This window comes from Neolamprologus multifasciatus, chromosome 18, assembly GCF_963576455.1.
Source record: "Neolamprologus multifasciatus chromosome 18, fNeoMul1.2, whole genome shotgun sequence".
Taxonomy (NCBI): Eukaryota; Metazoa; Chordata; class Actinopteri; order Cichliformes; family Cichlidae; genus Neolamprologus; species Neolamprologus multifasciatus.
The window spans coordinates 31136806-31280984 of NC_140456.1; the positions used below are offsets into that span (position 1 = coordinate 31136806).

The 144179-nt window shown below is 42.1% G+C and overlaps 4 protein-coding genes and 2 long non-coding RNA genes across 12 annotated transcripts in view; 2 read left to right on the top strand and 4 right to left on the bottom strand.

Moving 5' to 3' along the window:
* Positions 1–17819: 17819 nt before the first annotated feature.
* chd7 (chromodomain helicase DNA binding protein 7) lies at positions 17820–89633 on the bottom strand. Of its 5 annotated transcripts, XM_085141181.1 has the most exons (42): positions 89298–89633; positions 70332–71897; positions 69601–69932; positions 61576–62039; positions 52535–52676; positions 50633–50764; positions 49986–50051; positions 48938–48993; positions 47653–47767; positions 47260–47343; positions 47034–47171; positions 45273–45394; positions 43873–44116; positions 42751–42927; positions 42463–42606; positions 41494–41592; positions 41169–41343; positions 40867–41083; positions 40190–40385; positions 39885–40052; positions 39554–39733; positions 39358–39468; positions 38011–38222; positions 34998–35197; positions 34546–34705; positions 32110–32199; positions 30390–30493; positions 28696–28825; positions 28311–28426; positions 26615–26815; positions 26413–26503; positions 26093–26301; positions 25018–26001; positions 24497–24663; positions 23298–23552; positions 22957–23127; positions 22367–22600; positions 22052–22267; positions 21777–21917; positions 21581–21685; positions 21318–21498; positions 17820–21222 (listed from the first exon to the last, which is right to left on the bottom strand). In XM_085141181.1, exons 2-42 carry the CDS (start codon positions 71776–71778, stop codon positions 20165–20167), a joined length of 9834 nt encoding a protein of 3277 aa, XP_084997307.1. In that variant the 5' UTR covers positions 71779–71897; positions 89298–89633; the 3' UTR covers positions 17820–20164. The 5 variants fall into 5 exon arrangements, with proteins under 5 accessions (XP_084997307.1, XP_084997303.1, XP_084997305.1 ...); XM_085141177.1 differs by having other exon boundaries at positions 26413–26815; XM_085141179.1 differs by having other exon boundaries at positions 26413–26815; positions 88018–89633.
* An 8549-nt stretch (positions 89634–98182) lies between these two features.
* On the bottom strand, positions 98183–126514 carry rab2a (RAB2A, member RAS oncogene family). The gene is made up of 8 exons (XM_085141230.1): positions 126318–126514; positions 116514–116585; positions 115048–115115; positions 113259–113341; positions 111099–111191; positions 109671–109782; positions 104124–104192; positions 98183–99227 (listed from the first exon to the last, which is right to left on the bottom strand). Exons 1-8 carry the CDS (start codon positions 126361–126363, stop codon positions 99132–99134), a joined length of 639 nt encoding a protein of 212 aa, XP_084997356.1. The 5' UTR covers positions 126364–126514; the 3' UTR covers positions 98183–99131.
* Positions 121946–126311, bottom strand: LOC146498382 (uncharacterized). Its single transcript, XR_014870841.1, has 2 exons — positions 124452–126311; positions 121946–123243 (listed from the first exon to the last, which is right to left on the bottom strand). It is a non-coding gene; the product is annotated as an uncharacterized LOC146498382 (long non-coding RNA).
* Positions 126515–126733: 219 nt separating the features above from the next.
* LOC146498383 (uncharacterized) lies at positions 126734–129324 on the top strand. Its single transcript, XR_014870833.1, has 2 exons — positions 126734–128508; positions 129069–129324. It is a non-coding gene; the product is annotated as an uncharacterized LOC146498383 (long non-coding RNA).
* A 523-nt stretch (positions 129325–129847) lies between these two features.
* On the bottom strand, positions 129848–131998 carry LOC146498384 (uncharacterized). Its single transcript, XM_085141231.1, has 3 exons — positions 131083–131998; positions 130418–130507; positions 129848–130243 (listed from the first exon to the last, which is right to left on the bottom strand). The coding sequence occupies exons 1-3, from the start codon at positions 131207–131209 to the stop codon at positions 129984–129986; spliced, it is 477 nt and encodes a 158-aa protein (XP_084997357.1). The 5' UTR covers positions 131210–131998; the 3' UTR covers positions 129848–129983.
* A 7429-nt stretch (positions 131999–139427) lies between these two features.
* ca8 (carbonic anhydrase 8 (inactive)) overlaps positions 139428–144179 on the top strand; it is a 25547-nt gene continuing 20795 nt past the window's right edge. Inside the window, exon 1 of one of the 3 annotated variants that reach the window (XM_085141228.1) lies at positions 139428–139892. In XM_085141228.1, coding sequence (XP_084997354.1) covers positions 139820–139892 — 73 coding nt within the window. In that variant the 5' untranslated portion in view covers positions 139428–139819. The remainder of the gene's footprint in view (positions 139893–144179) is intronic. The other 2 variants (XR_014870828.1, XR_014870827.1) reach the window with 2 other exon arrangements.

Genomic DNA, 144179 nt, shown 5'->3' on the forward strand with positions numbered 1-144179 from the left:
ATGGTCAGAAGGGTAAGATGGCGCTGGCACGGCTGGCAGCCTTAACCCAATTTCCCTCGGGATGAATAAAGTATCATCAATCAATCAATCATTTTGTTGCCTTTGAGCTTCACTTTAAAGCAATGTTGGTTAAGTATAATGTATTGCACAGCCACATCATCTATCCACGGTCTTCTTACAGTCTATTTATGTATTTAGTCTCAGATGTCAGTGTTCAACCTCTGTCTTTAGGGGTACATACAATACTATCTGATTTGAGTTTTAAAAAATTTAAGCAACTTATTAATAAAAAGCACTAGTTGTTTTTTTGTTTTGTTTTTTTAAATTGAGTCATCCTCCCATCATTATTTGTAAAACCCGGCCAGTGTGTCACGCCTCTTTCATGAGTCACAGGTAAAAACACTGCAAATGCCCTGTGCAGTCTTCATTATATCTCCTTCAGGAAGCCGCTTCTTCTCTCCAAATGTATTTTAGGAATTTGATCCTTTAACACAGTGTACTGAGATTGATTTCTGGGTGACATGCACAGAGGAAGACAGGGACAGAGAAACTGAGGAACTGAGGCACAAGTTCTAAAATGGGAAGCCAGAGATCTTTCCAAATTAATTATTTCTGTAGGGAATGCAGCCATCCATAAGGCAAATGCAGAAATAATTGTGATGACACAACTAAATGTCCACCAATTTCAGGGTCATAAATTTTAGTTCAGTCTTTCAGTGCAATCCTCCACAATTTTTTTTTAATTTTTGCATTACTCTGCGGTTATAGTGATGATATAAAAATGATTAGCAAAAGTGTAGAATCTCATGTTACTAACCCATATCAGTGAGAGGAAAAAAATACCGTTAATATTAAATGCAGTTTTAATGTCGTCCGGTAGAGGTCACTGTGAGCCAAGTCCCGCAGGCACCAGTCACTGTCTGCAGTGGAAAACCTTAAACTCTAAACGATATTTTACTAGATTACTCAAATGTACGAGTCACTCTTTTTGTCTGCATCTCATTAAGGATCTTCTCCTATTGTGTGTCATAACTGAGCCTTCATTGCATGATGGATGCAGTGGATGCATATAAGCGTGTGTATTTATGAAGGAGAATAGAGAGGGATAGACTTACACCAGGAGTGAGCGTATCCACGATGAGTTCATTAGACAACTGTTGCCCAGTGCAGATGGTGAACGTAGCTTTAATCCAGGTGCTGCTTTAATGAACTCTACAGGAGGCGATCAGCTAATGTGGCAACTCTGTTAGCCATATTGACGCTCTGTGGGCTGTTCGTCAACCAGACTTACTTTATCATTTCATCACTCACCCATCAGACTCTTACGCTTTATTTAGCTTTAAAGCACGACTTGTAACTTCAGCACTGTCAAATGTAGTTCATTTTAGTATAAAATCAGGATTCTACAAATGTGTTTATCAATTTCTTGTCTAGTGATGTTTTTCCTGCCAGTTACACATGAAGAGCACAGCACTCTCTAAAACTGTAGCAATATCTAATGTCATTTGATATCAATAAATGTTTGCTTCATTCTTCTTTTTGTTATAGCATTTGTATGCTCAGTTTTCTCAAAATATTATAATTTAAGCCTCTGACATTTCAGTCTGGCTGTATCAACAACATTTTGCTAAATGTCCAAAAACGAGCATTAAAAATAAAGTTCAAAAAGCTACATTTGGAAGCAAACTGGTTCAGACTTGAACATAAAGTGTACCCTTTTACCCTTTGGATTTGGAAAAATGTTCACTGGGTATCAACATGAAGTCTACAAATGCAGTATTAGAAGCAATCCAGTGACCAGTGACGAACTTTAAAAAAAAGAGTAATACATCATGCACATTTGAAGGTGCAATTATATTTGCTTTCTTGAGTCAGAAGGAACGCTAACTGATGTTCCACAGTATGTAACCTCAGCCTTTTTCCACATGGCGTCTGGACAATGTTGAAAGAACTTCAGGACATCACTACTTTGTCAGAGGCGTTACTTTTTAATTTTAAAGAATGTGCTACTCACAATAGGTGAATGAAGCTCAGCTTCTACAGCAGGGGTGTCGAACTCCAGGCCTCGAGGGCCGGTGTCCTGCAGGTTTTAGATCTCACCCTGGGTCAACACACCTGAATCAAATAATTAGTTCATTGCCAGGCCTCTGGAGAACTTCAAGACATGTTGAGGAGGTCATTTAGCCATTAAATCAGCTGTGTTGGATCAAGGACACATCTAAAACCTGTAGGACACCGGCCCTCGAGGCCTGGAGTTCGACACCTGTGTTCTACAGCATAGTCCCCCTGAGAGTGGCCTCTTCCTTGACAAATGTTCATAGAAGCATGCCTAGGCGCCTGGTTTTCAATTCAATTCAATTCAATTTTATTTATATAGCGCCAAATCACAACAAAAGTCGCCTCAAGGCGCTTCATAGATACAGAGAAAAATGCAACAATCATATGACCCCCTATGAGCAAGCACTTTGGCGACAGTGGGAAGGAAAAACTCCCTTTTAACAGGAAGAAACCTCCGGCAGAACCAGGCTCAGGGAGGGGCGGCCATCTGCTGCGACCGGTTGGGGTGAGAGAAGGAAGACAGGATAAAGACATGCTGTGGAAGAGAGACAGAGGTTAATAACAGGTATGATTCAATGCAGAGAGGTCTATTAATACATAGTGAGTGAGAAAGGTGACTGGAAAGGAAAAACTCAATGCATCATGGGAATCCCCCGGCAGCCTACATCTATTGCAACATAACTAAGGGAGGAGTTTTGCGATCAAGACCTGATTTCAACGATTTGGGTGGGTAAGTGAATACTTTTGGCAATATAGTGTATGATATAGACAATAAATATTGTCAAAAAAATTATAGATGTATAATCTAGACTTCCAGATTCATGTCACAACTTGAGTAGTTGTTTATGATCATTTTCTCTTACTTTTACTAACTTTTCTGTTAAATCAAATTTTTATTTATATTTCCCTTTCACCTCTGAGGTGACAGTCTAACAACAGTCACCTCAAAGAACTTCATATTGTAGGGTAATGGCCCTAAAATATTAGAAAGACACCCCAACAATCACATGACCCTCTATGAGCAAGCACTTGGCAACAGTGGGAAGGAAAAACTCCCTTTTAACAGGAAGGAATTGCCAGTAGAACCAGGCACAGGGAGGGCAGTCATCTGACATGACTGGTTGGGTGTGAGGGGAAAGAGAAAAATGGAAGGGAGATAGGATAAAAGATACACGTGGGAGGCAGCCCCAGAGTTTAAAATGAAATACTAATATATACTGATTATATGCAGTTGTGCTGCATAAACACATGGAGAGTGAAATAGGCGTGAAGAAGAAATGCTCAATCCAATCATGGGAAACCCCTGATGGATTGATCAGGGAGGCTTTGGGCTACCTGATTCAGTCCTAAATTTAAGCAATATCAAAAAGGAAATTTTTCTTCTTAAAAGTAGAAAGCCTGCCTGTCTCCTGAATCACAACTGAGAGCTGGTTCCAGAGAAGAAGGCTCTATTCTATTTTTAAATATCCTAGGAGCCACAAGCAAGACCGAATCTAAGAGCAAAGAGCTCTTTCAGTTTGATATGGTACTATAGTCAGGTCCCATCTTTTCTTTAAGAAAAGATGGGACCTGACTATTCAATATTTTGTGTATGAGAGACAGGATTTTAAGTTAAATTCTGAACAGGAACCAGTGAAGAGAAGCTAATATGGGAGAAATACGGAACTGGAAATATAGAACAACCTGATAACGATGATTTACAGTACTCCAGCCTTGAAGTAATAAATGTGTGAACTAGTTTTTCAACATCACTAACATGCACACTGAGGGACATATCCTGGTAAAAAAAACAACAACAAACAAAACAAAAAAAGAAAAAAAGAAAAGAAAACTGTGTTGCTGAAGGTCACCATGTTTGACAAAAGTGTTTCTAAAATTTTTAGGGCTGAATACAATAACCCCAAATGTTTCTGATTTTGGAAAAAGAAATTAGAGGTCATCTAGGCCGTAATGTCTTTAGGACATGCCTATAGTATAAGTAATTGGTGTGTGTCATCAATGAATAGATAAAGATGGGTATCATCTGCATAGCATGTGCCATCTAATAATATTGCATAAGGGAAGCATGTTTAATGTAAATAGAATTGGTTCAAGCACAGAACCCTGGGGAACACACTGACTAACTTCTCTGTGTAAAGAAAACTCCCCATTTACTATTAGAAATGTATGATTTAATCCATGTAGCACAATTCCTTTAATACCTATGGTGTGTCCTAATCTCTGTAGTAAAATATTATGGTCAGTGGTATTAAATGCTGAACGTAGGTCTACAAGGACAAGCAAAGAGGTGAGTTTACTGTCAGAGGTAGGGATGCACCGATACCCGATACTGGTATCGGGGCCGATACTGTAAAATGTGTGTGTACTCATACTCGTAAAAGTTAACCGATACCATGAACCGATACCAACTTATTTCATTAATCAGAGGGTGGCATGTCATTTCTGTTGTAGTTTTTTAGATTGGCCACTAGGGGGACATCCCGCGCTGTGAGACTGGCGGCTCCAGATAAAAAAGAGAAACTGGAGGTTGCTGTAGCTAGGCTAAACAAAATGTCAGCAGTGTGGACCGGAACAGCCAACTTTAACTCAGGTTTTTGAAAAGCGATAAAAAATGTCAAGAGAAAATCCACGAGCAGTTAAAATAACAGAGGCTCTGATTCATTTTATCGCTCTGGATGACCAGCCAATGTGGGCCGAGGAAAATCAGGGAGATAATGGTGCCAAAACTTTCTGAAGAGGTAAAGACAAACAGTGTGTGCGATGGCAGTTCTTGGTTTAACGGCACAGTGGACTGATGATCCACGGGCAGATGAGGAGTTTGTTCGTCAATGCCAAATACTTAAGTTATTTTGTTTGTTTGTTTACAATATGGACACTCTGCAATAATTTAAAAGTTTATTTTATTCTCAAACCTAATTTGTATTTATTCTATTCCAAACATCAGTGTTTACTTATTATTCTGAAAGCTCGAGACAGTGCCAATAGTTCAGTGATATTTTGTTAAATTACAATGTGGAGACTCTGCAATAATTTAACAAAAGTGCTTATTTTTCACTTGAAATTTTTTTTGTGGTCATTTTTATTAAGATTTTATTTTTTATCGGCAGAGAATAAAATGAAACCTGTCTTCCAATTCATTGTATTTGTGTGTGTGTGTGGTCAAAGAATCGGTTTTTGTACTCTGTATCAGCAAGTACTCAGATCCAAGTATCGGTATCGTATCGGTTTGAAAAAATTGGTATCGTTGCATCCCTAGTCAGAGGTCATGAGCGGGTCATTAGTAACCTTTACAATTCTGTTACTTTACAATCATTGAATCCCTTTAAACTTCATCACAACACTTAATCTTAGTATATAATATGATATCATCTGTTTCAAACAGCTGTTTTGAGCTTTTTTGGTTTAGGAACTATGCAGCTAAATTGAACTCATCCAGCATTCATTTTCTATTTTAGTCAGCACTAAGGGTAGCACACAAATAAAACCAAAATGGCAAACCTAGAGTAATTATCTTTTGAGTAAACCTATCCTTTGAAATTCAGGTTGATGTGCCCACATTAACATATCTATTGATACATTGTGTTGTTTTATGATAGGGCCACTGCCTCCTAAGTTCCTCTTTTTTCAGTATGATCTCCTGCCATTATGTAAATGAGCTATAAACATAAGGAGTAAAACCTGCTGTACACTGTGACCAATCTGAAAAAAGCATTGAAAATGGAGCATTTATACAAAGCATTTGCCTTAAAAATGGCAGGCAGTGCGCTTTTTTCTTTTCCTTTTTGTTATCCAATGCAGAATCTGTCCATCTTAATGAGTTAAACAACATCAGGTGGACTGCAGATGCTAATTTCTCCAGAGATACATGTCTGTCTGTGTTAGCTCTGTGTGCCTGAATAGTGGCCTTCCTGCCTGTCAGTGCATGCTGGGATTGATTTAAGCTCCAGGAAATGAGCGAGGCAGGGAGGGAGAAAGAAAGAAATTTCATAGAGCTGTATACATTTCCAGCTGACTGATAACATGTAGCCTTCGTGATGACCTCAGAGCCCCTCCCTCCTTGGTATGTGTGCTCAGTGATGTTGATGATCCACAGATCTGTGCCTGATCTGTTCCTCCTCCATTTTCTTCAGCCAGTCCTGGGGTGAGGGGGAGGGGACACATGGTTGGAGGGTGAAGTGGGTGTAGGTCAAGCCTATTCAAATGGCGGCCCGCGGGCCAAATGCGGCCCAGAAGCAACCTGCGAGTGGCCCTGCCTGTGGTCCTTGCAGAAACACAGAGAAAACGCAAAAAATTAATTCATTAATTAATTTTTTAAAAAAATTAAAAATTCCTACAGCGTAGTGTAGACTGTGAATGCAACACTCCTAGTAGCCTAGCAATATTTAACCCACAATGCACCATGATGTAAACATATTAAACAATCATCTTAATATTTGATGCGACAACAGCACGTCTTTCTCAGTCCAAAAGCGCAAAATTGACAATGAACCCTGCCTGGACTGACAAATACTTATTCATTTTACCGCCAAATCCAAATGCCAAACCAATGTCTTTAATTTGCAGTGAGTGTGTTGCTGTACTTACGAAGGCACCACAATGACAAACACCAGACTTTCTACACAAACTTTCCAGAGCAATCTCAGGAGAGGGCTGCAAAAGTACAGTTTAACTGCGAGTTTAATAATCTTACAACCGGAGTTGTACTACCATGGTGAGGGTCCTGTACAGTCCAAGAGAGAGTTGCAGCAGCTTTCCTTCGTGTTTGCTTCTTGGCGAAGAAGAAAAGGCCTTTCACAGTTTCTGAAACAGTGAAATACTGCATGCTGGCCGTGGTGGATGCGGTGATAAGTGACGAAAAAATTAAAGTAAGTGTGACATCTGCTATTAAAAACGTACCCCTGTAGGACAGTTCGTAGAGTTGAAGTTCTGGCGTCAGACGAGTTTGAAATGCTGTTAGATGACCTGAGGAAAACTGATGTAATATCTATAGCAGGAGATGGGTTCAAAAAGTGTGTGAATGTGAGAGTGAATGAATAGTGGCATTGTAAAGCGCTTTGGGTGCCTTGAAAAGCGCTATATAAATCCAATCCATTATTATTATTATTATTATTATTATTATTATTATTATTAAAATATTTTTTTATTATTATTATTTCAAATGCGCAAAAAAAAAAAGTTTAGTTATAGTTCCCCTTTTTTAAATGGACCTTTTGGTGTGCATTTGTGAGAGGTCACCAGATTTACAGGGGGAAAAGGAATTTAAAAAAAATTACTTGTTTTTCAATACAGTTGTGTGGGTTTGAAATTTATCATGATCTGCTGCTTACTGGCTGCAGAAAAATATCTAGCCCAGATAAATTCCTCGGTTTGAAAATCTGGCCCAACTAACTTCTTAGTTGAATAGCCATGGTGTAGGTCATTAGTCAGTGAGCTAAAAGAGAGAGCAGGAGAACCGGCACACACACAGCCCTCAAATCAGTGTGTATGATGCTGTCATACTGGATCCCAGTAAAAAGAAACAAAAAACAAACACTGACTCTTTATATTAGAAAACAGTTCTGGGGAAGAGCCGATCCTTCAACTCTCTCAGTTCTGCATTGTCTATTGTACTGGACTCCAGCTCCTCTAGTCTGATGCAAACCTGTGTAGAAAATATATGTATATTACCTGCATTATGTGTCTGTTCCCATTTCAGCCACCAATGCCCAGAGATGTACTGACTCATTAAAAAGCTGGCTTAAACAGGTGAGGGACTATGAAAAGCAAAGAGCATAAAACTCCTTAAAACAACAAAGCACATAGAAGCACAGTCAATGGTACCTGTGGATAGTTGAACGTCCTCTCCACAAAAGAAGTTGTTTTTTTGTTGTTGTTATTTTTGCCTTTCACAACTGTTTTCTCCAAAATAAGGGCAAAGCTAACTAACTAACAACAGCAGAAACTTAAACAATAATAGTGCAGATTATCGATCGTTCCACATATTTTCAACACTGCCCCCTTGTGACAGTACATAGCTATAATATGCAGACATATTGTTCTGTGTCTGAAAAATGATATGGCCTGCTGTGAAGTAGTTTGTGCTTCAGTCTGTGTGAGCGAAATTCTAGCACTTTATCACTCAGCACTAATTAGCGGGTATGTTTCTGTGTGTGTTGCATCATTACAGCTTATGGATGCAGCTTACTAACCATGCTATAGCACTTCACCTACTTCCAAATATGTGGAGTGATTTTGAGGTAAGGTCACATTAGCTACATCAGTCTATAATTGTAAAACAACAGTCATTGTTATGCAATTATTCTGTGTTGTTGTAGTGAATGTGTAAGTCAGCATAGTAATGAAAACTACATCTCACGTGCCTTCAATGTCACATTTAATGCTTTGCCTTCGTAATTATCGATTGAACTGCAGCACTGATGAAGTTATATGTAATGACCAAATTATATGAATGAGATTACTCCACCTTCAGATGGCTATCCATCCATCCATCTGTCCATCCTTCCACCTGTGTACTCTTTCATCAGTCCATCACCCCTCTTTCAGCCAATTGATACTTGATGTCAGGATGAGGTAATTGATGACCTCAGAGTTATTAAGTGACAGATTGACATGATGCCATCAGCAGCCACTGCTTGAAATGGATGGACCCCAGACACTCTGGGTCATATTTCTCCAGTTTGTGGTGATCAAACATGTGTGTGCGCACACACACACACACATGCACAGACACACACACACAGACACCGGCCCAGTGAGAATCTTGTATTCCGCTGCAGACCACACAGGGCTGACTCATATCTCTATTGATTCAGATGAGGAGATGAACCGAAAGGAACAGAATGAGACCGGACTCAGAAATACATGAGGAATTAATCAAACTGGTCTCTTTGAGATACACACACAGATACAGTTACATATATATAACATATTTAGTTGTGATGGAGGAGGAGGAGACATTAAACATTGTTCTGTTTTAATCTAAAATGAATTATTAGATAATACTGCTGAAATGGTCATGAGTCACCGCAGACGGCTGAAGGTCGTCACAGTAAAAAATTGTGGTAACGCAGCCAGATGAATGTTTACAGGAAAGCATTCAGCTGTTTCACACTGGTTTGGCTGCTCGTCTTACCAGTCCATTTACGGGAATTTCTCAATCGGACACAAAACTCCTGAACTGGATCAAATTAGAGCACAAAGTAGAATAACGAGACTGCTGTGTGAAATGTAAGCCCTAAGCTCTGGTGTCAGACGCATATACCATCATCCATACACGTCTCTAATTTTTTATCACCTTTATTTGATAACCAGCTACTTAAAAATCTACAAATGTAATACAAATCTCACTGTAGTGAACACACTTTTATCCAAGTTATGAGCACTACTCAGAAATTACAGTGGTCCTTCACCCTCCATCAGAATGAAGTTTCTCAGCAACTCTTCAATTAATTGGCTTTGGAGGGGAGAGGACCTCAGTTCCTCCTGGGGAATGCCAGATGAGCTATATAATTCTTCTAGCAAGCTCTGAGTCTATCCCGGGGTCTCCTACAACACAAACTAACCCTTCCTTCCAGTATTCAATTCAACTCATCCATCCATCCATTTCTTCCGCTTTATCCAGGGCCAGGTCGCGGGGGCAGCAGCCTAAGCAGAGAAGCCCAGACCTCCCTCTCCCCAGCCTCCTCCTCTAGCTTATCCGGGGGAACACCAAGGCATTCCCAGGCCAGCCGAGAGATATAATCTCTCCAGCGTGTCCTGGGTCTGCCCCGGGGCCTCCCATGGCTCTCTTCATTGTCTAAGGAGCTTGGAAAGAAAAGCGTCTGGACTTCTTTAAGTTTCCTTGAAGACGTTTCATCCGAGAAGCTTCTTCAGTTCTAAGAGCAATTGGTGGAGAGTCCCAGATTTTAAGCCCTATGGGAGTGTCCCCAAGAGCCCCACCTTATCATGTGATTTACTGAGGTCAAATGGCTCAGGATGTGAGTGGGCACCAACTCTTGGTTGATTGTGACCCACAACCGTTTTTACACCATGGCTCGTGTGATCAGGAAGAGGATCAACAGGGGGCCCACGACCCTTGTGGCGACACTCCCATAGGGCTTAAAATCTGGGACGCTTGCTCAGTTACACCCCACTCACCCTGCCTTCAAATTTGGTCCATGACCACAAACAGCTACAAATTCCAAATCAAGTAGTGAAGTAATCTGTTGTATAACATAGGTGCAGTGTTGGGGAGTAACGGAATACATGTACCGCCGTTACGTATTTAAAATACAAAATATGAGTAACTGTATTCCGTTACAGTTACCGTTTAAAAAGGTGGTATTTAGAATACAGTTACTTTGTTGAAATAAATGGATTACATGGCGGTACTTCCCTGTTTCATATTGTCGCGGGTCAGGACTGTTTGGGTTTTGTTTGACAGCTACGTTCTGTAGTTCCAGGTGGCAGCGTTACGGTTGCCATGGTTACAGGGTGACGCTCTCTCTGTGTGTGTTTCCTGGGTGAGAGAGGCCTTTTTGTTGTTGTTGTGCTAAGCTAACAGGCAGAATGCTACAGGTATAGCTCTAAAGAATGTAGCCTCATAGGCAGTGTAGTCCGTGCTGCAGGGAGAATGGACTGCCATACACGTTATGTGTCTGTGAGCGAGGGAGGGAGAAAAAGGAAAAGTACGAGCTGTCATCGAGCAAAAACAGGAGCTGGAAGCATGTAAATATAATAATAACCACTGCAGCCAAGAAGAGAGCCTGACGAGCCCAGTTGTAAGTAAGCTATTAAGACTTCACTGTACACCGTGTTCGTGTTTTCCTCCAAAAACAATAAGTTCCGTTGGAGCAGCCTTTCAACGCCTCTCTCTGTCTCTCGCTAGCAAAGTGACCCAGACAACAAAGTAAAGCTAGTTTTCAGCTACGAGCCGACACAGAACCCACCGTATTAGTCAGAGGTCCCTTTACTACGGTTCAGAGCCGCGGACCTTCAGTAACAGTAATAAATCACAGCAATAGTACATTCATGTAGTTGTAAACAGCATGATAATATATTAAGTAATCCAAAGTATTCAGAATACGTTACTCTCATTGAATAACGTAACGGAATACGTTACAGAATACATTTCGGGGCATTTATTCTGTATTCTGTAATGGAATACATTTTAAAAGTAATTTTCCCAACACTGCATAGGAGGTTATCACTATCACCTCACAGCAGGAAGGTGAGAATGGAAAGCAATAATCAGTTAACTGTCACGGGTTAATTGATTATTCTGAATTTGCTGTAAATTTGCTGCATCAATAATGTTGTCCCTGTGTTATCCCAGCAATAGACTGGCAACTTGTCCAAGCTGGACCCTTTCTCTCCCCCTCTGACTGGGATAGACTCCAGCCAACTCACGACTCTGAATTTGATAAGTGGAAGAAAATGGATGGACCAATCGGGAAACATTATTTTTTTGACAGAAACATTTAAGAACTCAGAAAAACATATTTGTTGCACAAAACTGTCATTATGTCAGACACAGACACGAGGAGGAAGTGAGGTTCAATGCACACCTTTGTTCTCCATGCATGTGTGTATGTCTGTGTGTTTGCACAAGGACCAGTTTGAGTTTTCCACCATCAGAGCAAGGACATTTTGGTTTAGACTTGGTTTGGGGACTAAGGTTAGAGTTAGGTTATTGTTAGGGCTGTGCACATGGTTAGGCTTTAGGGTTAGTAGCAGCAAAATCAATAATGTCAATGAGTGTCCTCACAAAGATACATACAATCATCTGTGTGTGTGTGTGTGTGTGTGTGTGTGTGTGTGTGTGTGTGTGTGTGTGTGTGTGTGTTTGGCCAATTGATGCACTGGCTCCCAATGTCACGTTTCAGCCATTTGTCTCCCTTGGAAACAGAGAGAGAGAAACTTAATACCCCAGAGCAAACAGGGGGACATCTGGACCTGTCTCTTTCTCTATCCTCCTCCTTCTCCCTCTTTTTCTTCTCTCTCCTCCTCTCTCACACCCACTCTGTCTTCCACTTCTTTTCTCCCCCTCCTCCCTGCCTTCCTCACTTCTCTCTCCTCCCTTTTTATCTTATCCTCTCTCCACTCACTCTGTCACTCTCTGGGGGCTATCAATCACGGTTGCTGTGATGGCGGTTGGGCTGTAGGTGGTCATGCTGACGGCAGATGGCTCTTTATCGCTGGAGGCCTGGCCTCTCCATGACAACCGCAGAGAGCAGGAAGTGACACATCCAGCCGAGTGGAGAGAGATTCATCTGGACAGGGCACACTCACACATGAAAGAGTAAGAAAAATAAAAGGGCGAGGACAGGAAGCGTCCAGTCCGTGGCTTCTCAAGTGTATTTGTTCTGATTTTTTTACTTTATTTACTTTTAGTAGTATAAAATTGATGACAATGCTGGTTTTAAATGCTCACTACCCCCACTTCTTTGAAATGTTTTGTGACCTGTTTAGATAACAGTATGTTTTTTTGCTTTCAAATGTAAAAATTAAACAGTGTCAGTCCGTAAGATCAGCCAAATCTGAGAAGAGTTCTCACCATACCCCTCACACACAACGTCTTATTCAGTGATTTCTTTCTATATTTTTGAGCATCAGTATCAGTTTCAACAGCAAAATCTGTCAGAGTAATGCATCTGACTTAGAGGAACAGAAACAAGTATTGATATCCTCCATGTTCTGTCTGCTTTTTGACAATTCAGTGAAAAAAAAAACCTGAAAAAGAAAAAAAAAATCCTTTTCGGGTAAACTTTCAAGTGTTAAATCAGCATATGATGGTCACAATACCCCAATGACAAACTTTGATCTTTTTTTTCCTCTTAGATAATGAATAGTCAGTTAGTTTTGTATCGTGGGCTTCACAGAAATGGAATCTAAGTGATCTGTGGAGCTGAATCAAACTGGATCATTTCTGGATCTTCAGAGTGTCATGCTTTTCAGAAATGCTTCTTCTCTAACATTTCAAAATGTTTTTAGTTTTCACTGCTTCACAACACAAAAAGGAAAGTCCTACGTGATAGAAAGTATTAAGCTGAAGAAGGACAAAGTAGGAACTTTTTCTTTAAAATTATTGCTTTGGGGTTGGCAGCTGTGCAAACAAGAGCTTTGACTTTCAGTTCAACTCAGTTTTATCTATACAGCGCCAAATCACAACAACAGTCGCCTTTATGTTGTAAGATGGGTCCTACAATAGTAGATACAGAGAAAAACCCAACAATCATATGACCCCCTATGAGCAAGCACTTTGGCGACAGTGGGAAGGAAAAACTCCCTTTTAACAGGAAAAAACCTCCATCATCATACAGTTACTTTGTTGAAATAAATGGATTACATGGCGGTACTTTCCTGTTTCATATTGTCGCGGGTCAGGACTGTTTGGGTTTTGTTTGACAGCTATGCTCTGTTGTTCCAGGCGGCAGCGTTTCGGTTGCCATGGTTACAGGGTGACGCTCTCTCTCTGCGTGTTTCCTGGGTGAGAGAGGCCTTTTTGTTGTTGTGCTAAGCTAATATGCAGAATGCTACCGGTATAGCTCTAAAGAATGTAGCATCATGGGCAGTGTAGTCCGTGCTGCAGGGAGAATGGACTGCCATACACGTTACGTGTCTGTGAGCGCGAGGAGGGAGAAAAAGGAAAAGTACGAGCTGTCATCGAGCAAAAACGGGAGCTGGAAGCATGTAAATATAATAATAACCACTGCAGCCAAGAAGAGTGCCTGACGAGCCCAGTTGTAAGTAAGCTATTAAGACTCGACTGTACACCGTGTTCGTGTTTTTCTCCGAAACAATAAGCTCCGTTGGAGCAGCCTTTCAACGCCTCTCTCTGTCTCTGGCAAGCAAACTTGACCCAGACAACAAAGTAAAGCTAGTTTTCGGCTACGAGCCCGACACGGAACACGACGTATGAGCCAGAGGTCCCTTTACTACGGTTTGCAGCCGCGGACCTTCAGTAACAGTAATAAATCACAGCAATAGTACATTCATGTAGTTGTAAACAGCATGATAATATATTAAGTAATCCAAAGTATTCAGAATACGTTACTCTCATTGAGTAACGTAACGGAATAAGTTACAGAATACATTTTGGGGCAAGTATTCTGTAATCTGTAATGGAATACATTTTAAAAGTAACCTTCCCAACACTGTCCACGGTTGCTGTACACAATACCCGGCTGCAACCATGACAACGGTCCGAGCACATACATTACGTGATTGTTAATGCCGCTGAAATTCTACTGCATGCGCATAAAATCTATTTTCCCTACATTTTGGTTAAGCATTTTGTGGACAGGAGAGAAACCAGCCATTAACCTTAACCTCCTAGAACCTGGCGTCCACATATGGGGACATCAAATTTTGGGTCATCTAGACCACGATACTAAATTTTTCTCTTTTTTCCAAAAGAGCCATATTGCTCAAAGGGCCACAATTGTTGTTTCTCATTTTGTTTTTGTAGTTAGGAAAAATGCTGCTGTGTTCAGACACTAAATAAAGAGTTTTACTCATCATTACTCAATTGTGACATTATAGTGTTCTATTGAATATTAAAGCCCAAATAGCCAAGAGAAATTAAAAATGTATGCCACGAAAGAGTTTGGGTCTTAGGAGGTTAAAGATATATACCTTTGGTGCTCTAGTGACTATTAGGGAAGTATGGGACTGATGAAAAGAAAAAGAGTGTGTATACTCAAAATAATAAAAGTACATTTCTTCATTGCAGGAGCACACACACACCATAGATCCTTCAATAAATTACTAAAGGAACATTTTGTTTCTGTACAGCTCATCTTTTAAAGGATATATTCAAAAACAACAAGCCAAGATATTCTGACTTCCAACCTCTCGCCCTCCAACAACCCTCGATCCTACATCCTAACATAAAAAAAATCATTTTTTGTCTTGTTTTTGTTTCGCTTTTCCCTCCTGATTTGATATCTGGATTATGACTAGCATGTTGCGCAGTATGTTAGACAGATATTCAGTAATCTGGGCAAATTCGCTGGAAATTTGCTGGCAGAGCAGAACCTGGCAAGACAATGACAAGTGATATAAATTGAGACAGAGCCACAATGACAGCAGAGCTGCTTCTGGCTGCAGATCCCTCTGAAATCACTGCTTAAAGTGGGGATTTCCTCAGTCGTTGTGTTTATTGATAATGTAAAGAAGCAGAGTCAGAAAGCAGCAAGTAAAGTTATTTCATCAAAGCTTGAAATGTGATATATGTATACAGTAGAGTACATGCCACATGCATCAAAAGACTTTATTTTTATCTTAAAACCCTGCTTGATAATTTTCATCTTTCAACAATGACCTTCAGTAAGTGGACAGAAAATAAAACACTTCCCCCTCGATTTCCTGGAAGGAGAAATGAGGAAAGAAGACACGACTGCATGCTGAGTTGGTAATTCAGTGTGTGTGTGAGAGGGGCAGGGGGCATGGGACGGCTGGTGGATTTCACGTCCCACTTCCTCCTGCAAGGCGATTAAGCCAGACGTCTGTCACACAGAGAGAGAGGAGAGCGAGTGAGAGACACACCTCTCTCTACCCTCTGCTAGAGTAAACACACCCTCGCTTACACACTTATGTTTGCATAACTAAAAATGTGATGATATCCTGTTGACTTTCATTCAATCCAGTCTGGACAACTTTTTAAAGAAGTGCATGAGTGATTTTGATTATGTCCGTTTTAACTCTGAGATATTGGTGTAGAAGTACTGATGTTTACCGTAAAGGTCGCATCAAAAATCATATTGTCGCTAAAATTTTCATCAAGTGGCTGAAAAGTGAAAAAACTGTAGTTTCTACTCGTGGCCACTTGAGGCTGGCTCCAAAAGCCATTCAATCCCCACAGACACTCATGTCAAAATCTCCAGTTTAACAGCATTAGTGTATTTACGGCATAGTATGAACAGCTGCTGTGGATAGTTTAGCTTTCATGACTGTCTGTGTGTTTTTAAACACACACACAATCCAATTAGATTTTTTAAGGCTTTCAATTAAAGATGCTTTCATCAACGGGTGTGTCAACACAGGCAGCTGTAGTTGATGCTTTCAGGCCCCTCTTCTGTGGAACCAGCTCCCAGTTTGGATTCAGGAGACAGACATTATTTCTCCTCTCATCTCTGTATTTAGGCGATAGCAAAAACATATGGTTTACCCTCTCTGGATAGTACGATACCACTAATAAGTAGTTTTACTTTTGTCAAAAAACAGCAGTACATTTATATGGGTTGAATTTAGTAGGAAATTTAGTAGAAAAGGGTTAAAGCAGACCTGCAACTGATGGCTGGAAAGCTTTTAACCGTATTAGCATTTATTTGACTTTATTAAACACATTGTGCTTTAGCTGTGCTATCACCATAAGAGAGAATTGAAATATAGTGTAGTTAAATGCCTAAATTCACAGCATGAAAACGAACAGCCAAAACATTACATGTTATTGTCCATTAACTGAAACACAGACGCACACACGCACAAACAGAGGGAGACAGTTGGGTCTTGCTGTCAGTTTGTGTTTTGTCAGCAGCTCCAGTGGGAGAGAGGCCATTTTTGATGCCTGGCCGGAGTGGTACACACAGCTAGAGTTTGGCAGCTTCCTGTTCCTTTATTTCACCTCCACTTGACCTGAAATGTTAATTAAACTTTTAGTATTTTCCTCATTTATGGTGTCACACTCTGCACTCACACTCCTGTATGATCCCAGCATGTTCATCCAACCAAAGGTCTGACCTCTCTGATCTGTTCCACTCGTGTGTAGTGACCACTGGATCCTCTAGGGGGATCTAAGGCTTTAGTGACACACTGTACAAACTGTATTCACACTCATGGTACTGTACGTATATTTCATCTAATATCTAAGCAGTCTGCTGGTCAGAGAATTAGCATCAGCTGCAACGGTTAGAGTTGAGCAGATGATAAAATTATGGTGAGATGAGATCAAAATGAGAGAATTGCTCACCGGGCCTTAGTTTGACAAAAAAGGCCAAAGTCTGCAGCTGGATGGATGATGATCTCAGTAGCATCAATCAGTTTTGCAAAGGGAATTCTACTTTAGATCCAACTTTATGTGCTAGAAATCAGGACTTTTATTAAAGGGTTAATTTTCTGTGAGTCTACTATAGTGGCTTTCACATCCATCTTCTTACATTTAACCAATTCGTGGTCACTGGACTGGAGCCTACACCAGCTGTCGGGCCAGGCACACCCTGGACAGGTCCTCAGTCTGGTGTCGTGTTCACTAGAGTCCCATTTAAAAAACCAAGAAACCCCACAAACTTTAATCTTATATTTTGGTCCCTTCAGCTTTCATTTAAGTTCTCAAAAAATAAAAACATGTCTAACTTTTTATAAGTGAGGCCCTTTTTTCGCACCAACTTTAATTTTACTCAAAGGTCAACACTATAGCTTTTAACATTTGTAAAGGAAAAACAAACAAAACTTCCTGTAATGACTCCCAGAGATTCGTTTCTTCACACAGGCTCTTATAAAATACAAAAAAAACAAATCAAACCTGAACATTTATTCAAGTGCAGGGAGGCAAATGATGAGACACAGGCTGAGGATTGGTTTCCTAGGCGAATATCATGATTCACTTTTATTAAAAGCATCATAGCTACAATTCATCATACATGATGTCTCAAAAAACAAAAGAAAAAAAACAAAAAAACAAAAAACAAAAGACACACACCAAAAAAAAAGAGGAAAAAACATTTACATGGTATGTCTGTAAACTTCAAGGCTAGATAAGAATTGAGGTAATGCTCTTCAGCTTGCTGGCTAAAAGTAACAAAAAGTCCTTTTTTCAAGAAAAGTAGCTAAGTAATAAAGGTACCTGATTATTTTAACTCTTTAACACCAGTGCATCAACAGGAACAGCGTGAGACAAAATTGATTGCAGTACTTATTTGTCATCATTTACAGTTTTAGTTTTGTTTTTCTATTCATACGACACTTGTGGTTATTTATAGTGTGTGTGTGTGTGTGTGTTGGGAGAGTGATGCTGGAACATTCAAAAGCTGCCTTGGTTATTGCTGTCTCAGCGTTAGAGAGGAGAACGGGATCTTTGATGGGGAAGGTGTTCCCCTCACCTCTAACCCACTTCCCTCTCTCTGCATCTGCTGGGCTGGCTGTGAGAACAAATGTTAAAAACAAACAAAAAAAACAAGACCTGGCCACAGTGTGTGTGTCTTTGAATGTACTCTCAAATATTTGAACCACTCGCAGCACTTGATTCATATCAGACACTTGAACTGGCCTCAGGGGGGGAAACGGAAAATCAAGCACCGCTCGCGCTTTTTCAAGTATTTCAAACATACTCAGTGAGAAGAGTTGAACTTCATATAGAAAATGCAATTTTCCAACTCTGCTGAAAAATGTGTCTCAGTCCTGCGTTGGCCAGGCCTGGTGTCAGTGTGTGACTAAAGCAACAGTCTTTAAAGTGAAGGTCGCCAGGGAGCAGCACTTGGACTGGAACTACTGGGAGGAGGTGAAGAGAACAAAAACAAAGCATTTATAACATGCTGCCCCCCCTTTAAAGAATAAACCTGAAGCATCGCATCCCGTTGTAGACCACTTCTCCAAAATCCATTTACAGAAGCCTCCTAAATGAGGACGCCTGGATTAAGCAGCTCGAAGTGGACCAATCAGAAAACCTGATTGGTGTCAGACCCAGCCCGCTCGTCACCCCCTGAGCCAAAACCAGGCGCCTTGAAGCGGGAGGAAGGTTTTGAGATGTGGCAATGGAAAGACCGGAGACTGGTATTCAGTGTGGGACTGGGTTTAACAGTATTGGTTCAGCGTGCACACAAGCACACACACGTACACTCAAAGAGAAACAGTCCTCCCAGAAACAGTCACATGACAGAGAAAGGAGTTAGTGTGTGTGTGTGTGTGTGTGTGTGTGTAGTGGTGGACACCTGAAAGAGCGTGTGCAGCTAATGATCAAGTATGTGTTGGATGTGTGTGTTGTGGAAGTCAGTGTGTGAGACTGAGTTTTTTCTTTTTTCCTTCTTCTTCCTTTAGGCCAGTCTGGTTTTGTTTCCTCCTCCACATCTACCTGGTCTGATATGTGAGAACTTAAAATCTGCTCTGAGTAAGAACAGCTCAACTCCATTACCCACAATTCCTTTTGCAGCAGCTTTGTCAGACAGACAGTCGGGTTAGCTGAAATGCTGTTTTCCTTTTCTTTTGAGCTCACGGGGGTGCACTGCAAAGCAACCTCAAACCCTGAATTAGACGGTTCAACTCTTCTGTGACCTTTTCTGCTTAAGGCTGTGTGAGTGATCAAAAATGTGATCCGTCTTAATGTACAGTCAGTTAAGTAGTTATTCTACCACTCAGGTGATGGCTACACATTAGAGATGATAAACCTCAAACCAATCAATTTAAACATGATGATAAAGTCTGCATTAAGGTTTTGACACCAATGCAAAATAATTAAAAGAATCTCACTGAGTGAATATTCTGTGTCAGACTTCCTAAAACAGTGTAGTTTCTGGCTTTAGGCTCCTCCAACTTTGCAGTACACCCCTTAAACGCTGGAAAAAGTGTTGGCAGCGGATGCTTCTCGTTTTGATGAGATGCTGCCGACAACAACAAAACAGTCCAGACGAAAAAACAAAGGAAAAAAGGAGGAGGCGAAGAAAAAAAACATTTGAGAGCTGAAAGCAGCAATAATAATAATAATAATAATAATAATAATAATAATAATAATAATAATAGTAGTACTACTGGAACCCTTGTGAAGTCTTGTTTGAGGGATTGTGGGAGGGAAGCGTGGGTGCACCGTTCACAGTGTGCGCACACAGGCCAACCAGACAAAAAGAAACAGTCTTTGAAGAGCAGCCGAGCACTCGGCGAGCGGCTGTGAGGATTTTCCCTGACTACACTATCGATCAGAAAGATTTAACTTAACACGCACAAACCTCGTTCTCTCTGACGCATAGGAAATATAACTGGCCAAAAAAACAACAAAGTGAAAGTAAATCATCAACAACAATGCAAAGAAAAAAAAAAAGAATTTATAATAGTTTGGATATTTCTGGTGGAGGCGTGTAAACGTGGTGGGTGGAGGAGGTGAAGAAATGTCCAAGGCCAGTCAGTTTTGTGTTTTAGTTCAGTCACTCTTGTCCTTCTGTGAAGATGCTGCTGCTTCCTCTGCCGCCGCCTCTTCCTCCTCCTCGCCCATCCCTCCATCCTCTAAAGCTGAATAATCAGCCTCACTTCTCATCTCCCCCTCCTTCTCCTCAGCTAAGTCACTCTCTCCTCCTCCCTCTTCATCCTCTTCCTCTTCTTCCTCCTCTTCTGCTGCTGCTTTCAGATCTGCCTTCTTGTCCTCCTTCTCTTGGTCTCTTAGGGCATTTGGAGTCCCAGCACTGCCCCCCAGCGCTCCAGCCATTGCACTCTGTAGTTCAGCAAGGTTGGAGGCGGTGGGGAAGCCCGGTAGGCTGAGCCCTCCAAGGCCTGGAGGTAGGAACATAGACGGGTAGAGGAGACCAGGGGCCATGGTGGAGAGAAGAAAGGGGTTGAATGCCAGGGTGTTAGCAGACATGCCCGCCGCAGCTAGCAGGGTGGCAGCGTCACCGTTGATGGTTGCCTCTGCTGACGAATCGGCAGCTGGGATCTGAGGCGCCATGGCGTCTTCGCTGAGGGATGCCTCAGTTTTCTCTGCCCCATCCTCTTTCGCCATCTTCTTCCTCTTTGCCTTCTTCACTCCTTCCTCGTTTCCCCCAGCTGCCTCCTCGTCCTCTCCCGCCTCATTGCGGTTTTCTGCTTCGTCTCTCTCCTCTCCCTCCCTCTTCCTCTTTGTTGTTGCCGTTTCGCCACAGTCTCCTCCCTCTCCTTCGGCTGTTCCGTTCGTTTTGCCTGCTGTGGTGGTGGCTGTGGAGTTGGGTGCAGCTGGGGCAGCGGCTGTGGCTGTTGCCAGGTTACCGCCGAAGAGCCCGCCGAGGCTGAACATGTTGGGTAGGGCGGTGGCCATGTTGGGAAGGCCTCCCATGCCGGGCAGCATGAGAGGCAGCATGGAGGCGGCGGCGGCATTGGCAGCGGCCTGTTTGGGGTCTGTGGGAGGGAAGGCCATCAGACCTGCAGCCAACTGGAGAGACTGAAGGCTCTGGAGAGAAGACAGGTCCATCCCTCCAAACAGACTGTTCAACAGCAAAGGGTTGATGCCTCCTGCAGACACACACAGTAAGTGAGGGTTCAAACACACAGTCTACTGAGACACACTCCTGCCTGATCCACATGCCAGACGGTTGGTTGGTTCGTACCTGCTGATGAAGCAGCCGTGGCCAGTGAAGCCTGTGCAGCCTGAGCTGCAGCAGCTGCTTGCGCAGCAGCGGCTGCCTTGGCGATCTCTGATTTGGGGCGACGCCCCCGACGGCGGACGCCCTCCTCTCTGACTACAGGGCCGGTCAGAAGGCGGTCAAACATCGCTTCAGGGAGGAAACCCTGTGTAGACAGGGATTTTTTTAAGTAAAAACTTCAGTTAACTACATTATCACCAAGTGTAGGTTGTGCCTTCGTTACTCACAGACTGTTTGACAATATCTGTCCAATCAGGAGCAATCGAAAACTCTGGGTTCTCCAGCAACCACCTGGGAAGCTCTTTCATTGGAGGAGCCATGGCTCCGCCCATCTAGAAAACAGGAAAATGAAGTGAGGTTGGTGTTGAAAATGTAATTTTTCTGAAACAAAGAGACGATCTTGGACAGGCAGTGTTAGCTTACCTTGCGTCCATTCCTTCTGTTGACCACAGGCACTCTCTCCTCCCCCGTCAGTGTGTTGATGTCTATCTTGTTGGGGTTTCGACAACGATGGCGCTTCTGCTTAGGCTTAGAGAACTGAGACAGCAGCAAGTCCTCATTCTTCTGTAGCACAAAGAAAACAACACAGGGCACATTTAAGAAACGCGTCCACAACATCCATCAAGTGATAATCTCGCTTGAGCTTTAACAATCCACAGTAATTATCAAATAAAAATGCAGAAAAAACAAGGACTTACTGGTGTGAAACCAGGCATATCCATGGTGTACGTTGGGTGCTGCCTCAGCCATTCGCCGAGCTCTTTGTTGGAAACCGCCGTCTCTTCTTCCTCCAGATTGCCTGAGGCGAGAGATCTTGCACTGGGGCTCTGCTCAGAGACATTGCGGGGTTTGTGGACACGTGAAGCATCCTGAAGCCCCTCCACACCTGAGACCTTTGGCCCGTCTGCATGATCCTGAAAAGATGACGCAGAGGGAAAGATTACTTTGACAATCTGTACAAGGATCACATCTGTGTGCATGACACAAATGATCACATTTGCCCTCCTACATACCCCTTCTGTTCGTCTGTTGCCCATGAACAGCAGCTCCAAACCCTCCACATTTTTCCTGCGGCCACGCCTCCTCCTAATGACAGGCAGGTCAGCCTCCAGCGAACCGTTGGCTCGGTGTCCAGTCGCTGGGCCTTGCTGAAGCAAATCCATCTGCGCCTTGAGCGAGGGGTTTGTCACCAGGGCACTGGAGAAGCTGGTCAGTGAGGGAGAGGCCTTGTGGTGATGGGGCATACCCTGAAGATCAGATCAGATCAGTTGTAATGCTTCAACTTTTACACTTTAAACATTAATACAAAATCTGTCAGGACCACTTCAGTTACAATAGGACTGGCATTCCTTCTGAAGTAATTTTTATGGCTCTGTAGTAGCTCACAAAAGCTAAAGAGGCCAAATACAGCAGGCGTGTAACATCATACACATTAGAGGAAATGCTGCTGACTTCATCAGCTGATGTAGGCTGGAAGTGAGACAAGCTAAGACTGCTGACTGAGCTCAACTGTGTAGCTGCCAAAACTGAAGTGATTTAGTTTAACAATAGTAAGACTCAATCGTTAAGCGCTAGTAACTAGACTGAACGTGTTAGTGAGCACCTTGGTGAGGTCTATAGCCTGGCTCTGGGACTCGGCAGCAGCATGGCTCTCTCTCAGCTGTGCCACCATTTCCATCAGGTTACGTCTCTTGGCTGCCCTCTCTGCCTCAATCTCAATCTTTTTCCTCCTCCTCCTTCTCTGTCGAGGCACCGTCAGGCTCAGAGTCTCCTCCTGCAATAATAGGTCAGCACTCAGTCCTCTTTCTGTTCCAAAACTGCATTTCACATATGAGCTTGGCACAGTGTCGTCATTTCCAAAAACATGATGGTAAACTGAGAATACGATTAATGGGTAACGTCATTTGTTGAACTTGTTTAGTGTACATGTGTGCAAACACTCACATGAACCTGAGGTGATAGTGTTTTATCTTCACTCCCACTAAATGGCGTATGGATGCCGGCCATTGTCAGCTCAGCCAGGCTCCGCCTCTGGAGCGGGCTCTCGGTCGCCATGGCTGCAGCCGCTGTTGTTGCTGAGGAGCCGTGCCCTGGCAGGAGGTTGCCAGGGAAGTCGAATACGTGGCGTCTGTTGACAGGCCACTTGCCCTTCAGGACGGCCTCGCAGATGTTATCCATCCTGTTGATCATCACTCGATCCTGAGTGGAAGAGAGAACCGAGTGAGGTGATGGATCATTCTATCAGTTCCTTTGTCAGCTTCGTTTCCTGCGTACTGTAAATCTCTCAGAACCACGGTTTTGCTTGAGAATCAGACTATGTTTCAGTTTTCTAAAGTATATTTCAGCACATTTTGGGCAAAAATCAATCAAACAGAAAACTCTCTCTTCTGTAATTCTTTCCAATCACTCGCTGTTTTTACAATTGCTGCTGAGCTACTGTGAAGTAAACACTTCCCGCACAGATGTTTCATATTAAAAGCCTTGCAGTAGATCAAAAGGCATAATCCTCCTTCTGGTAAGCAGTTAATGTAGGGCTGGTTCTGATTATTTCTTGGCCTAAAAACTATCCGTACATAGCAGAAAGAATTCCTCAAACTTTAAGTTGTAGGTTTTTACAAGGTCCAGTTTCAGTTGGAGGGCAGTTCAGTTCATTATGGGAAGATTAATGATGAAAAAAAAAGTATTATATATAAAAAGAAAAAAAAAAGAGGGGGCACATTAAAAAAAATTGACAAATCTTAACAGTTCAGACTTAATGTGTAATGTTTATACAAAGGGTTGAGTTTAAGTACTGTGACTGCATAGGAACAGCCAAGCCAAGCAAAGAAAAAAAGCAGAGCTACTGTGTTGTGTGCATGATGTGATTCATGTGCTGACAGAATTACTGCTTTAGAAATCTAAATCCTGAAATTAAAGGAGACTGGGTATGTGACGTCATGCCTAATATGCCAAGGGGTGGCCAATCAGAAAAGGGTCTGCTTTAAAAACTTGGAGCAGAAAGTTAAACTGGATCGTAAAATGTGAATCAGGAAAAGCTGCTGTAGTCGGATAATCTGTTCACTTTAACATGTGAGAAATTACTATATTGTAATGTAATCCCAGCCTCCGTTGTTCGCATCCGCTGGCTAGTATTTGAGACTCACCTTAGGCCAGAATGAGAAGCCAAAGGCTCGGTCCTGTAAAGCCTGCAATGCAGAGGTTTCAGGCAGGTCGTCGGGGCAGAAGCCGTCTCTGGTTTCATCCCGGGCCGAGGTGCTCAGAGATGCGATGCTCTCCTCGTCAAAGTTCTTCTGCTCTGACGCAGCACTCACTGTGTCGAGAGAAGGAAAGTCATGCTACAAGCCTTAATTAAAAAGACATTCTGAATTGTTATCGAGGGAGCTAAACTCATTTTTTCCTCTCGCCCCTGGAACTCGGGCCTATTTCTGGTGTTTCCCCTCATGACTCGTCAGGGTTTTAATGAGCCTGTGACCGAGTGTAGGCCCAGCAATAACAGTGGCTGACAACCAGGGCAAATAAAGTCAGCAGAAAAAGGGTCATAACACACAAAAGTGAAATGAGAGAAATTTGTGCAAACTACAGTTCGATTTGTTTTATCAGAGGCGAAGAACTAATGGTTCAACATTATCCCTGCTCAGATCACTAACTCGGCCTTCACTCATACCTTCAGCCTGAGAAGACTTCTCTGATTTGTCATCTTCATCTAGCCTCTCCTCCTCTTCCTCCTCTGGGCTTTTCTCTGTGTCAGCAGACTTTGGAGATTTAGGAGACTCTGGGTTCTCCTTTTCTTCTCCATCTTCCTCCTCTGCAGTCTTTTGAGCTGGTTGCGCTTTAGGAGAGGAGTGTTGGAGTTCAGCGAGTGTGTCCTTCTGGTCACCGAGTGTGCCGTTTTTCTCTTCTGTCAGGTCTTTGTCCTGGTCATTGGTTAGCTTCTCTTCTTCACCACTTTGCTCTTCTTTGTGCACTTCTTGCTCTTCGTTTTCTGCCTGTGGCTGCACCTCCTCTTCTTTCTTGATCTCCTTACTTTGTGATGCAGCGCTCTCATCTTTATCTTCTCTGATCTCTCCCTCATGTTCCTTCTGTTCATCGGGAGTTTCAGTTTTAGCACACGGAATGCTGTTGGCATCTCCTTCCTCCATTTTGACCACCATTTCTGCTTTCTCGTCCTCCATCTTTACAGCCTTCTCTTCCACCTCCTCCTCTTTTGTTGCATTGACAGCGATTTTGGCAGCAGCTGTGGCACTTGCCAGTTCTGCAGGGGTTAGGAGCGGAGCAGAGGTACTTTCTGTCCCTCCCATCCCAGCTTTGGTGATCTCTAATGAGGCTCCTATGCTAACGCTGGCTCCTCGCTGGCTGGTAAAGCGTTGGTGGGCCTCCAGGAAGGCCAAGGTTGGGTCGTTCAAGATGTGATAATCTGTGCGGCTCACACCATGCTTCGAAGCACCCAGGAGGAGGTCCCGGTCGTGGCGGCCACACTCCCACCACTCTGGAAGGTCTGGGGAAGGCTGACAGAGCTTGAGGCGTTCAGAAAGCAGAGGGTGAGGGAGGACCTGCTCTCGGATGCGGCGGAGAAGCTCGATGCGGTAGAGGGTCCGAGAGGCACGCTCCTCTGTTATGGGGTCAATGATCAGAGTCGGGTCTGGAAGTTCTGACGACAAATAAGGCAAACAAGAATTAGGAAAATAAACATCACTCAAGTTTAAACAATCTCAAGAAACGTGTCCACAAGTCCACCTTACCTGTTTCAGTCTTGATTTGCATTCTGCAGACCCGTTTACACATGGCGATGAATGAATAGTAGTACTTCTCCAAACTCTCGTCTGTTTTCTTGTCCAGTCGAGCAAAGGCTCTGAACTGCGTCCAATCAAATTTCTGACGTTTGGTATCAAAAACGACTCCAAAGGTTGAAACAACGCGATAGAAGTCGGCCTCTTCACGACGCGTCCATCTGAAAAAGAAATGTTTAGAAAATTACTGGGGGCTGTTGTTAGGGAGTCACTGTCTCTTTAAACATAGAAGCATTCAATAAATAATAACTTGCTAATAAATGAAACGCTACCTCTGTCTTCTTTCCTTGTAGTACATTGCTCCCTCAGACACCAGGGAGCTGGCGTTCAACACTGGAGATGCCTCTGGCATAAACTGTCCACCTTTGACAAAATAAGCACTTCCTTTAGCCAAATATGGGCTTCCTTCTGCCATGAACATCCCTGCGCCATCTTGGATGTAAGGTGCTGCTCCTCCCGTTTCAGTAACCATACCAACTGAAGGCAGGAACTCCCTGCGTCTTCGTCGCCGGCCATCAGGTCGGTTGAGTGCCTCCTGGCGAAGCTGCTCTCTCCGGTTGGAGCGCTGGTAGGCGGTGATGAGGCGGCGCAGACGAGCTGTCAGAGCTGAGGCTGCTGGCCAGTAGAGGCGCTCATTGGAAGCAGGAGCCCTCTGACTGTTTTCATCTGATTTTGCTACCGGAGAGAAGAAAGGATCTCAGCGTCTGAATACTTGTTCTATACTGTGCTGCTTCTGGCAAAGCGTAACATAAATAGTCAGTAATGGCAGCTCACTGTGCTTTATATCTTTTTTTGCAGTCATAAATATTCTGTCTCAATGAACATGGTTAAAGTTTGTACAAGTAATCCCTGTGAGCCAAAAGCTCAGGCTTCAGTCTGCTATGCACTCGGTTTCTTTTCTACTTTTGGATCTGTGACATCAGCAACGTTTTACTCCGGAGAGGCAGCAAATCAGAATGAAGAAGAGTTAAATGAGGGGGAGTTAAAACACAGAGGATGAATTGAGGTGGTGCTTCAACGCTCATAAGACACATGAGAATTCAAGTCAGTTCAGTTTTATTTAAATAGCACCAACAGCTCCCTCGAGGCACTTTAGACTGTAAGGTGAAAATCCTACAATAATATAGATTATTCCAATAAAATACGGCTTCATTTGAAAATTCATTTTTTTGTAATTAACCCACATGACAAATGGTTTCAGTAAGTCGGCATTTTGTCAAAAACTACTTTTGGACAGTAACATTTTTTGCTCCGCTCTTTCTGGGCATTAATTCATTAGAAAAAAAGAAGCATTTTTTTAGGTTTTTCAACCTGCTTTTATGTGTGAAAAGGTAAGAGGAAGAAGATTAACGCCATTAAACGATCCACAGGGTTTAAGCCAACTGAACTTATGATAAACCAGGGGCGATTTTAGCCCATTTTTGGGGGTGCTTCAGCTGAGACGCAGCGGAGCGGAGGTGTACATGCCTGGCTTAAAACAGGACATATTAGCTGCATTTAACCTTCAGTTACTCTATATAGTTAGGTAGGAGTCAGACCATGTTTCCTTTTAGCTGAAAAACATTACACCAGGTAACCTGCAGTGTTGAAAACGTGTTTCCCGACGATGTTTGCTTTGTAGTAAAAATCAGCGACATTTGACCGTCCTGTTGCTCCCATTGAAATGTATAAAGCCTATTTAAAATCTAAAACTTAAAATTGTCCGTAGCCTGCTGTTGTTACCACTGTCCTGTTTGAAATGTAATGAGAAAAACTGGTTATTTTGTCATATGTGCCGATATTCAATTCAATTCAATTTTATTTATATAGCGCCAAATCACAACAAAAGTCGCCTCAAGGCGCTTCATAGATACAGAGAAAAACCCAACAATCATATGACCCCCTATGAGCAAGCACTTTGGCGACAGTGGGAAGGAAAAACTCCCTTTTAACAGGAAGAAACCTCCGGCAGAACCAGGCTCAGGGAGGGGTGGCCATCTGCTGCGACCGGTTGGGGTGAGAGAAGGACCCATGGTACTAACTAGTTAGCTGACTGGATGCCCTCAGCACCCCCAAAGCTTTGATCCTAGAATCACCCCTGCGATAAACTGATGGGAACCTACTAAATTAATCAGTAGGTGCGTTAAAGCCACCTTTCACCCCTTCCCCTCTTTGTCTGTATGGAGTTTACCTTCATTCTCTCCCTCTACACCCTCATCTTTGTCATCAAGTGGAGAGTTGGTGAAGTCATCCATGTCGTCTTTAAAGGGCATCCGCAGCGGCTTGTATTCGGGATCCTCATCCTCACTGTTGAAAGTCACAGGGAAAACTTAGAAATTCACCTTCTGGAAGACTGATTCATTCCTTTGTTACTTTAAATCAGATCATTCCAGGCCGTGCAGAAGTTCTGAGCACCACTTGAAGAAGCTTAAGTGTTACAACAGAGTGGGAAATGGGACAAACTTCAAAGGGCATTACAATGTGACTAATCAAACACAGAGATGGGGACTAAAACAGAAAATACTACGAGGACAGGAGAGTAAAGAGCTGCTGGTCAGTGAAGCCTGCTTTCTTACCCCTCAGCACCATCTGCCATCATGTCAGAGCCCCTCTGCTCAGCAGCAATGGCTTTGGCGTCTGGCATGCCCACTCGCTCCAAGAAACACAGGGCGGGGTCAGCACGCATTGAGTTGTACTTCTCATAGCCTGAAGAGGAAGAGAAAGGCATGAGAAACAGACACCAGAAATCTACGGCTGCAGGTGTGGGAGGATGGAGATTAGAATAGTCAAAACTAGAAAAGAAAAACTAAAAGGTTTTCCCTTCAAGACACACCCAGCTACGGGCAAACTCCTACAAGGGTGGGTGAGAGAGAAGTTGTGCTTTCTAGCTCAACACTAAACAGGCAGAATGCCCCCCACACACACTTCATATTAAATGAAGGAATAGACAAAAACAGCAGCAGAAGGGCAGACCCCAGGAGCCAGCTGCTGACAAGACAGTCTGTGTGTCTGTGTGTGCACGTTTCTGAGTGCGTACACTTGCCCATGTTCTGCCTGTGTGTGTGTGTGTGTGTGTGCTTATCCAAGTGAGCCTGCAGGTGCTCATTTGTGTCAGAGGGGGAGCAAGGAGGGATGGAAAGGAAAAGGAGAGAAGAGTGTGTGTGTGTGTGTCATGGAGTCTGTGAAAGTGAGCTAGTGAGTGTGAGAAACTGTGCGTGTTTGTCCGTTAGGAGCGTTCAGGCAGAACAGATTAGAATGTGCAGATCCTACTGAGACACATCAGGAAGGAGAGAGAAAGACGGGTGAGAAAAATGGAAGGAATGAGAGGAAAATACAGAAGAGTGGGGTAGAGGGTGGAGGGAGGGAGGGAGGGAGGGAGGAGCATGAAGAGGAGGCTTGCAGTAACAACCGCACCACCTCTTTGCTTATCCCTTATTCCTTCTCTCTTTCCACCACATTTCAATTAGGAGAGATGTCACACATTGTTCCCAACATCTCTGTCACACACACCCCCCTGTGCCCACAGCCAAACTCAATTATTGGGGTCTTTATAGGCTATCACTCTTTCTGTGCATATGTGTAACATTGTGTTGTGTGGCACAATCTGTGTCTGCATACAAACCTGTGTGTGTTTTATATCCCCCCCCCGAAGGCCCTCCTGAGTGAATGAGGATTATGATTAACTACGGGTGAGCCCTTTTGTATTCCTGTGTGTGAGCGTCCTAATTGAATCATAGAAGGTGGCAATGATGGAAAAATTATGAGAATTATGCCAAATTAATATGAATGAGGGTCTCCATCCACAACGTGCACACACGCTTAACTCTTCCCCGTCGGTCTCTTACACTCACACACGCAGTCTGCACCTAAAGTTGGCCCACTGGTCAATTAATGATGCACTAAACAACCAGTTCCACAGTTAACTGAGGTTTTCTTATTGAAACTCTCAAACTAGACTAAGACAGAGCATGCAGACGCGCGCGCGCACACACACAGTCAGTAGCGAAAGTAGCCATCAATCACACTCCCAACGGCACACCAAGCCGGCCAGCTGCGTACAGCTATCACTATAGCAACACCAGTCAACTGGTGGCAGCAGAAGTGGGAGGGACGAATACTTTCAACAGTGTTTGTTTGTGTGCGTGCGCGCTCACTGTGCCTGGATGCAGCAGGAGTTTGTCTGTAGGTGCTGACATGTTATCTGTGAGTCTCATGGCTGCCATGTTGGAGGGTGTGGATCTGTGTGTATAGGCAACGTGAAAAAAGCTACCGTGTTTGAAGACGCCGATGAGCAGGGATTTGTCAGCTTCACTGTCCCACCAGTCAGCCGGCACCTCAGCATGAAACGGTTGGGGGATCCAGATGTCCAAAACACTGTGGCAGAGATAAACAATGTCAACTGAATAAACTCTGCAGGCTTGGTTTGATCTGGTACTGAATCAATCTTTATTTTAAACAGAGCATGAGAAAAAGGCAGAGAGGTTGAGACGATAGGCCATTGAAGCTCGATCAGCTGTAAGCAGGCATTAAAACACAGTAAAGCTGTATGCAGGTTCATTTTACTCAACTAATGATACAACTGAACAACAACACACTGATGCTACCATCACGGTACCTAAACTCAGCCTAAGACCATGTGAGGGGGGCGGGGTGGGTTAAATCCATTTCCCCCCCCAACCAGACCGAGACATCTGGTTTGTCCATGCCTGTAAATAAGCTGAATACTTTCAATTACTCTTAGCTCTTCTATGTTGTAGCGCCAAAACAAAAAATAAATAACAGGCATCCATTATGGAAAGAAAATGGCGTTTCCAGCTAGTTACAGGGAGAAAAGGGTACAATACACAATGGAGCAGAAAGACAGAGCATGACAGGAGGATAAAAAAAAAAAAAAAACCTGGGGAAACGGTCCCTTATCTCTGCAAACAGCAGCATTCCCAGCCTTGGCAACACACACACACACACCAAGACTGGCATGCTAAATCCCCCTGGCATATGTTGGCACGATGGCACCCCGTATGCTCACGTCTGGCACGCGCTGATACACACAAACACACACACACACGGTAGTCACAGTAGCCACTGAAGGGGGAGGGACAGAGAAGAGGGGGTGAGAGAGATCAACATGGAGTGCATGTGTTCCACATTATAAATGCATTCACATCTGGGTGGCAGGGTGACGGAAGGGGGATGGGAGCTGATGAGAGACTAAAGTGCACTTCAGAAAAAGGCAGGGATGGACAGATGGCAAGGAAAGGGTAGTATGACAGAAAAGAAAGGAGGAAGCCATGAAGGAGCTGTCAGAGTAAGATGAAGCCGACTGCTGAGGTGAGCAGCATATCTAACCTTCACATCCACACCTCTGCACCATGAGGCCTTGTGCCAAATCATAATAGGCAACAGCTTGTCAAAAAACTTCTAAATGGGTCAAAGTGTGATAAAAGGACCGGTCCCCTGATAAAGCAACTGAGTGTTGTGTCTGTCAGAATAGAAAGAACCCTGCCAAAGAGGCCACTAGAACAGCCTGAAATATACTTGAGTAATAATTCATCACAAGTTCATATAAATATCCGCCTCTCATCTCACTTTCATAATGCATCCAATACTTGAAGCCTCTCCATTCCTCTCAAAGTTCTTCTAGGAATAATACTCTCATGCACAGGGTATTTATTGTGTTTATTTCCGTTGACTCGCATCCAACATCCTCATGAGAAAATGCAGGAAAAGCAAGATTTCACAAAGGCAGAGGGCCTTGGGTGTGTCTTATGTCAATTACAGCATTTTAATTAAATTTGATCACGGATCAGGCTCAAGATCCCTGAACTTTTGAGAGACTATTTACAATGCCAAAATAGTTTAGAACGGGCTCGTGAGAGCAACAAAAGACACAAAACAAAGATTTGTGCGTGCAAATCAGTCTTCTGTAGTGTGTAAAGATATTGTCCAATAAAGTGAAGAATTAGAAAATAGCACTGAGAAAGTCTACTGACCTGGAGTCTGCACCTTCCAGGATGCGCTCAGCCTGGTCACCTATGACTTCCTGTCGCAGATAATACAGCATTCTCACTCTCAGCAGGACCCTGAGGACGAGGAGGACAGAGTTAGCAATCAGGCTCTGTGACGTACTGGAGGAAAAAGAAAAAAAAACTCGTAATGAGGCAACATTTTCAAACCCTCTATTAATTGCTTTTTCCATTATTCAAGTGTTTGATGGGATTTCTGGATCCAAATGCTTCTTCAGTTTTAAAGGAAAACAAACAGAGGCACCAGTGACTGTTATAAACAACCAATATTCCTAGACTCCCAATGCAATGATATGATGTGAATGACACTGTGAACCCAAGCTCTGAAAGCAAACATAGGATCCAGGCATTAATCAGAGGTGGAGAGGCAACAAAAGCTTGTTTATCGATGAGATGCTAAGTACTTAAAAAACAAAAAACTCTTTAAACAAGTTAAAACGGCAGCAGATTTTTGGATGGTCTGTGAAGTGAAGGATCATTATAGAATGGCACATCTGCCAAATGGTGGCTAGCGAGGTTTCATTAAGCTAATACATACATGGCAGCATTGACAATGTGCCTACAAAGCTTTAAAATGAGGATTTAAATGCACAGACAGCACTGCAGCCAAGACAGCGTGCACCAAAAGTGCATCACCAACTGAGCATGGATGAAGATACATTTTGTTGTGTGCTATTTTCTAGTAAAAAGCCATCACCTCAACACTCAGTTGGCCTGATAGTGATTTATTTTCAAAACTTTAAATAGCCATTAACAACCATATTAAATGTCAGCACAATGCCTCAGTTTCCCATGACATTTTCAAATTGCTTGTTTTTCCTGACCATGAGGCTTCAGATACAAAAATAATGTAAACCCTAGAAAAGAAGCAATAAATACGCGATAAACAAGAAAAAGACAATGTCATATGAGATCAAGAAATTAAACTGAATCATCTTCTGTAGTTAACTGGTATTAAATAAAGGATCTTTTAAGATATTTTGTATGGTTCACATTTTGCGTTACAATGTTCTCTTTTTTGAAAATACAATTCAAATATTTCGATATAAAATATAGTTCCTATGCATTTTCTACCACTAAGGACAAAATAATTATGTCATCTCTGGAAAAGAATGAAACGTGTTCCGTACGATAATTAGCTTCGAACGCCTTAACGTGTAACATGAATCAGTTTAGCCAAACACTGAATCAGATTTGATCTCTTGACACTGGAAATGCTGCTATCTGGGAGATCTGGCTCACTGTAAACATTTGTCACAAGATTTGTCACCGGGATTTAATGCCAGTAAGGATGTTTGGAGCAGGAGACAAGGGGAGGACAGCCAGGTTAGGTTGGTGCAGAGAGGAGATGGATTGAAAGGACTGAGGAATGCTGAAAGGGGAGTTAACGCAAAGTTTGGAGAGGCAGCGAAGAGTGTGTGTGTGTGTGTGTGTGGTGGGGGGTTTATGAAGACAGTCATTTGCAACTCATTCTGCAGCATGTCTGTGTGTTTGTGCATCAATGGCATCACAAGTTGCAGAGTGTGTGTGTTTGTTGGCAGGCTGTGTGTGCTCATCCATCAATGTGCCAGGTCTGATTAGCCACACAACGCTGTGCTCCAGCCTAGCAGATGGCACCACATAATCACCCCCAAGTGTGTGTATGTGTGCGTGTCTGTGTTTATGTGTGTCTTTCACCCACTTCCAACAGGTCTGCCTGCCTAGCACCTGGCCTGGCATGCAGCCAGAAAAACACACATGCACATGCACACACAAACTTCCCCCTGTAGACAAAAAAAACAAAAAAACAAAAACCCTTGGAATTGAATCGTGAGGCCAAGGAAGCGTATCTCCCTGACAACAGGACAGAGAGCTGACCACACACAAATGACTCAATGTGTGCGCGACAGGGAAGTCATGAGACTGCTACATCCGTTAAAGTTTTGCTTTTCATCTTCATCTTGTTTTTAAAGCCACAGTACCATCCACTTACTTTCCATCTAAATGAACATTACCCACAACAATGCCTTTGTGCTGCTGGCAACATAAGTTGGCCACTAGCTGCCCTGATGTGCCACGTGCGTTTAGATGTCTGGGAAGTGCCAATACACCCTCCGCAGTGGTCGCTTCATCATCGCATAGATGCAGCCATTTATAGCCTCTGCACTATTCTCCTAAACAATAGGTGTTGTTGCTCTGACCATTTTGCATCATACTTCAGGAGGAGCAGTGTTTTTTTCCCCCCAAAGTTCTTTCCACAAACTCTAGTTTTCAGTTTCAACATCGTACACTTGTGTCTTCAACTCAGCAGCGACGGCCGTGCCATCAACTTACAAAAATCAAGAGGTGCATGACTAGCCTAACATCATAACACAGGATATGATGTGGAAAGTTGTCATGCGACAAGCATAAAAACGGACTTACTTGTTACAATGATGTTTCAGGTGTCTCTTGTAGCTATCCTCTTGCAGTAAGTGGTCAGGATTACAGCTAGCCAGCCAATCAGCACGCGGTGTCTGTGGAGGTGGGGCCTGGGGCTTCCCCTTTTTGCCCTTCCTGCCCCTGGGCACAGGGGTCGAGAGACCTAAAGGGAAAGATAGAAGATGGTGAGGCAATAGTCAGGGGCTTCTACAAATGACGACCTCTCAACTTTTATGATACATTGTTAACAAGTCAGCACAGTTTCATAGAGAAAACATGAAAGCATTTTGCAACTGCAGTGTGTTTGTTTCCACTTGTTGTTCTTGGCCTCTCTTCTTTTTCCTTCCCCAGACCCTGAATTCTCAGGGCGCTCCCGAGTAACCACCGAGCAGGCCCTAAAACTGCCTACAGTGTATATTTAGTGCAATCAGGGCTGAGAGTAAGGCGTGTGTTACCAGAGTGGTTGGTAAGCGTCCTTGTGGTCCCATCTTCGCTCGGAGTGATCAGGTCCCAGATGAAACTTTTGATGTTTTCATCTCCGCGGTAATGTAACAGACAGTAGGCCAGGAGGGCTCTGCAGATCGTTTCCACATCGCTCTCCTTCAGCGGCCGCTTGAAGCGGCCGTGAGCCAGAATGTCGCTCCATCTACCCCAACTGGAGACATTGAAGGGAAATATGAATGCCACCACTCTGTCAGTATCTATGCCAGTCTTTTATATGCAATATTTAATGGCCAACATTAGTTTAAATGCAGACATCACTATTGCTCTGTGAAAATGAACTTGACTTCTTGGATGTGGGAGCAGGTGTTCTGGGGGAGACCAACCCCTCCCACCAACAATGGGATGAAAAAATACTGATTGAAATTTGAGCGTTTTTAGACTTTTATTTGGTCAGAAATTTAAGTGCAAATAAATACGTTCATTTGTTTAATTTTAATTTAATTTAATTTGTTTTTTACTAAAACTCAAACCGTTCATAATTAAGTGCTACACTATTCTGTGGCTCGCACGATCCATCATGAATTCAACGTACAGACAAGTCCTCAACGCTTCTGTCAGTCACACAGCCACTATCCCTGCGGAGGCACTCGTTGACATATTTTCACTAGCCCCTTACCCTAACCATCCCAAATGTGTTACACTAACCTCATTCAAACACTACGGTTTAACCCTCAAAAAGCAGCCTGTAGCCATTGAGACCTCAATTTTGGCCCCCCAGGGCTTAGTGCGGTAATTATAAGGTTCCCATTTGAGCATAACACACACAAATGACTGCTGGGTTCCCGTTATGCTGTACCTCCTACCATTCTGCTTACTTAACCATTACTGGCATCCAACTAGTGTAACGCAGACATCACAGCGTATCTCCCCCCACTTCCACAGTGGAACCAACCTAATGGCTGATGTGGTGGCCAGGAATGCTCAGACTCTTATTCTCAACTGAAAAAAAAAAAAATTTCCACTGCTGCTGCTTCCCAATATTCAATGAACCATGTGCACCAGCCTACATCTGAAGCCTTTTAAAAAAAGAGTGAAAATGGTGGGTGACAACGAGCGAGAGAGACGGATGATGGGAAAAGACAACAGAGCGGCGAGCAGAGACGACTGGCCCAGTCAGACAGTGTGTTTGTGTGTCCTACAGCCTCAGGCCACGAGACTAGACTGTAACAATAATAACGCTGACATCTCACTAGCACCACTGTTCATTGCACGCACACACACACACTGACTATTCAAGTCAGGCATGAAAATGGACGGGCTTGCCAGATAATCAGTCTCCATGGTAAGTATGTCAGTCTCACTGTGTAGTATTCTGCTCTCATATATGTGACTTTACAGACCGTTGTTGGATACAGTCGAGGTCTAAGCCTCATTTAAAGTTGAGTGAACACAGGACACTGTGTGCAGCAGAATAAGAATGTTTGGTATGTGCATGGTTGTTTGTGGCACTGATTAGCAGATCCACTGGCCTTGACTTCACTGATTTGTCTTCTCCACTCCATGTGCATTACCAGACAACCTGCTCTGCCTCATGAACCACAGCTACCATCATCAAATCATATTTAAAATGTTGCTGACATGTGTGGTACTTTATGCCTTGTTTAATACCGCACACGTAAGATAAGGTTAGTTTGCACAGCAGTGTATACTCAAGCATAGGGATGGGTATCGTTTAGGTTTTATCCGATACCGGTGCCAAACCGGTACTTTTGAAACGGTGCCGGTGCTTAAACGGTGCTCAAAGAATGGAGAACACAAAATTGGTCCAAAAACCTCTCATGTTCAGCTGTTTTTTTGTAAAAAGATAACAATGTTAGCCTTTTCTGCAGCTATAGGGCATATATAGTATCACTCTTGGCTGGAAGCAGTGCTTAATCAATGAAAAAAAACACAAACTTTGTCCAAAAACCTCTCATGTTTAACTGTTTTCCACTTTTTCTTTGGTCATTTTAGCCTTTTTGGCCAGGGTGAAGGGAGCATCTGCCATCAAACAAGAAGACAGCCGCATGTAGCTACGACGGTGTTTGCTAGTTCACCTTACATGCATTAATTTAATAACGTGGTTAGCCTACTCAACGTAAATTACAAACGAACAACATTAAGCTACTCACGCAGAGAAGAACGGCTGCTGCTGCATCATCATCCTCATCATTTCTGCTACACTAGCAGGGCTCCGGGTCCGATAACAGGCACCACACTCGGAGTAGATGTGCATAGTGTGAGGTCTCGCAGCAAGCTATCAAATACAGCGCATTTCTCGGCTTTAAAAAAAAAACGCTATGCGTCGCCAGGTGTTTCATCGGATTTCAGGTGTTATCTCCTTTGACAGTATCACAGTATCAGCTTAAAGCACTTGTTGCAGCTGCTGAGTTTGCATATTTTGCTGTGAAGTACAGCCAGACTTTTGACCACTTCGCCTTGGGCATTTTAATCTGTAGCTCTGCTCTAAAAGAACGTACGTACCTGGACCCGCCTACTATCCTCGGAAACGTAAAATGATTGGTCAGAATCTAAAGTGTATCACAGCTCAGGAAAAAAAAAAAAAAAAAGCACCGAAATAAAGTGCGCTGCTTTTCGGTCTGGTTACTACCGTTTGTGTCATGGGTACACCGGTACCCATCCCTACTCAAGCAGCCCTTATTCCCTTCCCCATGCAAGATGTGGTTACACCTCAGTTTATGCTGACAAGGCCTACATCCAGCCATTTATTTTCAGCAATACTCCACAATAACCTGGTTATTGTTCTTTTTTTACAATTTCCTGTCACAGAGAGAGGGATATGCAATCTACTAGTTGCTGCTACAAACTTGGACCCAAAAGCTAAAGCTGTTTGCTTTAGATCAAGGGGAGTGCCAAGGTCCACTACATATTTATGTGAAAGCAGTGTAGCAAGAGCGCTAACAGAACGCTAAAGAGCAGCTACCATTGAATTTAGTCAACAAGAAGCATGAAGATGTGACAGACCCATAGACCAGCAGGTTCTTCTCCACTCTGAAGCACTCTGATCGAGGGTAGCCCTGCGTTTTGTCTTGGGGCCGCCGTGGTTTGGATGAGGGTTTGCTGGGCTCATCTTCATCGCTCTCCAACTCTGAGAACTCCAGCATCTCTTCCTCTTTGACGCTGCTGAAGTGCCGTGTCTGCTTCCTCACTCTGGGTGTGTCGATAACCAGCGTGTTCTGGAGACAAAAGAGTTTTGTTTGAATAATTTTTGTCACTTTATTAAAAATCTGTGTTCAGTTACAGGTGGCCTGAAATATGACGAGCACCGTCTGCTTTATTCCCATGAAAATGGCCCCATTTGTACATTTCGTGTATATTTGACTTCTCCACTTCCTGAATACATGGCATCCCCCTGAACCAAATCTGAATAATTGGATATTTGGCCCCTCGTTTCATACATGATACTGAGAAATTTGCTGCCTAGCTCAAACATAAACTGGCATTAATTATGTTGTCTAATGAATTACATTTTTGTTCAATTAATTTGAACCACCCCCACCCACTTGCAATCCCATTAATATGCACAAACAGGGCAGTAGTTAGTTCCACAATTATCACAGAGCTGCAGTCATTTCCATTTTAACACGGTACAATAAGAAATCCCAGGGGAGAGGCCTGTATTCATGCTCGTAGAGCTGGATTAAGTGTTCCAGTGGAGGGTCCTCCACAAGAGAGGCAGTAAGGGAGCACGGAGAAGAAGTCGTCAGGAGGGAGAAACACACACGAGGGGGAAGGGGGGTAATAAAAGAAAAAGGCCAATGATATAGAGAGCGAAGGAACGCAGGAATATAAAGCTACCAGTTAGCAGAGCGCTCAGTGTGTGTGTGTGTGTGTGTGTGTGTGTGTGTGTGTGCAAGAATGTGACGGAGGTTGTGTCTCTGTGCGTGTATGTGTGAGCACGAGCCTAAGTGATATCTCTGTACCCTCCAGGCATCTGTGCTCTGTTAAGTGGAGCTAAGCAGCTTACTCTCTCTCGCTCAAACACACACACACACACACGAGCAGGGAAACATGGGTAATTAAGGAAGAGAGGAGATTCCCAACTGTCAATATTAATCTCTCTCCCCCCTCTCTGTACCTCCCTTCTGTCCCGACTGTCTCACTCTCAAGCCGTCTCACATTATTTAACTACCATTAACTATCGTAACCCCCTTTAAATAACAGAACTCAGCCCAGAGCTTTGCGTCCTCAACTTTGTGAAGTATTTAGATACACGGTGTGACGCTTCTCTGTGGATTTATGGCTACATTGCATGTTCCTGTGTGGCGTGTTACACGCCAGGTACTTGTGTTTGCCACATGTGTGTAGTACCCGTCCATTGATGGCATCCAGGTCTAGCTCAGCCTTCTTTGCCCATTTCTGCCAGAAGTCTGGATCCTCCAGGGAAATGTCTGTTCGGTTGCCTGTTGCAACAAAACTAGCCTGCAGACAGAGGAACACTTGTTAGTGATTTATTTTTCATATACAGATTCTCTCCCCCCCCCCCCGCGGTAATTTTTTTTGTCACCTTAGCAAAAGTGGAGCCCTTGCCCTCGGACTCAATGGTGATGGTGTGCGTTCGTCTCTGGAGGATCTGGTCAATGTCTTCCTCGCAGAATTTTGAGCCTTCGTCTTCCTCGTCCATAAGAGCTCCGTACGCTCCCTTTCTCAGCAGGTCCTCGATTTCTTTCTTTGACATCTGCTGGACCTGGACAATGAAGGAAAATATTTATTTCCTCTCTCTTTCTAAAGGGTCAGGTGCTTAACCCAAAGAAGAAGGATATGATGATCTGAAGGATGAGCTTTAAAGTGGACTGATGCTGTTATGTGTGGATATATCCACTGGTGTGAGGTCTCACCCCGCTGTTGGCATTCTCTCGTCCACTCATGCTCTGGAGAACAGCCTTGTCAAGTCCCAGCTTCAGGCTGGCCTTGTCAAACATCTCCCTCTCATAGCTGTTCCTGGTGATTAGGCGGTAGATCTTGACAGACTTGGACTGGCCGATACGATGGCACCTTGCCTGGGCCTGGAAGAAAACGCATTTAGAGTTTTAAACACATTTCTGCTTTTTTCTGTTGATTCTCAAGGACACTATTCATTTGGAGATGATTGAAGATGCAGCGCAGATTTATTTCAGAGACACATCGGGGGTGGGGGTGGTACCTGGAGGTCATTCTGGGGATTCCAGTCAGAGTCAAAGATAATGCAGGTATCTGCTGCAGTCAAGTTGATGCCGAGTCCTCCAGCTCTCGTGCACAGCAGGAAGACAAAACGATCCGAGTCTGGTCTAGAGAAGCGGTCGATGGCTGCCTGCCGCAGGTTACCACGAACTCTACCATCTATACGTTCATATGGATATCTGGACACGGAGCAAGACAACCGGTCACAATTACAGTCAAAGTGGAATTGCACACAGCAGTACAAGTTTTGTAGCAGAAGCAGAAGTTGTCTCAAGCGGCCTGCAATGCCAGTCTGACCATATTTTAATAGCTCATCTCGGCTAATATAAACCTGATGAAATGCAGATCCTCTCTTTGTTCTGCTCTGCCGAAAGCTGATGTTGAAAAGTGACGCTCCGTTTTGTTTCTCGGTCTGCGTTTCACTGCACATGTGAGCATTCCAGTACGAGTCAAAGTGAGATGTCTGTACTCGAGTTCATTAAGTTAGAGATATCTGCATGACACGAGTGCTTAGAGCAGTCGAACCTTATCATCTGACACTTTAGTCATGTTTAACACGAGCATCCACAATTAGTTCAGTGAGTTACTTTTGGGTAAATCGAGTACTGGATACAACCATGCTGACAAAAACTTGATATTTAACTTCTGCAAACTTCTCACCGTTTCTGGATGAGGTAGTCCTCCAGGATGTCCAGACAGCGGACCATCTGACTGAACACCAGGACTCGGTGACCGCCAGCTTTGAGTTTGGGAAGCAGCTTGTCAATGAGCACCAGCTTTCCGGCAGCCTGAATCATGGCTTGGAGGGCCATGTCTGGCATATCTGCCCCACAACTATGGGAGTCCCTGAACTCCTCAATGATTTTTTCTTCCGCTCCTGTGCAACAAACAAGTTTACAGTTACAAACATTGAGAATTACAAAGTGATTCTTTCATTTTGGGGAGGGGAGCTGAGTATGTACCATTAATGAGGTAAGGGTGGTTGCAGCATTTCCTCAATTCCATCATGGTGTTGAGGAGGTTGGGGACACTGGCTCCTCCGCCTCCAGCCCCTCCAGCCCCTCCTTTGGACAGGAAAGAGAAGTTCTTCTCCAGAATGGCGCGATAGTATTTCTTCTGGATGTTGGTAAGCTCCACCTAACAAAACAAAAAGTCATTTATTCAAATCATTTTAATTCCAAACTCCAGTGTTGCCAGGACTGAAGTGGGCTTAATGCCCCCCCCCCCCCCCCTTTATTATATTTGCTTTGTTTGGCAACTGCAGAATCACTGCTGTTCTGGTTCTACCTCAATTATGGTCTCCTCCTTCGGGGCCAGGTTCTTTTCCACATCCTCCTTCAGTCTTCTGAGCATCATGGGCTTCAGAATGCCCTGCAGTTTTTGAACCTGATATACACAAAGGACATGTCAGGGACTAGAAAGAGAGAGCATATTTCTCCTGTTTTGGCTTCCCTTCATTGGCTTCCTGTTAAATCCAGAATTGAATTCAAAATCCTGCTCCTCACATACAAGGTATTAAATAATCAGGCCCCATCTTATCTTAATGACCTTGTAGTACCATATCACCCTATTAGAGCACTTCACTCTCACACTGCAGGCCTATTTGTTGTTCCTAGAGTATTTAAAAGTAGAATGGGAGGGAGAGCCTTCAGTTTTCAGGCCCCTCTTCTGTGGAACCAGCTTCCAGTTTGGATTCAGGAGACAGACACTATCTCTACTTTTAAGATTAGGCTTAAAACTTTCCTTTTTGCTAAAGCATATAGTTAGGGCTGGACCAGGTGACCCTGAATCCTCCCTTAGTTATGCTGCAATAGATGTAGGCTGCCGGGGGATTCCCATGATGCATTGAGTTTTTCCTTTCCAGTCACCTTTCTCACTCACTATGTATTAATAGACCTCTCTGTATTGAATCATATCTGTTATTAACCTCTGTCTCTCTTCCACAGCATGTCTTTTATCCTGTCTTCCTTCTCTCACCCCAACCGGTCGCAGCAGATGGCCCCGCCCCTCCCTGAGCCTGGTTCTGCCGGAGGTTTCTTCCTGTTAAAAGGGAGTTTTTCCTTCCCACTGTCGCCAAAGTGCTGCTCATAGGGGGTCATATGATTGTTGGGTTTTTCTCTGTATCTATGAAGCGCCTTGAGGCGACTTTTGTTGTGATTTGGCGCCATATAAATAAAACTGAATTGAATTGAATGTCACTGCAGTGAGAATTCAGCAAACATGAAAAGTCGTCCTACAGCAGAGTATCCCCGTTACCTGTTCTTCAGTCTTAAGGTCTCCAAATTCAGTCATGAACGTTTGTTCAGATGGGAATCTCTCCGGCTCCAGAAAGTTCAGTAAGCTGAAGAGCTCCTCCACAGTATTCTGGAGAGGAGTTCCTGTCAACAGAACTTTGTGCTCCTAGAGAGACGGTGAAGAAAGATTTAGTTTCTAAAAATGCAAGCAGGAAATGTTGACAGAGCTTTAACCCACTGAAGAAAATCACATTTGTCCTTTGGTCCTGTGAATCAAAGAAAATTAAAACCACATACATCTGCCACTCACCATGTCCATCATTTTGAGTCCCTCCAGTAGTTTGCAATTTCGGTTTTTGAGACGGTGGGCTTCATCTATCACCACACAGCGCCACGGGATGCTGCGCAGCTCTGGACAGTCAGCCAGAATCATCTCGAAAGTTGTTATCACCGCATGGAACCGATACACTCCCTTTATTATTTTACCCTGGAGAAGTGATAAAAAAAAAAAGAAAGAGGAAAAGCATGAAGGTCAAAACAGTCACCATTTGTTGCAAACGCGAGTCAAAGACAGACTTTGAAACAGAAAAAGTCTGGACGTTAACGCTCGGATGTCTTCACCTGAGCATCTGGTTTCGGTGTTGTTTCTTGAGTATTTCTAGCTGTTATTTAGCTTTTAATTCAAACCAGGTCAAACTCCCCCAAACCTCCTCTTGCTATCATAATCTGTAAAGATCTGCCTGGAAAAGTCCCAAGCATTCGGTGCGTGTGAGAAAGCAGATAGGCTCCCCACGACCTTGAGGATTACCCCAGTCTGGATTATGAACAAGAAGCTAGGCAAGCACACTAAAATGCTGCTTTGCAGGCTTGCTGTGACACAGGTTACACTAAAAGCTGTTAGCAGCATTGTACAAAAAGAGCTTACAGTTTCCGGCTTAAAGCTAGAGGACTAAAAGAGCTTATGCAGCAAAGGAGCGCCGTCCATCCCCAGCTAGCTGAGGTGGTGTTCAGACCTAGAGACCTTCTCACACAGCAGCATCCTGTTTCTACCTCCCTAATCTACACCTATGATCCCTTTCATTGTTCCTCATACAAGCTGTCACAAATATGTTAGATGCGTAATGAAATATTTGACTTTAAAGCCTCTACTATGAAGCAGGATTTAAAGATTTAAAGGTAAACATAAGCAACTCTGCTACTAGTACACGTCTCCATAATTGTTACTGGTATGATGCTGTTAATTGCACTCCTAATGTCAAACCCAGAGGAAACCCGGGGATAACTTATTGAATAGATAACTAGCTGTGTGTGAACATTTATCCAGCTCAGAAGGATACCCCAAATATGTTTGAATAGGTTTGCTTCATAGTACAAGGCAAATCTATTAAAGGGGAAAAGGTATTTGATATTTAAATGTTTAATTCCCTCTCACCTGTGCATCTCTGTAGTACATCTCATAGGCCTGGATGGTCTTCCGGCTGGCCTGACTGCCATGGTAGACCACCACGTTGAGCTCAGTCCAGGTTCTGAACTCTCTCTCCCAGTTGGGAATGGTGGAGAGCGGTGCGATGACCAGAAACGGCCCTTCAATGCTCTTCATGTAAATCTCATAGAGGAATGTAATTGACTGGATGGTCTTCCCCAGACCCATCTCATCAGCCAAGATACAGTTACGTCTGTGGGGGGACAAAGGCAGACAGACGCCTTTTATATCACCTGCATTTGCGCACACTGACCACAAACTTCTTAAACAGTCTTCCATAAGCTCTTTGCTTATTACATTGCTTCATCCCTTTGGAAAATCTGTTTTCCAAATCAGTGTTCTAATGACAAAAAAAGCTGGAAAATATTTGGGTGTTAGCTCTCCTGTTGGATTTGACTGAATTCCATCAATAGATACCAAATGTTCCAGAAATATCCATGACAGTTATTCACATTGGTGCACATAAAAGCACAACAGAAGTTTAAAGGAGATCTGCTTATTTCTAGCTCAAAGTATTTATTCTTGTGCTCTACAGTTCACAATAATCAACTTTTATGCTATACTTTGATCCAGCCCCTCAGTTTTTCCCTTCTTTATGTGCCTGTGACCTCCATATTAGGGATAACTACTCTTTCCGAGTGCAGGGCCTAGAGTAGGAAAAACTGTGTCGAACAGAACTTTCTGACCAGTTTGGAGGCTAAGCTTTCACCTCACAGGGATTATGTGTGCATACACTGATGTGATCATCTGTCTCCCTATGCTCTCTCTCTTCTTCTCTTTGACCTAACCAACTGCTCTTTGCTGCCTCTCCCTGAGCCTGGTTCTCTTGGAGGGGACTTCTTCTATCTCAGCACCGCAAAGCGCTCGCTAATAGGGGATTGTTTGGTTCTCCATAACACTGTAGAGTTCTGAGAACTCTTTAGCTTAAGAGTCTTTAGCTTAAAAGTATAAAGTGCCTTGAGGTAACTGTTGCTGTGATTTGGCGCTATATAAAAAAAACAAAAAAAACAACAACCCTGAATTGAGCACCACAGAAAAATATGAAAAACACAACAGCTCCAGTTTAAAACAGTCATTTCAGTTCCATTTGTGTCGAGCTGCCTTCCTGAACACTTGTGTGATAGGGCGTACATTTCAGGCACGGATGATGACGCCAATGGGAAGGCTTAAACAGCAGTGCACCACAGGGCTATTTAATATTCACTTTAATGCCCACTTAAGAATATTAAAGGCATCGACTCTGAGCATCTTCAGAGGTGATATCACATGTGCAGACTGACAGAAGCAGTTAGGAGACTAATTCAAAAAAAATGCAATTTTCTTAGAAAATGCAATTAATGGTGACTTACGAGTTGTACCAGTTGAAAGTTAGCCAGTTGAGGCCTTCTAGCTGGTATTCCCTGAGTGCGTTGCCGTTCCTGTATTCCCTGGAGCCCTCCAGCTTTTTCCAGTCAGCTGCAGGAGGCCGATCCTGGACACAACAATAAAACATATAGGGTTATTAAAAAACAGTCAGTGTTGATGACTTCAGTGTTTCATAAAGATGTAGATACTGTGTGTGTTTGAGGGGTTAGGATTATATGTGTGTTGCTCTGGGTGCTTTTGCTCACTAAAAGCTTTCACCCTTCACAAGGTTTCCTTTGCAAACACTGCCTCTCCTGTGAGTCTTCGTCCTGGGAGTGTAACTCCAGCATCTAGAACTATTGAAGGCAAAACTGCCCCTTGTTCTGTTTTGCAGTCTTGAAGTTATGCAGAGCATCTTCAGAACAGAATGACAACTACAGTCCAAAATGGTGGAGTTGAGCATTGATTGTATTGTGTAGGTAGATGGACACACGACGGCAGAGTAGTCATTCCAGTTTTACTTCTTTGTAATCTACTCAGGTCTGCTACTTGGCATTGTAAAGTCAAGTCTCCATGAACAAGTATGGCTGGTCATGGAAAAAACAAAAACGCCTACAGGTATGCGGACGTCTGCACGGACCCCTGGGCTCACTGATGACAAGATTTTAGAAGGCATCCAACTGCAAGTGGAGATCCTTTAATCCATCCAAAGAACATGGATGGCCAGACAGGAAAACATGACAACTGGTCATGAGCATGACAAGCTTTTCTTTTCTTTTAATACATTCAGTGTTTGTTTTCTGTTACACAACTCCCTGATTTCAGTTGTGTTTACACTAAACAGCGCCCCTTTCTGGGTAAGTAAAGTTTCAGTCCCAAATTAGCTAAAGGCATTAGCAGCACCGTGCTGTTTAAAGTGCTGTTGAGACAATCAAATACAATCCAGGATGCACACTTGGACAAATTAATGTGATAATACTGCACAGCTTTTAATACAGAACTTTACAACTGGTTGTAGCCATTGATGGCAGGTATTTTAGCGAGTGAGCTGTACGCGTGTTTGATTAGCTTGCAGGACAAAGTCACATTGCAGGAAAAGTTTAACCTAACTCAACTTTTTGGCTAGATGACCCAGGGTTTTTTGGCAGGAGACCTTGCTGACAAAAAACCCACAGTGTTAGTACCCTGCTGCACTGACAGACTGGATCCATTCTAATAAATGAAAGGGTTATATCTTTCACACATGGTTTCTGTCAGCAGCCTTAGGATGCCTCACTTTTTAAACCACATATTACAAATGAAACTGATGTTGGGTTATTAAGGATTTTTTGACCAACTAAATGAATCTAATTCATCCTCTGGGGACAAGGCCCTTGGTCCACACTGCGAATGAGGCTAAAAATAAAACTGCCTCCCAATGCTGCCACTATATGATGGAGCATTACTAGCACGGCCCTTAAGGAGAAACAGTAGGCAGGAGTTAAAATAGATGGATGCAGGCTGAGGAAAGAGTGATGGAAGGAGAGACCACAGCCAGTCAGCTGCTTCTGTTCAGCATTAAACACACTGTTAGTGGTTTGGCTTGGCCACAAGAGCAGGGCGTATGTGTGCGAGTGTGTAAGACCACAAAAACGTGGCCCTGTGGAGAGCAGTTAAGGGAGCTGTAAATCTGGAAGAGGAAGGAGCAGACAGCAGGCCAATACACACGAACACGCCTTTAAGGAGGAGACTAAGAGACAGATAGCACCCAAAGCACAGCCACTCACCACTCTCTTAGTGTTGGGCGTGCGTGCTCCGATGCGCTCAAATTCGTCTATCTTGGACTGGTCGATGTCGGCCTTCAGCTCCCAGGTGGAGTCTTCGTAAGGCAGACTGCACCACTTCACCAGATATAAGGTCACCGTCTGCACACATAAAACACAGGGCGCTTTGGTGAGTGTGGGTGTAGAGAAAAAGAGAGAGGCTCAAGCCCAATAAAAGAGATCAAAGCACCTCTCCATTTTCATCTGTGCTCTCTGAAACGTCCAGGACACGGTCCACCTCCACATAGTCAGGGTTAAAAGGCTCATCATCCATCTGCAGAGAAAAGAAGTGGAGTTTTAAGATACACTGAATATGAAATAATGAGGCCTCGCAGAGTAAATTCCTCTGTATGAAATGTGTTCTTAGTTTTATCTCCCAGCTTTTCTATTTAACAGCTCTATGTGAAACTCAAGTCAGTGTCTGTATAAAGTAAAACACTGGGGAAAAAACAATTTTATAGCCAGCAACATTTCTTGACACATTCCATTCAGAAGCGCTCCTTTGAGCCAAAGTCTGACCCTTGTGAGTGGTTACTTCCATGCAGCGGAAGGTCTGGTTTGTGGTGCAGTGTTTTGGTCTTACCTCAGTTATAAAGGTGTTGAGTTGTTGCTTGGCCTTAAACCTCTTGACCTTCTGGTGTATCCTCTTGTCCTTTTCTAGTTCCTCCAGGTCAGCCCAGCGACAGTGGAGGTATGAACTGAGAAGCACAAAATAAATTTCACATCAGTCATTTCAAAGAATTAGATGCTATAAACTAGAGGAAGAAAATCGTATGTGATGTCGTAGGGAGATCTCCAAGTCTATCAGCTAGAGCAGCAGTCCCCAACCCCCAGGCCTCGGACCGGTACCAGTCCGTGAATCGTTTGGTACCGGGCCGCGAAAGTTGAGGCTCAGGTGTGAAATGTATAGTTTTCAGGGTTTTTATCAGTTTTCAGCATTATTTTGTTATCGTTTTTATCGTTTACTCGGTTTTCCTGGGTCTTTTCACGTGAGTTATGAATAAATCTTCTTTTTTCGGTACCAGTACTAGTTTTATTTTGTTGTATTTATCCGCGACACCTTAAAGGCCAGTCCATGAAAATATTGTCGGGCATAAACCGCTCCGTGGCGCAAAAAAGGTTGGGGACCGCTGAGCTAGAGTACTTCTTACAGAAACTGCGTCTCACGGATTAAAGACATTTGTATCTCTGTTCTGGACTGCTTAGTCAAAAGTCTGGTAAAGTCCATCACCTCCGATTTGACACCAGTGTGTTTTTGTGCAGATGTGTCCCCTAAACATCCAAATTAAATCTACTTCAATGTCTGCATATATCAGCTCTCCTTGCCTTCTACGGCTGTGAGCTCAAAGTATTTCGGACTCAGACAGTAGAAGCTCTCCAAACTCATGAAAAATGTATCGTTTCCGGCATATCATAGACTTAATTATTATTGAGAAAATAATTGATCCAGTATTAGTTGTATCCCTGTCCAGCTGCTAAAATCAAAGCTGAAGCGAATCAAGAGCACACTTTATTTATGTTAAATGCTGGGGGGGGGGGGGGGGGGGGGGAACTGAAAACTACATTATTTGCATGTTGGGGTCAAATTTGCTTAGAGAACAAGCAACTTTAAATTGTTTTTGTAAAATGCATTTTTACGTTTCACACAGCAAGAGACAGAAATGACACAGGTATCTAATGAATGAAAAGCACTCCATGTGCTTATCATTGTGATAGGATGCAACTGCACCAGTTGTGTTAATAATGCAAGAAAGGATCTGGATCACATACTTAAAAATGTCCTTGTGTTCACTGAAATAGGTCTTTAAAGATGTGAAGATGTGAAAGAAAAAGAGCAAAAAAACAAAAAAAGCTGAGCTACTACTCACAAGCCCTTGAACTTGACGTAGAACTCCTCCACCTCCACTTCCTCCCCCGACTCCCGCTGAAAAGAAAAACCATACAAAAAAGGGATCATAATCACAGCAAATACAGCAGCTGCAGAAGTGGCTCAACGTTATTATACAACATGTGGTCGAAGGAGCCTGCACGTGAGTTTCACTCTGACACGTCATTCAACAGCAAACTGTCTCAAACTGAGAGAAAGCAGTGCCCTTCATGTAATGTGTAAGCAGCCTTGCACCTATTTAACATTTCGGCTACAACATGCTGATCAAAAATAAATAAGGCTGTTGAAGAAGTTTTAATGGGTTTTAACAGGAAACACTTGAACACATTCAACTGCTAAAATCAGTGTGACTGAGCATTTTGTTTCATAAATGCATAAAAAGGGGAAATACCAAAACAGTAGCTCTTTCAAGCAAGGCTGTCCACTTTCATTCACCATTACTACTGCACACACACCCTCTACCATGCTACTACTACTGTAATGCCATGAATCATCAATCACACACACACACCCTGCCCGAGGAAACGCTAGTTTGGCGTCTGGTGTAGCTAGTATCGCGGTTTTGGCTGTGTGCCAAGCCCGAGGTCAACTCTGAACAGAGCTACAAGAGAAAAAGAGTGGTGTGAGTGTGCTTGTGCACGGGAGTGTGTTGTGGTGGTGGGCGAGGGGGTGGGGGGGATAACACATTGGCAGCTGGCTAGCAAAGGAGAGTTGGCTGGCGATTGTGTGTGTGCGCCTGTGTTGGCTCAGGGATGATCTCTCTTTAGACAAGGCGTAGAAAACAAAGCAGGGCCGACACCTACACACAGTCGATCGCAGGCGCACGCAGAGCTCAGAGCATACACATGCTGAAATATAAGGAATCTGCTTTCCAAGTGAAAACATGCTGCATAAGCAACGTATGTATGTGTAATGTGCTTGTGTCAACTGTGGGAAGGCTAATCACATGACGCAAACCACGACTCTGGCCACCCTGTGGATCTGTGTATTGTGTTAGTGTCATTAGGGCGTGGATCTGTGCAGCTCACTTGTTTTTTGGAGGTGCGCAGGCCCATGATCTTCTCTACAACTGGTCCTTCAGCTTCAGCCACATCCTGGAAACACAAAACAAGCAAATCCATTCACCGTGCTGGATTGTTTCATGCGATGTCTGGATTGGATACTGGTCTGATCTGGATTAAAAAAATAATAAAAATCTAGCTCGGGTATTAGTTACATCAGGCCAATCTGTTATGTTCAATGCTGTGCGTTTACTACACCACATGTTAGCAGAAGTGCACTGGTTGCAATCCAACACAACATGAAGGAAGCTGACAGCAAAGCGTTGTCAATTTGGATGCATTTCCTCCTCTGCCTGCTTCAACAACGCTTATTTCCTATATTTGCTGTAGTTGTTGAACTAGCTGCAAACCAATCAAATGATTCGAGATGAATGCAAAGCTCACTCTTAATATATTCGTACATGGACATTGTCAACAACTTGGTTACAATGATTTCACTTCATGTGTCTCTTGCCAGCTTCGTTCCACATTTCAGTACATCAATGTTCAAATGCAGCCTTACACATGTTATTCCAAAGGGGCAAATATGACAAACAGCATCATTCAATCGCGTCATTTAGCTTCTGACAAGTGGTTCACTGAAGACAAACCAAAAACTGAAATCTTGGCTGCACCTGTTGCTGTGATGAGGATGATGGAGACTTGGGCGATGGCGAGTCGTCTCCGCTGTCATCGTCTTCAGAGATCCTGAACTCCAGATCCTCTGTGTACCTCTTCCTCTTCACCTGACGGCTAGACCGACGCTTCTGATAAACAGGGAGAGTAAGAACATTTAGGCTTTTGATCAAATCTGATTTTTTTTTGTCTGTTTGTTCACACTACAAATAAAATGTGACAGCAAACGCACTCTAGGGTGAACGGTTCACGGCTCTCAAAGCAGCCCACATGCGCAAAAGAAGACGTCACACACAACGCGTGTTTACGGAAGTAAAAATGGCAGCTACAGAGCTAGTAGGTGTTGTTGCAGCAGTCTATCAATTTCTGCACAGTCGTAACCGACAGAATTTTGACAAATTAATTAGAGAAAGGACACTGAGTTTAAAGAGAGCCCGTGCTTTAACAATGGCCACCATGCTTTCTTGTTTGTCTTCTCTGGAGCTGATAGTTGGCGTCTGTCTTGTTTCAGTGACGTAAAAGATGGATTTAATGCGACATGACCATTCAAACAGCAGTCGCTTTCTAAAACATCAGATATGTATCGGATTCAGAACCACATACGAAAGTGACCCAGGTCGGATTTGAAAATATCGGATTTGTGCCGTTCAAACTGTCATAGCAAAGTCCGATTTGATGCACTTTCGCCTGCAGTGTGTAGCCTTAGTCATCTGTGAGATCTCACAGTGATTTTTGTCTTCCTCCTTCCACTAACTGTACAGCAAATTAAAATGTCTCCCATTTTAAAAATTCTGATGACACTCATTGTATTGTATATTTCCTCCTTTTTCTATGCTTCACCACACTTTACTACATGCTGTACAAAGTGAGCCACTTCACTGCCACTTGCTGTAGTGGTTCTACTATATTTGCTGCGCTATTTTACTTATTTTATCCAGTTTTGTTTTAGTGTCATTTTTTGTTTCGATTTTGCTTTGTACATTTATTAAATTTTTATTTAGCATTTTATTGTGGTTCTTTTTAGTCTTTTAAGTTGTTATTTATTGTGCAGAATATTTTTCTACTTCACTAATTTAATTCTATTCTACTTTCTTAGATATATAACACAGATTTCATTGTTGTTGTGTGCATTTACTGGCTGCATTTAGGCTGCTATCCCAACTTTTGGGATGAATATAATATCCTAACAAATCTGCACTGGTAAGCGGAAAATGAAGGGCTGTACGTCATCATTCACCAGGCATTATTTTTTTATTATTCACCATTCTGTACCATATGGCCCAGCATGTTATCCATATTTAAAAAACCAAAACCTTTACAATTCAAGGGGCTCAGAATGTTTCAACATAAGAGCGTGAAAACAAACAGGGTAGCAGCCTGGAGAGGACATGTTTAAGGGGACATACAGCTGCTAAAGTGCTTTCCTGTTTGAATTAGAGCCACAACTCTTCATACAGCTAATAGCCAGATGCTACTCTCTTCAAGATCCGCATAATTATATCTGCACATAATTTCATGAATCTGTTCATGGGTTCATGGACACGTTCCAAATTCTAAACCAGTACTTAAAAGTATATTTTCAACTATTCTCTGCAGCCTGGTAGAGAAACTACACCACACTCAAAATGTAAAATTAAAATGAATGCAGCAGCTGAAAAGTTGCTGATGATGCATGATGTCAACTTGACACGAGGGCTTATCTGCTTGGTCTGTCAACATGGCTGGTTTACAACACAAACAGCAGACGCCTGCTGGCTCAGTGCCGTCTATCTCTACAGGCCGTGACACAGATCTGCAAAGGTTTTCATGTCCTCCTGCTTTTTTAAATTACTCTGTACCTGTGTTTTAGTCCTGCTTTTATGGCATTGCAAAACTTTCCACGACAGCTTTCCTTTTCATACCTGTACGCCATCATCATCCTCTTCCTCAGGTGGAGACAGAGGTGGAGACTTCACCTCAGCATCATCGTTGACCGAGAACTCTCTCTTTCTCTTTGAATCCTTCTTAGCAGCACTGGCCCCACCCTCTGACTCCACTTTTTTACTGTTACAGGATACAATGGAAAGAAGAGAGAGTTAGAATGAGCTCATCAAAAAAAAAAAAAGAAAAAAGAAAAAAGTGTTTAACCACAAAATAAAGCCATTATTCAAAGTACTACCTCTTTTACATGTGTGCGCCCCTGTCTGTCCCAAGGCAATCGCCATGTTTGATTTACCCATTTAGAAATCATTAGTGTGCCTCAGGCTCTGGCGCACAGGGGGTTAATGTGATGAAAGACTGCATGGAGGCACAGGGAGAGAGGGAGCAAGAGAGAGGGGGTGGGGTGGAGGGCAGAAAGAAAGACCCACAAGGAGGGAGGGAGGGAGAGAGAGACAGGCAGACAGAAAGAGAGAGGGAGGGGGAGAGCAAGGCCTGTGAGAGGAAGGGGGAGGGGCTGAGGGGCCCCCAGGCTTCTTCCAATCTATGGCATGGAAAGAAAGAGGAGCTGGCTCTGTCTGAGAGCTTGTGTGCATTCACACCACAGAGGTGAGAGGACACTCGGCATCCTTCTTCTGTCTGGCACGCAGCCTCGCATTTCTACCCCTTCCAAACTGCAGATGTTTGTACGATGCAGGTTGAGTGACACCTCTGTTTGAACCATTCATCTCTAAAGTGCCAAAGACTATGGATTCACATAAGATATGCGGGCATCCCATCCAACACCCCCAAAAAGTTGTCCTTTCTTCAACAGAGCCTGGAGGCTGTTGAGCTGAGCCCAGTAAACTGTTCTATTTTAGCAGGCACAGAGACCTTGTACAACACTGGAGAGGTCATGCTGAGGCAGGGGTCACACTACTGACTAGTTAATTTTCAAATGTTAAAATGCTTTTTTTTCTCCTTTCTAGGTTTCAGTTTCAAAACTAGATGTATTTGTAACGAAAAGCCCAATCTTTCAAACCAGTCCAAGCTTATTAGCCTTTAACTACTCTGCACCTGCAATCTAAAAATCAGATGACAGCAGAATACTGAGAAAACAGTATCACACCTTACTTTTTACAGCTGTGCGCACCAAAAACACTCAGAAACACAAAGCAACTCTGGTCATGATCACATAGTTTTCGTGTTAATGTAACCTAAAGCATCACCACAGATTTCACTTTTACACCCACTGTGAAATCCTAATGAAGGGTTCAGATAAAACAAAATGCATTTTCTCCTCATAGTTGATAAAATGCAAAGACGCACACTGATGCAAATGGCTGTTGAGTGACACAAAGTTGGAAATACTTTGAAGCTGTGTAATAAACATTGATGTACACGACCCAGTGATTGTGTTTTCCTGGCAACTACTTTACTAGTTTATTGAATGGGAGAAAAGTCTAAAAGTAAGACAACACTCAAAGTTGAAATACTGTTTGAACATCTGAAACTATGAACAAATGTCTGTAACACAACACACACATAAGTTTGGTAATGTAACTCCAACATGATCTAACAATACTTTGAGTACAGGGTCAAAGTATTTTCAACTTTTTGTCGCTCACCAGGCTTCTGCATCATTCTGCATTTTTGGATTTTATCAGTTGTGAGAAAACCTAGTTTCATCTGAATCCATCATATATTACAAAAAACTAATTTGTAGGCAGAAGGAGTGTGCCATTTATTTTTGCATGAAAATTGCAAGCAATAATTTAGGTCTTCAGTAGTACTTTGGAAGGAAAATGGTCCCACGACTGACTTAGGGTTGAATATTTGTGGGTTTTGAAACAGTCCGAAAAAACAAACAAACAAAGCAACAGCAAAGTACAGCAACTTTATTTGCTAGGAGGTATCATTCATGCTTGTTTCAAAGAGGATCAGGATTACGTGATTCTTTGTAGGTGCATAATTTTATACTTTTCACGATAAACACAGAGTGAACAACGTTATCTTCTTAGATTGCTTTCATCACCTCACTTGAGACCTCACCTTTGAGACACTGCATGGCTTATATAGAGCAAACAATCAGAAATACTGCATAAAGCTTCAATTAACAGTTACTGGAAGACTTGACCCACAAGTTACAATCTGCAGCAATGGAAATGTACAATGGTATTCTATGATAAAGTGGCTGACACCTGCCTGCAAAGAGAACTTTGCAGTGGATAGTTGTTGTTTTTTTAAATATGTTGTACATAAAAGTTACTTTTGAAATAACTGGCTACAGATGGAATCCGTGATTTTAAATAAAAAGTCAATGCTGGCAAAAATTTGAAGGCTAAGGACACTGCATGTTGATAAAAGTCACTGTTAAAAGGTTTCATAAGTGATTAGCTGGCAGCGGGGATTAGCAAATCCAGCTAATTTGCAAACATGGAACTGGATCCACAATCAAACTGGCCATCTAAACCAAGCTTTACACTCCACTTTACAACGTGTTGATTTATTTCAGAGTAAAAGTTATGTCAGGCCATCAGGCAACAGCAATTTGTTCCACTAACTAACCTACTATGAAACAGAACATAACCATTTGTGTTGCTCCCTGTAGTGTATGGCCGATCTCCTTTCTCTGCTCTGTGCCTGTGTCGCTCGTCCCCTTTCCTGCTTGGTGCCTCTCTCCCTCCTTCCCTCCTGCTCGCTCACTCACCCTCCCTCTACATCTCTCACCCCCTCTCTGTCCCTGGGGCCCTTCTCCTTTCATCCTCACGCCAAGAGCAATCACCATCTCCGTGGTAACGGCTGGTCATGTGACCTGCACCTGTTCCTCTGGCTGGTCGCCACACGCTGGAGCCATCTGGCCACACACACAAGCACGCACACAAACACACTTCTCCACTTGGCTGCCTTCTCTCTCTTCCTCCTAGCTTCGTCACGGCCCCACTTCTTAATCGCACCCTCACCTCTCTGCAGCTCTTCATGCTCAATCCATCGTCTTTCATCGTTTCAACACTCTTCTAAAAATCTGATTTTCTGTCCAGTTTAATTAGCAAAAAATATATATCAACATTTACTTTATAAAAGGGCTAAAGCAACTTTTGCTTGAAACAAATGTTTACCTGAAAATGTGACTTCAGAATATAGTGTACTCTACTATTCCAGTATGCCTGTGGTGCAAGCATATACTTGAATGCATTATGACATCGTTACAACTGTGTTTATATGAACAAAACCCATCAAGTTCCTAAAAAGGAATAAATGAGTCAAACAAATCTTGTAAGATAGTGTAGATTCTTTTCTTGCTTCTATATCCCTGCCTGCTCCCGCTGGCTGCAAACAAGACACTCTGTTATCAACTCATCTCTTCAAGGAACTTGACCTAAGCCGCCTATTACAGCATAAATCTAACATAAAAGATTCATGCAGCCACGGTTACGTCATTCACTGGTTAGCAAGAGGAAGTTGCAACGCACCAAGTACGCCGACTCCAAAAAAACAAAGAACAAAAAAATCCAAAACAAAGAATAACAGGAAGGAATACATGGCCATCAGGCCTCGGGCTGTCCACTTCCACAACAGAGTGTAATCTAGGCTTTGGCATTTTGAAGCCTCAAGTGAGCAATAATTAGATCTGACACTGAAACCGAAGGCAGTTATTAATAGTTTTGTATTTGTTTTTTTAGTTTTTGTTTTCACTTCGGTATTAGCACAGTTAGTTGCAAAAGTGGTTTTTAGTTAATTTTGTTTGAAATGTGTTTTATTAGTTATGAAAGTTAATATCTTCAATTATTACAATATGGAGGCCATTCATCAGGGGAAATGTTCAGGATATTCAGAAGAGACATTACAAGTCGAATATGAATCGGAAAGCCTCACATCCATCTGGAAGTAAGAAAGACTAGAACTTCAGGCACTTCCAATATTTTATCTAGGTGTTTGTTTTTTAGTTATTTGAGTAATTTTTAAGCCAACAATATCAATTCTGTTTTCATTTACCCCTTTCCTCATTTTTTTATTTCCATTTCAGGTACCCACAATGGTTTTGTTGTCCCCATAATGTGGAATATATTTTATACAAAATGTATGTTTTGTATAAAAATGTTACAAAATGTAACAAAACAAAAAACACCCATCTTTTACAGTTAAGTAGGCAAGATGTGCTCTGTCGATGAGGCTACTTGCTTTTTTTTTTCCAAAGCAAATAAAACCACCATGAAAGAACTGTGGTGATGTATTTGGTCAGGGCTTCACCAACGACAGCCTGTGATAAGACCAACAGTGCCACAAATCTCACAATGGGACTGCTGCTATGAGCTGTGTCTACTGGCTAACCGATAAGAATGAAGCATGAAATTACACTGTTAATTTGCTGAAAACAAAAAAAAACCAAAAAAAAAACCCAGAGAAGGAAAATACAATATAAAACAAATTGTTTGGGATTGCAACAAAGAAGTAGTTGTGGCAGCAGACTTGTTTGTATGATGTGCCGTTACCATGGGCCAATGGAGACAAAGCATGGGAACAAATGGCAACAACCACCATTGTTTTGGGCCCGATTCACAACAGATTATCACTGAAGAGTTCACATTCAAACTTGGCCTAACCAAGTTCATCAGCCCTATCTTACAACACTGCACAAATTGTAGTCACCTGAAGATTACATTAATAGACTGCAATGTTGTCCATCATTTTAGGTTTACTTAATAAAAATAACGTAATACACTGTTAGTGTTTTGTTTTTGTAAATAATGTGGTAATTTACTTATGCACACCTTCACTGAAGTAACCTGCTGTGTGTGTCAGTGAGGAGCTGAGATGCTCCTTTCAGACCGGGATAAAGGAAAGACAGGAAGCAGAGCAGTGGAGTAAAATATTGGGATACACAACGAAACCGAAGAAGAAGGGCGGAGTGAAACAGACACCTGCTGCTGTGATGAGTCATACCACTGAACCCCCATACACAGATCCACACAAAAAGTCCAGAAGGCAACGCACATACGCTTCTGTGTGTGTGTTCAGAAAGTGCTGTATTTGCACACAAGGTGTCTGCATGGATGTCTGCCTTCTTTGTGTGTACAGCAAACAAATCACCCTTGTGCATGCACACGTACACGCATATATGCACACACATCGAGGGAAGGGTGTGGCGCTGAGAGCTGTGTTATTTATAGATGTACTTCCTCAGAGAGGGAGCGCATGCGAGTGAGGGAAAAAGAGGATGGAGAGACAAGGCAAGGTCAAAGGAGAGGAGTGAGCTGACTGGACGAGTAAACCACCTGATTCTCCCGGCTTCGCTCACATAAGCACACACTCAGACCGTCCTGAACAGCTGAGACCATCTTCAATTTTCATTTATTTTGTCTGTTCATTAGGATCCAGTTGGCCTGCACAAATTTGTGGGGCAAATTTTTAACCTTTTCAAGCAAAACAGCTGCAATTGGAGGAACTTATTCATGCTCTCCGGTGTTAAAAACTGAATAACCATCAAGATATCCAGCAAAAAAAACTTGTGTCAACAGGTACTGCAATCATCTAATACAGGATAAAACTTGCCTAACTAAACTCAATTTAGCCTACAACATAGTATCTATCCATCAATGTAAGATGCTGGCAAGCATCATGAGCCTAACGTATAGGCACAGCTTGTGACAATGCCACAAACCTGTAAATAAAAGAGCAAGAACCAAATAAAAACAGCTTGTGTTCAAAGGGTTAAACAGCACAGCGGAACATCTTGGTTACACTGATTAAGCAAAGACTTCAGTCTGCTCCTGTGGTGGTTTATTTGTTCATAAGGAGATGCAAATACACAGCAGAGAGAAAACATACTGTAGTATGGTATGAGCCACAAGAAAAACCCTTGAGCTTTGAAGATTATTTCTCCACCCACTGGTGGAAATCTCACATAAATCACCCCAAAATGTAACGGAACATATGTGCTAGTGGCCCTTGCAGAGCCTTGTCAAAGTTGGCTTTAGATCAAAAAGTTTAGCACTAATGGCTACATTTCATCAGATTTGGGAAGGAATTCCAGCCCCTTGAAAAAGACAACACACAAAAAAATGAAAGCTCAAATTTATAAAAGCCTTAAGATTAGATTGCAATTAAAAACATACCATTAAAATTAATGGTATGTTGCACAGTTGTATCTACTTGTCATATAGATACAACTGTGATACAACAAGTGAGAGACCAGAGTCCTCAGTGACAATCAATACAAGCTATATACTTACATTACAGCCAGCTGGCTGATCCAATAACTACTACAGAAAGCCTTGTTACACATCTTTGCTCCTCATCATTAAATAATTTACTGATTGTTAAAAATTATAATACGTCTGTTGAAATAAACAGGCAGGCAGTTTTGCTGGAGATAACCTTAGCAGACAAGATATGGTTAGGTAGATGGAGTGGTATATATTGCTTTTCTACTCAATTTATGCACTCAAAGCTCTTTCTTGTACAAGTCTCATTCTTCAAATCCACTCACACTCAGATCAATCTGACTGATGAGGATCAATCCACTGACGGCCCACTCACCCACCCCAGATGGCTAGTTACATTTTGCTGTGGGTAACTAGTGACAGTTAACTCATAGCATTAACTTTTAAAGTAATTTCAAAACAACTGACAGCAAGCCAGCAAGCCCCAGGTGATTAGATAATTGTAGATATGATTTTATCCACAGCTGGCAGCGAGCTGGCTAACCTTAGCTTACCACTCAGGTGGCGCAAAATTCTATTTGAAGGATTCTAGGGATGTCACCAGAACTAATGCTTACAATACCTTTCAATCCGTAAAACATAAAAGGTACTATTTTTACTTTTTCTTTTTTAAATACGCTGCCTGATACCGCAGTATCAGCCAGTCTTTGATAACTGAAGGGGGCAGCATGCGCCCACGACTCTTCTCGTATAGCCTTAGACGCAGCAGAAGCACGACATATACAAGCACCGGAAAAAATACATGTACAAGATGTATTTCACTGATAAGAAATGCAGTAGGAGTTGGGTAATAACTGCATAAAGGTAACATGCAAATGAAGGTATCATTCTTTTCAGACCAAAGGAAGAAGTGCTTGCTTTCGGAAAAGCAAGACCCATTTATTTCAGGAATTCATAATACAAATTTTCTAATAGACACTTTGAGTTGCAAAAACCATGTTCACAAGTCATGGTTTGTAAGAAACCATGACTTGTGAAGAGCTCAACTTCATGAAAGCAATGACAAACTTCTCCCCAAAATATGGAGATTTACTGTTGCCTTGCTCATGTGCTCAAAACTTCACTCCTCAGTCCTCGGCTTAAATTAGAAAGACAAAGGAAGGGGAACAAGGGGAGGGCAGTGAAGAGGAAAAGATGAAAGGATACACTCCTCTTTGTCAGGAAGGGGTGGGACTGGAGGGAGGAGAAGGGAAACGAGAAGAAAGAATAAAACAGAAGATAGTTGGGTGATTGCAGAGGTCCACCATTTTAGAGCAGCAGTGAATGGCCGGCAGCCATTATTATGCTAAATTAACCTGGGAGCTCCAGGCCGCCACTCAAGATGGAGGAAAGCCTGACAACAGATAAGAGCTAGTTTACCAACACACACACACACACACAGAGTTGAGAATGGACTCCTCACCCCCACATTTCCCACTGCCCTCACACAGTGTTGAGCTCAGGGTGTGGATTGGTCAGCAGCATGGCCTTCATTACCATTAGACGCAATTTTCTGCCACAAAGATTAGCAATGGCCCCTCCCCCAACACATGCATTCGCCCACACACACACACACACTGCCCACCACCCCCACATTATACACACATTCGCTCTAGCTGCCTCCCCCCTCTTTCCACACGCCCAAACTCTTTTCCAGTGGCCGGTGCATGCACACACACCTCCCCCAGTGTTGACCCCACTTGCTGCTTTGGCCCTCCCTCTTCCTTGGGATAAAAGGCTCCAAGAGGAAAGAGAGAGATGGGCCACGGACTACGGAAGAAGGAGAGAGAAATGGGGGGCCATCCTGACACATTCCTCAGACCGATCGAGTTTCCACCTTCACAATGAAACCGCTGCTGATACTCTCATACGCAAACACCCTGAGCTCTTCTTGCCTAGGAAGGCTCTGACTGACTGGAAGAAACCAAGGGAAAGAGTAGCCACCGATTCAGAAAAACGGCTGTTTAAATGTGTATTTCTTAGGGAAGGTGAAAAAGGGGATGTGAAAACTGAGAGAGGAAGGGTGTGAAAAGGCAGGGATAAGACTACAGAGTAAACAAAGTGAACTGAAGGTGATATCGGCAATCGCTGATAGGTGCTGGAAGTCACTCATCTATAACCTTGTACAGGAAGTTTAAACAGGACCTCACTCTTCCTCCAGAATTAAATGCGTGATACTGAATGTTAAAAACGGTGGCAGTTTAATTTTTATTAATAACATTAATAAAAATGTTATTCGTGTTGTTCTTCAGAGACTTTCAACTAAAAACCAAAAACTCCTCTTTGTTTAAAAACGAAGCCTGACTGTTTTAATATGTAGCGGTAAATGCAACTGATCCTCAGATGTGCCTATTAGCAGGCCTTTGAACACTAACTCACACTTGTACACAGTGTGCAGCGGCTCACTGCTCAGGAGTTGTGACCCTTTTGGTTCCCCGTGCTTGCCCATGATGGGCCTAGAGGTGTCTGTGTGTATCTGCACATACTATTTTTGTGCATCTACACTCAAGACAGCTTCAGCATTTGACATTAAATCGAGATATCTCCAGCATGCTTAACTTCAGCACTTGAAATGTTACCCACATGACCCGAGACTGCCCGAGCTACCCTCCTCAGATTGATCCGTTTCTGTTTTCATGTGGAACTGAAATCTTCACAGTTCCACTTAGTGGTTAATGGTGCCAAATGCACCGTTGGGACGCTCTGGACATGAGCTCTTTACAGCTGATGAGAAATAAGCCCTTTCACCTGTTAGCTGACACTTTAATCTGGTTTACTACAGTGACTTCCACTCAACACCAACTATGACACACACAGTGACCGTAATAGTGCATTAGTCCTACCTGGTTTTCTTGGGAGTCTTGGGCTTGGGTGTGGAGCTCTTGGCCTTCTTCTCCTTGGGCTCTTTGGGGGTCTTGGGTGTTTTGGGCGTCTTCGGGGTCTTGGGCTCTTTGGGCTCCTTGCCCTCAGTCTTCTCCTTTGGTTTCTTTTTCCGCTTTTTCTTCTCTTCCACCGGTGGTGAACTTCCCTCTACAAGTTCTGTGCCAGTAATGTGTTCACCACCATCACTTCCTGTTCCTGGAAATTCAGACTTTACGGCTTCCTCTCCTCCTCCTCCCGCTTTCTTCCCTGTACCATCTTCCTCTCCATCCACTACTTTTGCCTTCTTCTTCTTCTTCTTTTTTGGCTTGGTCTCCTGGTCGTTGGGCTTCTCTGTGCTGATAGGCTGACCGGGGGCACCGGCACCAACTGTTGGCCTGTCAGGAACCGCCATCAAAACATCACCTGACGGGTCCGTGGGGGAATGCTAACAGAGGAAGGAGAAAGACATGCAAGTTACTCGTCAATTGAAAATTAGAGGCACTGACAGAATAATACATACATTTACTATAACAAATTCCACAGAAACTGAACGTAGCATTAATTACAGTCCAGGAATGGTGCAAAGCCGCTGCCAGGAGATCAGCTGATCTCAATGGCAGCCTATTGGTTGAAACAAGATGTATGCAATGTTATATAGAGTGTGCCATTTATGTTGCCTTAGCAGGGCCCCATTTTCTGTGCATCTACAAGCAGCTTTACAGTCCGCCTCCACCCAGTCTTCCGCTTTCATGCTGCATCTGGTTTAGTGTCTTATCAGTTATTATTGATGCCTGTTCTCTGCTGAGGTCTTACTGTTGCTCTCCCTACCTCTGGTCATTCCCTCAAATATATTTACATATACTGATGCTCTCAGGAAGTAGAGCAGTTCATCTACTGATTAGGAAGGTTGGTGGTTCGATCCCTGGCTGCTCCAGTCTGCATGCCAAATATCATTGGCAAGATACCAACTCCAAGTTGCTCTCCAATGCATCCATCGGAGTAAGAATGTGTGCGATTGATAGATAGGAAGCACTTAATAGAACAAAGTGTTTGTGTGAATGAGGCAATAAAGTGCTTCGAATGCTCCAGGAGCGAAGAAAAGCGCTATAACAATCAGTCCATTTACCATTTATTCCAACAATCTCAATTTGCTGACATGTGAGGGATCTTTTATTGAGGCTATGATTATTATTTTCTCACTGATTCATTCAAAAACTGTGGCAAAAAAGTACCCAGAAATACACAGGAGGACCTGAACAGGCCAATAAGGTGTACCACATCAGTGCAGTGCTTCAGAGTTAAAATCTAACTACAGCATAAATATACCACAGAAGCAGAAAAACCAAAACAAAAAAAATAAACTGGGGCTCAAACACTGATTACTCTACCATAGGATCTTGTTCTGCCTGCAGACAAAGATATAAAATTGTAAATTCTCAAATGAAAGAATTTCTTTGTTTTTTGTTTAAAATGACCTCAGTGGTTAATCAACTTTATCAGTTTAATTAACCAACGTATTATTTTTGGATTACTGATTATTAATCTACTAATCATTTAAACTCTAAAACGAATAATCTCAAACGCGGACTGGCTTCACTGCTGGTTCACCTGTCAATCAATACTGATATAAATTCTGCAGGGTGGGGTATGAATCTGTCAGTAATGGCAGACCAGAGCAGAGGGGGAGAAGGGACTCAATCATCCATCCATGAACACGGCTGCCACCGCCTCCCTCCCTTCAACTCCCTGTTGCTGCAGCTTCCGCCCCCCTCCTGCCTCGACTCCAGCAGCCTAACCTTAGTAAACAAACTGGCTGACACTTCATCTTTCCTCCTCTCTCCAGCAGACTAAATCCCATCTCCTTGCTCCTTCTCCCCTCCACCACCGCCGCCACCTCTTCTTTGCTCCCAAGTAAGCTTTCTGTGACAGGAAACTGGTTACCAGCTGTTGGGAGCCTTTCCAACTGCCTCTCCTCTTTCTCCCTCTCTCTTCCATCCCTCCCCCCTTTCTCTCCCTCCAGCTGCTCAGGGTCCCAGTAGCAGATGGGAAATCAGGCATCATGACACGAATAAATTATCTCCATACTTCAAAAAGGCGCAGCGAGGGAGCGTGTGTGTGTGTGTCATATGAGAGCAAGAGACCAAGCCTTTGAGAGTGTGTGTTTGTGCGTGCATGTGTAACACATGTGTGCAGTTGTGTGTGTTTCAATGAAGTGTATGAGCATCAGCAAGTTTACAGCAAAATGCCTCAGCAGCGCGCACACACAGCTTGTTCACTTGGAGGAGGAAGTGCTTGCTATCACTGCAAGTCCACTTCCATCAGGAGAATGCAAATATGTGTGTGCGGGGACACACACACAGACCCAACTACTGCAAGGTCACATCACACAAACCTCTACACACATGCACACAAACACCTGCTGACACACACGTAAACTGAGCCTTTTAGGCACACAAACAGGAGGGGAGTGAGGGATAGAGAGAAAGAGGGAGAGATGGCGAGGGGGGATGTGGTGCCAAGAGATAAATCTGTCCTCCTGCCAAGCTTCCTAGATAATCAATCACAGGAATGACAATGGAGACACACACAGTGTGTACACAAACACACATGTTCGAGTGCTGCGTCAGGTTTGGCGTTCTGCAGGGTGAATTCATCTCTGCCATTTCCACAGGTACTGGTTTAAATCCAGTGTTTCCATCAACAATGGAACATTTTATTGTTCTTTTCTGAGACATGATTTCCATTCACTTCCAAAACAGATTGTAATATCATTCCCAATAATTGGATTTCATAAAAGGGGGGAAAAAATCCTTAAAAGACCACCAACAGAAGAGCTGCATGGCTAATGTAACAGATTCAGTGGGTGAAGAGCGTCAAGTGTCAGCTCTCAGCGAACAGAGGGGAGGGGAGAGTGTGAGGATGAAGGTGAGTGAGAGGAGAGAATAGTGCCATGGTTAAATCAACCAGGCAGAAGCACTTAATATACACCTATTACGCTCACATCTTGCTCCATGTTTTTATTGTTCGACTCCACTAAAGCTGCAGTTCTTGATTCACAGTTCAAAATCTTTATCACACTGTGGCACACTACACATTTGATTAACAACTGAAAGAATCCTGGAAAATCGGTTATAATATACTGGGATGTGGTGCAGCCCCTCCATTTATCCTCCATCTAAAACAGTTTAAAGCTCATTCTCCAGCCAACTTTGTTCTAATTGACCTCATTGACAACTCGTCAGTAATAAGTCAAAATATCAGAAGAAAACTGAACAGTGTCCAACATTTGTCACGTTTTGTGACTATGGTTTAAAACAGAAACTACAAGATCAAAATTTAATCACAGCGATTATATTCTGATAATTATTAGAGCAACATTGAAGCACAAGCTTTGATCAGTTAGTTCTCACACAGAAATGGTTGCGTAAGCTTAATGTACTGGGTATGAGGTTAACTTTTTAGAATCTGAGAATCTTTATTAAAATGTAAATTTCTGAACAAATCCCAGATTCACCTGATTAACTCAAGAGAATCGGCCCAACTGGTTAAAAAGGGGAGAAAGGATTCACATTCTAATTATATCTGTATCTATATCTCTATATCATATCTAGGATTGGGCGGTATAAACTGTATACGGTAGAAACGATATGTATTTGGCCAATGGTAGAGATTTAGACTATACCGCTCCACCACGATAGCGCATGTTGATCAAGCTGCGCCCGTTTTGGTCGAAAGCATCGCAGCAGCTGCAATCAATATCATCTGCAAATTATGCCGGGCGACAGTAATAGCAAAAAGACAAAGCATGTTTTGGAATATGAGGAAAGCCAAAAACTGCGCTTCCTCCACTTCCGTACCACTGACTCATTAATGTTGAATTCTCCGGCAGCTGCTCTATTCCCATGTTGTTGCAGTATATGAATGACTAACCTCGTATTGTGGATGAATAATCTCAGTTGTTCTCCTGACTGAAGTTTGGTCCGTTTACAGCATCCTGCCATGCGATTGCATTTGTTCCTAACCATCGGGAACCCTCACGTTAACTTTTATCAAGTGGAAAAAAGTTAGCTTTCATCCTTCAGCTTCACTGTGCTAATGTTATGCTAACAAAGCTGTGTCGCTAGTGATCACGTAGCACATCATTATATACCAGCTAGTCCAACTTCAGTAACCCTACAAAAGTCACTGCTCTTTATTTTCGTTCTTCATTTATGTTGGAAGTGATAGCAGAGCTGTACGTTTCAATTTTTCAGAAATCTCTCAGTCAGAACATGCCATATTACGTTTAGGTGGAAACTAGCGAGCTAACTTTTTGCTAACTTCCTGCTAACTATTAACTGTTAAATTTAATAAATTCTGTTTTCATGGATGTCTGGATGTTAAACTTAGTTGTTACACCTGGTAAAGCGGCAACACTGATCATATTATTAAAGATGAAAGAATTTAGACAGTTTTTAACTCTCAGTGATGCCGCAGTGTTCGTTTCACTTTAGGACCTGAAGCAGACGGAGTTTTGCACCCAGATTACTCCGCGAGGCTCCTGACTACAGTAGACGCAATGCTCCAACAATCCATCAAGCGGTGCGGCTTGACTTTGTTTTAGTATGACCAAAGTCATACTAAAACATTTTGACAGATTTTTGAGCGCCATGCACCACATAAAATCGGTTCAAGGTCAGTAAGCACAACTAGAATTCATGCATAAGGCGCACCGGATCATGTTTCAAATTATACCACAATATGGATTTTAGGCCATATAGCCCAGCCCTATCATATCTAATGGTTAGATCAATGGCAGTCACTAGACCAAGGGTGGGCACTCTCAGTCCACGAGGGCCGGTGTCCCTGCAGGTTTTAGATGTGTCCTCGAACCAACACAGCTGATTTAAATGGCTAAATTAGCTCCTCAACATGTCCTGCAGTTCTCCAGAGGCCTGGTAACGAACTAATCATGTGATTCAGGTGTGTTGACCCAAGGTGAGATCTAAAACCTGCAGGGACACCGGCCTTCGTGGACTGAGATTGCCCACCCCTGCACTACACTATAATGTAAAAATTTGCAAATGTTAGCCACTCTCAGCCTGAATTGTCACCTTTTGGGACAAGGTGACTGTGGCTAAGATGGTGTCAATGCCTCTAAAAGGACACATCCTTCTTAACCTCCTAGGACCTGGCGTCCACATATGTGGACATCACATTTTGGGTTATTTAGACCAAAATACTAAATTTTGCTCTACAAGGGCCTGATATCCACTTACGAGGACATTATACTGCTACTGTTCTATCGAAATTTTAAACGAATATCCTCATAAGTGGCTCTCATTTTTCTCAGAAACAAAAATTAGGTAAAAAAAAAAAAAGAAATTTAGTAATTCTTTGTTTTTACATTCATCAGGTCCCAATCAGCCCAAATATCAAAGAGAAATTAAAAATGCATGCCGTGGAAGAGTTTGGGTCTTAGGAGGTTAAATGAATTTTTAACACTCTGAACCAGAAATTCTTTAAAAAAAGAAAAATGGTGTATTTCTTTCACAGATATGAAAACTGGTCTGGAAATTTCAGTTTAAATATAATGCAAGAAAACCTGGATGCTTACACTTAAAACATAGTCCTGAGTTTGACAACTAAACAAAGGTCAAGTGAGCCATATGCTGAGGGAATAAATACTGCACACCACTTTGTTATATTATTCTAATAACATAAACTTTGCTTGCTTTTGTTGACACTTTATGTGTAAGATGAGGAACATGTTGTTTATAGAGAGAAGAGTCAATACAAACAAATTTCTATCCTGATGAAACCAGTTCCCATCTATAGGACAAGGGCTCACTGACTCACTGGTTTTATGAGTATAAAAAGGATGTGAATCATATACTGTGGCCGTCTCAGTCACCAGTATAACACAGATAAACAGCTTTAGGAGACTTTGGACCGTCATGAAAGGCAGTGCTAGCCAACAACATAATCAAAGCACCAATGAGGAGATATCAGGAACAACTGTACTGCCCGAAGAGGTCCAAAGACTTTGATGGCCTTGCTAAAATAAATAAATAAATTTAAAAAAACCCACCCTTTTTCCTTAATCTCTAACATGTTATATTGTTATAAAGTTATATATGTCTATAACTTTCAGAACAAGTACAAAGTCATACTATCTGCTGTCAATCTCCATTGATCATTTTCACTTAATTTGACTTTGTGTGTCCAGTGAATCCAGAAGGCAAGTGTCCATCCCAGCATCCATCTATTATTATAGACAGACAGTTCAGATGGGATAAATTTCAACTTCACCAAGAGAAAAATCAATGAAAAATGAACTGTGCTCGTGTGTTGAGTAAGCAGTCAGCTGCAGAATATTTTCATTCGCTGAACTTCGCACAAACGAGCACCCGGCGTCTTCATATCAAAGCAGCATTTCCTCAAAGCTGCAGAACCCCGGTAAGCTAGATGTATGGCAGAGCAGGGGGAGGGGTAAGACAGGCGCGTTATATGTCAACTAGAGTGCTGCACACAACATAGTGTGCGTGAGATGTAGAATAAAGGTCACACCCCAGCACTCTGCCAGAGCTTTGACCTTGAGCTGCTGACGAAGGCACGCGTGCATGTGTGCGTGCATGTGTAATAACCATGCTTAGTGAACAGATGGAGCTTAGAGTACCAGACATGCAGTCATCATGACTGACTGACCAGCTTGGTGTGTGTGTCTGTGTGTGGGGCTCTTTCTAACAAGTGCATCATGAGGCGCACAGAAACCTTGCTTCCCGGGCCACATGCACACGCTACTCTAACTCCTCTAGTTAGGCTATCCTATTTCTCAAGGCACATTCACTATTCCGTCCCAGAGCACCGTTGGTGTGTGTGTAATGACGGGGGCTGCTGGGCCTGCAGCTAGAGCCAGAATGGCAGAACGGCACATGCAGTGCGTGCCCCAGTGAGGAGCAAGGCTCACCAGTCAACCTGGCATGTAGGTCAGGAGTGCTGGATAAATTAAGTGTGACGGCTGAAATGTCAACCACTGAACACAGCGATGTAGGCTTGGAAGTGGGGAGGTGGGGAAGCGTGGGGGTGGAAGAGAAAATGGGGACTGGATCTTCGGGTGTGTATGTCCATAGGGCTGCTATTGTGTGTGAATGGGTCAGTGGAGAAAGGGGGCTTTGAGCAACAAAACAAGCTAATGGAAGGCGAGGACACGTGACGCAGGCGGCAATGGTGCCGTGCACTCAAACACACAAACGTGCTGGTCGCCACTGAGAATGTCTTCCCACCATTCCTGTTCTCCCTTCACTTGAGATTTTCTTTCGGTTTTTCACTTCTTTCCTCTTAATGTTTTTTTTTTCTCTCACTCCAAATCACTTAATCACACCCCATCCTCACGGTCTCCCTGTTGTCCAAACTGTCTCTCTGCACATCCGGCTACACAACATTAACTTAATGATGGCACCCCTGAAAAGGAGAGGACAAATAGTAAGACAGACAGGGAGAGCGGAAAGAGAGGAGACTGGGAGGAGAGAGACAGGAAGGGAGGTTTCCTCTACAGAGGAGGGGGATAGTGGAAGCAAGGGGGAGGAGAAATTATGCTAGTGGCGCCTCTGTGCATGTGTGTGCACGCGTGTCGCAGGATATGCAGCTCACAGGAAATAAGCGGCTGCAAAAATCCATACCCCCTCCCCCCACCACACACGCGGAAACACAACCACCGTGCACAAGGCCCGCAGCAGAACACACAAAAGGAAAAAAAACATGAACAAACATACACAAAACCCCAGTGAGCCAGTGCCCAATGCACCGCTGTGTTCTCAAATGTCATGTACAGACACACACACACTCCTGCACACACATACACACTTCCCTTACACTCCAAATACACACATTCCCCCACCCACATGAAAAATAAACATTCACATAAAATACACCCACACATGAAAACAAATGCACATAGTCTTGATCTCACTCACACATACTCAGCCTTGCTACCACATCAAAGTGTCTGTTTGACGGAGACTCACCTGTATGTGAGGCACTTTCTGTGGGGTAAGAGGGGGTGAGGAGAGTGGGTGGGAGGCAGAAGGTGGAGGTGCCCACGGGTGGGAGGCCTGGTTGGGGGGAGGGGGCGTGCTCTGCAAGTGATGAGGGTGTGAGGGCAGGTGTGTGTGCTGCGTCTGAGGGCTCTGAGTGGGCGGCCCAAGGCCCTGGTTTGGAGCCGGGATTCCATGTTGACCAACAGGCGGTCCCTGAAAACTCATGGGTGCCGGCTGCATATGCTGCCCACTTCGAGAGGCCTGCTGCTGGGTCTGGAGTAGACGCTGGTCTCCGCCCTGGCTTGCGGGGGCTTCGTGCCCTGGATAAAGTGACAGGACAAAAAAAAAGAAAAAAAAGAATCATCATCATCGTCGTGTCACCCTTGACAACTATTTAGATGGAATCAAGGCAGTATTCCTTTTTACCCTGTGTTTGATAATGGAATCCATCTGAACACTTTGATGCCCCCCCCCCCCCAAACAGGTGTGGACATACTCTTACTTTTCCATATTTTGATCATGTCTCTTAAACAAAAGTCACATTTCTAGTATCATGGCATCAAATCATGTGCCTGTTTAAGCTTTACTCAGTATTTAGCCAATACAACCATGATGGAGATGGCTTTAGTTTCTAGTTCTGTCCTTTTGTAAATTGAATAAACTGATCTCGATCGCCAATAAAGGATCAAAGTGAAGCCCGTGAACAGAACACTGCTTACCCTGCTGCTGCTGGAGCTGAGGCCTGTTTGGTCCCATTTGTGCGCCACGCTGTGGCCCCATACCAGGATACATCTGCCCCGCACTGGGGGCCATGCTATGGGGTTGCTGGTGTTGGGGGTGTGGGGCAGACAGCGGGGTTTGTGGAGTCCTCTGTGGATGGGCCATAGCACTGGGTGGAGAATGCATTGCTGTGTATCCTGCAACCTCTGGGGGCCCAGCTAGCCCTGTGCTAGGAGGTCTGCCCTGTTGGGCGGGAGGAGGGGTCGGGGCTCCCAAAACCCGCATTGGGGACATGGATGAAGGAGAGGAGTAAGTTCCCTGAGCTGGGGGGGCAAGATGGGACTGGGCTTGGTTTTGGGGTTGGGGCATATTTTGCGGGTGGTTTAGGGGGTGCATAGGCTGGCTCTGCTGCCCTGCCTGCTGCTGCTGCTGCTGCATCGGGGCAGAATGAGTCTGATGGGCTTGGTGTGGCGGTCCAGGGGGGTATCGTTGTCCCTGCTGCCCTGCTGCCGGGCCTGTTCCCTGGTTAAACCTCTGGCCAAGCTGCCCTGATCCCATGGGCTGGCTGGCATTAGCACTGACATTAGTATTAGGAGCCTGGCCCATCCCAGGTCCTATGGCACCATACTGGGGCTGATAGCCAGAGTACTGAGTACCCCCAAACCCTCCCATGCCTTGTTGGTGGTGGGGGTGCGGCGGCTGTCTGGATGGGGAGTGTGGATATCGGGATGTGTGTCCCATATTGGGATAGCCTTGGGATTGTGCCTGAGGCTGAGGGTGTCTCATCTGGTTATGTCCCAAGTAGTGAGATGTGTCCTGAGCAGGAGGGGGTGCCATGCTCTGTGGAGGGTAGTGTTGATTCATGCGGGCTGCATTAGATGTGGGTGGACCTTGAATTCCACCATAATTGCCTTGAGACATTTGGTAGCTTCCCATCTGGTTGGGAGTAGCCCCTGGTTGTGCTGGAGCCTGTGGATAAGCTGGTCTGGTCTGCTGCTGCTGGCCCCAAACTCCCCCACCTCCTCCTCCAGTATCACCCTGGTACCCATGGTGAGGGTTGCTAGCGTTAGCTGGGTTACTGTGGTAGTGGGAGGTCATGCCATTCATAGCTGTGTTCACATTTGGGGGACCCTGGCTGGGGCCATTCTGAGCCATCATTCGTCCTCCAGGGGTGCCGGCTTGATCATAGCCTGTATACGGGCCATGGTCGTACATTTGCCCCAATTTAGGCTGTGCTGGGGTAGGCCCACTCCCATGCATCATCCCCTGGTGGTATCCCCTGCTTCCCTGGTGTTCATGGTTCAGAGCGGAATTTGTCTGCTGGGCAAGAGGAGCAGACTGGCCTGGGACCGACTGCTGAGGAAAGCAGTCTCCTAAACCATCTAACCCATCTGAGAACAGCCCTGGGTCGTCCCCGAATAAGCTCAACATCCCAGGGTCCGCCATGGCTGGATGGAGGCCCCACAGATGGCGGGGACTGGATGGAGGGAGATTTGTTGTGCAGTGAGAAGCTAATCAGATAGCTGCTAATTTGAAGCTTTCCACCATGGTCCTCATGAAGGTTTCTGGTGAGACAGGAAGAGAAAAAGAAACAGTGGAATTAATGCAGGTATTCAGAGAAGGGCAAAGAGCTCCTGGATGCTTCACTATGAAAATAATTTACTTTAACAGTCCCCCGATGAACTGTCACATGCTGCCTTTGTTAATTCATACAGAACTAATCTTCAATAGTTCTGTATTAATAAAGTGTTTACATAGTAAATCCACAGCCACCTAACTTAATCTACTCATGTAGTGTGATACTATTAACAGGTATAGGACTCCATATGCCAGTAACAATATAATATACCAGTTTCTCATATTAACTTTATATTCAGCAAGTTGTTTTATAATTTTTTGATGAATATGAGCGAATGACTTCATCCACAATTACTCAGTCCTCCTCACTCTTATTTCCAATGATTAGTCACTGCTAAAAAGCTGTGAGAGTCCCCAGCATCCTTCAGCAGCTCACCTAGAGAGCATCTTATCTGGTTTGCTCCAACTAGAATATATTAGGCTGCAGCTGGTCAACGAGTCCTTGTTCTGCTCTGCTCCAGGGCAGCTCTAAGCAGAACCTACAACAGGTGGAGAGCTGGTTCATTTTCAGCTACACCAAGCTCACAGAGGGTGGAGAGCAGAAAGAGGGGTACAGCCATCAGCTGCAGTCCAACACACGGACGTGGAGACTCACTGGAAAAGCAACTGATTTAGAGGCTAGTTACACTGCAGTAACTTTTGCTGATGGACATGCAAAAACATAATCATATCATAAACCTTGTGAATACTGATGGTGCTGATCACCTGTACAAAGAGACGACACAGTTTAGTTTAAGCTAGCATCTAAGATGTATTGATCAGCAACGGGTAATCAGATGAGCATGAAAACCATTTTTTCTCCTCCGTGGTTGGTATTGTATAAAGTTAGACATTTCTTGTAGGGACATTTTCTACAAAGGTAGCTTTTTGAATTCAGGAGTAAAACACAATTTATTTTGATTCTTTTTCCATTCTTAGAAACCCCACTGTAAGAAACACTGAACGAGGGTTAGTTATCAAAGTTTGTTCAACAGAAAATGCTTTTCTTCTCCATGCAGAACTGAACTGCCATCTTTATTAACTATGGTATGATGGCCTCAATTGTAAAGATTTTAGTTTATCCGGTGAGGTAAAACACGAAGATGTTAAATTATTTTTTTAAAAGGCAACCACTGAATCAAACTTTTCTATATCACCCCACCCCCAAGAGACCATCCCCCACCTCCATTTTTACTAAACAAAGAACTTCTTTCTTTTCCAACACACACTTGGAGTCATTGAGTGTGTGTGTGTGTGTGTGTTAGAACAAAGGACCCAGCAGATGCAGCTCTGTTTGAACAGCAGCAGCTGCCATCCAGCCAGCCAGAAAACAGCAAGCCAACAGGCCACAGAGCCTGCCCATACACCAGTCAGTCAGTGGTTAGCTTTTCAGTCAGCAACTCATTCAGCTGGCTAACTAACCAGTCAGTCATGGCAGATGTTTGAAGGTACGGGAATTAGCCACCTGCTACCTGTGGGCTTCCCTTTCCCTCTGTATAAAAAGCTAGATTAAAATGCGTACGGGAAACTTATTGCTAAGAACTCAGCATTATTTGTGTGATAAAATTAGGAATCTGAGAAGCTTAGAGGCCAATGTAACAAGCGAGTGAGTGTGAGTGAGAGGATGGAGGTAGGTGGATCTGAGCATGCTTGAAGTGTGTGTGTGTAGTGGAGATAGAGAGGACTGGGGGAGGTTTGCTTGTTGCTTCTATGCGCTGCAAAAACCAACAGCCAAGCCAACTTATACCGCTACAGAGTTCCCCACCCCCCCAAACTCCTTCGCCCCATTTCTATCCTCCTCCACTCCTCCCTCCCACATATTGGTTCATTATAGAGCTCGGCAGGTATCGGGGATAAAACGTGTCATTATTTCCACTCACGTAAAGTAGCACACAAGCATTAGCAAGTTTTCCTTCTTAATAAATATTTGGCGCTGTAAAACTCCTCGTGCCCACACAAATAATCAAATTAGGCAACTGACATTCCAAATCGTCAGATTTAGTGAAGCACCTCTCACTGCGGGCTAACTAGGTCTGAGTATACAGCCTGCTGAGGTCTATCACAGCATGGGGTGCATCCTGGACTGGCTCACGTGCCTATCACAGAGCTGGGCCCACATTTGGTGCAGTCTGCATGGCAGAGAAGCAGCACTTCTGCTACTGTTTTGTCAAAAATATGACCACACTTCACATAAAGCCTGCTGCTTCCTGTCACCAGGCAGATGTTTTCTCTTCAGCTTTACTCGAGAGGATAAAACTGTTAGAACTGATTGGTCCAACATCCTTTCACTGCTCCCACCATCTGCTATTGCCAGAAACTCTGAATGCTGTAAAAACTACCACGTTCTACTCAGTTAAAACACAGAAGTCAAAGTGATACTTTTAAACTAATCCAAGACTTTTTTGTTTGAAAAGTTTCAAGAATCTAAAAGTTAACGTTTGAGACTAACAAGTACAAGTTATTTGTAACCAGATGTGATTCCTCAAAGTCTCTTTGCATACTCTTTAATGTCTGCTTTTTGGGTGACAATACCCTTATAAACTAAAGCCATTCACTAAGTAACATGACATTAGCATGACACAGCACTACAGTGAAAAAGCTCTCCTTAAAGCCTTGAGCCTTTCTGTTGCAAATCTCCAAGATGCCAGCTGGGAGCATCCACTCTTGTTGTGGAAATAGCATTAGAGTCCTTTCCTCCATACCTATGAGCCGTAAACAAGCTGCCTGTACGAACAAAGAGCTTATTACGGCAAAATGCAAAGACTTAAACTAGTGGTAGTTTCGTCAACAAGAGTTTAACTTTATATTGCGAACATTTTCACTGCTTTACCTGGAGCCATTTCTGACAACGTGCCGGTCGCCAGTGACAAAAATACTATATCTGTCCTGTAAAGCAGCGGTCCCCAACCCCCAGGCCGCGAGAGTTGAGGCTCAGGTGTGAAATGTATGGTTTTCAGGGTTTTTAAATCGGTTTTCAGCGTTATTTTGTTATCGTTTTTATCGTTTACTCTGTTTTCCTGGGTCTTTTCACGTGTGTTATGAATAAATTTTCTTTTTCTCGGTACCGGTACTAGTTTTATTTTGTTGTATTTATCCGCGACACCTTAAAGGCCGGTCCATGAAAATATTGTCGGGCATAAACCGGTCCGTGGCGCTAAAAAGGTTGGGGACCGCTGCTGTAAAGCAGGAAATCTGTTAGTCTTGGTCAGTTGGTTTTTAGTATTAAGTGACTGGATTGCAGGGAGGAGAGCTGCTAACACCTGAATGGCTTTACAGACAGTAACATGTTTGTTTACAATCCGAGTCTCCTTCTCTTCTGAAATTATATCTATATATTTCTATAACTATATATAAAATAAGCACATTTAAGCTCATCTGTCACAAGCACAGTTGACTTTTCATGCAGTGTTGATGTAATGTTTTTCCCCCTGTGTTCCAGAAAACTAGTTTAATCATCAATTAAAATCACTAATTGGTAATTTAGACTTCTGAACATGTGAATTTAATTTACAAGGATAACAATTCATCTGAATTAATTATTTCACTCTTCTGCCAGTAACACAACTTATTCTGCCACACCTGGATGGAGTCTCCAAATATCTGCACGTTGTCCTAATGGCAAAGCTGTACAGTTGTGACTTACACAGCAGAGTGTTAGTCAGAGGGAACAGGAATGAAAATAAATTTGACATGCATGTGTTGAGACAGGGCCTCTGGATTACAAATAAGAACTTGGAAACTCGATTCTAAATACACATCAGCTAGGGTACACAGGTTATCAGTATCATATACTGGACAGGGCCAATGATAAATGGAGAATTCACTGACCTTGGCCTATAAAGGAGATCTGATACTGTTTGTGTCAAGCTGACAGCACGTTTCTTGTAGAATTTGCTAACTTTGCACAAAACTCAGACACCCCCTTTGCCCTTTTTTAAGATCCCTGGTTGAGATGTGTTTCCATAAAGAAGTAGAAACACCTATAAAAGCTTTTCACTCGGTCACTCGATCGGCTATATTTTTGCTAGCTCCAGTAGGGCATTACTATAAACAGTAAACATGGGCATGCCTGCTGGTGCACACTGAGGTTCAGCAGGTTCAAACTTCAAACTCAATAACCAGAGAGTGAACGTACATTTGTGTGTCCACTTTTGTTCTTGAACCGTTAGCTATGCATGATACACAGGTCAAAATGATCCTTATTCATTTCATATTTGGGAAGCAACCTCTACAGCTTCGTACACTTCATGTCAATATTTGATTGGCTGTGTGCCTGAGAAGACCAAAGTAGGATATCTCCTCTGAGTAGAGCAGTGTGAATCATAAGCATCTGACTCACTAGGATTAATTGTACATAGATTAAACTCCTTTGAAATATTGGCCGTGTTTAAAACGATTCTCCACCAATGTAACACTATGATAGAAAATAAGGAAAAGATATTATGCCATGTCTAGTTGCTTTTGTGTAAGTCATTCAATTCAATTTTATTTATATAGCGCCAAATCACAACAAAAGTCGCCTCAAGGCACTTCATAGATACAGAGAAAAACCCAACAATCATATGACCCCCTATGAGCAAGCACATTCAAACATTGCATGGCAGCTAAGGCCAATGTGCTGCATGTTCTTAAAGCAGCACATCAAGTGTTGCATTAGAAGAAGAAAAAAATATTGTGTTCAGCTACTAGATTACCAAGAAGACAGCAGCTCGGAAACGCTGTGCATTTCAGTCACAGGAAGGAAAGGTTTCTACATGTGTCTGTGTCTCAGGTGAGAGTAATTGAGTGTAATGTCACATCCTTTGCAGCAAGCTAGTGTAAGGGTAACTGATTTCCTGTCTCACACACTCTACATATGAGTGAATCCCACATTACTAAATAAATGTAGCTATATAAGCACTTACTTGAGCCGTCTATGTGTGTGTGTGAGAGAACAGCGCAGTTGCACGTGTGTGTGTCTCGAGGCTCCTTTGCTCCACTCATCCTCCTCATTTCTTGTCTGGCATTTAGAACTTAGCCTCCCACAAGATAACACTCGTCTGCAACGAGTGGACGGAGCAGGATACACTTCATCTCCTTGCTCTTTATTTCATCCTCCATCTCTCTAGCGTATCTGTTCATCCCTCTGTGAAACCTGCTTCAGTCATGGAAAAGACAAACTCCTTGTTCTCTTGATTTCAACTTTCTGTACCACTTTCTTTGCAGTTTTAGCCCAAACTTGAGTTCTTGCAGAGATCACACAGTGACATACATATATGAAAACACGTGCACAGTTTGGCCCAGCTGTCATTGCACAGGGAATTAGGTGAGCGACCAGTGTGCCACTTTAAATGCCAAATCTCATCAAAGGATGAGGCTTTTAGGCCCCTATGCTCCTCCTGCCGTACCACATTTATGCTGAGGAGCCAAGTAGAAATTCAGACATATCCATACTGAACACCACAAATGTATCCGTTTAAAAAACAACAACAACAAAAACCCCATAAAAACAAACAAGCAAGCTGTCACCTGAGCCAAATGAATACATACCAGTCAATGTTTAGCATGAAGCAGCAAACACTTTGTCCCTTCCCAGCTATGCAAATCAGTATCTTGGCATGTGATGAGCCTTCATGCTTGACCCTCAACAGCTAGTATCCTTAGCAGCTCACATACAACAACATAGAGTAGTCTGTGTGCTACTCTACACAGTCTGTGTGCTACACAGTAAGTAGTCTGTGTGCTATCGGCAGCATGGTAGGCACTTCAACCTCCTATCCAACAAATTTACTCAGTCATCCAGTGACATTAAAAAAAATGAAAGGTACCAACACAGCCGAAAGCTCATGCTCACTTAATGTGGCTTCACACGACCACACTGATGGTTATCAGCATTTTCAGAGGTGAAAGTCAATGTAGGTTTTAACAACAGCGGTCAGTTTGAAGGCGGATGACTTAGATAAACAAAACTTCGGTATTAGCAAAAAACATTGATGGTGATGAACAAGGTAAATATCCTTTTTAGTTGCTGTCATGTTATTAAATGTCAATGTCAGTAACAGATTTCATGGGGAAAAAAGAAGAAAAGACATGAAAGTAATCCACTTTCATGTCACAAGACACTGCAAAAATCCAGGATATCAATCAATTATATTACAAGAGTAATATAATTACAAAACATACTGAGCAGAAAGTGGTAAGTGAAACTAGTGGGGAAATCTATTTTGAGCAGCTTAAATATGTTATTTTAGCTCCAGTCTATCACTAATTGCTCATATATAGACTTGGAGGATGTGCTGGCGTAACAGCATCAAAACTGGATAAACTCGACCGCGTTTGGATAAATGTCAAATCTACAAAATGACATAAAATGCTGAAGGAGACGTAAAAGAGCACAACGAAATGCGCTATCAGCCGATATGTGCCTGGCTGATTACCACTATCGCAAGATTAACTGATGTTTATCTGTAAATATATTTATAATTTTTATATATTGGCTAATGTTTGATTAATTTCACCATACTGACAGTTATAACGGACAATTACAAAATCAACAAATCTAACAGTCGTCATTAAAACAATTCGTTGTCAAATATGAGAACTTGTGTGAAAAATGATCTACAGCACACACAAATGCTGGGTTTTATTAGTAATTTCTGTGCAGTGGTGTAAAGAAAGCACTGGAGGTAGCTAAGACAGGGTCAGGATGGGAGAGAAAGGGCCTTTCCTTTGCATTTCTTTGTGTTGCAACTCCAAGCAAACCGTGTCCCAAAATAAAACCTAAGATACTGTATCAAGACACTGACCTTGAAGCAGCAGACACTCCAGTTTACACACAGCTAGAAGCAATATGAAAAGGGTTTGGTTCGAGTGCACGAGCCTGTGAAGCAAATAACGTAATTACCAGCTCCACCTCACCTGAAAACACAACTGAAAGGCTCGTGTACGTATAGTTTTCACCAACTATACATGCACGAGTTTCAGCCAACTTGAAAAATACACATGCAATCACCAGCCAGGCTCAGGAATTCACACTGACTGTGCAGCTCTGTCAAACCACAATTATTGAGGCCACCCATTCAGCCAAGCCGAAACCGCAGAATATCACTGCCAAGTTAGTGCAACTGAATGGCCTTCTCTGGCTGCCGGAGGCATTACACAGCCTTTCACTGTAATGCATTAGAGATGGGCTTTCATTTAACAACAACCCCAAACAGGAACTCTAAGAAAAGACTGGCAGCCAGGCCCAATCAGAAATACCCACTTTATTTTTTCACTTTATTTCTGTATATTGAGCATTTTACACATATCATACATCTGTTGGCCATTTAACAAGTCTCCAAGTTTTCAGTGCAGACAATCACCCACGTCAGGTGATCTAACTGATATGTTCTTCCCGTCGGCGTGAAGGCATGTTTGGGAGTGACGTCACCTGGTGTAAACTGGGCTGGAATGAAAACCCGCAGGCAGCAGGCACACCTCACCTTTTTCCTGCTCTGTAAACATTTCTGAACGCCTATTGAAGTTGTCATTTTAAACACTCCAGAGAAATCTCGAGATGTTGACAATTTGCATGGGGCTGTCACCTTCTCGATCCACAGCCCTCATTTTAGTGGTTTCCTCTCCACTATTATAGACACTTGCTGGTTTTTATTTGTTAACATCTATTACACTTGACCAAAATGACTGCAAATCACTTGGTGCATGCAGCGTCAGCCTGCGGTGAAGGAGGGGTGTGAGGGAGGAAGATTAGCCAACAGCGGCTCAATACAGTTCTGTCTGTGCTGTCGACAGTTTGGCAGCTAAACTGTCTGTAGCCTCCAGGCTTTACTACAGGAAATCTCTGCCATGTCAACAACACCATGTTTCCTCTGAGGCACAGACAGGTACAGACAAATAAAACCAAGCCAAAGAGCAAACTACACCAGTGCCTTAGCAAGCGCAACTTCACCAAACACCTCCCGGGGGGGGGGGGGGGGGGGGGTTTAAAGCAAATGATCTCCCTCTTCATCTGCAGGACACGTGTGCACCCACCCACCTCCCATTACCACCAGGATCTAAGCCACTATAATTTATACCTTTGTTCCCAAATGGAGGACAGCATGCAAGAGCTGGCTAGCTGTGTGTGTAATTACGCTCAAGTGAGGGGATGCATGGCCGTGTGTTTGGGGCTGGGATTTGAGGGCCGGAAGGAAGGAAGAAAGAAGAGGAGGTGGGGGTTGACGGGGTGGCGATGAGGGGGGCCAAGAGAGCAAGGCGAAAAGAGAAAGAAGCAGTGAAGCTAAAGAAAATCTGGTTATTTTACGCACGGCTGCTTTGTTAATGGACACTGTGTGTGTTGGTTTGCGTTTGTGTGTGAGAGAGACTGGAGGAGAAGGGGGTGGGTGGTGGCGGTGGGTCAGCAGGAAAGGGCTGTGTTTATCCAATCTGTTCCCTGCCTTTACCATGTGGTAGGAAAAACCACTGGCCGGCTCTCAGTCTGATCCCAGAAGACATAGAGGCTGAGAGACAGACACAGGAGAGGGAGGGAGAGAAAGAAGTAGGCCACAGGGGGTAGCCAAGGAACCTGCTAAGAGAGAAAGAGTGCATGTCTCTGTGCTCACTGAGCTAAAGAACCTGTCATGTGGTTTGTGAAGCTGTTTGCTCCCTGAAAATCACTGGTTTAAGCAAGCCTATTTAAAAAGTGACACATATATGCCCAGAAATATTCGCCAAATAGTTTAAAGATTCTAGTGGGTTTAGTAGGTTTTCTACCCATCGGGTCCAAACAGGATTTTTGAGTTCTTTAAACCAAAGCTATAACTGAAGCGTCCAAATTTTTCGAGACACCAATGTGTTGCCAATACCAGGGTTTCTGCCAGCACATTACAAGGGTGGGGAACCATCACACTAATGTCAGCTCAACCATTGATTTAGGTAACATATCTTACACGGTTCTCCTGATTTGAGAATTAAATAATCAACAGCCAGGTTAACATTTATGATAACTGTTTAATACTGTAATGTTGCTGAAACGAGAACTCTATCGACCTCTTTGAACTCCTTACAACGTGTTGTTATGAGTCATGAACATCAACCACTAGTAAGAGCTGAAGGGTGGAGACAAAGACGGTACTGGCCGTTGTAGGGTTAGATAAAAATAAGTATCTAACCCTACAACCCTTATATATCGCCCTGAAGCTCCTGTTAATCCCTTTTAAAAATGTCTTTTTAATGCCTTAAAGTTAAAAACAGGACTGAAGAAGCAAGGAAATGCTATGACTCAGTGCCGGTTTACCTGTTCAGCTTATATCCATCCATTTGTGCTCACTGATTCGGCGAGTCTCAATCATTCATTGGTGTATGTAAATGAGGTTAAGTATGATTTGTTCTCCATCTGTTACAAGCATTACTTTCTCTTCATGCTGGAGCTAGGAAATAAACTTGACAGTGTGTCGTCCCATCTCCCTCCTCTCTGTTCCCGTGCACAGCGCTACACACAAGCTGTTCTGTCTGTGTCACTGCGGAATTAGCGATTAGCATTATCTCAGCTGATAGTGAGATAATACTCCATTACATGAATACAAAACAATGTTTACAACAAGTATCAGTCATTGGTAATTATATGTTAACATTTCTTCTGAACAGAAACTGGCATTCCTAAATTCTGTAGATTCTAGTCATCAAAACTCAACAGCAGAGTGAAGCAAATCAAAACCAAATGTCAAATGTAGGATGTCAAAATAGCTTGTTTTGAAGCTAGACTGATTCTCAGTCTTCTTTTCTACACTTTGTGTCACTTACTACAAACAGGAAAACACAACCAAGAACAAAAGTTTAGACAAAGACTTGAATCTTTTTCAACAGACTGCTGAGAAATGCTTCCTAAGAACCTGAATGTTTCATTTGTGCTTAGCTGACGGGTTTCCTCCACTCATCTACTTACAAGGTCACTGGATATATATGGTTGTAGAATGCATTTAGAATCTGTGGAAAGAGCTTATGCAAATCAAGAAAGGCTTATGCTGGTTTAAATTGTGATAGGCCCTCACAGGCAATAAGGTCATTGGAGTATCGTTTTTCCTATAAAGCAAATGTCTCAAATTTATAAATTAAGCCAGAGGGATGCATCTTTAAAATATCTCTGCAGCTCCTGAAAGTACTCTACAGCCTGTCCTCTGCAGTACTAAAACTCTAGGGATGAATGAGTTTCCAAAACTTCTGCCACAGACTGGGACCAGATTAAGTGTCTTATCTGACCTTAATACATACAGTAGGCTGAACTAATATTTGACTTGTAGCATCTGACCCACATTGAGTTCAGAACAGGAGGCAGGTCACAATGCCCAGTCTGACGACATGTACCGACGCTTTCAGGATGAGCGCTATAGTTAATGCTGGTATTTCCCCTACCACCCCTCAGAGTCTGTAGCTGTAGGCATTCAGAGCTGAGGGAGACAGGCGTCCCCTGTGTCTAAAACCACTTCATTAATATGAATATTCCAGTGTTGTTTGAATCTTGATCAGAAAGTCAGAGCAGCAGGCATAAGCTGATATGAAGTTCGGAGATCAAACGGCTGCAGGTGAGGGGGAAATTGTAGCTTGGTAATGCAAATGACTTATCATAGTGTTACACTGCCACTATTACAGGCTTTGGGGAAAACCCTGCAAGTGTTCAAAAGCAGTAGTCTTTTCAAAAACTACAGGATTTGTCAGTAGCAGGGAGTCAGATCAGCTTGCTGAAAGAAAACCACCAGTGGTTTTGGGGCTGTTGAGAGATTTGTCATACCTGTTCAGACCCAAAAAAAACGAAGCTTTGGAAATACTTCTGAGCAACAAGAACATCACAGGCAGTACTTTCCTGACTCTTGGTCTAGATTTTCATTTTTGTAGAAAACATGAATATTACACAGGCTTCCAAAGAAAGGCTTTCATGGTGAATTCCCCATCAAAGCCAAAATGCTTAGGTATCCCTTTATGCAAGAGCAAACAGGAAGGCTCACACACTGATGATAAACAGGCTCTCCAGAATGCAACCCCCACTGCTGCTCAGTCAGTCACTGCTATCGACATGTCCTTTTCAACCAATGGGACAGCCAGGTCTGAACCGAATCCCCTGAGCCTGGATAGCTACACTTCTTGCCCCACCTGCCCAGGTGCTAAGACTTCCAGAGTCCTTCTAAAAGCGCGAGGAAACATCACCCAATGCCCTCGCTTTCTTCAGAGCTGGCGAGCTCCATGGGATCACGGTGCTTCTGTTATGGGTTTAAATCTCCAACAGTAGATGGAACTAGTCAACAACAGTAATGTGTCAGGGTGGTTTATAATCTATATTTATAAAAGTTCAAGACTCCTACAATCTGATGATCTCCTACGATTAGCACTTTGCAACAGTGAAGAAGAAACCTCCAGGCTCACGGAGGATCAGTCATTTACATGTTCAGGAAATTCCAATATTATCTACCAAAAACAAAGATCTATGTACCTCTTACGAAAATGTCTTTACTGGTTGTAATCTCTTTCACGTGTAGTTAACGTAATCCTGTTTTCATTCCATCTCCCTAACTGGATGCTGATTCCAAAAGCAAGCAGCACTTAATCTTTCATCAGCAACGTGAATCACCGAAGAGAAATGGTGATCGAAGATGAGCAAGAAGGATGCGTGGATGCCACAAGAGTGCCATTAAACCACAGCAAGCGCCGGGAAACTGATGAGATTTTTGCATGGCGCTGACGGAGCTTTTCAGCAATAGGATTCATCAGCAGCTGATGACACAAAACTCCCACATATTTCCAGTGGAAAGGCCTTGGATTTAGCTTTGCTTATTTTCTTCCCATGTTAGCAAAGAGCTGAAGAGGGGAAACGGGATATTCCAGAAGTATATACAGCAGCAGAGGTCAACAACAGACTAAAAGGCCCATACTTGACAGGCCGTCTCCTCCAGCACATACAGAACACACGTACAGCCCACACACAAACACTTGAGAGCTGTATTAATGCCAGCCTCTCTCCTAGGCACAGCACTTGGTCCAGAAGGCCCTCGCTGCAGGAGGAGGATGGGGGAGGCAGGCGCAGAAGAGAAGGAGGGGGCAGAGGGAGAGACAGGTGAGAGGGAAGGATGAGAGAGAGCAGTAGACACAGTGATGACACTCAGTTTTGAATGTCACCACAGTGCTAAAGACCCCCGCTAACCTTTTGGCTGGAAATGAGAGCGCTGGATGGAGGGCGGGGGAGAAAACAGACAGCCAGGCAAAGATGGAGAGCGAGAAAGAGAGATGCAAAGGGTGAGAAAGAAGACTAGAAAAAAAAGGAGGTAGGCTTATGCAGAGAGGGGCAGAAAGGGAGTGGGTGGGTGGCTGAGGGGTGGAGGTGGAGCAATAGATAGCGAAGATGAAAGAGATGGAGGCAAACAACAGCACCACTTCTCATCCCCACTAACAGAAGTGCCATCTATGACACATGATGATAGGAGACAAAATGGCCCCCCTAACAAACAACAGTAATCTGATTCAGACACCCAACAGCAACCTTTCAGCACCAGATTGTCCAGTGCGCTGCATTACCTGCTGCTAGCTAACCTGCACACAATCCACTCAGTTCAGTTTTGGCCGGGCAATCAGTGTCATCCATCTTATGTGCGCTTGTGTGTCCAGTGAGAGAGAGTGAGTGCTTTTCATCATTACTTTCAACTACATAACTACAGCGAAACCTCCGCTGACCTCAAATGGATTTCAACAATGCCTGCAATGCATCAGCTCTTAACGCCACAGACGTTCCCATAAACAAGCAGCTGTTCTTTAATACATGAGAAAAAGTTGTTTTTCTCCTAAGCTCCACTTCTACAAAGAATTTGTGAAGGTGACCGATCTTCAGTTATGAATCATATCTACATCAGAAACATTATATACATTTTGCTTTTGTTACAGTTCAACCAGAGGTTATCTGTACTACGCAGCGTGTGTCTATAGACCTTAACTGGAGGCTGTTCACTGAAACTTACAGAAAGACTAGCTCCTCATGGAGCGTCTCCTGCGAGCATAGGTTAAAATCCAGAAGACCCATGGTTTACTAACTGCAAGTCAGCTCTCTTAAAATATTGTAAGAATTTTCTTTTTGATTTCTCATTATTATTCCATTTAACACTACAGAAAAACATCAGCTGGGGCATTACAACTTATCTCAGGACTAAAGGTAGCAAATGACAAATTTCTGCTTCCACTTTTTACTGATTTTATTCTGACTGACCAACTGGAGTGATTTGCATATCTCCCACTAAAACATCTCTTTTATGATGCTGGTCTACTTGATACTATTCTCTGCACACCGTTCCATCTTCTGTTTAAAATCTGTTTTTGTATCTCACTATAATTTATTTATGAAGTATTCTGTTTTTAAAGTTCGGGTGCTGCTAACCAGCTGCCCACAGCTAAGCCCACGCTATCTGATGTTTCCCTACCTTCAAGCTGGCCTGGTCCTTTCTGTCATTCGGCTGCCTCTCCAGTGAGTCCCTTAAAACATTTTCAGTTCACTAGGAGCCCTTTCTCACTAGTACCTAGTCAGCTATTGGGGTTTTCCATTTGGTAGTATTACCTGGTACCAGGTACTTTTTTAGTACCTGCTTGGCTGGGGTTCCAAGTGAGCTGAGTAGATCGGAAAATGTGACAAATGGCATCTTGGAACTTTCAGCTGCATAGACCACGTTAGGTGGTACTCTACTGAAATGGAAAACAACCAAAAACCGAGTAGAGTCGAGGCAGTACTAGTGGAAAAGAGGCTTAGATAAACCAGTTACTGGTTACAATGGGAGTCTGTGAGTGTGGGACGAGTGAGTCTGCAGAGGCAGCTTCATAGATCACCTGGCCAACCTGCAGGCAAGTGAACACAAATCAAGACAGGGAGGAACGTTCACACTAAAATGCATTTACAGAGCTTTTAAAGAGCCACTGAAGAGCACCCCACGTGCCAAATCAAGATCACCCTCCAGACAAGTCACTCTGCTTCACACTCAGATTTAATTGCAACACAGGCAAGAATCTAGCACTTCCTTTTTGTGGTCAATACTTTATTTGCACTGTTAACCCCACTGAGTGTGTAAGATAACTTCAACACTTCGACAGACCAAGAGAGTGGGTGCTAATGCATTAAGTCAGACACAAAAATCACTTCAAGGCAGTAGGTGCAATGCTGAAAGTGAAAATGCGCCTTTGATATTAAAGTTGCTTTTTAGCATTTTGAGAAATGAGGCTGAGGAATTATGAACTTGTTACATCCAGATTTCCCATCCTCTCAATAATCATGTGTACATTAAACTGAGAGAGGAAGGCCCAATATGTTAACAAATGTCACTTTAACCAGCATAATACAAAAATGTCAGTGTTCTCCCACATGCCAACAAGTTTACTTCTGATTTCTCCTCTCGTTTGTCTTTAGTTTCTCCTCGTCTGTCATTTTTGCGTACACTTGTGTAAGTTTAGCCATATTAATCTGAACTATTCTTCACAGCATGAAAGTAGCAAGAGCCAGTGAAAAGGTCATCAGATGATTGCACACCAAAAGTGAAATGTCCAGATAACCAACACTGACCACACTAATGATTCATAGACCACAACAACAGGGAGGAGGCTTATTCAAAATCATGACAAACTGATGGACACCTGCTCCAAAGAAAGTGTCAAAGTTAAAATAATGGATCAGGGTAAAGTTGCACAGACAGATGTTCATTAAAAATCACTGAATATAGATAATGGGGGAGGGCATACATGGCGACAATGAGCATCAGTGTACAGCTATAAGCACGGAAATTTGATTGCATCATTCTGAGCAGAGATATCTTAAAATTGCATTTCACTGTATGTGTGGTGTATGCCCCAATCTTAGCCCACTGTAAGGTGACAGGGATTTCCCTAGATGTGACCATGCTGGGACCACTGCCAAAAATAGGAAACAGAAAACTCCTCAATCTCACAGAATCTCCATCTTTTAGAGTTAAAAATTAGACGAGGGCAGATTCTGCTTTGTGCTTTTAGTGGAACAAAGAGTTTATGACAATGCGACAAACAGATTTACCGACAACTTGCTTCATAAAGTTTCAAATGTTAATGGCTGTATTATTTGGCTCTTTGAGTGAATAATGCACACTGACCAGCCAAAATTAAGACAACTCGAGGGTAATCAGCATGACTTCCACAAACTTCAAACTTAAGTCTGAATTATTTAAACGGGAAAAAGGGCTACTCTAAAAAAAATAACAACCATTGTGTCTACTTTAGTAAATCAATCTAAATATGTGCAAAATTAAAACATTCACCTCTGCACACGTTGTCAAAGGGAGGGGAATCTAACTTTGTGTAAAAGTCTCAGGTTAGCCCAGACTAACGGTCTCTAGCAAGCCAAGTCAGCCTTGCAGCTGGGAGGGGGGCTCAAATTTTACCACAAAAAAGGGCAGTGAGAGACAGAGGGGAGAGAGACCAAATAGTGCTGAGCATCTGTTGTGTGTGTGTGTGTGTGGTCAGGGCCTCTTATCTCTCCCTCTGTGGCCCGCTAAACATGACTAGCTGCCATCTTGGCTCAAAGACACAAGGTGGTAGTGGTGGGGGTATAGCAGCTCCTGCCTCTATGGGAAACGGGAGGAAAAAAAGATCCAGCACAAATCCACTGAAATGTGTCGCACTGACTAAAACCACAAAGTAAAAACGAATAGAAAACGAGCGCGTGTTTCTGAGGGGGGACCAAGCTCGGTTATTTTCCAGAGATTTTAGTGCCAGAGTTGCGTGAGAGCGGCAGGGTGACCATTATGCAAGTTGGCCGATTACAGAACACATAATGGGGAAAGAGAACAGGATAGCGCAAGAAATACACGCAATTAAGTTAAGACTGTACAAAGAAAAAAATACGGTTTTAGTTTAAGGTAAAGATGTGTCAGTGGAACTACAAGGGCAGGTGTTTAGGACTGCCTTTTTCCCCTTCCACATCGAGTAACAAGTGTAGTCGTAAGTGTAACCAAACTTCGGTCGCCGGATACAATGTAACACAACAAACAAGTGCTCCTAACAAAAGCCGAAAGGCGGAAAGACCTAAGGAGGATCTGTAATGTAACTTTGCATTTTTACCTCGTCAAAAAGTGAAGTGAAAAAAGAAGCAAAGTTAATTCCCTTGCCCAAGAGCTATGCACTGATCGATAACCGTTTCGAGCAGGTTAGTAGCTAGCCCGGGGGGGCTAATAAGTGGTCTTTGCCCGTACACAATGAGGATGAGAGCTGGCTAGCAGGCTAGCTGAACTTCTGTGTCCTAGCGCTGGGCCAACCTCCAGCGGCTAGCAAAGCTAATTAGCCTATCAGCGGTATTTCGCACGTCGTTTCGGACCAGGGAACGATTCGCTCATCTCGTTTTTTTTGTTAAAGTAAAATACTTTCTCCCCCACTCCAAAGCTGTATACGAGTAGGACAATTTTTTCAGCACATTCCAAAGTGTTTTGATAATACAAGGCATGGTAAAAACAACAAGAAAAACACGGTTGTATGGAATGACCGCCTGGCCTCACAGCTTCCCCCCTCCTCTCCTCCACTGCTCTGTCCCTTTCGTCCAATAAAACTACCGACTACTACACATTCTTAACACTGTCCCCTTAACCACAAAACACTACAATTCTATTGAAATCAAACTATTATTTATACTTTCATTGTTAAATGGTGCAATTGAGCCAGTGCGCGGCGTTTTTGGAGATTTCTGCCAAGTATTCTCCGCTGGGAATCTCCCTCGGTGCTCCGCTCATTCAGTCGGCTAGTGACTCACCTCTACGCTCGAGCCACCTCGTGTCTCCTAGAAGCTTCAACACAATTAGCTAACAGGGCTAACACTCACACTTTAAAAATGAACTAAGTCCAAGTTTTATATTACACAGGACGATAAGTTGTCTGAGGAACTGACTCAGAAACTACGAGGCTCTCAGTGTTGTGCTGGACATTTTTCTTTCCACTTTTCAACTAACTAATGGGACTGTTGTGCGTCTGTGTGAGTGAGCGATGCTGCGGGTGGCAAAGCTAAACTTGCTATTGTTAGCATGTCGGCATGGCAGCTACACGGACCTTCAATGACTTTCTACTGAAAGAAAAAAATAAAACAGATGCGAAATAAACCTGCAGTCTAAAACAGAACCTTTCCCGCGAGTTTGCCCTGAAAGAAATGCTCGTCGGTCTAAAAACCACAACTCACTGGGTGGATTAAAGAGTCCGATTGTGCTGAAAAAGTATGGAAAACTTGCTATTCAGAAAGAATATAAACGATTTTAATTCAGGACCCTGTGTTATTATGGAAGCATTACACTTGTGCCAAAATCTGTTCGAAATTTTTCTTAAATGCACTCAGTGAAAAGGGACATTTGTTAGCTTACCCAACAAGCTCGGTCACTTCGGGCTCTTTATCAAATCAACTCCTCGTTAGTAGGGTTAGTATCTCCGCTTGCTTGAAAAAAATCCACGGTGGTCCTTTTCAGTTTGAAATATAAATAAACAGAGGGAAAAAAGTTCAAGTTTCGTGCTTTTCATGAATTATTTCTCCGGCGTATCTCGCATCCGCGACCTCGCCGACTACTGTGCGTTGCTCTTCTCTCCTTTGTGTTAATTTCACTCAAATCGAGTTTAATCCGATCGATCCCTCGGCTGGTCGCGCTCCCGAGTCCTCCCCTCCAGACACTCGCTCACCTTCCTCGGCCAGGGGGGGCGCGCTCCCGAGGACCTCTCATACAGATAAACAGGCAGCGTGCGCGGTCACTGACCCGGCCGTGCCCGTAAGTTCTCATTAGGGGATGGAAAAAAATAACTGGGGCGTCATTTAGAAAAGGAGCTTCTGAATAAAACCGTAGAAATTAGGCGTATTTTTAAATATATATTTTAAATGCATTTTTATTTAAAACAAAAAAACAATGGAAAGCATAAACTCGGTTAGAAACCTAAGATAAGATTATAAAAAAATAGAAGGTTTTGGGGTATGTGCCCTAATGTTTATCATTGTGAACAACTTTAAATTCTTCTAATCATTTATATAATATTTAGGTGAATGTGTAAGTTAGAAAAATACCTGAATGTATATGTGTATTGCTGTAATCTTTACAGACTTATTTATATTATTTTTACACATTCACAACTTCTTCATCTCCCTGTTCTGGGTGAGGGATCTAGGCAAGCAAATGCTCCTCATATTTTACACATCAGGGACTCACAAACTATTGATTAGGGACACGATCATCCATTGGATAAGAGTGATACAGATAACTGTAGACAGGCCACAATCTATTGCATGCTTTGTTAGATACTATTCAGTCACCAGATCAAACAGACTTAATGTCCACGATTGTGCATATGTGTGAATCAGGACTGACATCCAACAGTATAAAATCATTTGAAATAGTCCTTAGTCTTTGAGCTGCACATTATCAAACATATATCTCTATAATTGTAATGAAAAGCAAAACATGTGTGTGTTTTTCCTGCTGCATCTTGTTTGTCTGTCTTGAGTCAACTGCTGTACCAGAGTCTGGTGTTTAATTGGTGATAAAGCTAAATATAGCGTCTCACAATTTCCCAAATCTGGGATAAACAAACTATAAGTTTTCTTATCTTATCTTTTCTTATATTATTTTATCTTATCTTAGCTCTCACTGCACAATCAGACAGTCAGATTTCATGAGTACACATAACCTGTTGTCCAGAGGCCATGATAGACTGAACATCTATTTGTGACTGAGCATCAGGGAGTTGTTGGTATGACACTGATTTGGAGAAAGCCTCGCAAAACTGTACTTGTTGATGGGTCTCACCAAGAAGGCAGTGCAAGTTGTCTTTCTGTATTACTTCATCAAATCAGTGAAAAGGGAAAATCAGCATCTTATATGTTAGCCTTTTTGTCAGGAATTCCGAAGTGTTTCAGATATTGTGACAGTAAATAGGTTTAAAAACATCCATTTTAATGCCCGGCCCCAACACCACATGTCTTTAGGATCAGACTATTCTGTTGCCTGTTTTCTGAATTGGGTATTATTTTCTTGATCATTGTTAAGTTGACATGTAGATATGTTAGAACTACTGAAAATACTGTATTTGGTCCAGGAGTGGGTGCTGCCTGGGTACAGCCCACAGTGGGCAGGCCACATGACGCGCGCTCATTCAGCGTGAACTTACCAGGGAGTTACCTGTTCTGTTCTCACATGAGTGCAATCAGATATGCCAGATGCTAAATTTGTAACATGGAGCTGGCGGGTAAATGTTTAATGCCTGATGAGGCGATGTCTAGAAAGTTTAGTAATTGTAGTACATGTGGGGAAAACATTCGGGCTGCTCTTTCTACATGATAAATAAGGACTATTATATTCTTACATTTTATACAGCATCCAATCTCTTGAAACAACCATGCACATATTAGATAATAAAAACTTTGATTGCAATAAAATACGGCAAATTGCAGCAGGGACATGCTAAGAGTTCAATTCAATTCAATTTTATTCATATAGTGCCAAATCACAACAGCAGTCGCCTCGAGGTGCTTTATATTGTAAGGTAAACATCCTTCAATAATACAAAGAAAACAGAGAAAACTCAACCATCAGATGACCTCTATGAGCAAGCGCTTTGGCCACAGTGGGAAGGAAAAACTCCCTTTTAACAGGAAGAAACCTCCAGCAGAACCAGGCGTAGAGTTAGGTGAGGAAGACAGGACAAAGACATGCTCTGAAGAAAGCCAGTATAACTAATAATTAAATGCAGACGTATATGTGTTTTGGGGAAGAAGTCGTTTTAATGCTTTGTTCTGTCTTTTATTGGTTTGGTGTTATAGTATGGTTTTATGCATGTTTGAATATATTTTGCATGTTTTTATCTTGAAGTATTTTTTTTTACTTCCAACCTATTTATCAAAGGAATTCTCCAGACCTGCTCACGCTGGATAAAAGTAGGGAGGTGAGAGCAGTCAGAGGAGAGGAGTCATGGCGCATGTACACAACTGGCACAAGCATGATGACTGCAGAGCTTCGGCAGACCAACGGGATCGAGAAACCAGACAGACTCCAAAGAGACTGGCCCTGGAAGTCCGTAGAACCGGTTGACGGATATGGCGGAGGAGTTGTATGCAGTAAGAAGGCCTTTTTCAGCGAGACACAACCAGTGAAAAGAGGGATTTCTGTGATGGTTGGTGCTAGAACATCCATTTCTGCACCTGTGCATATATTGTAACTCAATGTTATTTAATGCATCTTCTAAATGAGTTTTGAACTTCTTGGCTACCGTGACCCGTTCATTTATTTATATTTTTTAGCTGCTCTCCACCTAATGGAAAAGGACCTCCCTATAAACACTTGGTGAATGAAAAAGGTGACTGAAGACTCAATGCATCATGGGAATCCCCCAGCAGCCAAGACCTATTGCAAAGGATTTCATGGCGTTTTAATGATGCACGGCTCTATATGAGATTAAAAGAAACTCACCACACTCAGTCAAGTGCAGGAGACCACCCTGTTTGAATTACATGGTACTTTTATTTTAAGCCAGCAAATGACCTAAAATATGAGGAACCAGCAGTAATGTGGCAACAACTTGTAATTTGCTTATCATAACAATCTAGTCCTCAGTAGAGAAGCACACATGCTCACACACAGACACTTATTCATGTAAATGCACTTTCTTAGGTCTCCAATCTCTACAACTTCCTCCTTTCTGGTTAAAAGGTCACAAAGTCCCTAACATGCTGACATAGTTTGAAAGTCGCATTCAGCAAAACTGCAGAGAACACGCTGTACTTTGTTCACCAGAAAACACGGCTTCTAAATTAATTTCCACATATATATGCTGTTTTTTCTTCCCCTAGTCTGTCCTTCATCACCCATTTTGTATATATTCTACATGTTTTGCACTCTGCTGGCTGATTTCCAGAGATATCTGAACATACTTCACCTTCCTTTCAGGCTTCCTCTCAGTACATTTTGAAATTCAACATGCAGCGACTTGAAAGTTGCTTGAGTCACCGTGAACACGGTGTCTGTGGTTAATATAGTCACAGCCATAAATGTGGATTTCAGGGGAGAAGCAGAGCACGCCTTACATTTGCCCCCCACTTCAATGACGATATAAAATAAGATTTTGTGTTTTCTTTTACATTAATAAAGATTTCCTGAACTGAACTAAGGAAAGGTAGAACATGAATGAAGTTGTTGGGATGAAAAGGATTTATTTTGGGGGTAAATTTAGGAAAGAAAGTTCAAGTTCATTTTTGCCGCAGAGATATTTTTATATTATTAGTTGATTCAGGCTTGGAGGTGAATGATGGCTGTTATAAAGCATTAAAACAAGGTATACTAGCAGCCCAGTAAATGCCAGAGTGAAGCACAGAGGAGAATCACTTTAAGGAACAAAAGTAGCATCAGAAACAAATCTGAGCTGATCTGGTATATGAGTATAAATAGGTGTGTGGGATGAAAATAATGTAGCTCATTAGGAGGTTATGAGTGACAAATTACTTTTTTCTCTCTGTCTTCGCACCATTTACCACATGTGCACTGTTGTGTAGGGAAGAATTATTTCTCTGTGTGAAATACATAATATTCTCAAAGCCTGTTTGACCTTGGACATCTACAATCCCATTTCTCAAAAAAAGCTGGGACAAAAATGCACAGCAAAACAGGAATTTTAAAATAATTTATTTGACAATAATACCAGGAAAACATCTTATTTATTTATTTATTTTTTTTAAAAAAAGGCCAATTCCAAATTGAATATTTTTTGAGATTGTTCTATTGATATTGAATATCATTTTTACATTTTAACCAAACCAGCTCAAGACTTCAAAGAGCACTTCCAAGTCGGTGCAGCAGAACAACTAGAAACAAATAACTAACGACCTTTTTTAAAACTAATACAAGTACCTTCAGGGTAATTTTGAGACAGTACGCAGTACACATTTTACAATTATGCTTTTTAATTATATGCTGAAAGACTATAACTTTATTTCTGAAATAATATATTTTTTTACAATTTTCTCCAAACCAACATCTTCACTGTTGCCCCTTCCAAAACTAGGAATTATCAAAGGAGATACTTTGCAATGCAGCCCCACTCCCCCAAATACTAATGTGACCTTAATGAAGAATAAAATTTCACCTCATGTGAAAACATGCGCTGGAATGAAAAACAAAAACAGCTGAATCCTTGAACATGAGGGATGGCTCCTTTAAAGTGTGTAAGGGTGTGGACTTGAGGAGGGTTGGGTGCGTCAGAGGTATTACCCAATCAGCTGCAGCATGTAAAAACCTCACTATTATAAAGGAAGAGTGATTATTGCTGACAATGATTCAACTGCCATTGGCATAAAGCTTGGAGAACAGGATGTTTGAATGTTTCACCATTTGCTTAAATAAACAATACATCACAGGTCACATAAGTGTACCGTGTGGTTTGCACACACTGTTCACTGAGCCTGATGATGTAAGTTTCCCTTAGATCCCACCGTGACGTTCACACGTACTGCAGAAGCACTTACCACTCTTAAGATGAAGTCTGGTGCCGTTTGGTTAATCATGGCTTTGGATTTTACACCCTCATTGGGTGAAAACTAGACTGCATACTTCCTGACTCAGGCACTACACCTGCAGCCCAACTGGCAGTCAGGTGCCCGCTTGCATGATGCATTTCCCAAGTGTCCCTTAAGATTCCAAACAGATGGACACTGAAAAGTGCTGACTGGGGCAGGCTTAATTATTAAATATCCTGTCACTACTGGAGATAATGAACATGGCACAATCCAGTTAAAATAACCGTGTCGTGACAAATGAGGAGAACACAGTGTTGCCCAACTTTGGGTCCATCTTCTGATTTTCTGTTGTGTTTCATGATCCCATATCTGTGAAAGGTCTTAGATTAACTAAATGTTACACCAGTCAGCCATCATGTAATGATATGGATTATGAAACCCTGCATCCTGGAATTGCTGCAGGTTTTGCTTTGTCAGAAGTGGCAGAAAGAGACTTCCAGGGAGCAATCTAAAAACAGCAAGGAAGTGAGGTAGAGATCCATGAGGTGGCTTTCAGGTAGAGAAAAACCCAAATTAAATGTGGATTTTTTTGATGTGCAATAGGGACTATTCTCTGAATTTTTTATTTGTTGGTTAGGATAATGAGTCTTATCAGTTGTACGTCATCGGCTGTCAGTGCGATGACTGCTTGCTTGCCTAACTTGTCTGAATGTTCTGTTTTGTGCTGTAGTAGACGGGTGGAGCAGATTCATCAGGTTAATTGGAGAAGCAGCGGCCCAGTATTTCCCCAATAAAACCCAACCTTTCCTCAGACCTTTGGGAGTTCTTCATTCACATGCATCTTTGTTTTATGTCACGCAACACATTCAACACCATGCTATCCACTCATGCACTCACACACCCTTACGACTCATTATCCTGATGTCAGCACTTTCCCCCCCGCCTGTGCTATTTCATGTATTTTGTTAAATAATAGCAGCTTCTAATGAGTTAACTTACACCAATGTCCCAAACATGTTCTATATTCCTGTAAATGAAGGAGTCTGACATTGGGCTCATGCACGCTGAGTGATGATTCTTGTAATAATATACTAGTAATGCTGCTGACTGAGAAAAGTGACATGTTAGGAATCCATTACCAAAACTTGAAACCCTTTTGTAGCTGCTTTGTGCATGTTTGTTATATAGCTTACTGTACATCTACCTCCTGAGTGTAACTCAATTATAAGCTAGCCATGACTATTTCTGAATAACAGGACTAGAATCGTTCTCCTTCTTGTCCTTTTCATGATCACATTGATGTGTAATAATTGTTTGAAATAACTTTGATCTTCAACGTTTTTGTTCACACTAGTCGTGTTCATGGTAACACATAGAACAGTGTCACACTCTTCCTTGTTCCGGCCCACTTGTCAACCAATCAGCATACGATCTCCAGTGGACGGGAGCTTGTTTGCTTAGGCTGAAAACCCGTTGATGTAGGCCTACACACAACTACAGTCCCATAAAACAAGTGTCAGCAACCTGTTTGCAGGTTTAAATCATTCAATGGTGGCGGCAACCTCCACCAATCACAGACATTGCTGTTTCAATTTAGAAGACTGCAGGCAGAACGGATCTTCTGTGATTGAAATGCTTTAGTTAAATAAAATAAGCTTGATATCACGCAGACTTGTAGTTTCTACGAGAAACCAGGTTTCACATAGCTACGTTGTACGGTTACATTATGACTCATAATGAAAACCCATATGGAGAATATGAATGGCATCTTTTCTTCACGAACCTGCCACCATGATCCTCTCCCTTCTTGCTATAGCTGAACTATGCATGCTAACTGATGCTGGTGTAGAATAGAGTAAAAATGTGGAACTTATAAAGTACCTAAATATTAAATGTGCATGTTATTTATTAAGACAGTCTGAGGACTGATATAAAGTCACACATGTATGTAGTCTTATTTTCTAAGCGGCCCTGGATTGGACCAACCCTCCATGATGCCTCAAGGTCAAACAGCACAGATCCAAGGGTGCACACGTCCCTGCTTGCTCAGTTTAATGGATAAATCAGACACAGAGAAACAAAATGTGGACGCAGTACGACTCATCAGTGTCGGGACACACCTCGTGGCACTCAAAAATAAAATAAAATGACAGAAAATACAACTTTTTTTTAACACTGTATTTTTCCATCTCCACATAACCATCAAAATGACATGTTTAGAGTTTAGAATGTTTTATTATAGTTTATTGTGATAGCATTTTCTTTTTCCCCCTTCTTTTTTTCAAGGTTTTCTTTTTTCCAAAGAACAAACACAGCAAATAACGTTGAGGGGAAGGGGAGGAGAGGCAGGTAGAAGAGGGAAGAGTGAGAGGAGGGCCACATAGATAAGATAGATCAATCCATTAATAGATAGATTGGTAAGTAGGCAGATAGACGCATCAGGTAGGTTTGGCTTGATCCTCCCCCTGTAACCCCTCTGGGTCCACACACACACACACACACACACACTACATGTTGCTTTACAAAGAATATTCATCATCAGAAGAAGATTAATAACTGTCTGAATATATCTAGTACTTTAAAAAAGAAAGTAAAATAAGAACACAGATTCACTCGCACTGCCGTGAAACCCAAAACAGTTGTACGGTTAGCCAGGAGAGCAAACACAGCTAGGTTAGATAGAAGAGAATATATGTATGCACCATCTACCTTTGCATACATATGAATTTGTGGGTGCGTGTGTGTGCAGGGTGGACGAGATGCGAAGAAGAAAAACAAAAACCTAAATGTGGGTTTAGATTCATTTTAAATGCCCCGATTCAAACTGGGCTTCTCTCCAAGTCATATCACGGTCTCTAAATGTGCACGTCTCTCTCACTGTGTATGTGACTCTAGCTAATTAGTGGTCAAATGCCTATCTGCAGATAAAAGGGTTGCTCTTTTTAGCAGCTGTCCAAATCTCTCAGGGGGGTGGAGTTAAGGCAGACAGCTGATTTTGGGTCAGATTTATTTTTTCCTTCATCCTTTGTTTGATGAGAAACACAGGTAAACACGATCATTTGGCATTAAAAACTGGTAGAGTGGTATTGTTACCAAACAGTTTGAGAAAGAGGGGAAAGGAGTGAACGACTGAAGCAGTACAGCATGATCATAACAGTAAAACGGTGCCATTCCATCGGGGATCTTGAAGCCAAAATAACCCCAAAAACAAAACAAAACAAAAAAACATTGCAGCAGCCATCGATCAAGCTCTAAACAGTATACATTATATATCTGCAGGCTAACTCTGGGTGGAAATCTTAGCTCACTTTGACATTTTCAGCTGGAGTCCGTTCTCCACCAGGGACTGTGAATGCCTCTGTGCACCCCTGTTAACAGCTTGTTATCATTCATACTTGTCATTTAAAAGAAAGGACACCATCGACCCTAATAACAGGGCGGCTCGGTACCTTTGGGTTTAAATGAGAATCGTTTAAAACGCTAAAAAGCTGCTTGAAGGCTCTTTTATTCCATCGCATGGTGTAGAAATAACTAGACCACAACAACATGCCAAGCTTCAGCTCAAAAAAAGCCACAGAAATCTAAAGATCTATATATACACAAAAAAAAGCGCCTGATAAATATAGAAAAATAATAAGAAAAACAACCCCCCCCCCCAAAAAATCCTAAATTACCAATTCATTTTTCCTTTTTTTTTTTTTTTTTAAACTTCATAACTTCATCATGGTAACCACTGCTCTCGACATCCCTTTATCATTTCAACTTTCCTGTTTTTCTTTCTTTTTTTTTACATCTCTCCAAAGAATCCGTGTTCACGCTCAACAGTTTGGTCTTTTATTCTCTCTCCACGTGGTTTAAAACACTGTGTAAGCAGTTTTTAGTGTTCAGTAATACAAATCATCTGCAAATGAACAAAAAGGGCACAAGGACAGAGAGAGAACAAGGACAAAAAGCAGGGAAAAGGAAGGACAAAGAGGACATGATTTGCACATTTTTTTATGGACAAAATACAGAACGACTTGAAGCCTCCCCCACCTCACAGACTGACAGTGGAATACTTGTATCATCCCTATACACACAGGCACAGAATGAAAACCGACTCAGCGTGTTGAAACATGTCCTGCTATCAACACGGTCTTTAAAAACATGTACAGATGTGTGTATAGACAAAACACAGCGCCCGCTTTATTCCATATAACCAGCCAGTTAAGTGTTTCACGTCTACCCTCGGTCATGTCTCCATCTTGACAAAGTCGACTCACCGCAGAGCTTTGCGATCCTGCGGCACTGAATCATCCCAACAACACCCAAAAGAATTCAGAGGAACTGCTGGAATAACACTCCGATAGGTTTGCGTGTTGAATTTTAAATAAAAGCTTAAAGTCTAACCAAAATCTACTGAGGAAAAACTACAAATTAGGTGGGCACATCTGCAGGTGAGGCGGACTCTGTCCTCGTAAACCTGCAGGATGACTGGTTGGGGTGCAGCTCCTAGACCTCATGAAAATGGTTAAGAGACTCGGGGGAGATGAGATGCAGCGAAAAAAATGCAGCAGGAGAGAGACAGAGAGAGACAGAGAGAGAGAGAGAGAGAGAGAGAGGTTAAACTGTTAAGAGAGCCTGGACATTTCTGTAGAAATGCAAGAGGGTCGGAGCAGGCGAGGAGGAGGAAGGGTCGAGGCTGGAGGTTAAGGAGGCGCGTTCTGGGGCTTCAGCAGCAGCCCCCTCCAGCCTGGTGGCCTCCCTGGGTACTGGACAGTGTGGAGTTGGTGGTGGGATGCTGGGGTCCAATCTTAATACCGTTAGCCTGCGTGGACACAAACACAAAGAGACCAAAGGTAAATAAAAAATCTCATCTGAACAAGAACAGAATAAAGCCTCCATGTCACCATTACATGCTTGTGGGAGGCCTCATTATTTCTTTGTACATTTCATACCGACACCTGTCTGTTTAGTTCAAGCTGGTCACTTATTTTCTCTCCGGTCTACATAAAACATATGAGAACCATGACTCTACATCCAATTTAAATACTAGATGGACTATTTTTAGTGTTTTACTCACTACCTCTTCTCACACATAGCACAGACCTGTTCCCATACAAAAGTTGGATTCACTAAAATAATCACAAACTAATTTGCATGCATGAATAATAAGTCATGGTTGTAACTCCACTAATGATTTAGCCAAATATTCAGTGATTCTGATAGTCATCGCTTGGGCAGGCATTGGATTGTAATTTTTGAGAATTGGGAACTCTGCTTGTTCAGCATGTGAAAACACTGTACTGTGTCTCCTTTGTCAAACCATATTAGTGGATTTTAGTCCACAGCTAAATAAAACCCACATAAACTTTCCTACTTCACAGTGGTATCTAGCACCATAGTGTTTGCTGTGTTTATCAGTGAGGCTTCAGAGTGAGAGCAGCAGTGCACAGTGTGGCAGAACAAAGTAAAGACAGCCTCTGTCTTTCTTTGAGTGACCATTTAACTTGTAAATATAGTCAAAATCCGGCCACAGACGTCACCTTTCAGTCGAGCACACAGTAGAGCAGGGCGATATGACCAAAGATATTTATCACGATATACATTTGAAAATTTGCGATAACGATATAACTGACGATATAATTGACACTGGACAAAATACTTTACAACTCCACAACTTTATTAGTGGAGAAAAAACCATCAATGTATTTTCACTTAAACAAGCAGCTGTTTTTTTACGTGCATTAAAGTTATATAAAAATTTAACAGTGCAAATGCAAATTCCTCGCTGTCAGTTTAACCAAAAGGCATTTCCAGTGGAAACTGGCCGACATATCCTCAGCATAACCATGTATAATATCCACAAAACTTAAAAAGAGCTTATACACACACAATACGGTAATATTATGTTAAAGCACAGTACGTATCACTCCGCGAGGCTCCTGCCTACAATAGCCGTAATGCTCCAACAATCCATTAAGCGGTGCGGCTTCGTAGCTTAGCAAAGTCGTACTAAAACATTTGACAGATTTTCGAGCGCCGTGTACATAAAATCGTCTCGAGGTCAGTAAACACAACCAGAATTCATACATAAGGCACACGGGATTATAAGGGGCACTGTCAATTTTCAGAAAAATCAAAGGATTGATTTTAAGTGTGCCGTATTTTCCAAACAACACAGTAATAACGACGGCCGCTAGCATGCTCTACCAAAAATAGTGCTTTGTTGTGTATCTGACGAAAGCTAAACCAGTTCCACACCACTGAAGTTGCAGCATTTTTACAAACCAATTCTGGTTCATCCGTTTCATTCAACAATCCGCTTTCGCCCTTCTCATTCTCCATCACCGCCATGCGAAAAAGCATGGCGGAAAAACGCCATGTGCGTACAAAAACAAAGGCACTGTGCATGCGCGTTTCACCCATATTCTATCGCGATATTTCATTTTCTTATTGTTGCCCAACGTTATACCGGTATTACCGTGAACGGTATGATATGGCCCAGCCCTAGCGCACAGTGCTTTTGTTGCAGCTATAAAAATAAACAGACATGAGTAGAACATAAAGTGCTTCACGAAAGAGGCATTGACAGCGTGAGAGACCACAGCATCAATTCATCTTTGAGTCTTTAAGTGCTCCGAGTAGAAAAGTGCTAAAGCAATTACTAACTGAACCTGGAGTCTGGAGGGGAGGGACGGAAAGCAACAGCTGATGTCCAACAAAGTAAACAGCACAGTTTGGAAGGTAAGAGCAGGTATTTCTATCGGCACTATTAGGAAATATATTTTAAAATAAACAGGGATTTTTGTCCTTTTTTTTTGTTTGCTGTTGTTGTTACCCATTTTATTGACCTATTTGCCATTTCGGAGACATGACAGTGTTGGTCCTGGTACCACTTTACCCAGTTACCTGTGACATCTGTAAGATGTCACGTAAAACAGGGCAGACCAGTTTATATTATTCTTAAAGGTTCATGTTACTGCAACATTCAGGTTACAGCTTTAAATTCCTGTAAGGGAGTTTAAGCAAACACTCCTTCGCAGACTTTTCGATGTCTCTCACTGTGCCCATAGTGGGACCAGGCCCCTATTAAACAACAGGTGTGCTAAAGCTAGGAGAAGGCGGCGTGCGAACATGCAGCTGAGCTCAGTGAGCTATGCAAGCTGGCAACTGTCGGCAGTAACAAAGTTAACCAGAAAACTTTTTTGGGTCTGAATGTAGTCCCGTGGTGAAGCATGTTTAACAGGATAAGGCTTCAAACCAATGCCTTGATGTCCACTTGATTCATCCAACTAATAGCATCATAGCATCATTCACAGTGTAGCTAATGTTACAGAATAGAATAGCCCTTTATTGTCATTGTACATGTACAATCAAACTGTAGGATTACTATTGGTGTCTAGACACAGTTAGATTAACAAAAATCGAATTCGCATCATAGATTTCTTCTCTTTTCGTTTTTTTTAAAACACAAAAACAGTCATATACTGTATAGCTCGATGAAATGGAAAAACAGGCCCAGCTATAACAAAAAATTGCAATCGCAGTATTGGACTAAATAAAGCCACCTCAGAATGACTGTGTTGTAGCTTTCATGGTGAGATTAACACTGAACCGTGCCTGTGGGAGCTCCTATTAGATCTCATCACAGAGGAAGCAACAGGTGCTGCTGCGTAGCACAAAAGAAAAGGAAACACCAGCAGCACTCAAGGACGCTGGGGGAAAAAAAGAAAAGCACTTGTAGAAGAAAAGAAACGAGGAAAAAGAGAGGCAGGTGGGTGGTAGGGAGACACTTTCATCTCTCCCTCCCTCTCTCTGCACTGTAGTGCTCACTTTCCCTCTGTGTTTCATCATGTCTCTCTCTGTGTGGCTGTAGCACAGTCTCAGCCTCACTCGCTCTCTGCCTCTGTATATATTTATCTCCTCCTCTCACTGTAACCCCCCCTCCTACATTCAGTAGCAGTAGTGCCTCTGGCAAACCCTGTATGCCTTTAAATCACATTTATTGAGCTAAGGCCATGTGTGTGTGAGAGTGAGTGTGTGTTTTCTCATAGTGACTGCCAACATTTCTGGTGGGGCTTCCCTCGCTCTCCCTTGCAGCCAGTCAGCTGATGTGGTTTGGCCGGCCGGCCTGCCTTCGCTCCGTCTTACTGTTACTAATAACAAAAACACTCTGTGGCTGGCTTCCTCCAGCTCTGTCTGCCCACTGCCTGTACTTGAGGGCTGGCGAGCCTGACAGGCACCAAACTCTGGCACTCTGCATATGTGTGTGTGTTTGAGAGCCATTACACAACTTACATCATGTGACTACAGGAAACACATTTATGTGCTTTACAATTTGGAGATAACCATCTGGACTGGAGAGCCAACTCGGTGCACGTCCACAGTGAACTTGATATTAGCCTCTCGATGGAGATTCACCTTCAGAGATTCATCATGGGGTTGCATTATTATCACAGCCAATCAGAGCATTGTAGGCAGTATTATCAACTGTGGATGTTACAAAAGCTTGTGTCATGTTTAAGTTTATAACTAAATATGTTTAATAATGTGGAAAAAGATCTTGAACCTACAGTGATATTTGTGTTAACAGGTCCTGACTTTAACCACAATGAGTAACTATAACTTGCATTTTTCTGTAAAATTGAGGGATTTCTTTTATCAAGAAAAAAATATTATGTAATTATTTAGTCTGTATATGCTGTCAGAGCTCGTAGATAGAAAACGTGAATCAGCTAAAATCGGTATCGGCAGAAGACACAAATCCCCTTTGGGGTTGTGTCAGGAAGGGCATCTGGTGTAAAACTCTGCCAAATCAAACATCCGGAGCTACCCGCTGTGGTGACCCCTTGTGACAAGGGAGCTTATACTTGGGGGAGAACAAGAAGGAAAAACCCCCACAAAAAAACAAAAACCAAAACAGAAATTGGCCAAGAAAATTGCAGTCAGTGCATTTCTATTACAGTTAGCCATTTTTTATTATTTATTGTAATTGTTTATTTCATTTCAATTTGAATCTGTATACATCCTTCTCCTTTTAAACTCACCATTCAGTGCTGTCACAGTCTATTCCGTATGTTTTTCCATACTTGGAATGTTAATCCTTTTTCCTACACTGGGAAAGCACTTTGAGTTCACTCCTGTCACGCTGTATAAATAACAGTGCTCTGAATTTTAATGAATGGATTCCGAGTGTTTGGATTTTGCACTCTTTATGTGAAATTAGCCTTTCTTACACTTAGTCTTTCACTAAGATGATGATATGAATCTCAATGTCTGGTTCACAAACTTTCTATTTGGCTGGATGGGCAGCTTCCAGTCTGACTGGCTGGCTGAGTGTTTGTTTTCTTGCCCAATGACTGAGACCTTGTGGGATGTGAGGAATTTATGAGCTGGCAAGATGCCGAGAGAGAGACAGAGAGAGTGAGACAGGGAGACTGAGACAGGGAGAGAGCGCAAACTAAGAAGTGAAGAGAGTGTGTGTGGAAAATAGAGCAGAGGAGAGGAGGAACACTGGGAGTTTTGCTTGGCTGCAGTCAAAGGAAGCTGAGTGGAGGGCTTTTTTCCCCTTCTTTTTGAAAGAGAGGGAGCATGGCAAACCACACACACTGCTGCAAAACCACACTGAGGAAGAAGAGGGGAAGGAAAGAGAAGAACAAAGAAGAGAGAAGAAGGCTCAGGGAGGAAAAAAAAACAACACAGGAGGAACACAGTATCTCACCTCATTGTTGATATCAAACACTCCCTCCTGGATCTTCTCATAGATCTCCTTGGCTGTGTTGATGAAAGCCTGCCGTAGAGACAGGAAGTGAAACAGACAGAGAGGACAGGAAGGTTAAAACCATCTTTTTATGCTGACTCCTATAAATGAGCCTCGTGTCATTAGGAATGCAAAGCAAATTCAAGTTTCAGTAACATAACCAGGCTCTGACTTTCAGCCATTTACTGTTCAGCTGCAGCCCGAGCTTCCCGTCACAGCTCAAAAACACCTCACAGAACTTTGAAACTTGACATCAGTGAACTTACCACTCCCAGTTTTATGCCCTCTCTCACATCAGTGGCACAAAGCATGAACCGATCTGTTAAATATTCCATATAGGTGTGTCAAGTGCAAGTAACAAAGTCAGACGATCTATATTTAAGTGTTGGCTGCTGAACACAAATAAATTCACAAGTTTATGTGAGTCGAAAAACACACAAATGATAACCAAAAACGGTCCCCAAAATATCTGTGTTCGATGGTGCAGTCTCGACATGATAAAGGCATAAAATGTCTGCGCAGCTGTGCTTACTCTGGAAAAAATGCTAACTGCTAGGCTAGGTCAGACATACCTTGACTTCAGCTATTTAAAGCACAAGCAAATCCTTTCAAACCTTTAAGTTACTTATTGGACAACAAACACACTAACACCAATGAATCCACAAGCAGCTAATATCAGTCTTAAGTAAATGCATTTCATAAAGTGTTGTATGATTAGTCATGCTTCTAAAATAATGTTAAGTATTTGCATGCTAAGTTAACCCTAAAATTAGTAAAGAAAAAAAAAGTCAACCTAAAGAAAGATTTTTTTAAAAAAAGGTGACATCATGCTGCATGCGACATAAAAGCTGCATGTAGAAAATGACAATCTAATAAAATAAACCCTCAGAAAAACTTTAACTTAAAAGTTTAAAAGGCTTCTTCTGCAAACTATGTTTCTAACATGTAAGCACACAATTGTATAACTCTGCAGCCTCTTTAACAGCTCAATAGAAGGCATGTAGGTCCATCTTTTATATTCAGTCTATGCTTCTCACATGTAAATTCAGTGGGAGTTATGTCTGGTGTTTTTGTGTTTTGATTCTTTAGAACAAATTAGCTCAAACATGTTAAAGATATCTCATATTTGACTTCAGAGCTACACATTTATCATAACTTGCAATTTACCAAATTATATAGACAGAAAGAAAGAAGAGTAAAATTGGGGCTTTTGGCACCCCTGAGCTCTTTGGAAGATGTTCTCAAAATTGTGTTTTGTTAAGGCTTAAAGAGCTTATGATGTACACTACTACTGAGAAGTATGATTGTTCTGCAAATACTATCCAAGCCCTTCAAGCCAGCTTTGAGAAGTTAAGGCGATATGGCGTAAGACCTTGTTAGAAGATGCAGTTGCCCTTTTGAGCAGATCAGCAAAAGAGATCTGAGCAGAACACACAAGCAGACAATACAAAGTTTGTCACACACACACACGCACACACACTTACTTTGGGCTTACTAAGAGCACAGCAAGGATCAAAGATGATTGAATAAAGTAGAATTAATCTCCCTGAGTGACCGGCCTATGACTACGGTATCGATGCATTCGTCTCCAGGGGGAGTCTTTCTGTCTCAAGGGTCCGAGCTCAAGAGCAGCTGGGATAACTAGAAATGCGACACCAGCTCAGATGTCATAACCTTCACTCTATGTAGGAATGATCTAACAATGCTGACTCATATAAGCAATGGCAGTCAAAACTAAGCCTCATCAGAAAAAAAGGAATGTTCAAGAACTGAAAATATGTCCTGAACTTCTATCTGACACCCTGTCGGAAATAGACCGAGCCCAAGGGTGCACTCTAGTGTACTCTGTCCTCCTCATGCTGTCCTCTTTCCCTTTTTCAACTCATCACTGCACCCTCTGTACCACCAAATGTACTTAGAGTTTCTTTTTTTGAGTTAAACTAATGGACCTGAAGATATGTGTAGAAAGTGAAAACAAGAGGGAGAAAACTGAGGTGACTACAGAAGATTTATAGATGGTGATAGGGCAAAGAATAGAGAGTGAAAAACCATTACATGGCTGATAAAAAAAACATAAAATAAAGTAAACAAGCAATTAAGCAGTGGGCAAAAAACAAAACAAAACAAAAAAAACAGCAGAAGTGAAGAAATATAAGAAGAAAGACTGGTGAACAAGAATAGAAGCGAGCAGAGGTTAAGGATAGGATCTTAGTGAAGGAAGGGTGGGCAGAAGAGATGATGAAAAGGTGCTTACAGCAATTTCTCTCCATCTATCTGTAAGGACCATCCTATCAGCCTCAATGTCCACCCACAGACCCTGACGACAAACCCAGCATGCTGATTGGCTGCTGAATGTCGCTGTGAGGGGAGGCGGGGTGGAGGTTATGAATATGTATGAACTATAACCGGTTGATATACTGCTCGAGAGAGGAGGGGAGGCGATGGGTTGAAGAGCAGGAGAGGAGGGAATTGGGGGAGGATAAAATGAATAAAAAAGGGCAGGAAGACACGTTGGAGGAGGGGGGAGGGAGAAAGGAATGGTGGAGCAGGATGGGGGGAGGTAAAGGAGGAGAGCTAAAGAGCAAATGATGGACGTCAAGGGATGAGGAGGGATGGAGCGAGGAGAGATGAAGGGAAGGGTGGAGAGGAGTGGTATCAGGAGAATTCAGAGGACACTAATGAGACAAATTAATCATACCACACACGCGCGCATGCACGCACACGCACACGCACACCTCCCCCTTATCTTAACCCATGAGAGGACTCAACTCATCAGTGGTGTTGGTGTATGTGTTTGCATGATATAGGCCAGGCGTAAGACGGTATGAAGGAGAGATTGGGGGAAAATAAAAGCAAAACAAGACACGCACCCAAAAAACCCCAAAACCAAATCACCACTGACACCCACCCACACACGAACATACAGTGCCGTGCTCCTAGCTTGCATGCTGCACTGTGTAGGATAGGATTTATGTGATTGGATAAGTGAGAGAGGGGTCCCAGAAGACGACGCCATGCATTCATTACACACAACATCACCAGGGGTGTGTCTCTCTCAGGGGTGGAGAAGGATGCTCAGAGTGCCAACTGGGGTTTGTGATACTACTGTGAGCCTGGTAAGGTTATACACCACCATTGTGATCCTTGACACTGCTGGTTAATCAGGAGGTTTGAGTCTGATGTGGAATTTAGTCAAATGTTAAATCTGTGACACAGAACATTATAACAAGAAAAAAAAATGTGTGTTGACTTTTACTACTGATCCAAAATGTGCACTGACTCGTTTATCATGGAACATGTAAAAACAAATACATGTGTTGTTGGGATAGACAGTATATGAAAGATGGATGTCACCCAATGGATTGTAAAGTACAGGTTTGAAGCCTCAACTGAGCGTCTTCTTCACAGAGAGTGGAAAATCATTTACATGGTGTTTTTTGGTGTTCTGAAGCCAGATGTGACGAGCCAGGGCTGAGTCTAACTGAGAAACCACGCTATTTGGGTAACAAGTTTTCAATCACAACGATAACATCCTGGACAATCTTCTCTTGTCTAACTCTTAAAATACTTCACACTTACACCATGGGCTTGGATGACTGAGATTATGAAGGAAAGGGTTTGTGAAGGTCAGAGCAGAGGGTTGTTTTCTGACAGACGTCTATAAAACCACAAGTCTTATTGGAACAACAGTTATTGCTGGTCATTAAAAAAAAAAAGTTATGTAGTGTTTAAGGGCAGTAAACAAGTCGCCACATCCAGGCTGGTAAATTAAGCTATCGTGGAACTGCCGAAAACTTTTTATATGCAGTTCCAGTTTTCTATTTTATAAACAATCTTGCAATCGCTAAAAAGTATCTTACCTGTTTTTTAAGCTTTAAAGTTAGAGTTGTGGCAACACAGCCACCTGATTGTGGTCTATTAGTCATGACCTCTGGTGGAGAATTTTATGGAATTATCAGACAAATCCTCAGGCCTGCCGCTTGAGACATTCAAACATCTTGTACTCCAGTTTCTGTACATTTTATCGATCAGGTTTCTGTGTCTACATGTTGCATCCATACAGTTTTTGTATGCAGTTCTCTAACCAAGATTGCCATTGTTAGCTGATAACTTTGCATTTGGCCCTACTGTCAAAATATGGTCTTTTCTGGCTCCAGACGATGAATTACATTACAAATGTTGAGGCTTTTCAGGCCAGAAACCAACTGACGAGGAAGACTGAAGACTGTGAGTTTGCAAGTTAGACACAAAGTTGATTTTGTGTTACTGTGTTTCTGAGCCCCAATAAAACTTTTTACAGGTAATTTGTTAAAGCTAATGCACTGAATGGCAAATACAGGAATATTAGGGGCGTGTAAGAAAATGAAGGGGTACCGTTATATTTTTAGACATATTTGCACATCTTTTAAAAATAACAAGCATTTAAAATTCAGTTTGTGTAAGAATGAAAAAACTGACTTAACTAGAAGATTTATGTTAGAAACTTACAATGTACTTTGGACCTATAAAAGGACAAAGATGAATTGTGCTTGATTAATGTGTTCCACAAACAGCAGGAAGTCTATGAATTCTTTATAGGCTTCTTTAGAGGTTGGGTTTTCAGCATTTATCTGACCTGAATAGTGATTTTGAATACAAATTAAACCTGAATGAAAATTTGTTTTGTCTGTATGTTTGCTTCAGAAACACAGCTTATACTTTACTAATTCAATGGACAAAATATTTTTCCATCCATATTGTTACTTTGGGGATTTTATATATCTGAGAAAGGAATATATGATTATGCATGAAAGTTCCCAACCTGGGCTGAATGCATAGACTGTATATACATGATGGCTGTAGCGATTCGTTGCAATCCTGTAGCTAGTCCTGTTGCGGTGCTGCAATGTGAGTGTTTTGGCAGTTAAAGTCTTGGTGTCTGGACACTGAGCAAAGGGTGGGTTCTGACTCAGAAATTGAGGGACACAGCACACCCAAGAATCAGTAACAAGGTAGGTCCACACTAAATCATATCCTTCCTCTCCCTTTTAACTAAATGTGATACAAAACAACAAGTATGGTGTACACAAAAAGACCAGAATCTAGACCAGATCGAGGAAGCTGGGGGCCATTTTTTAAAAATATATTTCTATAAAACTAAACTCCTTAAAAAAAAGAAAAAAGAAAAGAAAAAGTAAAGAAAGAACTCTCCCCCTGCTGGCCATTAAAAAGAAAGCAAGTTAAAGACCCTCCATGTTGGCCTCACCAGCAAGTTATGCTGATTTTTTATATACAGTCCATGTGTTTCGTCTATGAGCCTATGGCAGCGCTTATGTGATAACATACTCACAATAAGCAGATGTTTAGCAGGGCTATCACCATCTTCAGATGAACCACCATCACAACCAGCTGACTGTGATTATAAAGACTTCCTAAAATATATTCAAATATAATGCTGACCTCCGAGGCAAATTCCTAATTCAGATAAATAGGTGGTGAAAGCTGGTAGGGTTGCGTGTATGGCATTACCTCCTCTACATTAGAGGCAGTCTTAGCTGAGGTCTCCATGAATATGAGTCCATGTTCTCTGGCAAATGCTTCACCTTCCTCTTTCTTCACCTCTCTCCTTGACTCCAGGTCACTAAAACAATAGATACAATCAATTATAAAATGATGTAACAAGCCATGAATTACAAACTAAATTGCTAGGCAGTTCAGTGTTGGTCACGTGTATCCTTATTTGCTACAGGATTACTGATTTTACAAAAGCAATTTTGGTAGAAATTGCAAAAGATCACTTTAAACTATGTTTTTTAAAAATGAAGCACCCTTGTAGCCAAACTCATTACAAGTATAGCGCGTAACTGAATTTTCTCTGGGTCCATTCTTGTGAGGGGCTTGTATTTTGTGTACTTCTGGTAACTACTCATTTAAGAAAAATGATGAGAAATATAAATTAAACAAAAACAAATTAAACATTTTATGCTCTCTTTGTAAATCCCAAGAAATCTGTACCATCTGTACCTACATTACCCAAGGATGTTATTTGGCTTGTCTGTTCACTAGTGGGATTATTTAGAACGTCATGGATGGATTTACACAAACATTTTACCAGACACTGGGATTGGCCCAACAACTCAGAAGTGATTAGATTTTGGAGTTGATCTGGATAAAGATCCAAGACATTTTGGAAGGATTTTTTAAACACAAGGCAAAACCGGACATATAACATATATCAAATTAATATTTTCTTGTTTGAAAACTTATCCTTAAGCTCATTGAGGTGACTGATGTTGTGGTTTGGGACTATATAAATAAAATTGAATTGAATTGCTACTTCATGATATCATGAAGCTACTTTAAGGTCTTGACTGGGAAATGTCTAGCAGCAGAGAGTAAGAGAGTAATGCCTTCTGCTTTTAGGTGGCTAACTTACTGCTAGCTTAGTATAGATTGCCGTTTTCTAAATTTAACAATTCCACCTCAGATCACACAAAGTAAATGTCTTTTTAAACGACAGAGTTAATGCCAATGTGTCTGTAATTGTATCAAAAGCTACATATCATCTTACAGAATATGAGTGAGCAAGCAGTTTGTTCAATACCAGCTGAAGAGAACTGTGGAAAGAAACTTCCTCATGTAAGATGTAAATATTAAAGCACATTTAGCAATGGACGTCACTTGTTGTGACAAGTTTCTTACACGGTGGTGTGTTATGTAAGCTTGAGCACAGAGTGTGTCTGGGGGAGAAAAGCAGAAGTGACTGAATTACACACTTAGTGACACAGTAAAATTATGACCAGACTCAGCCATAAAAAACAAAGTCAGACAAGTCATCGTTGCACAGCAACATGTTGTAAAACACACTATTAATGGTACAGCGTTATGTAGGGCAGTGGGCAGCCATCACTGTAGAAGGGGGGAGGGGGGAAAACTAACAAACAAAAAACATGTTACCTCTTGTTGCCAATGAGCATGATGACCATATTGGAGTTGGAATGTTGGCGGGCATCCTCTAACCAGGTCGTCAAGTGGTTGAAAGTGTCCCTTCTGTTCAAACAAGCACAGATTGATGGTTTCACTATGACTGCATTGAGATCAAACTGAAAGCATGCCAGATAAAGCAGCTGTTGTCACGCAGACGCATAAACATAACTGATTTTACAGATCTGCCGTTTCCTTTTAAATTGGTGACTGATGTGTGTGCCACTTCCTCTTGCGATTACGCCAACTATTTAAACAGAAAACTCCCTCATCCTGAAAAATATACATCTACCTCTGTAACTCCTTTATGCACATTATTCGCAATAATTATTGCTTCAGTTTAATTTCTTACAGGTGACAAATGTGATGGGAATACATCTCCAGACAGTTTTCAACTCTTCATATACCTGAGCACTAACGGGTGAATTGTCATTTACTAGGATTGCTGCTTTTATTAGAGTATCTACAGCAAACACATGAAAGGAAACAAGAGACGAAAGAGAGACAGATCATCAAAGCTCGATTCGCCAGCTGGTTTCAAACACAATGCAGTTAATGGTCGGGGCCTTTAAAACACACCAGTGCACCTGAATAAATGAATTTTCTTTTCTTAATTTCAGAAAATTTCATTCATACAATCAACAGGGTTGGAATTAAAACTTAATATATAATAAAAATGTTCTGATTTAAAAAAACACTTGGAGACAGTACAACTGGCACTAAGACTGTGAGCTATAAACTACTGATATAATGAATCTTTATCACCGAATCACAGTTGACAGGATGTCATTACATATCTGACCCCACACTGGCCTTTTTTCCCCCAGCTCATCCTATAATGTCCAGGACTCGCAAAATTGCTCTTAGCCCTGCCCGTCGGGTTATCATATAGCCCGACGAACGGGGCTGAGATAGATTTTGGTCGCCCGACCGGAGATATCGCTAGCTCCGGGACGTCGGGCTCGCGATTTTGCAAACCTTGCTGTCTGAAGTCTCTTCAGTGGACTCCAGTGTCCCAGTTCTTAATAATACTTGAATGAAAAACAAAATCTGTTCTGCTCATTTCCAGCATTTTATTTTTCACTCTACTATAGCAATTCTGTGAGACTCAACATTCAAAATGATCCTTATTCAGCTTGTAGTGGGCCTTGGTGCATTCTTTGTCTAAAACAAGCATTGAACCCTTCCCCCTTTACGGCCACCCTCCCTTAAAGCCAACTGTTTTCTGACTGACCCTTGTAAATATTAGGTTTGGACAGCAGGTGGACATATGCCTGAGATGAGTGTATTAGGGATATTGTCGCAAACATTACTTAAAACTTTTGCCAGTTTAATGTGAGCGTCTACCATTGCAAATGTGTTTATGTAACAGAAAATTCAGGACAACAAAAGGGCCGACTCCATAGTCAACTGACTGCAACTGCATATAGAATGTCAGAGCTATGAAGGGTAGGATTCTTCCACTGGGGCTCATAAATATTCCAAAGAAAATGGATTATCATGAGTTGGTGGAGTGGAAATCCTGAATGAATTACCCTGGACAAAAAGTCACGGGACAGAAAACATTTAACCCCTTAAGAATATGAAACTCAATCATCACAATTGAAGGTAATTAAACTAGTAAATGACAATATATATGTTTCTATGGCTCACAGTGTTGAACTGCTGGTGGGTTTTAAACAGCTCGGCCAAAATGCGCTACTGACTTTGGCCATCCTTTCTTTTTCAACAGCACCATGATGATTTTTACACGAGTATCTTTATAACTTTTGGATAAATTAAGTATTAGGGATACCTCTGTCAACAACATCTGATCTAGCCTCATTGCTAGTTTCTTAGCTCGCTAAGGTCACTTCCATTTATCAGTGCTGTAATTTAACTTTCAGGGATAGCTGGTAAGCCAGCAGATGACAATGGTTAGCATTCAACACTAGCAACTAATGGGTGACGCCAGTCATTTATATACAGTCCACGATGATATCACAACATGCTCATAACATACAAGTGGAGATTATCCATAGTGAGGAAAGGATGCTTGTAATGTGACTGTAGTTCTACTGCGGTTCATCTCGATTGCATTGTGTCTTATAAACACACAGCTAGCATGTGTATGATTGACCGACTGATTGTTACCTTGTGATGTCATAGACTAGGAGTGCTCCTGCCGCTCCTCTGTAGTAAGACCTGGTGATGGACCGGAACGACTCCTGACCAGCCTGGAGAAACACATGCATATATTAATAAACAGAAATTGAAAGCTGAATAATTGAAATGTCTGCAGACACCTGCAGAGTTGTCGGTTTTTCAAGGGCCCCAACAAAGACTTTGGCTTCACAGGTCTGCTTTTTTAGCTCTGCAATTCATTCAAACAGCTGAGCTCTTCTGCAAGCTCCCATGTTGTCTAGTCCTAATACATGTTATACATCAGTCCTGATTCTCTAGCAGAGTCCAGCTCTGGGTTTTCAGTTAGCTGGGGAGAGGACAGGACAGAGCACAGCCTGTAATGGGATACAATAGAGTTCTCTTTCATTCTCCATCTATCTTTCACAATCCCTTTCTTTCTCTCTGCTTGTATGTCTAACCTTGCTGTTTCTCCATATTTATGATGAACAGAAGGACTAGCTCTGCTAGTCAAGCTGGCTCTCTGGGTCACCTTGTTCAGTAAACTACATTATTATCATCCCCTCGTTATCTCACTTTTTCTATGTCTTTCTTCGATCACTCATCTTTTAAGTAATCGAAGAAAGCCATCTTTCCTTCATTATTTTCATCATCCGGTATTCTTACAACCCCCCCCAGTGCAATATCTATTCATGTTCTCTTGCTATTCAATGTACAGTAACAATGTCGCCTGTGTTCGTCCAAGCCCGAGCAGAAAACAAAACGACACTCTATCCTTGCAGCTGCAAGTCCCATGCTGCTCTGACCTCATCTGAAACACCAGACAGTCAGAAAGACAGGGAGGTGAATCATTCAGCCAGTCAGGGGACCAGGCTGTCAACGTCTCACCCAGCGAAGCAGTTGGTTTGTGAGTCAGAAAACTAGTAAGGACAGCCAACAAGCTGGGTAAGTTAGCCGGCTAGAAAGCCATTCAGAAGTTTGGTCAGTCAGTGCAGCAAACACCAAGTTAGCTGGTCACTAGAGCAGTCTGCGAGATGTTCAAGGAGCTGTCAACCAGCCAGTAATGCTATTAGTGAATAAATGATAAATAAGGGTGAAAGAGAGGGAAAGCTGTGCCTGTCTGCCATCTGGCCAACAGGCGTGCATAAAGAAACACACAAGCATACATGTGGCAAGTGCAGCCTGCACAATAACCCAAGTGGCTTCTCTAACTATTAGGAGATTATGTACTATACAAATCAAAATTTGTTGCTGAGATTTTCACTTTGGCCAAACCCGGAAAACCAGGTAAAGACAATAATTTCACTGGTGGGCCCCCCCAAATGCACTATCCTGGGACCACAGAACCAGGACTGAAATGCTGGTCCCTTTTCTCACACTGCTTCCTTAAGACCAGAGAACAAGTATTCACAGAGCTCTAACGCCATCTGCTGGTTAAAGCTGTAAGTGCAAGCTGTGAAAAATCACAGTCCACCAATCCAAAAGTCACAATGTTACATCATTTTCTGGGACTGTCCCATAATGCATGCATGCATTTTAGATAAACAAACAAACAAACAAGCGAAAAGGGTCCTTGTTCTGCAGTGCTGCACATAAGTTAAATAATAATAAAATAATAATAATGTTGCAGTTTTCAGAAAAAATAAAAGCCAAACAAAATTCAATACATTCCTGCCACATTATACTAACAAGCTTGAAACCTACATTTATAAGACTTAAATACACTTACAGTTGAGGAAACAAATTCAAGTTATATTTTCTGTTTGAAAAAGAAAAGGTAGAAAAACAGTATATATATTACCGTATCCCAGATTTGCAATTTGATCTGTTTGCCATCTATAGTGATCATCCTCGCGCCGAATTCCACACCTGCATAGACACAATCACAGAAGATGGGTGAATAACCCTTTCTAAATAAAAGCTACACAGATCTTACACAGAAGACTTTTTTCTTAACTGTTAATTATCTGTTGATGGATTCTGATAGCAATCAAATGCTTTTAAAAAGACATGGCGTCTGTATTCAAGCTAGAGGTCGATTCTATATAATATCCATTATCATCTGCCTGCAGGCAATGTGCAGGATATGGATAATGTCCTTAATATTATCGCAGTTTGACAAGTAAGCACTTGAAACACCTCAAAAGCTTTGCAGATCAGCCATTTGTTGATTTTAACCGAGATGATGAAAATCCATTTATAATTTCTGTTGGAGAAGTCAAGCCCAGCACATCGGGGTCAATGACAGGGTTTCAGAAATAGTTTTACAATTTTCAAATGACACTGCTATGCTTTTCTTACTGCACAAGCGTATAGATCCCTCAGCCTAGTTCACAGGAAGAGAGATTTGTGGAGAGGTCTGATGCCAGACATTTAATTTTAAATATGAGCAAAGCTGAGGAGATGGACCCACTTGGACTTATCTCATACTCTCCAGATCCACCTTTATACAGACCATGAAGAGTACCACAATGTAAACACAACCTTAATCAATCTTATCTACAATCTTAAATAATGCTGATGGAGGCTGTGGGGCTTGTGTGATGGCTTCATGCTGTTCTTGTCACACAACCAGTGATCGCAAGTGGTATGCATAATGTGTGTTATTATATTATAGCTGCTATAATTACTGGGTCATCTGTGTTTTTGAGTCCAACATAAATTGCCCCACAGACACGACAAAGTATAAATTGCATTGTGCTTAAGATCAAATTTGAAGTTGAAATCACATATCTGCTCTTAGGCCAAAGGCTAAAATTGGACGTAAATATTGGCTTTATATTTTATTTTATTTATTTATCAGTGGCTCCTCCCCTGTAGCAGGGGTGGTGTTCCTGCTGAAGCTGCTTTAGAAAGCATGTGATTTCCAACTCATTCTTTCATTGTACATAGATCACACGAGCTGGCAAGAGATCCAGTGTATGGCTTAGGCCGCTGACCCACTCGGATTTAAACAGCACTATGGAATTCAGCACTGCTGAGAATCCATACAGGGCAGAGGTGGGTTTTTATTTTGATGGGCACACCATGGAGCCAATCACATGCAAAGAAGGGCTGTGTGAAAGAAGGAAGAGGGGCAGACGTTTTGTGGTGGTACAGACCAAGTACACAAGTGTGTCGGGGAAAAATGAAGAAGCGAGCGAAAACGTAAAATGAGCAGCATCTGCATTTCAATAATACTGGAGACTGCAAAGCTGAGAGCTGGCTTTATGGCCATTCATACTGCACAAAGTAATTAAGCAATTTTCATGATGCAGGTGGTCTTACCGATGGTGAGGTCGTGAACTGGCTGAAACCTCTTGTCTGTGAACTGTAGTAATAGACATGACTTTCCCACACCTGAAAAAAAAAGTACACAAACAGAATTAAACGGGATCAAAGGGGATTCATTCATATGCTGACAATAAAATACTACAAGTCAGAGCCACTGCTGTTTGTAGGTTGGCAAAACACCAAGTTACAACTCTTACATTTTTAATATAAGACAACTGGAGTCAACATCATGTTCACCATTTCATCAGCTTTGCTCCAGTTAACTAACTATTAGCAAGCTAACTGAGCTATTAAAGGTGGCTAATTTTTATGTAGCCAAAAGGGCACTAATGAGCGTGCCTATTTTCAATGGCAATCCACACATACCTTCAGCTCTGAATGTGGCAAACGCCCACAGATACACAAACACTTACAAAAGCAACTCTTTCATTGTTCATAATTCTGTTTTAGGTTATTTATTCTCAACTGAAAAAACCCCCCAAAGCGAAACAGCGAGTTAGGATCGCTGACAGGTGTTTGCAAATGCAATCATTAAATCAAAGACACATTGACTTAACTGCATTACAAACTACAGATGGAAATGGTGAGCAGGTTCTCAGAGCGAGTGTGAGCTGTTATTTCCTCAACACAAATATCTAGAAGCATGACAAACACACTCAACAGGTTTGGTGCCACAGTACTTCTACAACATTTAAAAAAGTTAGTCACTTGTCACTGAGATGTGCGTGTAAGTGTGTAGTAAAAAGAAAGTTTCCTTTAGTGAAGAGCAGTTACAAAAGCAAGGAAACAAAAGAAAAAAAAATACAGCTGTAATTCCCGCCACCTCCAAGGCTAATATGCTACGGCGAGGAATCACTTAAGGAAGAATATCGATGTCTATTGGTGACGAGATGCATTTTGAAAGCACTGAATCAACTTTAACTCAACCTGATACCATTTTAACCCTTTTATAAAAAGACCAAAAGTGTCAGGAACATTCAAGAAAATGGAGAATGCTGGTATAGAATGATTTACTCAGCAAATATGGTAAGTAAGGCTTTGGAGTCAAAGGGTTTGGGAGTGTGTGAACATATGTGTGTGTAAGGAGAAAAACAGGAGGAAGAAGTGGGGGAGGGATGACCACAGGAGAATAAAAGAGAACGTTAAGGAGACAGTAGCTGACAGAAACTCAAGGAGGTGCGACATGGTCTTCCTCTTCCATGGTTTCCACGGGTCACAAGTTGCTAAGTAGGGCCTGTGCGATGACGCTGTTGCTAGTAAGGGATGGAAGGATCTCGAGAAAGTTAAATAAAGGTGTAACAGTGAAGTCATTGTTACCTCCGTCAGTCAACAGACACCTGCTCATAGCCACTCTTGCACTACTAAAGCAACAAAACAGTAATAGCAATCTTTCTAATTAGCCACAATGCGATTAACATACATTTTAACATAGCAGAACTTTTCATTTCTGACAAGAGGTAACAGCTTGATGGCTGTGACACAGAGCAAAAGCAACCTGTCTACAGGAGCCTAGAATCAAAGCATGCTGTGTCTTTAAATGCAGAGCATGGCTACAATTGGAGTCATAATTAGTGACTGTGATAGGTTTCTGTGAATGTGCTTTCAAACAGTCTCACCAGATCTCGTCACACAGAGGAAAATTTGGACATACATGCTGGGTTGTCAGACAACAAAAGGAACATGTTGACTGGATTACTGACAGGTGGAATAATTAAATTGCGCTTTTTGAGCAAACACCAGTATGACTCAACAAATGTGAACCACTAACAAGTAAAAATATCCACCTCCCATAGTTGTGGCAAATAACAAAATCTTTAATGATGGTAAATGGCCTGTATTTGTATAGCGCTTTTCTAGTCCCTAAGGACCCCAAAGCGCTTTACACAACCTGTCATCCACCCATTCACACACTGATGGGAAAGCTCTCACAAAAGCCTGAACAGTGGACCTTTGACCTTTAGCAACATTAAAAAAAATAGGATGCATTCGACAAAATGATTCATAAACCACGGCCCTGTTCTTTAGACAAGGATACCTTGTAAAAAAAGTATCCTTTTCCAGCTCACTTCAACAGTTGTCATAGTAACAGGTCCATCATGGCCGAGCACCTCACAAGTTGTCTCATACCATGGGGCAATTTCCCAGACTGAACTAGTTCTTACCTTTATTTGATACCTATTTCAAATTGTTTTTAATTAAAATAAATTACAGCTAACACACTTCAACCAAAATCGATTGAAAACCAGACAGTACAAAAGACTGACATCGCTTTAGGGTTTGAAAAGTGAGGATAATGCAACATACTTGCATTTTTTTTAATGGCCATCAGGGGTGACACCTGCAAAAGTATTTTTGGATCCTACAGATCTTTGTGTGAAAACTGCCTTTGAACTCCATCTCTGTAAATACTTTCCTAATGGGATTATGGGTTTTGGGCTCAGTCATTCGTTTTGGGTATGAATAGCACATTTGTAAATTCTGGTCATTTTAACTGTAAAAAGAGGGAAAAACAGCGCTGGCTAAAAAGATGGTCACTGACTAACAACTTGTGACTGACAAGTCTGCTCGTATGAACCACGCTGTGGTGTGGTTTCAGCCGGTCACGCACCACTCAATTTTTGTAAACCCAGCCAGTTGGAGAGGCCAGGTTGAAAACAAGAGTGTACGATTGTGTCCATTTTTACCACCAGTTAAAGTGCAGAGATCTTGGACTGTACAGAAGGAGATATTGGACGGCTTGAAGAGTAAGAAGTTCTGGAGAAAACGTTGAAAAAGACAAAAACAAAATAAAAATACTGCAATCACTGTGCTTCCTCTTTCAACTTCTAGTCCTATATCAGTATTGATGTTGAAGTTGACGTTTTGCTTCAGTGGTGACACCTATTGTCCACGAGAGGACTGCATGGCCTCAGTGCCAGTATAAATGGTGAGGAGGCATTGATGATGTCAGGTCTTCTGACACAACCAACACAAAACCATAACAGACATTAACAGGGCACAAATCAGCGACTGACGTCATGATGTCTGTGTTCATGTTTTATACTGAGGATGCAGAAAGTTTGTGAGCACCACAAACAATATTATAGTGAGAGCAGAGAAATGTCAAATGTAGTGACTTTTCCCTTTTATTTTGCTCACAGCTTATCAATAATCACAACTGAAGTTTTCTGTGTGACTGTTCATGTAAAAACATTGGATGCTGTTGTGCTGCTGTACATGTAGTATGACTGCAGTCTTTGCTTACCCATTCCAGACAAAAACCGTTAAAACTGTTAATCCGGCAGGACAAATTGAGCATTACATCCCTTTCCACCCTCATCCTCAGGCCTCATCTGCTGAAAAATAAGTCGAGGCTCTAACACATGAAAATGTGTAAATATGCTCACTTATAGAGCAGGGCGATATGACCAAAAATATTTATCACGATATACATTTGAAAATTTGCGATAACGATATAACTGACACTAGACAAAGTACTTTACAACTCCACAACTTTATTAGTGCAAAAAACCCCATCAATGTATTTTCACTTAAACAAGCAGCTGTTTTTTTATGTGCATTAAAGTTATATAAAAATGTAACAGTGCAAATGCAAATTCCTTGCTGACAGTTTAACCAAAAAGCATTTCCAGTGGAAATTGGACGACATATCCTGAGCATAACCATGTATAATATCCACAAAACTTAAAAAGAGCTTATACACACACAATATGGTAATATTATGTTGAAGCACAGTACGTATTACTCCGCGAGGCTCCTGCCTACGATAGCCGTAATGCTCCGACAATCCATCAAGCGGTGCGGCTTCGTAGCTTAGCAAAGACGTCTGACAGATTTTCGAGCGCTGTGTACCACATAAAATCGTTTCAAGTTCAGTAAACACAACCAGAATTCTTACATAAGGCACACGGGATTATAATGGGCGCTGTTGATTTTCAGAAAAATCAAAGGATTGATTTTAAGTGTGCCGTATTTTCCAAAAAACATGGTAATAACGACGGCCCGCTAGCATGCGCTACCAAAAATAGTGCTTTGTTGTGTAACTGACGGACGAAAGCTAAACCAGTTCCACATCACTGAAGTTGCAGCATTTTTACAAACCAGTTCGGGTTCATCCGTTTCATTCAACAATCCGCTTTCGCTCTTCTCATTCTCCGTCGCCGGCACGCTTTTTCCTCCATGTGCATATGAAAACAAAGGCACTGCGCATGCGCGTTTTACCCATATTCTATCGCGATATTTCATTTTCTTATCATTGCCCAACATTATACCGGTATTACCATGAACGGTATGATATGGCCCAGCCCTACTCACTTATTCCTGATACTGTTATTCTGGACACTAAAAACGTCAAATGTTGATACCATTTCATCTCTAGCACTCAGAAATGTAGCAATTACATTTTATGAAGAGATGATGTGGGCTGAGAATTAAAGTATAACACCAGCGAAAAAATTACTATTTCGTTTGAAATGAGACAAGAAAACGCTGACATTAATCAGGCACAATACACAACCTTGTTGCACATGGTTGGTGCCGATGTGTTAGGAGTGTCCAGCAAGCCAGTGAGATGTTGCTCTGCTCATTTACAGCAGTAACTTGAAGCTTGGCTAGGTCAGCAGACTGCACCACAATCCCTGCTGAGGAATTTGACAGGAACTGTCCACGGGAACAGTTTTTTGCACATTAAGTATTACTCAAGTGCATTCAAGTGTGATCTGAAGCCGTCATCCCCATAGGCTGTCGGCAGGGGATTTCAGAAGTTGAGAACAACATAAAATAGCTGAAGTTATAGTTTTAGAGATCCTTAAAACTTAAACTCAATCAGCATCCTATTCTGAATGAAGGACCCTACATACAACAACAATTATTAGACACCAAGTTGTGGGACTATTTGTTAATCAAACCTGGTCAAATTGCAGTCCCACAATCCTGACAAGGCAGATTTCACACAGTTAATATTTACTGTTATAGGTTCCCCATTAACCCAGTTTAATCACACATGAACACAACTTTATCCCTCAAACACTACTGTCATCAGAAAACCACCTCAACTATGAATAACACACTTGTTAGCTCAGTTCACACTCCAGTCTGGTCATTACCGCGAAGAGGTCTTTTAAATTAGGGCTTATGGGACACCGTACTCTGTATACCGCAAAAAGATTAATGATAAAACAAGTCAAGGACAGGTAGTTTCTGTTTAAGTTATGTTTCTGCCTGGTTACAGTTTTAGGTGGTTGTATGACCTAACATAGATGTTACTAATGTTTGCTTGAGCAATTTTCTTTGGTATCAAAGGTTTCATAGACCAAATATTTGAAGCAAAACACTCAGGTGATTAATAACTAATGAAAATGTGTTAGTTGCAGCCTTTCTCATGAGCACATCTAAAGAGTTTTAAAAAAAATGACGGCATTTGTTGGGGGGGTGAATTGTGGAAAGCTAATAATTATAATTATTAGACAGGAAAACTACACACAAACATTTACCACAACTCCACAGTAGGTTCCCAAGGATACCTGTAAAAAAAACTAGTCAAAGCAGATACACACGCAGGACTTAACAAAAGGTCCATGAATGAAGGATTTGTTCATTTTAGCCAAAGACCGGATATTATTTCATAAAAAATCCCAACGAACTATAGCTGTGCATATTGAAATCTGTCTGTGCTTTTCATAATGAAAACTGCTGTGAAACAATGAACCTCAAATTCTCTGAATGGGGTCAAACTCTAAAATTTGAAAAGCTGGGGATCTACAGGCTGTGTTCAGTAGGCCAGAGCCTATTTTTGGACATTCAATCTGTACTGAAGCTATAATTTCTGTTCAGATGCAGTTTGTCTTCTGCAAGCTATATCTGAGGACAGCCTGGCCATGGGTCAGAGAGACAGTCAACACTGAATTAACTTTTTTCCTATGTCTCAGAATAGTCAATCCAATTTATCATTATTCACCTGTGCAAGTCCCTGCTACTCCTTTAAGTCATAAAGCAAAGCATCTCCTCAAACACTCCACGGAGGGTTGAGAGAAAATAAGAGGAGAGAGAGGTGATGACACCTGGAATGATATACGGTAAGTTTTGACAAATGTCACATTTCAGAAAGCATCAGCAACACAGCAAGGATGCAGGCATTAGAGCAACAATGGGGAGACGCCAAATTAAAATGACACATGGACAAGTTAGATAAAGGTCAAGAAAATTAATAGCAGGCCATGAATCTACACCTAAGGTGAACAACTACCGAAACACATACTACATGCCAAAAAAGGTAGGATGCCACTGGACAAAGTGACTTGTCTCTGTGTGTTTTTCCCCCTAGAAAGTCATACACTGCAGCTGCATTTCTGTATTAATTATAGTTAATATTTTAAAGAAAAATCTCTGTGAGAAACTAGTTGAACTATTGAGTTCAACCAAAGGAAAAAAGTGTCAACTCTGAATACATGTCTGGCAGGTGGGGTTAAGAGCACCAGCTGCATGAGTGTATTAGCTGGGAATCAAAGGAGCTTGCAAAGAAAAGCGTCTGGACTTCTTTAAGTTGCATGAAGACGTTTCACCTCTCATCCGAGAAGCTTCTTCAGTTCTAAGCTCCTTTGACTACGATGACCTGGATGACTGCGAACCTTCACAGACATTAGCTGGGAATGTTTCCTCAGACTACAAATGATGTCTACACATCGCACCTTAAAACCCAACTAAAACTCACTGACTGGAAATACATCTTCCTCAGTCTTCATGTGTAGATAAATGATTACACACTGCACTAAAATACTGCCAATCTTACTGGTACTGACCATCATACTAGGCACATGGGGAAGATGGAAGCCTTAATGATTACTTTTCACAATAAAAGCCTCACTGAACATTGATTAACCTGGAGATCAGAGGTTTTTCTGGTGTTTAAACTTGTGGATTTGCTTTGACTCAGCAAAGCTGTTACAAGGTAACAAGATGACACACCCAAGTTAAACTTGCCCAGCTACTAGTCTATGACTGGTTTTAGATTTTGATAACATGTGGCTGTACAGACCAGGAACCATCATATCTCCTTTAGGGTGAAGATAAGACCAAGATTCTCTGTATCTATGAAGCGCCTTGAGGCAACTTTTGTTGTGATTTGGCACTATATAAATAAAATTGAATTGAATTGAAGATAAGATAAGACCTATAAAATTAAACATAGAAGAAACAAATAATTCCAAAATAAAATTATTAAATACAGTCATACAAAAGTGTAAAAACTGACCGCCTAATGAAAATACAAAAAACGATCACAGTCAAAAAGAGTTCTTCCAGAAAACAGAGTTCTTCCAGAAGATGTCCCTTTCTCTTTCGGACACATTTTTCACATACAAAGGCAGGCAAATCGCCCCACACTTTGTCCACAAAGTTGCCACAAGCCAAGCTGATGTTGTCTAACTAGTTAGTTAAGCAGTTGGGTAGTGGCAAAAATTAGCAAGTTCTACTCATACCAGTGATTCACCCACTGAATTACATGCCTTGCAGACCTATGCACTGGGCTTTTTGTTGTTTTTTGCCTAAGCTATAGCCTGGTATTAACATTGTTTACAGATAAAATACAGCGCTAGAAATTTTCAATTTTAGCAAGGGAATAAAGAACCAGACAAATCGTTCATACTGTTATACCTGTTCAGCTAACATCTATTGACTTATGTTCACTAATAAAGGTGGGCTAAATCATTTATTTCTGTATTGACTAAATATGATTGGGTGCCATCCTGCTGGTATGCTGGTAAGCAAGAGATAAACTCCCCACTGTCTCCTTCCCCTCTCTCCCTGCATGTAGAGCAACTCGTAAGCAGCTTCGCTGTTCCCAGTCACCGCTACATAATTAGCAATAAGCATTGTAGCTTATGAACAGTGCTACATACATTGTTTGCAAGATTAAATCCCTTCTCCCCAACCCACCTTAGTTTAAGATGATCTGATGAAGATGATCAGTCTGACTTGCATCATAGTATGATTACAACATTGCAGGCTAGTTTCTTACTTAAAATGACCTGTCTCCTATACATAAGTGTAACTGCTGACCTTTCTGTTGACAGAAATCACATGACCTAGTATAAGTAAACATCATGACTCCTGCACCTTTGAGTCTCATCATTGACAATGCTGGAAAATATATTTTACTCAAGCAACCGCTGGATAGGTTTTTACTTCTGAGACTCACTCTTGATGTATCTCTCAGCCCCAGATGAATTGAGCCAGACAGAACACAGTCAGATATATTGGGACTATGTAACGTTGTATTAAAATGACATATTACATGCAGAAAATGATGTTTTTACAATTATTTACTGTTGTATACAGTTACTACTACTCTGCCCCTAAACCTTTTTAGAAGCCTTTCTACTGATCACAACAACAACAAATCAGTGAGCCAATTAGATTTTCAGCTGGCAGACTAATGTTAGGTTTCTTTCCAGGGATTCCTGAAAGTGATCCCAAACACCCCACACTAAATTTGTAAAGTCATATGATGAGAAGATGATAGCTATGGAACATTTGGCCCAGCAGTTTTTTTGACACTAATATTAATTACATGTTATGTCCTGGACACCAGATATTTTAGTTAAAAAAATAAATACAATTTCCCATGCTTGAAAAACAAAACGAGGCTAGCACTGCATTGCCCGCGTGTGTGCTTAAAAAGCCTCTTGAGGTAAAAGTAAGTGGCGCACAGATGGAGTATTTCTGGTGTAGACATCTGTGTAATCAAGCTGGGACCTTTTCAACATTCACTACTGAAGATAAACAACATACTTGTACGAAATCATAACAGCAGCAGGCAGAACGTGACCCTGCTTGGCAATAACAGTGTAGTAAACATGAAGCCCACCACAGTGTACATCATCTAAGACAAAACTACATATCCGCACAATGGGAGTTTTTCCCCAATATCTACTTTGAAAATTTTCTGGCTGCCTCTTGCTATCGCTGGCAGTTTATCTTACTAAAGCTCTCGTTGTACCTCACAGTTGTAAGACCTGCCTGCTTTTCTAAAACTGGTGCTATAACAGTATAATATAGAAATGTACCTGCGACTACACAGCGGTACCCCTCATCAGTACAGTCTGCTAAAGGTAAACAGATGACAACACCGCCGGCTAATTGAGTGGTTTCCAGCACAAGATATACAAACCTACATTTTGGTAAATGAAGCGCAAAACGTGGAACCATGCAACGACTCCAAATCGCGAGGATATATGTAGCCAGAAATTAGATCTGCTCTACGCCATTTCAGGGAATATTAGAGGTGCAGCTTGGCGTCTTGGCCTTCTCTGACAAGAAGCTAAGCTAATGTTTAGTAATTATAAGAGATGAACAACAACAGAAATTGGTAGTGTGGTTGTCTGTCGTATGTAGCTGCAGTCAGTGAAGCATTATTTGGATGTCGTGACAGTCGGTTGCTAAATATTTGGTGGAAAAGCTAAAGCTACTTAGCAGGGCTGGCAAGCTGTGGCTAACACCCCCACCCTCGACGCAAAGGGACAAAAGGCCCAAACATTTATCAGCCGCTATCAACCTTGACACAAGCTACTCCAAGGCAGCTTGTGTAAAGATTCCTGTGTAGATTTTTAACACTGCCAGGGGTCGCTTATTGTTATCTAAATACGTTAATAGAGAAGGATTGGAGCTGTCATCCCACCCCTTCTGTCTCTGCTTTTACCACGTCATTGAACTATCCAACACTGCGGAAATACGCCGCTAGCTAGCGGCTAAGAGCTAGGTAAATGCTAACTGGCAGTCTAACTAGCACTTGTTGTAACTTACCCGTGTCTCCGATGATGATGTATTTGAAGAGGTACGCATACGCCATGACCCCTGGTTTGTGCAGTTAGCTGTCTAGCCCGTTACACCTTCGTAAAATCGAACGTTACCGTGTGAAGAAAGTGGCTGACAGACTGTTAGCCCGTTTCTCTCTGTCCGTGCTGAGGAAGGAACAATAAACAGCCAGAGCCTCGGCTCGACGTCACACGGTCCGCCCTCGCCACGCTACACAATGAGGTCTTCAGGGTCTGCTCGGAAATTTACGATGCATTTCACTACTTCCACTCTTAGTGGAAATGATGGAGGGAAAAAAAAATCACCTTTCTTTTAAAAAAGTCAAACAAATTTGTCAGGAGGTATTATTATTATTCAATTGGAGAAACATTACAATGTTACCTTCAAAAGCAGCCTAATAGTTGGATGATCAATTGTAGTGTCAAAGAATAATTCAGAGTAGTGATGGGATTTCCGGCTCTTTTTAGAGAACCGGCTCTTTCGGCTCGACTGACTAAAAAGAGCCGGCTCTTTCGGCTCCGAACCGACTCTTCAGGTTGTTTTGTTGCTTTAATTTATTTATTATTGACAATAATATAAAATTATGCACAAAAGGAATGTAAAAAATGTAAAAAAAAATGGTTTTATTTATATATGTTTATATGTAAATATTTACGGTGGCCCCTAGAGACAAAGCACGTACAAACTCCAAAACACAGCTACCTAGATCACTTAAATTACACAATTGAAAGCATACTTGTATGGTTTGTGTATTTATACACAAGCACTCATATATATTCAAATAATTAAAAAAAAAAAAGTTCATTTACCTGTTACTACCACACACCAAATCCAGTCGTTGGTACTTGCTGGCTTGTGTAGCCACTAGGTAACAAAAGCTCAACACTGTGCCTAGCATCCTGGAGCACTTCTGTTGTCTTTTGTACGTGTTTTGGAGTTTTTACGTGCTTCTGAGTTTTTACGTGTTTTGCAGTTTTTACGTATTTTGGAGTTTGTACGTGCTTCAGGGTTCGTACATGTTTTGAAGTTTGTACGTGTTTTGAAGTTTGTACGTGTTTTGAAGTTTGTACGTGTTTTGAAGTTTGTACGTGTTTTGAAGTTTGTAAGTGCTTTGTCTCTAGGGGCCACCTTAAATATACTTTTATTTATTCACTCCACATAAAATGTAATAAACAAATCATATAATACAAAAACAAACTATTCACAGTTCAACTTTTAACTATTTCAATTTTCAGCTTCTTCTTTTAAACAAATTTCAAGTGAAACAACACAAAACACTGCAAACCACAATACAATTAAATATAAATTAAAATATGAAAACCAAAAGAACATGCATATTCTCTGTCATATGGACCTGCATGAATAAACTTTCTGAATCCTTTATCATCCGCAACTGAAAATGGTTGTGGATGATTACTATACCTTTCTAATGTGACATTGTTGTCCCTGGCTCTCTTTCTCTGTCTCTCTCTCCCACTCTGTTGCTGTGCTACTGCAAGTGCAACTGCCGCCCCTCCCCCCTCTTCCCGGAGCAAAGCACAAGGCTCGTGTGCGGAGTGAAGCGAAAAAAAAGTGCGAGAGAGGGTGAGAGAAAGAAAGAAAAAAACCCCATGGCTCGCGATAAGGAGCCGGCTGGCATCGTTCACGTAAAAGACCCGGCTCTAACGGTGTGTTCACACCGAACGCGATGGACGCGAACAAAAACGCCATACCAAACGCCCCTAATTTGACTCGTGCACATTCGCGTCTCAACGCGTGTCCAAGAAAAATCCATCGCGCTTCAAAATATGATATTTTGACGCGCGTGAACCGGAAATGTGGGAGGGATGTGGGAGGAAGTTGTGCCAGACCGGTATCTTTGCAAGATGGCAGCTGTCGAGTTAGCGCTTGAAGAGAGAGTCTCCCTTCTCTATGTACTGTGGAGAGCAGAGCAGCGGCGTAAAAGACGCCCTCGCCCTACCTGGGTCCATCAGGTCCTCCAGAGGCATGAGCAGTTTGGTGAGTTTCACCATTTGCTCCAGGAGCTGCGCCTGGATGACGGCCGATTCCAGCGACATCACCGTCTTTCACTCGGCCAGTTTGAGGACCTGCTTCCCCGGGTCGGTCCCAGAACCGCCCGCCTAGACACCAATTACAGGCGCTCAATCCCACCTGCAGAGCGCCTGTCCATCTGCCTGAGGTTAGTAAAAGTATTTAATACGGTAGTCCTTTATTGATACCTGTGCTAATACATGCTAAACCATCCATTTATACACTGCTAACATGGATGTGCTATGCTAACAGTGAATGCTCTCGGTTTTTACTGATAGCAAACTGTGGTACGGAGACGACTGTTTATAATATTTCTAGTGATACTCAGAAGGTCTCATCAAGTCCCGATTTAATTCGATTTATGCTGTTATCAGTGTTTGAATGATAGCATGGCTGTGGTGTCATATCAATGTATGCGCTCGGTGTTTGCTGATATCAAACTGTAGCATTAGGACCACTGAGTTAACCTTTGTAGTGATGCTCACTCCTTTTTATTTAGACCTGGTTTAATTCTGGGATAGTTGAATATTTGTATATAATCACCGCAGACTGTTTTAGATTATATCTAATATATATCATGTAATTATCCTTATAATTACAAAAGGTTTTATGTAAGATTTATGTTTTGCAATTTGTAATTTTGGAATTTCAATAATGTATTTTGTAACTGCAGTACACATAATACTCATTTTAAACAATTTTGTCCAGGTTCCTTGCCAGCAAACAACTCCTCCAGAGAGGCTGTCCTGGTGAGGGAGAAATTCATGGCTCACTTCTCGGTGGAGGGAGCTGTGTCTTGGCAACCAAAGGAGTAGCCTGTTTGAAGTCCGAGTGACTTCCCCACAACGGCTCTTTTAAGAGCCACCCACAAACCTCTAAAGAGTGTTCCTGTCTTTTTAAATTTTTCTTAATAAATGGAGCTCTACTCCAAAATAAACTAACCTCTTTTTACTCTCTTAAATAACTTGTCTTCACTATGTTCCTATATACAGTGTGGTGCAAAAGTTTGGGCAACCTTATTAATAGTCATTATTTTCCTGTATGAATCGCTGTTACAATGAAAAATGTCACTTACATATATCATATAGGAGACACACACATTGATATACACTAAATATTTATTTCATTTCTCTTTTTTTGTGTTGCCAATTTATGCACCTGCTTGATTTAAACAGTTATTGCACACTTTCTCTAAACTGCATTTCACTTCTCAAATATCACTGTGTGTGTCTCCTATATGATATATTTGACTATTTTTATTGTGACAACCAATGATTTGTACAAGAAAATAATTACTTTTCACAATGTTGCCCAAACTTTTGCATCCCACTGTATTAGTATGTTTTGTCATTAGTATAATATGAAATAAATTCTACTTGTGTCAAGTCGGGTGCCAATATTTGCTGTGTAGTAGAACAGAGACATTTTGTCATTATAAATGTTTATTTGAAAAAATATAAATTCATTAACAAAAACATTTATCATAAATATATGAAATGTAACTATTTACAGAGAGACAGGAATAAAAAGGACCCAGCTTGGAGTGGAAGAGCCTCAGGGAGAAGGAGGAGAAAAATAAGAACATTGTTTCTGCCCTGGAGAGCATGCTGCCTCATCAGAAAACTACTGATCATTAGGGTCCAATGTTTCCAAATTTAACACAGCTGTGCTGTTTTCAAAAACTAATTTATAAATTTGAAATTTCACGAATTCTCGTGTCTGAGGCGGCATGCTCTCCAGAACAGGAACAAGGCAGAGGAGGAAATGTTCAGTTGGAGACGGGCGTGGCCTCTTTAGGGACTCCAGGATGGCCAGCTCCACCGCCGATGGACCGTCCTGGGACCCGTCCCTCGCCCGCCTTCGAGCTGTCCTCCTCTGTGGGCCTGTAAAACACAGCACAAAACAACACAAAGTAATGAGAAGGCTGCTACTAGATTTTCATTTTCAAAATTGAAAAAAAAAAACATGATATAAACAGATTGGTTGTAGATATTTAGTAAAGGTGATCACAAGGGAATTCAAGCAAGTAAAAAGCTGTCAGTGCTTGATGTTCATACCTGTGGGTGCAGCAGCAGGAGCTGAGGGACCAGGGACTGGAGAGCCAGGAGAAGAGACAGCTGAGGACTCTGCTGCATGATTACTTGACTCTATCAAGACAATATTAGATGTTAACAGGTTGAAGACAATAGTCATAGAGAATATTATATTATTATATACTTATTATTATTATTATATACAGTGGTCTCTCATTTATTGCAGCACATGAACAGTAGTCACAGTTCTCACAAGTTGATTCTCAAAGTGAAAACCTTTGTCGATTTTAAAACGTAAAAGTATTATGCCGCGCTTTTTCTCCGTCTGCGGCGCCACTTTTGTGCGCCTTTTTTGCTCCCGGTGCAGGTGTGTATTTCCGAATGAGGCTCATAGTTATGAGTGCTTTTGTGCTGTTTTTTTCTATTGGACGTGATGGTTATCAAAACCAAACATGATAAGTTTGGCAAGCGCAGGAGACACGACATGGAGGAGATTTGTCATTTGGGCTGCAGAATGCAATGCGCATTGTTGAAAGCTGTACGGTGCAATAAAAAAAACTCAGCGAAAAGGCGAGGCAGTGACGGATGAACAGCGGGACTACTGTATACTGTTTATTAATAAACAAAATATGTTCCTGTATGACAACACGCATAAATTAACTGCCTACATTAACTCAATGTAAACATACCTTCTGACTGACACTCCCCTGCTGCCTCTCCGGGCTGTCCCTGGTCCTCGGGGGAGAAGTTCTCCACGGTCCGCACCATATTACCGCTAGTCTCCCGCGGGGTGAGGAAGGGGTCCAGAAACCCCATGACCGCGAAGAACTTCCATTTTCTCCCCGATCCTGCTGCAGACCCACTCCTCTTCTCCTTCTCTGCCTTCTTCTCCTTATTATAAGTGTCCCTGAGGCTCTTCCACTTTCTCCTGCAGATGTCCTCTGAATAAACGCATTATCTTGTTAGCGGAAAGGTATTTGTACATCAGTGGGAAAATAGCGGGACAGTAGGCGGGCTTGCTAGCTTTTGCGCGGGTTCATCGGGTCAGTCTGAAAATTAAAAAGAAGAAGGAATGAACTTACCAGGTTGCCCGATCTCCTCACTTATGTGTCTCCAAGCTAGGTCCTTTTTATTCCTGTCTCGGTAAAAGTAGTAGCTAGCATCGTATAGCTCCGGGTGATTAGCCACGGCACTGATTAGCTTTTCCTCCATACTGAATGAAGAATGAAGGGCTTTGGCTGGATCTGCCCCTTTGACCTAGGTCAGAGCCACGTCACCAGGCCCCTGATTGGTTGTCGCGGCGCGATTTGACGCTGGAGTTCAGATTTTTCCAACTCGAGCGGTAGACGCGAAACGCGCGTATGCACAAAATGCAACACAAAAACTCACGCGCGTGGTTTTATTCGCGAGTCAAACGCGCCAGACGCGCTACACTGACGCGCGTTTCACGAGTTTTGGCGTTTTCGCGACGCAAATCTGCTTCCGAATTTTCGCGGGACCCGCAATCGCGCGTCATCGCGCTTTTCCATTGACTTTACATGTAAACCTGACGCTCTATTCGCGTCCATCGCGTTCGGTGTGAACACACCGTAAGAGCCATTTCCTTCCGACTGGCACATCACTAATTCAGAGTAAGTAATCAGAGATTTCAATCTAATACACCATTTTAGTGTGAAGCCTTTAGTTATTAAACTCAAGCCAAAGGCTCAGTCATTAAAGACGTTTCTGAATTATTTGTGGCAAAGCAGATAAGATGAGAAACATGCACAACATTATTCCAGTCTCTCAATCACACAGAGGCAGTCCACCAAATCATCAAGCACTTATAGTAGCATTAATCAGTACAGAAAACCATCCTGCCACTATAGAGGTTGGTTTTCTGTACACAAAGCAAACTGTAATAGAGCTGTTTTATATTAAAGCTTTTGAATCCTGTAAAATGCTACCATTCATATCAATATGCCCTGTTTAGAATTTCCATTGGCATTTTTAAGTGTGCTACTGGAAAACATGCAAAGCATCTACGAATTACATGAAAAACTACTTTATGAAAAATAACTTTTATTTTTCCAGCTAACTTCACTATGTGCTCCCTGATCTTCCTGTTCTTCTACAACCCCTCTGTCCTCTCTCTCTCCATCCTCTTCACTCAGCTAGAAGCTAGAAAATGACAACAAATATTATCTCATAATAGTTATTATAGAACAGTAATAAGTATAAGAGGGGTATCCACAACTGACAACAGGACAGCAGACTGCTTACATACCCAAACTCATCGTCAATAAATGTGGTAAAGCTACAGCTTCATAATATTTGGTGAATTTGACTACATGTCCACTCTTACCAGTTTCTTTTTGCTCTCTCTCTTTGCTGTCTTCACCCTGCGCTCTCTCTTTCTCTCCCTCTCTGTTCTCTCTCAGTCTTAAAACTTAAATGTTACAGTGAATAAAAGGCATATGGATTTGGAGCTGTACTGTAAACAAACACTGAAGCCAAATTGCTTGAGCAGCCCAAAAAACTGTTTTAATTCACCTATGCCCCATAGCAAATGCCTTTCAAGTTTCAAGTGAGACCATGCTTCATGAGCTTTTTTTTAGTTTCAAAAAGACATATATATGAATTTACAGACTCCCCAAGGTCCATGTCAGCTGAAGGGACAGGGTAACCTGGGCCTGGACCCCTGGGAGCCATTCATCACACAAGTATCGACTTGGGATGACAACTTTTATGAGTAAGTCAAATATGTTAATATCTCTATAGTTAGAAATAAAGCATGAAACAGACAATGTCATGACATTATTACAAAAAAAAAAAAAAAAAAAAAAAAATGGCAATAAGATGTGGGCAGCCACTTTGGGGCCCACAGTGGTTGAAATGTTATGACTGAGGCCACGATTGTGTTTTGATGCTCTAACAGTCTCCTGCTGGCAGGTCAGCAGTCACGGCTTGGATCCAACCTCCACCACTTCTAACTTCCTCTGTTCCTCCTCCAGGTTTCTTATCTCAGTTCTTCTCTGTCCACTGTGGGACTTCATATATTATGATGAGCAGTGTTGGGGAGTAACGGAATACATGTACCGCCGTTACGTATTTAAAATACAAAATATGAGTAACTGTATTCCGTTACAGTTACCGTTTAAAAAGGTGGTATTTAGAATACAGTTACTTTGTTGAAATAAATGGATTACACGGCGGTACTTCCCTGTTTCATATTGTGGCGGGTCAGGACTGTTTGGGTTTTGTTTGACAGCTACGTTCTGTTGTTCCAGGCGGCAGCGTTGCGGTTGCCATGGTTACAGGGCGACCCTCTAGCTCTGTGTTTCCTGGGTGAGAGAGGCCTTTTTGTTGTTGTTGTGCTAAGCTAATAGGCAGAATGCTACAGGTATAGCTCTAAAGAATGTAGCATCATAGGCAGTGTAGTCCGTGCTGCAGGGAGAATGGACTGTCATACACGTTATGTGTCTGTGAGCGAGGGAGGGAGAAAAAGGAGAGTTGAAAAGTACGAGTTGTCATCGAGCAAAAATGGGAGCTGGAAGCATGTAAATATAATAATAACCACTGCAGCCAAGAAGAGTGCCTGACGAGCCCAGTTGTAAGTAAGCTATTAAAACTCGACTGTAGGCTTTGTTCGTGTTTTCCTCCGAAACAATAAGTTCCGTTGGAGCAGCCTTTCAATGCCTCTCTCTGTCTCTTGCTAGCAAAGTTGACCCAGACAACAAAGTAAAGCTATTTTTCGGCTATGAGCAGACACAAACCAGAGTCAGAGGTCCCTTTACTACGGTTCGGAGCCGCGGACCTTCAGTAACAGTAATAAATCACAGCAATAGTACATTCATGTAGTTGTAAACAGCATGATAATATGTTAAGTAATCCAAAGTATTCAGAATATGTTACTCTCATTGAGTAACGTAACGGAATACGTTACAGAATACATTTTGGGGCATTTATTCTGTATTCTGTAATGGAATACATTTTAAAAGTAACCTTCCCAACACTGATGATGAGCCACATCTACCTGGGGAGCAGGCTGTGTTGGTACAGTCATGCCTTAAGCCTCCCCGGTAGTCAGATTTATCAGTGTCCTTCAATGGTTCCTCTGCTTGTGCTGCTTCTTGTGTTGTGGATGTTGTTTCTGTCGCTTGGTGAATTGTCATACCACTTTCTCAGATTGCACTTGTCAGCGATGTTAACCTAGAACCTAGAAATCATCTTGGCTGCATGTTGGAGGATGTTGTGACTGTAAGGTATGAAGCCCCTTATTGCCAGTTGTCTTACGTTTTCCACTGCTCCAATGATAGTGACGTTACGATGAAGTTAAAGCTCATAGCGAACAGAAATGGTGACCATCTCTTTCTGTAGGTAGTCTTTGGCCTTGAAGTGACGCTTGAACCCTCTCAGGTAACTGCTGATTATTCCCTTGATGTGGTCTGGGATGTGATAGTGCTTCAGTGCTGTTCTGAGAAGATTGTGAAGAATTAGCCGAGTCCGGCCAGACTGCTGTCAGATTTCTTTGACCTGGCTTTCATGTATAATCTTGCTCAGGACCAGGGCCATTTTTTGACATTTATGAGGCAGCAGACTAAGAAAAGATGCTCAGACCCACTTCTTACCTGGCTATAGCCTCTAGGTTATCCAGCAGAAATGTTTTTCACCAATGCTTTCCCAAGGCAAGTAAGAGTCGTCATCTCTCCAGCATGTTCTCTCTCAGTTACACATGCAGGATCCATCCTCGTCAGATGTTCTACTTTGAGTCGTCCTAGATGAACAAGCTCCTCACTCGTTTCTATGTTCCTGAAGTCAACTTGGGCAGCTGGGGATGTGGCTGCCAAAGCCACTGACTGCTACTTGATCTACAAAGCACCAGACCATTATAGCTCTCTCTGCCCCCACAGGAGGGTGGACTCATGAATCTTGTTCTGGGTAGGCCCGACCTGGCCCAGTGGGCTAAGGCTCGGCCACTTAATCTAACCCACCGCTGAAGACCATATTGTGTTGGGAGGCCCACCATAAAAGGTTTCTGTCGACAACACAGGTCTTGGGAAATTGATTAGATAGTGATGGATGGAGGGGTTATTACAGTAAATCAGTGCAAAATATTAGACCGTACAAAATAAATCTAAAGAAAGCAAAACAACATAAATCTGTGCAGACAGAATTATCAATAAGTTCAGAAAACCAGCCTGAAAGGCTTGGAAATAATATGACAGTAAGTAAGTTTAACCCCCCCCCCCAAAACAAACCCAAAACATCCATTTGTAAGAAAACCATTTACTTTGCCATTACTCCTTGAGTAGTTTTACAATGCTTTAACGTCAGTTTAAATGGGATTTTTCTGATTTAACATTATCTTAAAAAAAAGTGTTATCTCTTTTTAATTCAAATGTGATTTTTTCACATTTGTAAAAAGCAACCGCTGGAAAATAAAATGCATCATCTTATGCAGCTAATCTTTCAATAAATTCAAAAAGCCACAATTTTCCACAAAATAGACCCGGCCTTATTTCAGTTGCAGACTCTCAAAATTGTGCACTATTCTGATGACAGCTGTTATGTTTTAGGACATTCATTTTCTGGATAGACCTGTCTTTATCTACTTGTAATCCCAAAATGTAACAATTTATGTTCAGAGTTACTTTTGCCCTCATGACATTTTGTATGTCCTCACAGTGGGACGCAGAAAATAAATTTGACTCAAACAAAAAACTAAAGACACACAATGAAAACAATGTTACCTTTAATTCCAGCCCACATCTAAGTTCCAAGCTCAACAGACAGCTGTGTTTACAGCATGTATTCAAGAGTTAAACCAACCGGTTACAGGTGGACATTTTAAAAGCAGTGATGTAACCTAGTCCTTGAACTTTAAATGGATCATTGTATTGTAGAAAACAAATTTTCAACCATGTAAAAGCCTGAAAGGAAACTCTGTGACCATTATTCACTGCACAGAAGAGCAGTGGCTCTTTGTAGTGCCTTAAACCTGGATTCTTTTTAGCACCGGGCCAGCAGAGGGCGACTCCTCTAATTGTAGATAAGTGTAAGGAAAATGGCCTTTCACTTTTTTGATCTGTAACCTCAGTTATACTTAAGATTGTAAGTTAAGCTTTATTAAATAGAACACAGTGCTCATTTATGATATTATTATTCCCCCAGTCAGAGTCAAAAAGAAACACAGAATAGGATCTACCTTCAGTTCTAGCCAGTAAGCCCTGACATGCAGGGGTGGATCTAGAGAAATATTCCTAGGATGATGTGAGGGTGGAAATCCCATGGGGTGGCAAAATCAATGTGCAGGTGTTACATTCTGTAATATTTATTATATATGCTTAAAATACACCAAATGCAGTAAGTTTCATATAAACATGGTCAGTAACCTTCTTATTGGCTTTAGGCCAAATAATAAAACATTTCCGTTACATAAAAAAATCTGCATTTTGATTAAATAAACTTGTAGCTCAATAAGTATAAAATCCAGAATACAACTTGAGGTGGATCAGTTGGAAATACAGTTTTTCTAATTTCAGTTTCACATTCTTGTGTTAGAAAATAATCAAACTGTTACATGCTTACAACATGTCAGGAATCTGCACTGTCATGACCAAGTTTTTCACCAAAAAGTAATTTTTTCATGATTTATTGAGTTATGACACTCACCTTCATTCAATTTCCAGAGTGTAACAACAACACCTGTGCTGAATCTGAAATGCCCATGATGGTGATTCAAAATATGTTCTGGCACAATCACAGATTGTTGCTACTGACAACAAGAAATACATTTTTAATTTTTTGAATCTATATTGAATTTTCACTGTAGCTAGGCTCAAAGTGTTAATGGTAGCTGTGAAATGCACTTCACACACGTACACACACGCGCCGTTGTTTGTCGCCAGATGCCACGTTTATTTCTAGTTTTCATTTGTTATGACCGTCCACAGTCTGACAGCTCCGGTCTCAGCTGATTTCCAGCCTCTCCTCCGCTCCTCTCCCGTCTCACTATAAAAGGGGAAGGAAACCATCATCAGTCCAAACGCCATCAGCTGTTCTCACCTGCGTCTCCAGCACCGCCCCATTGAGCTCACTGCACCACTCCTCCCCTGCAGCCGCGCTCGGGACCACATTTTTTAAAAAAAATTTTAATTTAAAAAAACAAAACAAACATTGTCATATGTCAGACGATTTGCTTTTTTTGATACAGCTATGATGACACTTGCAAAACTGAGAAAAGAAAAAGAAAAAAGATCCAAGGCTCTCTATCTTCTTTGCTGTGTGGGTAAATATAACACAATACCACTTGGTGGCAGCAAGCAAGCAGGTAAATGCAAAGCATGAAAATAATTTTCCAAACAGCTAATTAAATACTCATTATTGACATGCTGAGCTGTAGTAACTAATTGTTTCTTACAGAGCAAAGTAAACAGAATGTGATGTGTTTGATGGCAGAAAACAACAGGAGGAAATCACTCTGGACAGGAGAAGACATTGGCATTGATAAAGAACATACAATAAAGATGTGAATAGGTGTCACTAGGTAAGTCCATCAGGTTGATTGAAATGTCAGTATTAAATAGAATAATTATAGGCTAAATTCTGCTGGTTTTGAGTAATATCTCAGCAGTTTCATTGTATTTGAGTATCATCACAAGAAAGTGACTGTGAATTCTTTTGGTAAAACTTTGTAAAGCACAACAAGATCAAAGTTTTGTTAAAACCTTTAGCAGCACAAAGGTGAATAGAGATTAAAACTTGTTCGGTAATCACATAGATTATAATCTATGAAATTTCTATATTCGATTAGTCTGTCGTCATTTCTTTACATCTGAAGTAGAATATATCAGAGGGGTTCTTCATCTCCCGACTTACAAGGCGGTGGAAGGCATGCAGCCACTGACTGCTTTAATTATTAATAAAAGGTAAAGGAAACAAAACTCAAAGTAGTATGCAATAGTGTTCCTACCTAAAAAAAAACCCTCCGCTCATAGCTTAAGGTCTTGTGTTTGATTACACAACCACCACACGTTCCGTCTCCAAACAGGGATTCAGTTGCTCTTCCTGGGTGATACTATTACAATTTAAGAACGCTCATATGTCATTTCAGCAGGAACTCCTATAAGTTTTTCTGGGAGTCAGAGGGTAACAACCTGTTCTGTTACTTAAGTAAAAGGATATGTTGTGTAATTTAAAAATTTGAGTGCAAATTAGACTTCTGCACTTCCTCTTGGCTCTTGGAAAATCTAGCAAATCCCATGATTTGGTAACTTTGGGAATTTCAGATGGGGAGGACACTCCTGTTGGCTGTTCTTTAAATGCTGATGCTCCTGCACATCAAGGGAGCTCTTCTTCATTTAGCTTGCTCCGAGGACAGTTTCCAAGGACAGTTTCCTGATAAAGAATGTAGGGTAATTAACGAGAGCAGCCTGGAGGATATGGATTAGGAAAGGAGGGAATGAACAAAGGAAAAAATGTCAATACTATGAATTATTTGTCCCATTTGAGACTCCACCTCCCAAAATACAGTAAAATTGAAAAATATATAGTTAACTTACAAATGACAACAACTGGTAATTAAAGAATGTATAACAGGGTGAAATATAAAGCACTGTTCAGTGTTCATTTGTGATAGGCCATGAAGTTGTAGCCAAAGGCTTCTGTGGGTGTTTGAGAGCCATTTTCTTTGTCCATCTTGAAGTCATCAAGTCTGAAGTAGAGTTGGCCTTTCACTTTCACCCTCATGCTACTTTTTGCATGTTTTCCCAACCACTGCTGTTTCCTTCACCCAAGGGTGTATCTGTGACCTCCAACAGAAACGCCAGCACGACCTTCCTGCCAGCATTCCAGCATTCCAGCACACACACATACACACAACCACGGTGGTTCTGAAAACAGCAGAAAGGGTAAAAGATCATAACAAATAAATCAAGAAAGAAAAAATAATTAAAGCCGATATGCTTTACAGTTTATTTTCACCTCTGAACACGGGGAGCATACAGGGCAGGGAGATGAAAAAGAAACACTGTTCTGACATTTTATGCCAGGGTGAGCAAGCACACCTGCAGAGACACAGAAAGGAAGAGAGAGAGAGAGGAAGAGAGAGAGATAACAGTAGAGCAAAGTAGCGAGAGAAAAGAGGTGGAGCAACACAGAGTAAAGAGCTGCTCAGAGAGGCAGAACAGTCTGCACACACCATCAGCTTGTCTCTTTAGGAGGACGAGAGCAAGAGAGAGTAAGAAAGTGGGTTAAGAAGAGACAGACAGAAAAAAGAAAGAAAAGAGAAACTGCATCAAAGAAAAGAGGGAGTTGTTGTTGAGCTGGGAATCCATCCAGCAGACTTCAGTTTGTGTCCAAAACCAGTTAAAACCAGAGTGACGGGGAGCCGTGAGTGGGAGGACAGACTGGTTTCTAGCCACAGGGAGTAGACTGCAAAGCACCATGGCTGACAATGTGAATGAGGAGTCGGATTATACCCCGGGGAAAGATGAGCTGGACTGGGGCTATGAGGAAGGTAGGCTGGGCTCTCTCAGTATGTGAAGGGATGCTGGAGATGTGTGAAAAGCTAAGGATCAGGAGGAGTTTTAAGGGGGACTCGACCCAAAACTTTACACTTTTTAAAACATTTTAAAAAAATGCAATTTGATTCTTTAGTTGGATTTGGGTCATACACTGTACAACATCTGTCAGACCACCAGCTCCAATATGTTTTTAAAACACCACTAATGGTTTTACTCTCTCGTCTCCTATGTTGTAGGTTGCTCGAACGGCATGATTTACAGTCAGTCATATAGAAAAATATCACAAGAACAATATCACTTTTTGCTGGCAACAATATCAAGTTGCCAGCAAACCAGCTGTTTATCACTGCACTGCTAAAAGTATAGGAGACTTGCAACAGACAGTTGTTGGTCAGAGCAAAGATTTCCTTGGACTCTACAACTCATACAATAAAACTCAAAAATGACTTGGCATTAAGAGCTGCCACTCATATATCACTCATATACTCATATATCTTTGTCTACAGAGAAACTGAATAAAGCACATAAACACTTGAACATAGGTTACAAATATTACTGTCATACTTTCAGTATGTCACACAGTTATGTGTTAACTTTGTCTTTCTGCTAATGCTGCTTTTACTGAGCATCGAGGGATATACTGTCACACTGAACTGTGAAATTCTTACTGTAAGTATACTAAATTATATGGAATAACATGTATGACTAAGACACTAATATTTGACATGCAAATACCTGGTTAGATAAGAGGAGATGAGAGGTTCCCACAGGAAATTCTTCATCTTAATTTATAAGCACAAGCACAGAACTTCCTTGCCATGAGCTGACAGAGCTTACTGCTGTGTAATAAGCAAAAGTTTCCTTTCTTAGGACTTAGCTAAGGTGTCAGTCACATAGACCTAGAGGTTGGGGCGATCGTGGCTCAAGAGTTGGGAGTTTGCCTTGTAATCGGAAGGTTGCCGGTTCGAGCCCCAGCTTGGACAGTCTCGGTTGTTGTGTCCTTGGGCAAGACACTTCACCCGTTGCCTACTGGTGGTGGTCAGAGGGCCCGGTGGCGCCAGTGTCCGGCAGCCTCGCCTCTGTCAGTGCGCCCCAGGGTGGCTGTGGCTACAATATAGCTTGCCATCACCAGTGTGTGTGCGTGAATGGGTGGATGACTGGTTGTGTAAAGTGCCTTGGGGTCCTTAGGGACTAGTAAAGCGCTATACAAATACAGGCCATTTACCATTTTACCATTTAGAGGTTGGTCGACTCCCTGACAACCTCTGGTCACCAGGGAAAAATGTTGCTGGCAAATTGTTGCTGCTATTGCCGGGTGAAATCAGCTACACCAAGAATCTGCTTGTGATAGCTTTGGTCACCTGCAGTTTGCATGGAAGACACAGACCTTTCTACAAAGAGTTGTCATTTATGCCACAAGCTTTAGTCAAAGTGGAACAAGTGCAGTATAAATTGGGTTAGGGTTAGCCCTAACCCTAACCCTAACTTTTACTCTGACTGTTCTCAATTTCTCATTTTCGTCACTCTTAGTTACTAACAGTTGGTGAGTAGTTTGCAAGTGTTTACAGAAATTTCAGCATCTTCCATATAAACTGCTGCAAAGGTGGCAGCGTGCTATCAAGTAAAGCAAAGGGGGTTTCTTAAAGAAGGTTTTTGGTGTACCACTTTACATCTGCTTGCAAACACTTTCTTGATAACAACAGCCAGCAACCACCCACAACCAGTTAAAGAAAGCACATCTTTCTGCTGCAACCAGTGAATTACAAGGTCACTGACATACTGCTCTGCGATTTGATCAGTTGATTTCACAGAGACTGCCAGAACCTCCAACAACCACTGAAGGTGCACATTTTCCCTGCTGAGTGGTGGCTATCAGATGGCCACCAACAGGTCTCTAACGCCTGTGTGGCTAACAAGCTGGCACAGTCATTTCTTGATTAGCTTACACATAAGAATGATATCATCTAACACTAAAGTTAACAACACCAAATTCTTTTCCAATGGCTGAAGCAAAAAAAAAAAAACGTAATTACTCACAAAGCTAAATCCTTAATTTGAGGTCATTAAAGCAACAATCCGCAATTTAGTAGTGCCACTCAAATTCTCACTGCCTTTAGTAAACTGTTGTTAAGGCTTTAGTTGCTGAGGAAAGCGAGAATGTGACCACTCCCCCATGCTTCTTTGCTATGGTGTGAATAGTCAGCCAGTGAGGACCGTCTATCGGCAGTCCCAACAGAAAGGCTCACTGTGAGGCCTGAGCTCCTTGTCTTGGAGGCAGATGGGTGTTCTGGACTTTCCATGAACACGATACTGCCAGTGTGTAGTTCCTTTTTCTAAAAACACAGCAGGTTGTGCACATTGTACACATCTCTTACTGTTGCAGTCAGCTGAAAAGTGAAGCAAATTCTGTCTTTCAGTGGGATCACTTTCTCTACAGTTGTTGCTCTTTACACTCTATTAAACTGATAGCAAAGGCCTTACTATCTTACAAAATATTTCAGTGTTGTGCTGTGGACAGGTGATCTGTCTCATTTAGGACAGACTTGCCCTGTTTTTACAACTGCAGTCTGCTTAATTTTGTTTTTATGAACAGTAATCTCATTGTCACACTCACTGCAAGAAGTCCTGTTTACTAGACACTGAGAGGAAGCAGAAAGAAACTCAGGATCAGAATGAGGAGAAGGCAAAGCGTTCTTCTGAAACCACCGTTTTCCTCTCAAGCACACACCCAGCTCAGTTTATATCACTTCAGGGGATATTATTTGTTTGTCTGTTTGATTAGTATCAAGATGGATGGATAGTTATTTATTTGAGTTTGCTGCTCTCTCTCTCTCTCTCTCTCTATATATATATATATATACACATATACATACATACATATACATATATATATATATATATATACACACACACATATACATACATATATATAGATATATAGATATATATATATAGAGAGAGAGATATGTATATATATATATATTAGGAGTGCAACAATACTCATATCGATATTGAACCGTTCGATACAGTGCTTTCGGTTCGGTATGCATATGTATCGAACAATACAAAATTTACACTAAAAAAAATATTTTATCAACTTTCCTTCTGACGATGCTGTCTGTGTTGAGCGCTCAGTGCGCTCGACAGTGCAGCCTAGGCGGAGTAGTCAAACGCAGATTCACTGAGTGCAGGGCAAGCTAGCGAGACAGAAGTTAAGCTCGTTGCAACATGGCAAATTGAACCTCCCCCACCCTCATTCAGATCTGGCGTTTGGAACTATTTTGGTCTTCATGTGAAGTATGACCCTGAAGGTAAGCGCGTCATAGACAAAAGTAAAGCAGTATGTCGGATGTGCCACGCAATGCTCAATTACATGGGTGGGAACTAGTGCGTTAGCGCAGTTAGCTCGTTAACGTGTTGGCTGTCCAGCCCCAAGCACAGGGCGATCTGCGGTAGCTCGTTAACGGAGATTTGCCATGTTGTGGCGTTAACGTCATTTCAACGAGATTAACGCTGACAGCACTAGTGGGAACACAACGAATATGACTGCACATTTACCCCCACATCATCCTAGTGCAAAGACAAGTGGAAGCAGACAAAAACAACAAGCACGCATGCTACAAACTTTACCCGAGTCATTTAGACAGCCGTTAGCACATGATTCTCCTTGTTTAATATGCTGCTGAGAATATAGCCCAGAAGAAGCGTATAGTAAGAGCCATTTCTCTGTAATAAACTCTCTTTTCCAAAGATGAGGGATTCCTCAATCAGATATTAATTTTTTTTTATTACTTTGTTGTTTCAGCAACATTAAATTTAAAAACTGTACTTTTGAGTTAAAATATATATTTATAATTTTAATAAATGACAAATTAAAAAGGCATGAACATTTTTTTTGTATCAAAAAAAATCGAACAGTGACACCAAAGTATTGAACCTAACCGTGAATTTTGTGTATCGTGCATCGTTTGATGGTTACGTTATGTTTCAGGGTCAGTGATTGGGTTGGACCAGCTGTTGGTAAAATAAATCTCTCAAGGTGTATCTTAATTTGGATACCTGTGTTACTGGCACACAACATTAAGTACACAACATATTTCCTTCCTACATGAATTTAAACTGATTGCATGTTCACCAATTAAAACCTGAGTTGTGAGTATGGCATTTGAAACCTTTGACTGCGATTGGATTGCTGCCTGCTGTCAGCATCTGATCACAGATTGTACAAACTTTCACCAAAAATCCAGAAGCGAAACTGCAGAAAGTTAGAAACTGATGTC

What these genes read in the sequence shown, in the direction of transcription:
- chd7 (XM_085141177.1), bottom strand. Translation starts at nt 71,778, where the DNA reads ATGGCGGACCCTGGGATGTTGAGCTTATTCGGGGACGACCCAGGGCTG. An exon ending in GCACAGATGAAAATGGAGAG is followed by an intron (nt 47,172 to 47,259) that starts GTGCTTTGATCT and finishes TTATGTGTGCAG; the next exon opens with ACGGTGACCTTATATCTGGT. An exon ending in AAGAACCTGCTGGTCTATGG is followed by an intron (nt 35,198 to 38,010) that starts GTCTGTCACATC and finishes CAATGTCTCCAG; the next exon opens with TTGGGGTAGATGGAGCGACA.
- rab2a (XM_085141230.1), bottom strand. Translation starts at nt 126,363, where the DNA reads ATGGCGTATGCGTACCTCTTCAAATACATCATCATCGGAGACACGG. An exon ending in CTAGTCTATGACATCACAAG is followed by an intron (nt 111,192 to 113,258) that starts GTAACAATCAGT and finishes TTGTTTGAACAG; the next exon opens with AAGGGACACTTTCAACCACT. An exon ending in CTGCCTCTAATGTAGAGGAG is followed by an intron (nt 104,193 to 109,670) that starts GTAATGCCATAC and finishes TCTCTACGGCAG; the next exon opens with GCTTTCATCAACACAGCCAA.
- LOC146498384 (XM_085141231.1), bottom strand. Translation starts at nt 131,209, where the DNA reads ATGGGGTTTCTGGACCCCTTCCTCACCCCGCGGGAGACTAGCGGTAAT. An exon ending in AGGGGAGTGTCAGTCAGAAG is followed by an intron (nt 130,508 to 131,082) that starts GTATGTTTACAT and finishes TTGTCTTGATAG; the next exon opens with AGTCAAGTAATCATGCAGCA. An exon ending in TCCTGCTGCTGCACCCACAG is followed by an intron (nt 130,244 to 130,417) that starts GTATGAACATCA and finishes TGTGTTTTACAG; the next exon opens with GCCCACAGAGGAGGACAGCT.